The sequence below is a fragment of the Lynx canadensis genome, chromosome A1 (assembly GCF_007474595.2).
Source record: "Lynx canadensis isolate LIC74 chromosome A1, mLynCan4.pri.v2, whole genome shotgun sequence".
Taxonomy (NCBI): Eukaryota; Metazoa; Chordata; class Mammalia; order Carnivora; family Felidae; genus Lynx; species Lynx canadensis.
This window is the reverse complement of record NC_044303.2, coordinates 139,050,762-139,194,940: the sequence shown is the minus strand read 5'-3', so window position 1 is coordinate 139,194,940 and position 144,179 is coordinate 139,050,762.

Here is a 144,179-nt window from a genome sequence, read left to right as displayed (position 1 = left end):
GTGATTAAGTCATTTGTAGTTGCATGGAATCTTGAATGTTGAGGCTGCAAAAGAAATGACCAGCGCCAGTAATCTACTTCTGTCTTTTTATAGACAAGAAAACAGAGGCCTGGAGAGGCCAACGACTAGTTTGAGGTCACATGGTTACCGAGTGTCAGAGCTAAGTGGCAGAGTCCCCTTTTTGCAGTCAGTGCTCTTGACTCCTTAATGGCACCTTGTTATTGGATGAGCTAGTGTAGCAACATATTGCACACACCTGCTAACCACCAGTCAGGGTGGGTGATCGGCAGCTATGTATGTATCCATGTAGTTCCGTGTGGTTTTTTGGGGCAGAGGGTTTTATAAGGGAAATGAGAATACACAAGCAATGTAATGAGAAGCACATGTGTAGGTGTCTACACACATGTACGTGTCAGAGGTCTAGCAGGGGGATTCTGCCCGAACGTGACCCACGTTAGCTTGGATTAAAGATTCTTATTCTCCTTTCCCCCATCTGGGCAAGCTTCTTGCTCCTCTAGGGCCGGAGAAACATAGTAGTTTGGCACTAAAAGTTCTGTACTCCTTGGAAGGCGTGGCCTGAGTGAGATGCCCACTGCCTTAGCCCTTTTCTTCACTGTCTGGATTGACCCGAGGATGTGGAAGCATTGGTAGCTTCCTTTGGGACACTGGAGGTCGAAGATTGTCTGTTTGGAGTTTCTGATTCTAATTATTTTAGGGCCCACCAAACTAGAGCTCCTAACGAATTTAATTACTATAGGAATTCTTAATTGTCCCAAGGATTTCTAAATGTTGTAGCCAATAAGCCTTGGGGGTGACTCTTTTGGAATACGTGACACTGGTTCCCATAACCGGCAGTTCCTTTAACAGTTAATTTGGCTCCAAAGGAAGCAAATAAAATTGACCCAGGCAATATTTGACTGTACATGCCTAGAAATGAGCATCTGAATCCTGAATAATCGCTTCCTGCTGTTTCCTCCTTGGGCCAGGCCTCTCTTCATTTGAGTTCGCTTCTTTCTGATACAGGGATGTGAGCTAATTCCCTCCCTTCTCAATCGTGTGTGAGAACCTGGTCTTCTGATTGACCCAGAATGGGCCTCCATCATACGACCTTTCTTTTCACTTGAGTGAAAAACGTAAGGCAAGTGGGTTGCTTGGCACCGAGTAAATCTTGGACAGGCCAGAACGTTTGGAGACTGACTGAATTTTTGTCTGAGCTTCCAGGGACTTTCGATTTGAATGGATCTGGGTACTTAGCTGAATTTACTTAATGAAAGGGACAAAAGGATGGACTAGACCAGTGGTTTCTGGACTCTTGGATTTCACTGACCTATAACATTTCTACCATGATTTTTAAGGCGGACATAGAATTATTAGCATTTCTTTTTGCTAAGTGAGGGCATTAAAACATACCAAGGTATCCCCCACTATGACACCATGTGTGTGTGTGTGTGTGTGTGTGTGTGACAGAGAGAGAGAGAGAGAGAGAGAGAGAGAGAGAGAGAGAGAGAGAGAGAGATTAACGTAAAGGACAGTCCTTGCATTCAATGAAAACACTCTATGAAGAACTTAATATGGCGTTTTGATTTTTTTTCTCATTTCACCGAAGAGGGATAAAATTGACATTTAACAGCTACGGAGCCAAGGTGGCCTTTCAGAGTCCCTTTCGGAGATCACACTGACTTATATTTAACTTCTGTCACTATGACCCAAAGATCCTTTGCATTTGTACTCATTTTTTTCCCTTCTCGGTAACCCTTTCCTTGCTTGTGACCGTCCTTCTTCCCCCATTGTACCTCCCCCACCTCCCGCCTCTCCCATTCTCCAGTGTTTTCCAGGTGATCTCTCAATGGTACAAAGTCTGGGTGTCACCACTCTGGGGTACCCCATCCAAGGGGCTGGTTTCTTTATTGAATGGGGCAGTGCTCTCAAACCTAAGGAGAGTGCCATCACACAAAACACTCACACCAGAGATCCAAATGTAAAACATCTTTGTTTGGCCGACATCCATCTATTCATGGCTACTTCATGGCTATAATCCCCCAACTGTGCACCTCCTGAGTAGTTTTGTGTTCTGAATATTTTTCTAATTAGTCCCTGTTGTCTGAGACTCAATAAAAAAAAAAAAAAAACTTCTTAAATCAAGATATATTAGGCTGTTTGCTTCTCCTCAATCTACTGGGCTATTACTCTGTCATAGAAATAGATTAATGGGCTGAAAATTTTGCTAGAGCTGCTTTTCTCAGGAGTTTTGCTGATCTAACTGCTTTTGTTTGGGCCAGAATTTACAGTAACCATGGGGCTGGTTGTTTTTCAATATTTGGACTTCTAGTTTCCGTAAAATATTTCCAAAGTCTTCAAGAAGGAAGGGAAATTAAAAATATTTTTATAAATTTTACAAATAGGCCCATTTTCGATACTCACAAGATCAGCAGGTTCGGCTTTTCGATAGTAATTAGGTTAGTGTTCCTCCTTAAATGACTTCTGGGGAACTATTTTATCAGTGAATTTGAAACAAAAACCCCTTTTCTTTAATGAATTACAGTGTTGTATTCTAATTAGCATGAAATAAAGTATAGCAGCTGGATAGTGGCATCTTAATTTATTCAGGGTTTGAATTCAAGGACTAGATAACATCTTTTGATTAATGGAAGAGAATACTGCATAAATTCCTTAAAACTTCAGAGAACTATTCCTTTTGTTCTGTCCGTAAACACAAAAAATGCAAGCAAGCCTCAGTTTTAATCAGGTACCATGATTCCCTCAAACATTTTGGCAGATTTCTTTGGTCAGAGATGGTTTTGATATCTGTGGGGTATTTAGGACCTTCTATAGTGGGAAATAGAATTAAACGCTCAGGAGATTCTCAGTTCTTCACATAAAAACTTTGTGGTCCATAGAGTCCAGGAGTTAAAATACCAACAAATTCATGGTAATGCTGAGATGCTGGCTTCGCAAGTTAAATCTGAGAATCAAAGTTCCAGGAGAGCATGGGGTCTTTTAAGCTTACGGAAGTTCTGTGTGTCAGGCATTGGATATGCATGAGGGTCACCTGCCAGCTCTAGAGTCTTGTGAATGGCTGTACCCTACCTCAGCCGTGATATTGTGGACAGGGCACTGAACTTGGGCAGAGAATCCCCAGACTCAAGTCCTGACAAGCCCCTCTCTAGCCACTGACTGAGTCACGGTCTTCTCATCCGGGAACGGCAGTTCTTCACTCAGAGGGTTGTTGTGCAGATTAAAAGACATAATGTGGGGGCGCCTGGCTGGCTCAGTCAGTTAATCATCCGACTTGGGCTCAGGTCATGATCTCACGGTTCGTGAGTTCAAGCCCCATGTCGGGTTCTGTGCTGACAGCTCGGAGCCTGGAGCCTGTTTCAGATTCTATGCCTCCCTCTCTCCCTCTGACCCTCCCCTGTTCATGCTCTGTCTCTCTCCGTCTCAAAAATAAATAAACGCTAAAAAAAAAATTAAAAAGAAAAATAAAAGACATAATGTGGAGAAAAGTCTTTTATAAATTGTGGAGCTCTTTCAAGTATTTGCAATTGCGTTAACCCTGTCAGAAGCCAGTGTGGTTGAGAATTGAAAGGGGTCGGGACACCTGGATGGCTCAGTCGGTTGAGTGTCTGACTCTTGGTTTTTGGCTCAGGTCATGATTCCAGGGTCATGGGATCAAGATCCACATTGGACTCGGTGCTGACAGCTCAGAGCTTGCTGGAGATTCTCTCTCCCTCTCCCACTCTCCCCCAAACCCCCAACTCACGTTCTCTCTCTGAAAACAAATAAAGAAAAATTAAAAAAAAAATGGGTAGGTGTCGACCAAATACATTCCTATCCTCTACATTTTCTGGATGGTGGGTAGCGCATCTGCTGTCCTCCTAATCTGCTCTGGTATGTTGATTCGATAGCAGTTATGGGGCATCAGTCTTATCACATGATTTTATTTGGTCTCGTAACGTCACCAAAGGGACTCCATGTCAGGATATGTACAATCTTAGAATTCTGGAGGTTTGATGGTAATCATTTCCATCTCAGAGTGTGGGCTGATATATCCTTCAAGAACTAGAGGAAAGAAGGTAAATATTAAAAGCAAGTAAGACTTCTGCCTCAACATGTCATCTGGTTGGAGGTGGAGGGGAGAAAATTCTGCCCTGGTGGCATCTGAGCCCTGACAGAATGGGAAGCATGTGGAGACCCATGCTTTGTTCTTGGCATAAAGAGCCAGCCTAGGGGCACCTGAGTGGCTCAGTCGGTTGGGCGTCCGACTTCAGCTCAGGTCATGATTTCACAGCTTGTGAGTTCGAGCCCCGCGTCGGGCTCTGTGCCAACAACTCAGAGCCTGGAGCCTGCTTCAGATTCTGTCTCCCTCTCTCTCTGCCCCACCTCTGCTCATGCTCTGTCTCTCTGTCTCAGAAATAAATAAAAACATCAAAAAAAAATTAAAGAAAAAAAAAAACCCAGCCTACCGGGCTCCTTGGCAGGAATGAACTGAAGCATCTGCTGGGAGTAGAGAGTATATTTAAGCAGAGTTAGTTTCCATATTTCAGTTTCTTGTCACTAGGGATGAGCAAACCCAGCACTGCTCTATGTTTTCACAAAGTCTGACTTATTTTTCAAGCATTTTGGGTTTGGCTAAATTCTGTGTGTGTTTTGCCAGCTTTCCTTCCTTAATTATTAGTATTAAACCCGTGTGGATGAATTTGAATGAAAATTTCATAGCCATTTTAATATTTATTTACATTTGAATTCATCCAGAAGCTGTGTTGAGTAAGAGCAGTTCTATCTTGTAGAATCTCTGAAGACAGTTGATAAACATTTCTCTTTATAAGATGTGACATCAATTTCAATCTTTCTTCTCTCAAAAAGAAATTTGGATTTGGGGATGGTTAGGATGGGATCCCAATTCCAAATCTGTGATGCTTATGGCGTGGTTTGAACAACACAAAGCAAATTCTCACTGTCTTAATTGCGTTTGACTTGGAGGCAGTCATTTTGGTAAAATCCCCAAAAGGATTTTCGAGAAAGCACATGCTCTTTTCGAAAACATTATTCTCCATCCCTAGATCTTGCATACAGTTGCCAGAGCCATGGAAAAACAATTTCTGTGGCCCGTTATTTATTTACTTATTTTTTGCCAAGAACAACAGACAGATTGGTTCCAGGCAGTCGGAGATGAGTAAAAAGAGAAATGGTAATTTCCACATACGTCTTACCTTCTCATTGCCGGGTAACCCATTTGTATCTATCTCAGGCTTTGTGCAAGATTAACTACATCAGTGATACTGATTTAAAGGAAAAGGCATCATTAATGACAAAATAATAGTGTTATTTTGCTCTGATCACAAAGTACTATTCTATCCATGACAGTTTGTTCTTAGCTAACAGCAGCCGTGGGAAGCGTGGTTACAAATGTTAGAGCTGAGGTGGGGGGGTGGGGGTTGGGTGGGGACTTAGTGACTGTCCAGTCAAACCCCTTGTTATCAAAAGGTTAATATTAAATGAAATATTAAATGAACAAACATAAACCTATGTGCATGGTAGGCATTTGATGTTTTTGAATTAATGCATTAATGGAAGACTAAGCTCTTTTCATGTCAAAGGAATTGCAAGTATTAAATGGAATTGAATGTCCAGGAAAGAAGTGTAGCTGTTTATTCTCATGTCCTTCTCTTTGGTCCTTTGTCTACAGAACTGAGCTGTGCTTCCTTGAATTGAGAATGAATTTTGTACTCCATTGTCAGTTAATACAATCTCATAACAGTAAATGTTGTACTTGTATGAGTAGTAGATTGGAGAGTAGAAAATGGTTTCAAAATCACCAGATTTTGGTCCTAATTTATGAACTTGTTTACCTAAAAAGCTGCCCTGTTCCCATTTTGTACACTCAACTTTGTATTTTGAGGTAATTATAGATTGACCTGCAGTTGTAAGATATAATACAGAGACTACCCATATCCTCTCTACCCAGTGGTTACTAAAACTATGGTAAAATATCTTAACTAGGATTTGGCATTAATATAGTCAGGATATAGAGCATTTAAAAAAATTGGTGTACAACTGGCATAACACTGATTTCAGGTGTACAATGTAATAATGTGTTATTTGCATACATTGTGGAACGATCACATGAAATCTAGTTACCATCCATCACCACACATAGTGATCAAATTTTTTTTATGAAAATTTTTAAGATTGACTTTCTTATCAACTTGTAAATACGCAAATACAGTATTACTAACTACAGTCCCCATGCTGTGTATTACGTTCCCAGGACTTATTTTATAAACAGAAGTTTGTACCTTTTGGCCCCCTTCACCCCTTTTGCCCAACCCCCACCCCACACCTCTAGCAACTGCTAACCTGTTCTCTGCATCTATGAGTGAGGATTTTTGTTTTGTTTTTAAGATTCCGCATGTAAGTGAGATCCTACAGGATTTGTCTTCCTCTGTCTGACTTATTTCACTTAGCATAATGCCCTCAAGGTCCATCCATGTTGTACTTAGTGGCACGATTTATTCTCTTCTAGGACTCCATAGACTTCCACTCTATGTATATACCACATCTTTTTAATCCATTCATTCATCAATGGACACTTACGTTGTTTCTCTACCTTGGCTATTGCATATACTGCTGCAGTGAACAGGGAGGTGCACGGATCTTTTTAAATTAGTATTTTCATTTTCTTAGGATAGGCACCTGAAGTGGAATTTCTGGATCGTATGATAGTTCTATTTTTGATTTTTTGAGGAAACTCCACACGGTCTTACAGGGTGGCTGCACCAATTTACATTTTCACGAAGAGGGCACGGACGTTCCCTTTTCTCCCGATCCTTACCAACACTGGTTACTTCTTGTCCTTTTGATAATAGCCATTTTAACAGGTGTGAAGTGTTAGCTCTTTCCAGTTTTGATTTGCACCTCCCTGATGATTAGTGAAGGATGTTGAGCATCTTTTCTTGTACCAGTTGGCCGTCTGCAGGTCTTTTTGGAAAAATGTCTCTTCAAATCCTCCGCCCATTTTATCATTGGATTTCTTGTTTCTTTGCTACTGAGTTGTAGGCATTCTTTATACATTTTGATATTAACCCTGTATCGGATATAGGATGTGTAAATATCCCATTTGGTAGGTTGCCTTTTCATTTTGTTGATGGCTTTCTTTGCTGTGCAGAAGCTGTTTAATTTGATGTAGTTCTACTTGTTTATTTTTGGTTTTATGACCTTTGCAGTCAGATCCAAAAAAATCATCAAGGGTAAGGTCAAGGAGCTTACTGCCTGTGTTTTCTCCTAGGAGTCTCATGGTTTTGGGTCTTACTTTCAACTCTTTAATCCATTTGGACTTAATTTTTATGTATGGTATACGACAGTAGTTTAGTTTCAAGATATTGAACATTTCTATCACACAGTGATCCCTCAAATTACCCTTGTATCTCTCCCAACCTTGCCTGTTCATTAACTCTTGACAACCATGAATCCGTCCTCCATTTCCATAATGTTTTCAGTCCAAGAATGTTATAAAGGGAATCATATAGTATGTAACATTTTCGGATGGATTTTTTTTTCATTCAGCATAATTCTGCAGAGATTCATCCAGGTTGCTGCACGTATCAATAATATATTCCTTTTTATTGGTAAGTAACATTCCATATTATGGATACAACAGTTTGAAGAATGTCTGGGTTTCTAAATTTTGGTTTATTCTAGTATTTTCTATTTCTTTAACGAGGCTATTTCTTTGTTGAGACTTATTTTTTCATTTGTTTCAAGCACCTTTATTTTTAAATATGTATTTATCTTGAGGGAGAGGGAGAGAGAGAGCATGTGTGTGTGCACGTGAGTGGGGGAGGGAGAGAGAGAGAGAGGGAAAGAGAGAATCCCAAGGAGGGTCCATGCCATCAGCATAGAGTCTGATGAGGGACTCAATCTCACAAACTGAAATCAAGAGTTGGAGGCTTAAATGACTGTGCCACCCAGGCACCCTAGTTCCAAGCATGTTTATAATTGTTTTTTGAAGCATTTTATGACGGTTGCTTTAAAGTCTTTGTTAGTTCAAATATCTCTGTCATCTCAGCATTGGCATCCACTGATTGTCTTTTTTTCAGTCAGTGTGAAATCTCCCTAGCTCCTGGTGTGATGAGTGATTTTTTGATTGAAACCTGGACCTCTTGGGTATTATGTTATGAGATTCAGAATCTTATTTAAACCTTCTGTTTTCGTTCATTTCCTCTGTCATCACTGCAGCAGGGGGAGGGGAGGAAGCATCTCAGTATCAGCTGGTACAAGTCCTGGTTCTCCACCATGCCTCTTTTGATGCTCAAGGGCTCTCCATATAATTGCTGGGCAGACACGAGAGCTCTGATATCCTGCCTTCATGAATACCTCCCTGCCTGGGAGGGGTAGTGGGGATGCCTGGTTACTGCTCCCCACATGGCCTCCACTGACAGCATGGGAGGAGAAACTGTCTTCTTATTGCAAGTGACAAGGGTAGTGATGAACGTCCTCGATCTCAATGAGGTCTCCTATGCTCACTCTAGCAGGGGAGAGAGGAACATCTCTTTACTGCTGTGTGTCAAGTCTAGGCTCTCCATGTGGCATCTCTGGGAGTGAGAAGGGGCTTGTTATCCTTCAGCAGGAACCAAAGTCCTTGCTCCCTGCTTGGCACCTCATCGCGCCCTCCAGAAGGTGAAAGTCTAGGCTTCCCTTAGCCTTTGTTGGTGTGGGTAGGGGTAGGGCCATAGATTTTTCTCTGGTGTTTGGTTGGATCACTGTCTAAAAGTTTTCTGTCTTACCAGGCTGTTCCTTTCCTGGTCTTTTGGCTAGAGGGGGCAGGCTTCAATGTTGCTGCTTTGTCTGGCATTAGTTGGTGTTTCTGGCTGGCTAGCTTCTTTAGCTACCAGTTTGAGACATAGGAGGCAAAAAGACAACCCAGAAAACTTACCACCCTTTTGTTTCCTGGGTCTTGACCTTCCTAATGGTTTGCTTTCTCCCCACCTTTCAAAGTCTGACATGTTTATTTTATATATAATGTCCAGGCTTCTTGTTGTTGTTGTTATAGTTAGTGGGAAGAATAGGAAAAAGTAATCTGCTCGACCTTCCCATGTTTTTGTTTTAAATAGGAGGGGAAGGGGAACCTGGGTGGCTCAGTTGGTTGAGTGTCTGATTCTTGATTTCAGGTTGTGATCCTAGGATCATGGGATCAAGCCCCACGTCAGGCTCTTGGCTAAGTGTGGAGCCTGCTTGAGATTTTTTTCTCTCTCCCTCTCCCTGTTCCTCCTTGCCCCCCCCCCACCCTGACCCTGTCCCCTGCTTGTGCTACTTCTAAAATTAAGGAAAATATAAATAAAAAGCAAACGAACAATAAACAGTAGGGGAAGAGATGAAATTAATGTCAGATAATAAGTTTTTTTTTTTTTTTTTTAATGATTGCTGCTGATTGAGAAAAGCAATCAACTTTCCCTTTTCATTAAAGCCAGGCATTTGCAGCTTGGCATGCTGCAGTCAGCCCTTTGGAGGGAAACCCTGGGAGGTGATGTCACTTTGGGAAGGCTCCTATTTTCTGACAGGTCCAATCTCTTCTGCTGTCCGTGTCTTTGCTCCTCACAGACACGGTGGTTGGTCAGCAGTTTTTTTTATTTTATCACTCAACCCAGGGAAGGGTTTTGTGTGGTAACATGTTCCTTAGGAATAACATTTTGGGCCCATTAAAATGATCGTCATCACCAAAGCTCTATTTGGAAGACCCGTTTTGAACTCTGCTAAGTAACTTGGTCTTGAAAAACTGTATTTACACATCCATCCATACACACGTGCAGCGACTCCCAACTTAAAAATTGGCTGTTAGCTTTTGTATGTTATTGAACCAATAAATTATGAGTTTAACATTTTAGTCAAATTGAATGCCAAGTGTTTCATTTCAGGCCCTAGTGTCCATATTGACAGGACTTTAAATCTACTACTTGTGCATCTGGAGCTTGTTAGATGTTTATAGTTTGAAGGGAGCCAAATGTCAATGGCACCTTTGGTCTATGGAGAGAGATCCAGTGGAGCAAGAAGTTACTCTGCCTCTATGAGGCAGAAAGAGGCACCAGAGGGCCAAGGCCCCTCCGCTGTGTTGTGTAAGCAAGGTCTTGGTCAGTGGGGAGATTGGTCGCACTTATAGTTACAAGTGTTCTCATAATTCATCTCCGAGAAACAAGGAATATGTTCACAGAAACATGCATAAGTGCTATGGTGGGGGGACCAGTACAGTCTCTCTGGAGTAGTACTGTCCAATAGAACTTTCTGTGGTGATGGACTATTTCTGTATCTCTGTCATCTAACACGTAGCCACTCACCACATGTGACTACTGAGCATTCCAAATATGGCTAGTGTGATGGAGACTGAACTTTGACTTAATATTAAACATTTTAATTTTAATAGGCATAGGTAGTCAATGATTACTGTGTTGAACAGCCCAGCTCTAGAGCCAATCCAGATGTGAAAAAAAATCCAAGGAATCAGTTCCTTTTCTGCGGCCGTAATTACCCAGTGATGAGTTGTGATTGCATCTATCCAACCACTCACCCAACATTGACCTCTGAAATGTATGTTAAACATTTCTACAGCAAGGCACTGTGACGAGTAGAGAAGATTCATAGGCACATGCTATTCCTAGCCTTTCTCTTGGTTCAGAATGTCCATTGGAATGAATTTCTCTTACAAATGCAGCACAAAACATCATGAGGAGATATGGCTGGTGGCTTCAGACAGGTTTTAATTCCTGAGTTTCAAGTCTACCTCAGCTCTTCCTATCTCCTTAGGCATGTTACCTAATCTCGCTGAGCCTCAATCGTTTCATCTACAAACTGAGATTAAAATCTATTTATGATGGTTCATTTTGTGTTCCACCTTGGCTGGACCATGATACCCAGATATTTGGCCGTATGCTAGTCTGGTTGCTTCTGTGAGAGCGTTTTTGGGTGAGATTTCTATGCAAATTGGTCGACTTTGAGTAAAACGGATTTCTCTCTATCATGTGGGTGGGCCCCATTCAATCAGCTGAAGGTCTAAATAGAACAAAAGACTGATCATCCCCGAGCAAGAGGAATTCTCCAGCAGACTGCCTTTGGGTTTTATCTGCAACATTGGCTTTTCCTGGTTTTCCAGCCGACTGCCTTTGGATTGGAACTGCAACTTTTTCCTGAGGCTCTAGGCTAGGGGACTCCTCCATCACACTTTTGACTCACCAAGGCCTACAATTGTGTGAGCCACCTCCTTAAAATAAATGTCCTCATAACTATCTACCTATCTATCTATCTATCTATCTACACACACACATACACACACACCTATTATGGATGGGATGTTTGTGCATCCTCTACATTCATATGTTGAAGCCCTAATTGCCAGTGTGGTGGTATTTGGAGATGAGGCCTTTGGAAGGTAATTAGGGTTGGACTGGGTATTGAGTATAGAGCCCTCATGATGGGATTATTGGCCCTATTAAAAGGAGAAAAGAGAGAGGGAGAGAGACATTGATTTCTCTCCTTCTCTCTTTCTGTCTCCTCTCTCTACCATGTAAGGACAGTTAGGAGGCAGTCCAGGAAGAGATTGCTCACCAGAACCCAACCTCACTGGCACCCTGACCTCAGTCTCCCAGCCTCCAGAATTCAGAGAAGTAAATTTCTGTTGTTTGCACCACCCCGTCAATGGCCTTTTGTTATGTCAGCCTGAGCAGATTAATACAACGTCCTACTGGTTCTGTTTCTCTGGAGAGCCCCAACTAATACACTACCTCACAAGGCTGCTGAGGAACTTGATTGAAGCAAAGTACCTGTCACAGTGCTTGGCATGAAGAGAGTACTTGCTGGGTATCAGTACTTTTGTCCTTCCCACAGCATGAACACTGCCCTCTTTTCCAGGCCATTCCACCCCCTTCATGCTGTTTGTTCTAGATGGCATGACTTCCCATCTCTTCCCCATGATTCAAAGTCTAGCCATCTTTCTAGGCCAGTCCATGTCCTGCTTCCACAGTGCTACTTTCCCAGAAGACTTCAATGGACAGCAAGGTCTTCTTTTTCCAAACTCTAGCATACTTCAAAATCTATGCCTTCAATATTTAATACTTTTGAATATGCTTCCTTGTTTTAAATTAAAAAAAAAAAAAACATAGCCACTATTTAGTGACTACTTGCTATGGACCAGGCACTGTAACAAGCACTTGCCATGTATCATCTTGTTTAATTCTCACAATGACCTTATGTCATGTCATGTAGGCATTAGCATAGTCATTGTACAATTCATAGATGAAGGAATGAAAGTCTGGAGACTCTTACTGTGTGCACTTGTGCTCTAGCAGAAAAGATACTTGGAATACTTTTGATGCATTCCCCCTCAGTATTCTGATATCGCCCCTTCCCCTACAGCCCTTCTGCCATTACAGCTGAGCAAAGAGTTTTGTTGGCCTCAGAAGGAGAGAGTGGGGACAGCGTGGAACACAAGGTGACAGTGTGTCCCTCTGGCTTCTCTCTGGCAGCACTACCTTCCATGATAATGGTGGGTAACGCTGGGAAGGCACTTTCCCAGCGTCCTTTGTTGCTAGTCACGGGCTGGAGAGTCTGTTCAGACCAAAGCAACTGGGGAGGCATTGCCAAGAGCTTCTGGGAAATCGTTCATCCCTGATTCAAAGAGGGTCTCTCTGCTCTCCCTGATTAAAAGAGGAGCAGCGTCTCCTCTCTTCTTTCCGTCCTCCTGTTGATACCAACCAGCGAGGCCTTGCCACTGCAGCCATCTTGCAACCACAAAGGGAGGGTTGCCAGCCCTCTGTTCATGGCTGAACAGGAACATGGTGGGCCCTTGACACCCTGCCACTGGTGTCCTTCCCCGAGGCCACTGTGGAACTACCGAACCAACTCTCAAACTTACCTACATGCTTACCTTCTCGTTATGAGAGACAATAAAAATGTTTCAGACAGTTACATATTCTGTTCCTGAGAGATAAAAGGTCTATGATGAATCTCAAATTATACTTTAAGAACTTTTTGAGTCCCGGTTGAGGCAATAATAATCTCGAAAGTTAGGGTTCCATCACTCAAAGAAGAGTCAGCACATACTGATGTGGAGAAGCAAGTGGAAGGAAGTTGTTCATATGGCCTGGGGGGGTCCCTAGGAAATGAGTCCTCCCTCCTCCAGTAAAAGAAGGGAATACATCTCCATGAGTAAACCACAGAGGTGTCACAGGCATGGAAATACGTAGAAACAAGGGAGCTGTAGAGGTCAAGATGGAGAAAACCAAAATACCATAGAGATGAAATCATCCATCATGTAGTCTTTACCAAAAACTGTTCTTATTTAAAATTTTATTTTAATTTTTGAATTGAAATATAATGGACATATAACGTTATTTTCAGGTGTATAACGTAATGATTTGGTATTTGTATACATTATGTGGTCTTTGAGTCTGGCCTATCTTACTTGCATCATCCATGTTATTGTGCATATTATTGTTTTTTGTTTTTGTTCTTTATTGCTGAGTAGTATTCCAGGGGTACCCATAATTTATTCATCAATTCTCCACTTGAGATACTAGTCATTTTTAGTTTTTGACAATTTTGAATAAAGCCACTATAAACATTTGTATACAGTTTTTTTTGTGTGTGTGTGGAAACATAGGATTTTACTTCATTGAGTAAATATTTAAAGAGGAGATTCCTGGGTCATATGACAAGTCTATGTTTAAATTTCTAAGAAACTGAAAAACTATTTTTTCTAGGCAGCTGCATCACCTTGCCATCCAATTAGCAATGCATCAGAGTTCCAGTTCTCCATGTCCTGATAAGCATGGGATACTGCCCACTGTTTATTTATTTATTTTTTTTTTTAATTTTTTTTTTCAACGTTTTTTTATTTATTTTTTGGGACAGAGAGAGACAGAGCATGAACGGGGGAGGGGCAGAGAGAGAGGGAGACACAGAATCGGAAACAGGCTCCAGGCTCTGAGCCATCAGCCCAGAGCCCGACGCGGGGCTCGAACTCACGGACCGCGAGATCGTGACCTGGCTGAAGTCGGACGCTTAACCGACTGCGCCACCCAGGCGCCCCTGCCCACTGTTTAAAATTTCAACCTTTGTAAAGGATCTCATCATGGTTTTAATTTGTGTGTGACTAATAATGCTGAACATCTTTTTATGTGATTAATTGCCATCTGTGTATTTTTTAAATATATTTTTTAGGTTTATCAATATTAAACATTTTTTAAATATTTATTTATTTTTGAAAGACAGAGAGAGACAGAGCACTAGTCAGGGAGGGGCAGAGAGAGAGGGAGACACAGAATCCGAAGCAGGCTCCAGGCTCTGAGTTGTCAGCACAGAGCCTGATGCGGAGCTCGAACCCATGAACCGTGAGATCATGACCTGAGCCGAAGTTGGACGCTTAACTGACTGAGCCGTCCAGGAGGCCCATGTTTATTTATTTTGGAAGAAAGAGAGAAATAGAGAGAGAGGGAGAGGAGAGAAAATCCCAAGCAGGCTCCACACAGTCAGCTCAGAGCCCGAAGCAGGTCTCAAACTCACCAACTGTGATATCATGACCTGAGCTGAGATCAAGAGTCAGACGTTTAACAGACTGAGCTACTCAGGCGCCCATCTATATATCGTCTTTAGTGAAGAGTCTGTTCAAATCTTTGGTCAATTAAGAAAAAAAAAACAAACCTAGTCTCCCCCACTTCCCCCCCATTATTGAGTTGTGAGAGTTCTTTATATATTCTGGATATGAGTTATTACATAAGTGCTTTGCAAGCATTTTCTCCTAGTCTCTCTTTTCATTCTCTTAACAGTGTCTGTTGAAGAGACATTCTTAATTTTGATGAGTTCCAATTTATCAGTTTTTCTCTTTATGCATCATGCTTTTTGTATCCTAGTCAATTTTCTAAAAGCTTTGTAAGTTTTACATTTTGAATTTAGGTTTATGATTCATTTTGAATTAGATTTTGTCAGGGGTGGGAAGTGTGGATATTTCCTTTTTTTGTATATGTGAATCCAATCGAGCACTATTTGTTGAAAATATTTTGTGAAAAAAATTTAAATTAGCAAACAGAGTGACCCTTCAGCAAGAATGGTTTGAGAAGCAAGGACTTTACACAATGGTTTCATTTAGTTCCTGCCCTGAGATCCAGTCTCAGATTATCGTCAAGATGTCCAAGTGTCCTTCGATGAGCCACAGCTACTCCCCTTTCACTAAAATTATTCACAGCCTGGATTAGGAAGGCAGAATGAGCTCACACCTGATTAATCAAAGAATAGCTTTTTAGCTTTCTCTGTTTGGTAAATAAAAGGCATTCTCAGAAATTCAACACAAAGCGTTCTTTCTTCTTTTTAATCTTGGAACAAGTGAGCTTGCAATTTTTCTTCCCAAAATGTTCTAAATCTCTCTGGCTGCTGGAGAAACTGGATAAAGATTCCCTTCTATCCTCATTTTATCACACATTGCTCGGTTCCAAATAGTTGGAAACAGCTGGATTTTTCATTAATCTGTGGGAAACTTTGAAATCGCTAAAGGCTGGCAAATAACTCAAAGCTATGTGTGAAATCCTACATCACATTCCGGAAGAGAAAGCGGTACAGCTCAAATGGCACTGGGTAGCAGTCTCCTGTGGAGGGATGGTTGGCAGAAAGAGGCACCTTGTTGATGAGGGCGGTCATGCTCTCACTTTTGGTGGAGAAACTGAGGACTCCGCTCTCACGTTGGCACTTGAATAATTAGGCGAACCTTTGTGTTGGCAGGAGAGTAACTAAGCCGTGTTGACGTCGTAACCCAGTACTGGTGGGAAGGATAAGTGTTGCTGGAAAGTACATTTCATCACAGGGAGAGTAATCCGTTATTCTTGGCACCACCCAGTTAGTTCTGAAATTTAGGCAAATGCAAAAGGGAGATAAGCATATTCCTCCACCTCCTCTCTCGTCTGCAATGTGTTGGGCTCTATAAATTTATCAGTTCATGACACGGTGCAGTAACAGTGGCTAGATATGTTGGTCTCAGAGTCTATGCGACTCTGTTGAGTTGTCTGGGAAGTCAGGAGTTCTGTTATCAAAACCAAGAATGTTTCCTAAAATGACAAGATGCTACAAAAGCTATTTTACATGCAGGTGACCTTTACCCTGATCTACAAAAAGAGGATAAAAGTGGAACGCTGAGAAGTCAGAAAAATCACTGGTTAACAGAAGGGTCTCTTATCTCAGAGGTTGGTGCTCAAAAACCTAAAACCAAGCCCCAATACTCTCCTGTTCCCATCTTAGGAATTTTTTCTTTTCTTGTTGCTTTTCTGCAATCAAACTTGCTCAACTGGACTAAATTTGTCAGAAGGATGTGGAGTGTGCCATGGAGCAGGGGGCAGGAGTTTTAGCCAGATATCTGAAGAGACTGATAATGGCTGGGTGACCAGTCGGTTCTAGGGAGGCCATGTTCCTGCCCCTCTCTGCATGCTTGTTTCCTTCTTCTATCACTAGCACACTCCCCTTCATCTTCTGGTGAGCTAACACAGTTGCCCCAGCTTAATTTCATATCACTTCTCAGTTTAAGTGCCCAACAGAGACGAACTAGAGCCCCAAGTCCCCCCATATTTCCAAGTCCTGTTTGCTAACACAATGTGCTAACCGAGGCCTGTCTTGACTTGGGTCCTCACTTCTGATTTAATTGGCATGGCCTGGGTCCAGAGCCTGGGGCCTGTTTTCCAACCACATAGGTGGAGGAATCACACTTTCTATAAAGAGACATGACCAGTAGGTCAACTGGCTACACTTTCCTATAAATGTCACCACTACAAATATAATGTGGAAGGAGTGCTAAATGATATAAATATTGAACACTGTTCAGAAAGAAAAATAGATTCCGGTATAGCTTTGCTCTCTATCCTTGGAGCCAAAACAGACGGACGGGATCCAGAAGGATCTGCAATGACTGCATCATGTGACCCTGGAAAGAATGGATCCCGTAGCTGTCTGCACCCATGATGGCTTTGCAGTGACTTACCAAGCTGAATTAATCAAATAGCCTTCTAAGCCACCATCTTCCTGGACATTAGGGCTCCTACAGCTCAGGGGAAATTATTGTCCCAGTTCAGGTGACTACATGGCAGCCATGGTGTTGCCTTCAACATGGTGTGGACCATTTACAAACTGACCAAGAGAGGTTCCTTGTAGAGAAAGAGGATGGGAACACACTAATAAAGTCTTTTTTTATAACTTAAAGTTTGTCCGAGTGGATTTGCCTCTGTCAATAAATAAGAGTTGCAATAACCTTATCACACTTTCTCATTCTTTAACATCAGCCTCTTCATTTGTAAGTTTTCTTTCCCACTTGTACCTTTTCCCTGCTTGGATACTTTATCATGCATCTGACACAACAGGGGCTCCTCTGCCTTTCCTTAACAGGTGCTCTCTTTGTCTGCTATCTGCTCACGGAGGCAGGTAAGCCACCTATGAGTTACAGTTTATTCACCCACCTTTCACTAGAGACTCAATGGGGCAAAGACTGAGCCCTTCCCAAGAAGCTGGGTCCATCCAATGAGCCCCACAGTTTTGATGGTGGTAGGAAAGAACACTATGGGTAGGAAGAGAAATCACGTTCAGGGGTAGAAATCCATGTTTAGGAAGCAGCAAAGGGTGGGGATTGGGGGAGAACAACTAGAAATGGAGAGTGGGTCTGACTCAGAGAAGAGATTTGGGAGAGACTGACTGAACAGGACCTGTGTTCACTGAGGAATGAAGGGGGAGAGGTGAGCCAGCATTTCTAGGAAATCAGACAGTCTGTGTGTAGATCTCCAAACACAGAATCCCTCCTTTTATCCTGACTTGCTTGTCTGTCATGTGTTATTAATTCATTAAGGAGGTGTTCCCAGAAGAAAATGGCATGGGAGTGGTATGAGCATGATAGGGAAGAAGGGTGTGATTTCCAGAAGGGTTCCTCGGATGCCATGTATGGCATGATCCCAAAAGGAACTCTGGTGATAAATAGTTCTGTCCTCAAAGCATGTCCCAATCCAAGGTGAGGAATTTGGTCTTTCACACTCCTAAGCCCCTTAGTCATTGGTTAAGCACTTCTCCCAGGGGTTCCTAGCTGGGTTTTAATTCAGTCCTACAATCAGATCTTTCAGCCTGTCTCTGAAAAGACTCCGTTATACAAGTAAGTGCTTAGGCCTTTAAAAAAATGTTGACATACAATACATGGTTATTTCCAACGATGTATCAATTCATTCATCCATCAAACTTTTTCTGAATGCCTCCTATGCATGAGAATTTTGCCAGGCACTGGGGATGCAAAATCAACCCCACATAGTCCTGTTTTGCAAGTAGTTGAGGAGACAAAGAAATCATCGATTCTTATAATAACAGAGCTATAAAAGGGTGCTGCCCATCTAATTATGGATAGTATAACTTTGGTGCCCACTGATTCAATTGCCACATATCATCATCAGGGAATGGAACTGTCTCTTTCCTAGATTCTTTTCATGACCTATTGTTGTGTCCCCTTAGTGATTGCAGACGACGCTAATAAAATATACTACTATATTTAATAGTATACTAAAAAGCATAAAGGAATATTCTCTTTTGAGTTTTTTTAACTGTTAATTTTTGAGAGAGAGAGAAAAAGAGCACGACTGGGAAAGGGGCAGACAGAAAGAGAGAGAGGGAGACGGAGGATCCGAAGCAGAGAGGATGTTTACTTAGAGAGCAGCTAACCGATGGGACAGTCTACTCCTCCTTGCTTCCGGGCTCCAGGGGAACATTTTGGGTAACAGTGGATGAAGCACTGGGGTGGTGAAGGAAGAGGATTGTGGAAAATACTGGCAGGGCCATAAAAAACAGAGAAAGCGGAAACTTTGCTTTGGATGAGAGACAGAAATTAGGTCACCAAAAGCTAGTCTGCACTCTCTCTTCCCTTGTATTTTGGGGTGCAAGAGAGATTGTGAAAAACTGTTGGTAAACAATTTTAATTTACATATATATATATTATATATATAGTCGGCCCTTCAATTTTTACAAAAAGTTGAATAGTCACAGAAAGGCCAAGAATAGCCGTGATGAAAATGCTGACCGGTAGGCACAGGGTCTGGTTCCTTTCAGACCAAGCCGGAGGGAACCGGATAGGGCTTGAATGGCAGCGGGGGGGGGGGGGGGGGGGGGCCCCTGAAACTGTTATCCTGGACCTGGTGCCCTCAGATCAAACAAAGATGAGTACAGCAAGGGAATAAACAATTGGATTAGTCACGCAGCCTAAATAAGGTCTTTCCCTCTGTCTATGAGACATGGGAACCTCCGTGTATTGTGGATGAAATCAATCAGAGTCTGGTGGCATTGTCAGCTGGAGTCAGCTCTGTGTCCAAACTTAGACTGTATGTCTAGAATCTCGGTCTTAATGTAAATTGGCTTATGGCTAGGTCTTCCCTGGGGCATAAGCTTCCGTCATCCAGATGGCAGAGTGACCCTCGTGGAAAGAAACATATGGTAGGTTTATATCTGTTGTGCACAGAAGAAGGAGGACGCTGTTCCAAGAGCCACTGTGGCCGATGCCACCAACAGTGGATATCTCTGACAACAGATTGCCAGGAAAATGCAACTTTGGGGTGAGGAGTGTTGAGAAGTAGGGAAGAAGGGACCTATCACCAGCATGCTGATCAGAAGATGGGGAAAAGGGAGGGATATAAGGGAGGTAGGGAAACATTAAGGCGTGGGTATATCTTGTGCTTTGAAGTTCTTCTGTGGGGGAGTTATCAACAACAGGGACAGCAAGACAGATATTTCCTGTGGTTTTGGGCCAACTTCCATATTCTTTGGAGAGAGATTGCCTTAGTTTGGATATCCTCAGGAGGAGACGCTAAGGCAAGGATTAAAGTGCAAGTAGTTAATGTAGGGAACACCAATAGGGGCCTGGGGAAGTGAGACAGGAACATGAGAAGGCAACCAGCTAAGGGTGTTTATCAAGCCAGTCAGCCCTGTGGTGGACTGGTATTCAGTTCCTCTGGTGAAGCAGTGGCAGCAAGGGTCAAAAACACTCCCTCAAAGTCATTTTACCCAAAGGGCAAGGGAGTTGGGGTACTTAGGCACCAACTGTTTCTAGTCATGGGTTGAGGACTACTCCGGGGACGTTCCTCCTGGGATACTTGGCCCGTCTGCAGAGAGCAGCACAGCAGGTTTGGGCAATGTGAAAACACTCTTTGACAAAGAAAGGCTGATGTTGCACTTGGAAGCAGGGCAGGTGTATGCAGATGAGGCCGAAGGGAGGCAGGAGGTGCCCTGATAACGTTGCAACTACGATTTCACAACCGAAAGAAATTTACAGTGGGGATGGGAGAGCAGAGGACACACATGTGCATATACCACATGCAGGGACATATTTACACTTACGTAAATATAGAAATATGAATTTTATTTGTTGAGGAAATAATGCCCGTTGATGGTTGGAAATCAGCACAGAGAAGTACAGGGAAAGATCACAGTTCTATTATAGAAAAATCATAGCACCTAAGATTGAACAAAACCTCTTCCCTGTTTTATCTCAGGTGCTTTCTCCTCTTTGGAAATGGGGCATAGCAAATGGAAGATCTCCTTCTTATAACTAAAAATTATTTGAAGATAAAAATACTAAAAACAATTATTTGCACCTGGAACTTGCTCTAAACCTACCTGAAACTTGTGATACATTTTTGTGATAACATCATAAGCTACAAAAATAGTCAAATCATTCTCATGAAGTAGAACACACTGTGTCATGCCTATCAAAGTTTTATTGGGGAACTTGCTGCACTGAATTATAAAGAAAAGCATTTATTTATCGGATTTTTTTAATGAGCCATTTGCTACAAAGAGCCATCTAATGGATGTTGCACCTTGGTGTTGACAAGAGTTCCTGTCCCTAGAAGATAAATGAACATAAAACAACACATTCTCGCATTTCACAGGAGAGAGAAAGTGAGGCACAGAAGGCTATATGGGGTAGAGTATCTTCAACTTTTTTCATAGGGGCTGTAGAAGTATCCATTCCATTGGGAGACACATTTGATTCACTGTCTCATTTCTTCCCTGTGAGCGAGGGAAATAGAACAGCGAGGAGTCATCATGGAGGGTCACAGTTAGTGGCTAATGGCATTTCCTTGCCATATGGGAGATCAGCTGTACCATGATATGTCCAGATATAGCTACTCTATGTTAAAAACCTCATGCACACATAGGAGAAAAGGAAGCATACGGCAGATAAAACCTAACAAACTGGGGCCACATAGGCTGTGGTTAATATAAGTAAGAACCAAAGGTCTACTTGAAAGACCAAGACTTACGTGAAGACCCAAACTGGTGGACCAGTCCTGCCTGCAAACATGAATGCTCAGCTCAGGAATGAGCTTCTTTTGGGCTAGCTCTATGCATTATGAAATAAAGAATATGACATAATCCTGTGAGACTATAATATATCAAAAATACAGTTGGATAGTTGAGAACTAAATGTTTTGAACGAGGAAAGATCTTAAGTTTCCTGTAGGTGGGATCTTAAAGAGGCATCACAGTAAAGTGGCTGAGAGCATGAACTCTGGAGCCTTACTGCTTGGGCTCAACTCTTGGTTACACTATTTATTGCCTGTGTGATTTTGGGAGGCACATATAACCTTCATAGGGTTATATAGGGAACCTTCAGTTCCCTTCATAGAATCTATTTCCTAGAGCTATTTGCAAATATTTACAATAATGTTTGGCACACAATAAGCCCTGTGTTTTTAAAGGAAATAAACCTTAGCAGAGGCGCTTTCATCGAGTTCCTTCTGTATCTCAGAGTTTTCTGAAGATTTAAATTCAGCAAATATTTACTGAGTACTCACTTGGACTGGGCATGTTCCGAGTACTGGATAAAAGTGAATTTCTTAAATCTCTGTCCTTCCAGGTGTTCATGAGATAACTTTTTTTTCTTTTTTTTTGAAAGCTAATTTTTAAAAAATGCTTTGAAACAATGATAAACTTACAAAATGGTTGGAAATGTAATGTAAATCATTTGTCCCTCTACCTAAATGAGAAAAAGTTGTCACATAATGCCCGTCACCCCTGATTACTTCAACGTGCTTTTCTTACAAGAATAAAGACATTCTTCTCCATAACACAATCCAACCACCGCCATGAGGAAGTAACAGTGACACATTGCGACCATTTAATCCTCGGACCCCATTCAAGTCTGTCATTTGCTCTTGTCATGTTTTCCAGTTTGAAATTACATGGTGCATTGGGTTACATCTCTTCAGTTTGCCTTAGACTCGAACATGTTATCTTTCTTTCCTCATCTTTCATGACCTTGCCACTTTTGAAGATTATAAGCCAGTCATTTTGTCCTCCAATTTGGATATGATCATGATTAGATTTAGGTTGTGCCTTTGGGGAATGACAACATAGAAATGATTTTGTGTTTTCTCCATTGCACCTTGTCTAGTAGCACCAAATTTCAAGTTGTTCCATCCTGTGATGTCCATTCTGATCACTTAAGATGGTGTCTACCAGGCTTCCCCACTATAAATCATCCTTTGTCCTTTGTAATTTATAAACATTTTGGGGGGAGGTACTTTGAAACCATGTAAAAATTCTCTTCTTCATCAAGCTTTCAATTGGTTTGTTTATTTCAGTATGGACTTCTAATTTCCTGTTGTATTCAATGGGCTATAATCTGTTACTATTATCATCTCTCAATGCTTCAATTGTCCCTGATTTAGCCAATGTGAGTCCATTGAAGCTGGCCTCTGTGTTCTTTTGACATTTTTACCTTCATCTTCGAGTCTGGCTTTCTGGCATGACAAGATAGGTGGAATATCTTGTACTTTCCCTGTTCCAGCTCTGAAGCAGATGTTTCTCTGAGGAAGAACCCTGGTTTCTTTTTGTGCAGGATGGTAGTTAGAAGTGAGTACCTAAGTACGCTAGGTGTGCCCATTGTCCTTGTGGTGTCATCAGTCCCAGGCCCACCGAGTGGACACAGCTATATTTCTTTGTTTAATGTTTATTTTATTTTTGAGAGAGAGAGAGAGAATGAATGAATGAATGAATGAATGAGGGATAGAGAGAGACACACACACAGAATCCAAAGCAGTTTCCAGGCTCTGAGCTGTCAGCACGGAGCCCAATGCAGGGCTTGAACCCATGAACCATGAGATCATGACCTGAGCCCAAGTCAGACACTTAACCGACTGAACCTCCCAGGTACCCTGAGCTATATTTATTTGAAAACCATTCATTCACATTAATATATCCCATTCCAATCCACTATTACACAGGGCCCATTCTGGTTTTCTGCCTTTCTGCTGTACTTAAAATGTTTACTTACCTGATCAGTCCTTCTCTATGTAACCCATGTCCCATCTCCATTGCTCTGAAGTCTCTCTCCTTTGGAGGCTCAGGCTCTGAACCCCATTCTTCACTATGAGTCCACTCGGCCTCATGAACACCCCCCTCACCCTGCTGGGACTCTCACTCCCTGGGCCTGGCTAACCCTCCCACCTCCATATAGACACCCTCCTGCACGGGCCTGGGCTCCAGCCCCCCGTGTCAGGCCACCCCTTCCATGTAGATGCCTTCTACAACCTGCTCAGCCTTTCTGGCAGTTACGTACAGGGTGACTGAGGGCAGATCTTCAAAGGCTCCTCTGGGGCATATTGAACTGAATTGAAGAAACCAAGCTAAAACAAAACAAAACAAAAAACAAAACTAAACCCCCAAAGCAAAAAACACCGTGATGTAATCACATGTGTCACACTTCAAAATATGTAGCTAAGAGTACTAAGATGAAATTTGTTGAGTCTCCTCCTCTATTCCATTTTTAAACTTTAAATTAAAATGAATGATAGCACTTAGCTGGGAGATCTCAATAGCTGACTGATGGAAAAGGAAATGAAGTCAAGTTTAGCTAGGTTCACACCTGAGTCAAGTGAATGCAAGTCTAGGGGATGAGGAGTCAACCTGGACCAGGATGAAAGGGGCAGACTCTTTTCTGCCTTTATGAGTTTTGATCTTGACCCCAGAGACAGATATCCTGATTAGGGAAGAAATGAAGATTGGGAAATAGCCAAGAGTTCAGGAAGGGGCAACCGATGGAAGATGCTTCTGGTATACCCGGGAGACTTCCGTGGGCGAGAAAAGAAATTTCATCCAATTTTATCTAAGTGAATTTCCTCTCAACCCAGAACAGCAGGACATGTAATCTCCCAGGAAAGATAGTGTTGAAGATCTCATTTTTTAGTTATCACTTCTCCTATGCTAGAGAAACAATTTTACTTCAAAGGCATAGACTAGGGGACGTTCCCTGTGAGTGTGAACGGATTTGAACAACTGGCTGGTACTCTGCTCCTTTCCGGTAAAATACCCGTGGGGGTGGGGGCAGGCCTTCTAGGGAGCACAGCTTCCCTGGGCCCCTGTCTTCCCCTGGGGGAAGGGAGGAGAGCTGTCCACTGCAGGAAGCCAATTGTCCTGGTTTTATCTTCTTCCTAAACGTGTGCTTCCTGGGTGGGAAGGCAAAGGAAGAGGAGACTCCCGCCTCCCCACCCCTCTCTTCCCCAATCTGAAAGTCTAAGAGATTCCCTCAGACCAGGTCAAGTCCCAGGTATTTGTTGGAGTTTCAGGGAAGGAGGAAACAGATCCCCCGTTTTGCCCCAGCCCTGGTCAATCCAGCAAACTCTCAAGGGTCCACAAGGAACCAGGGAAATGCTATTTTGAGAAGTGCTAATTTTTATCGGGCATGCCTTAATCAAAGGGCATCCCCCCCCCTTTTTTTTGCTTTGTTTTGTTTTCCTTTTTAAGAATAATCACTTCAAAATGATTAATGATGCCTGAAGCCACCAGTCTCGCTTCCTGCGGTGAAATGCAGAACTTTTGTGCATGCCTGGGTTTGTAGGAGGGTGTGCTCCAAACGGCAGCAACAGATAGTTTCCCATACTGCACAGACAGTTGGGTCTTTGTTCAGCAAATCTGGCTCTCTGGAGGAAATGTGCTACAGAATGGGGACCCTATCCCCTGCAGGGAGGGACGGCTCTGCTCCAGTTACGGAAGGGAAGGGAAATCCTTCACTTCTTAAGGTGTCAGAACAAGATTGCTGCTGGGTTAGCTGGAGCCTAATACTTATTTTATTTATTTTTTTTGGTAGGCGCTAAGAACAATGAGGAGGGTGTCTTTGAAAACAGGTGGGATTACTGAAGGATTACAATAGAGGGATAGGTAACACCAAAAGCCACCACCCTCTGGGGATGCTGCGGCCTTACTGGACCTCTAGGCTGAGCTGGGGGAAATAATTCCCAGGGGAGCAGCCTGTTCCTCCAGCCCATTTCCCAAGACCAGGCTAACCCGCTCTTATCCTCTCTTCACCGAGGACCCAGAAGGGGAAAGACAGAGCAGGTTGGCAGCAGCTGCGTTTGACATTTGTGCGAATCCTGTTCGGGAAGGAGTCTACGTGATCCTTGCTTATGAAAACTAAAACTAAATACACAGGACTGTGGATAGACTCTTTCACAGAGTTTTCTAAGTCTAAAATTTTGTCATGCAAATCCCCGCGCCCCTCTGCTAGCCTTCGTATCACTGCTCTGGAAAATGCGATATGGTGAAGTGAAAACGCAATTCCCCTTTCTGGAGCTCACAGCAACCTCTACCATGGTCCCTTCTTTCAATAAAGTGATTTATAGGGGAGCCGAACTGCCCATTCAGAAGGGCAGCAGATAACACGGTGAGGAAGCGGGAGGGGATGTATCACAGTGGAGGTGTGAACGCTAAGGGAGGTGTCCGTGAGAGCATAGGTGTCCACACGCGAATGCACAACATACATGTAACCAGCCTTCTCCCTTCTGGACAAATTAATGCCAGTAGGTCTGTTTCCTTGGGACCCACGTTTCCCACTCACGGGCGGCATCGGAGGCCCAGCAGATCGCAGCAAGGAAACGTGAAAGCATCAAGTATTGCTGTATGGTTATCTTGTATTAGAAAAGTCAGATGGCAGAAAACAAAACAAAGCCAAAAGATCTTCCCCAAACTCAAAGCTGGTACCGGCTCCTCCCGGGCTGAGCCGTTCTTAGGTTACACCGGGTAAACCAGGCTCTCATTTTGCAGAACCATGTTAGCATCAACTGTGTGAGAAATTGTAAGTAATTTTGGGCAGTGTGCCCAAAGGGTTGGAGCCAGGAAGACGGATCTTTATGTTAACAGGAAGAGCACCTGCCTGAGAAATCTGGGAACACACGTTTTCTTCCCACGACGCCTTCTCCATGTGAATTAATCTATTAGCTGGTACGTGTGTCGGTTTATTTAGGAGCATGTGTGCTGACAATTGACTTCTGACTGTAAAATATGGTCTTCGGGGAGAAAATGATTAATTGCCTGTTGCCTGCTTTAACGTGTGTGTGTGTGTGTGTGTGTGTGTGTGTGATGACAGTCACTGTTAGCATGTGTGTGTCTACAAAACTAAAGACAAATAATCGTTAAGAAACTGGAAGGTGTGAATAAATAAAAAAAGCTCTTGGTATTTGGACATTTGCGCCCTCTTTATGGACACGAGAGTCAAGGAAATCTCATTTCTTACTGAATGCATTGTTTCCAAATATAGAACAGGAGGCAACTCACGGCGGAAAAAAAACAATTCCAACCCTTGCGTTTTCGGTTTTATGATGAAGCCTACTTTCTTGGGAAGAAACTGAGGGCTGCAGACCTCTCACATGGTGTTTACCATTATCACCATCTTTTCATCTCTGTAGTTTCACTTTTAAAATGCTGTGATAGTAAACTCTTCATTTGACCTGGTAAGAAGGCAGAGACCACAGGTAGATGTCCCGAACAGGCTAGCTGATCTGATTTCCAAAACACAAAAGTGCATTTCCCAATAAGGATACTGAAATAAGGGAAAATGGCCACTGTTTCATTATAGAAAGGACATTTTTTAGAAGGCGGGAATATATAATCTCCTAAGTTGAAGAAATGTAATGTGGTGGGAAGCTCACAACGCTGCCTTCATCTTTCTCATTTTCCCTTCATGGACATTTGGGAAACCTTCTTTTGTATTTTTCTTCTTTTTTATTATTTCTTCTTTTTTCATGTTTTTTATTTTTGAGAGAGAGAGAGAGAGAGACAGAGTGTAAGGGGGGAAAAGGGCAGAGAGAGAGACACACACAGAATCCGAAGCAGGCTCCAGGCTCTGAGCTGTTGGCACAGAGCCTGACATGGGGCTCGAACCCACAGACCGTGAGATCATGACCTGAGCCAAAGTCAGACGCTCTACTGACTGAGCCCCCCAGGCGCTCCTATTTTTATTTATTTATTTAAACCTTCTTTTCTGTAAGTGCTGGAGGCAGCACATCGGAGGCTTTTGACACCGCATTAAGCATATCCTGACAGCAGTGGTGCTCAGAGTGAATTAAAGGGAAGAGAGGAAGGAACAGAGTGGCCAGTTTGGAGCCCAGCTCGTCCAGGGGGAGGAGGACAAGGCTCACTAAGTGTCTAAGGCCCTCTGCTAAGTGCATACATAAGCCATTACCTCATTTAATGACCATCTAGCTTCCAGAATCTGTTGAGGGGGAGGCTTGTTTCAATTCACATATGTTCCCAGGCTGTCTACACTGGGGTTCCGGAGAGTGACTGGGGCTGGGAGCTTTATGAAGTCGGCAGCGGGAGACTTGGAAAGGAGAATGCTGCTCAGACAAAGAGGCTGTATGGGAAGCTGGAAAGGGTGGTGGTGGGGGCGGGCGGTGAACTCGAGACTTAAAAATAAACTCGGAGAAGGCCGTGACACAAAAGGCAGGAACGTCAAGGCATCAGATGCCACAGAGGGGCAGGGAGTGGAAATGCGTAGCAGCCCGTATTGACTGTGCATATTGACTAGGGTGATTGGGAAATAATGTAACATCAGGAAAGCAATCCAGTTGGCACCAGAAATCCACTTGCAGAGGGGTGGGGACTGAGTAAGGAGAAGTTTAGGGAGAAGGAAAGCAGGGATGCAGGCGTAGAGAGCGGTTCCAGAAGGCAGCAGCGCGATAGCTGTATTTCCTACTTTTAGTGCAAAGACTTGAGCGTTCTTTCAATCACTCAACAAACATTCATCGGATATGTGTTACGTATCAAGGATTGTGATAAGTGCTGGAGACTTCGAGATCAAAGGAGCAGTCTCTGCCCTTCGAGAGCTCTCAGTCTGTGAACTTTTTGAGGGAGACAGAGATGTGGACAGATAATGCTAACGTTGTGGGGTAAGAGCTCTGGGGAAGGAGAGTTTGAGGCTCTTGCCACACAGGGCAAGAAGTATTCATCTTTCCCGGAGAGGGCCAGTGGCTGGGAACAGCATCACAGGGTTTGAGGCTGAGCTGGACTTTGAAGGATGACTAGGAGTTCTGTAGGCAACGGATGGAGGAATACCTTGCAGGCAGAGAAAACAGAGGGTGCAAAGGAATGGCGAGATGTCAGTGAGTTGTAACGCTGGATCGGAGGGCACAATGAGTCTAGTAGTGTGGAGGCGGGAGACATCTCACGAGTTTCCTACCATGCTGTAGACTTTGGATTTTAAGGTGTCAGTAGATCCAGAGGAAGCAGCCCGTTGAACAAAGATGAGGGGATGATAGCTGAGGGGGAAGGAAGAGAAGCTGAGTGAAGGGAAGAGTGATTCTGAGGTGGTGAGGAGGAATGTCAAGGTTGTGGGTGGGGGCTGGCCTTGATCGCCTCCACAAGGTAGTGGCTTTGGCCATCTGGCACTGAGGGCAAGACTGGGAGGGGGAGGGGGGTCTGGCAGAGCTGTTCCGGGGAATTCTAGAGAGAAACAAAAGGATCGCCATATTGTCATTATTTGAGATTCACAGACTTTCATCAGACACGTAACTGATCTCACTGACACCATCACCCCTACATCTGTTGTTCTGCTTTTAAATGAAGTGCGACCTTACTTTCCAATATCCATTTTCTGTAAAGATATCAAGTGCCAGACGCATGGCCGTTCTGAACAGGAGCCAAGGTATATTGATTACATACACTCTGTCTTCTTGTTGAGACTTGTTTATATTTCACAGAGTCAGACAGCAACCAACAGGAAGGACTCTTTATGGAACACCAATTATTTCTATCGGTGGGAAGTTTTCAATGAAGAAGAAAAGCAGGACAAGTATTTACACTCGGTATTTATCTGAAAGTGAATTCCTACCGAATTTTCTATCTCGAAGGGAAGAATGACATAGAAAAGGTAGTGTGGCTAGCATGAAGAGCACTGGGTCTGGAGTCCACAGGCTGAGGTTTTTGTCTGGGTTATACCATTAATAACTCTGTGACTGTGGGCAAAGTTTATTCTTGGTTCCAGTAGCGGCGGGGTTATAATTTTTCTCTCCCTGTTTCCCCACCCCCAGCATAATTATAGAAACATACTAATTAATGTATTAGAAACTTAAGACTTTCAGTTTATGATTTTATAGGTGCAAATAAACAACTTCAGGAAGTAATTCTAAATTCTATCCTTGTGCCCAATTTATGAAATGAAATCGACTAACATCTGTTTTATCAGTTCATGAAAAGCTAAGTCTGCTCAGGGGATTCACTAGTTTTAACACCTTAAGGGAGAAGGATGGTGAGACCGGAATTTGACAAAACCAGCATGTGGAGAATCAGAGCTGGAAGGACAGGTTGGAGGAACCGTATGTGGTAAAAGGAACATTGGCTTTGCAGATGTCTGATGTTTGCGGACGGTATCCACAAGGATTTTATCATGTAATTTAGATAATTTGCGGCAAGTTTTCAAATAGAAGGACATATGTATGAGTCCTTTTTCCCCATAAAAGAAGATAAAGGAAGGGGCGCCTGGGTGGCGCAGTCGGTTAAGCGTCCGACTTCAGCCAGGTCACAATCTCGTGGTCCGTGAGTTCGAGCCCCGCGTCGGGCTCTGGGCTGATGGCTCGGAGCCTGGAGCCTGTTTCTGATTCTGTGTCTCCCTCTCTCTCTGCCCCTCCCCCGTTCATGCTCTGTCTCTCTCTGTCCCCAAAATAAATAAACGTTGAAAAAAAAATTAAAAAAAAAAAAGAAGATAAAGGAAAAAGGAGGATAGTCTTTTCACAAGGATAGGGATGATATGAACTGCTCACCCAAGGACTTGTAGTTTTTTAGGAATCAACTCTGTGGTAGGCAGAATAATGTCCCCTGCCCTCCAAAAGAGATCGACATCCTAATGTCTGGAACTTGTGAATGTGTGGTTTTACATGGCTGAGGGACTTTACAGATCTGATTGAGTTAAGGATCTGAGATTAGAGACGATCTTCGATTGTCCAGGTGTGGTCAATGTAATCGCAGGTTCTTGTAAGAAAAAGGCAGGAATGTCAGAGTCAGAGAGAGGGAGATGTGACAACAGAAGGCAGCACAGGTCAGTGTGATGCCATTGGAGGAAGCAGGGCATAAGCCCCTGAGCCAGAGAAGCCCATGGACTCCAGAGACTGAAGAAGACAAGGAATGGATTCTCTGCTAGAGTGTCCAGAAAGGTTGTAGCCTTACCGATACCTGCATTATAGTCCCTCAGGCCCATTTTTGGACTTCTGATCTCTGATGTGCTAACACGATAAAGTTGTGTTGTTTTAGGTCAGTAAGTTTGTAACGTGTTACAGCAGCAACAGTGGGCACGGTGGCTGGCATGGGAGTAAGAACACAACCACTGGTTGACTGAACAGGTGACATCAGGGCCAGGTAAGGAATTTTCAAATGGATCAAAAGGGTGGGATGGATCAAAGGAAGTATATCTGCCATTTCTGGCCTGCTAAAAAACTGGAGGTCACACTTTGGTGATACCAACTGAAAGGGTTGTGAGGGAATGTGAGGAAGCATCTTTTTATCCCCACGTTCCTTGGGTCCAGCCATTTTCTTCTCTTACACTGTGGTCTGATCAAGTCTGGCATGAATAGTTGGCTTGTGTGGGTGATTCAAGCAGAGTGGGCTGTGAGGCCTTCTGAGGGGACCCATCCAAGAAAGATCTTCGCCAGCTCTTGTTTAACTCATACGCCCTGATAATGTGTTGGAAGCGTTATATAATCGCTACGTATACTCATTCCTCTTTCATGCTCTGTGTTGGGTTTCTTGGGGTCAGACCTTCTGGAGACTGCCCCTCAACTTCTGCTCTTGGGCCTGGGCCTGGGCCCAGCCTTCAGACCTTCTTTGATCTCTGGAGCAAGTAAGTCTTTTCTGTTCAGACCCCAGTTGCACCTTCTGTGAGCCTTCGGCTGAGTTCCAGTGAGAGTTACCTTCTCCATCACCGGGGTCTCACCAGGGATTTGACTTCCTATCTTCGGTCTCTGCACTTGACAATGCTTGAAAGGCTGCATGTACGTTTCATACTTTTGCGTATTCTCAACCTGCCCTTCTTGGATTCCTGTGTCTCTGGATTCTGCAAAGGGTCTGTTCGTCACTCTTGCTCCTTTCTTTTTTTTCCCCCTCTCTGTCCCGGATGACTTTATCAAAGAAACTCCACTCGGCTCTTTCTAGCACTTTCCCTTTCAGCACCAACCACCCAGGGCGCCCACCTGAGACTTCCTGGTCTACCCAGCCCGGCCTTCTTTTCTCCTGCTACCAAATGACTGTTTGGTAGGTCACACAGTACACTTTCATGGTGAAGACAACTTCATCCTTTTCCAAAGAAGTCCCCAGGGGGTTAAAAGTGTCTAACATTTAAAAGCACTAAAGGAAGAACATGGGGGTGTTGTGGCTGCAACTTCTGTCACTCTGCTGCTTGCCAGGGTGGGTAGAGTTAGCTGATGGTGAGGAAGAGCTTCCTACCTCCTCTCTCACCAAGCTAATGATGGCTCTTTCAAAGACACATGCTAGGGGCGCCTGGGTGGCTCAGTCGGTTAAGCGGCCGACTTCAGCTCAGGTCACGATCTGACGGTCCATGAGTTCGAGCCCTGCGTCGGGCTCTGGGCTGATGGCTCAGAGCCTGGAGCCTGCTTCCGATTCTGTGTCTCTCTCTCTCTCTGCCCCTCCCCCCTTCATGCTCTGTATCTCTCTGTCTCAAAAATAAATAAAACGTTAAAAAAAAATTAAAAAAAAAAAAGACACATGCTAGATTGAAGCAATGGCCTTCTCTGATAGACAAAGACATTTTTGGTAAAAATAATTAAAATCAAATGGAGGGCATATAACCCTAAGAATTGCAAGTAGGGACTGGCACAGATATTTGTATACCTATGTTCACAGCGGATTTCTTCACAATAGCCAAATGTGTAAACAACCAAAATGTCTACCGGTAAATGGATACACAAAATGCGGCACATGCACGCAATAGAACATTGCTCTTCCTTAAAAAGTGAATTCTGATATATGCTACGATGTGGTTCAACCTTAAAGACCTTCCGCTAAGTCAAAGAAACCAGGCACAGAAGGATAATTATTGTATGATTCCATTCCTAGGAGACACCTGCAAGAGTCAAATTCATAGAAAGTAGAATGGTGGTTATCAGGGGCTTGAGGGTGAGTGAGGGGAATGGGGAGCTATCGTTTCAAGGGTACACAGTTGCAGTTTGGGAAGCTGAAATATCTGTGGAGATGGGATGTGGTGATGGTTGTACGATACCCATGTACTTAATGCTTCAAAATGGTTAAAATGGTAAAATTAATGTATATCTTTTCACAAAAAAAATATTTAAAAAATAATATGGTGCCCGGGTGGCTCAGTCGGTTAAGCATCTGATGCAGCTCAGGTCATGATTTCACAGTTTGTGGGTTTGAGCCCCGCATCAGGCTCTGTGCTGACAGCTCAGAGCCTAGAGCCTGCTTCATATTCTGTGTCTCCCTCTCTCTCTCTCTCTCTCTCTGTCCCTCCCCGGTTCATGCTGTCTCTCCAAAATAAATAAGCATTTAAAAAATTAAAAAAAATAATATGGAAATTACGGCCTGCTGGCCTTTCCATGATTCACATTCACTTTTTGGTCAAGGTACACCTAAAAATGTCAAACGGGGCACAAAAATTGTTGAGATTACCTATCAGCGTGGTTCCTATTTTGTGTACTTTCTTCTTTCTGAGTAATGGTGAGAAAATCTTCTTCAAACAGTACTCAAGTACACCCTCCTACTGAGCAATTTTTTTCCTGTGCCTGTAGCACACTTATCTAAGAAAGAACACATGTTCAATGATTCGAATGTGTATTTACAAAAGTTACCAAATAAACTCGGTGACCATGGTAACACCTTGGAGCTGTGCTGGGTAACCCGGATTTTGTAATTCATGCCCACGCATGATAGGACACTTTTGTCCTGGGATCCTTTACTTCACATAGGAAGTTTGTGCCCTCTAGGTAGCCATGCTCCGAAATGGAGCTTTGATTGAAACAAAGCAGGCAGTCGGATTCCTCTTGGTTTAGGTGATGTTGTGGCCGATTGTCATGTGGAACTTCTGAAAGAGAGATACCATCTGGTCACCCTGGGAATGGGAGTTTGTTGTTTGGGTTGAATAAACGCAGATTTGGTGGCCAGATACCCTGAGCACTTGGTAGGCTTGTTGGGTGATTTCTAGGGAGTCACCTTGCCCCTCTGGACCTAGATGCAGTGGTGTTGTCACATCACATCTGCCCAGACTTCCCAGGGCAACCCAGGTTGTGTTTCTTGTCATAATGTGGGGTGCAGGTATGGCGAGAATAGAAGCATCTCTTTCGTGCAGTTTAAAATAAAAATAACGCCAGATTGAGATACCACCTCACACCAATCAGAGTGGCTAAAATTAACAACTCCGGAAACGACAGATGTTGGCGAGGATGTGGAGAAACGGGAACCCTCTTGCACTGGTGGTGGGAATGAAAACTGGTGCAGCCGCTCTGGAAAACAATGTGGAGGTTCCTCAAAAAATTAAAAATAGAACTATCCTACGACACAGCAATAGCACTGTTAGGAATTTACCCAAGAGATACAGGAGTGCTGATGTGTAGGGGCACTTGTACCCCAATGTTTATAGCAGCACTCTCAACAATAGCCAAATTATGGAAAGAGCCCAAATGTCCAACAACTGATGAATGGATAAAGAAGATGTGGTTTATATACACAATGGAATACTACTTGGCAATGAGAAAGAAGGAAATCCTGCCATTTGCAACAACATGGTTGGAACTGGAGAGTATTATGTTAAGTGAAATAAATCAGTCAGAGAAAGACAGATATCATATGTTTTCACTCATATGTGGAACTTGAGAAATTTAATAGAAGACCATGGGGGAAGGGAAGGGGGAAAATTTTTCAACAGAGAGAGAGGCAAACCATAAGAGACTCTTTTTTTTTTTTCAACGTTTTTTTTTTTTTTTTTTTTTTTTTTTTTTTTGGGACAGAGAGAGACAGAGCATGAACGGGGGAGGGGCAGAGAGAGAGGGAGACACAGAATCGGAAACAGGCTCCAGGCTCCGAGCCATCAGCCCAGAGCCTGACGCGGGGCTCGAACTCACAGACCGCGAGATCGTGACCTGGCTGAAGTCGGACGCTTAACCGACTGCGCCACCCAGGCGCCCCAAGAGACTCTTAAATACAGAGAACAAACTGGGGTTAATGGGCGGGGGGGATGGGTGATGGGCACTGAGGAAGGCACTTGTTGGGATGAGCACCGCGTGTTGTATGTAAGCGATGAATCACGGGAATCTACTCCTGAAACCAAGAGCACTCTGTATACACTGTTAGCTGATATGACAATAGATTACATATATAGATATTTTGCATTTCTCCCTAATCATTAATTCAGGACTGTTTAAAATATCAAATAGTAACTATTTCATAGTATTCTTCCTTTCTCCCTCCTTGTTTTCCTCCTTCCATCCTTCTTCCGTTTTTTCTTTGTTTTGTAATGCATGCATCCTGAGTGTTGCTTTGTCTGCTTTTCATGTCATCCAAAGGGGCCAAAACAAAATGCCAAATAAAATTATCTGTCCTGGTTTGTTGTCATGTCTTTAGGCGAGGATTATAGGTGGCTACAATAATATATAATGGGAGATGTAGAGGGTGGTGTAAGGAGTTGGCCTAATGGATGGTAAGCATCATTTGAAAATAGAAAATACAGGGAGGGTGTGAAGGCATCCTCCCCGACCGCCATTTTCTTTTCTGGCAACATTTCTCAACTCCTATACAGAAAAGACTTTCCTAGTAGAAAACGAATGGGGCCCCAAGGAAAACAGGCAGTCATGTAGTGCTTACTCTTTCTCTTTGAGATGGCCCGAGTGGCCTAGGTGGGGCTGGGCATTGTGCTTCCACCTGATCGATACCTTGCCCCCGAAGACGCAGTGGATCCACTGAGGCCGGAAGGCTGGGACAAGGGAGATCCCGCTCCAGGGCTCTTGTTATCACTTCCAGGAGAGACAGGAAGCGGGTCCTCTGGTTTCTTTCAAAGTTGTCCATATGACTCAGATTGGCATGATAGTAAAAGCAGTAGATACACTGTCCCTGAGTAAAGATTATGTATTTGGCCCTTTCTCAATGACCCAAGTGGAGGTTGGGTTTGGGTGATGGGAAACTCTTCTAGCAGCATTTGAGATGTTGCTCAATATGAGGAGTAATAATAATTACAGCTAATAGGGCAGCTAAGTGCTTTTTCTGCATCATCTCATTTCAACTGTATGAGGCATTGCTATTCTTTTCAAACATGTAAGATAGGTAGTATCATTATCCATAATATACATAGTATCTCCATTTTACGTATTCAATCTCAAATAAGTTATTTGCCCAAGGACAGGGTGACTAAGGGGCAGACTCTTCCTTCTAAGTCTATTTATTGCCTCCTTCTTTTACTCTTTTCAACACTATTAATTCTTATCTTTTGCTAAGAAATAATGAGATCCACTGTGTATATCAAGAAACAAAGTGAAGTCTTGTTTGAAAGCTATCTCTGGGAATTTGCTGCAGGTAAGAGAGGGAAGGTAGCTTCTCTGAGCCAAACGTCTTGTTGGCGAAAGCAGGAAGTACTTCCCATCATCTGGCATAAATCAGGCTTGATTAAATTTTATTGGGATGTGGGGGTGACAGTGAAAAACAGTTTTGAGGTATAGTTTTCTCGAGGTGATGTGGAGATAAAGTTTTTTTTAAGTGATATTTTGGTTTCGGCAATAATACTTGTACAATTTTGAATTCCAAATGAAAGGAAAAGCCAATATTATAGCGTTAACTAAGGACACAGAACTACCGATGAGGCAGGCAATGGCAGATGGCAGCCACCAGCCGGAGAGAAACCAGCTTAGAGCCCCCACGGGGCAAGGGAACCCCACTGGAAGAGCTCTCTAGCTGCACTGGTTATTCTCTGCTGCCTTCTCTCATTGTCAGCTCTGTGCCCTGGGCGCCTGACCTTGGGGACCGTGCCTTCCGGGCTCCCTTGCACTCCGTCTTCTGGTTGGGTTTGGCCAAGAACAGGGGGAAAGGCTGAAGTATCTCTCCCTACTTTGGTGATGTCTCCAGAGTTGCTGCCTCCTCTTTGAAGTCAGCTCCCCCGGGCAGCTTCTCCTCAATGGTTCTAGCGCAGAATGGACTCAAATAGCACTACCTCCCCTTCATGTTCCCTCAGCCCCAGGGATTGTAAGAGTGGCAGCTGTTGCTGGTCCAAAATTCCTCTCCATCCCTGTGAGTTCTGCTCTCTGGCCCCACTTTCCCAGGTGGTCCCTTCAATGCACCGCTCCTTTTGTTCCAGCCATGGTGGCTGAGGTCTCTTTATCGGCAAGACCGTGACTGAGACATCACAAATGGTGGTGCGTCTCAAATGGGACGTTCCTAGGAGTCACCTGGGGTCTGGTCAAATGCAGATTCTGATTCAGTAGATCTGGAGTGGGGCCCCAGAGTTGGCGTCTCTAACAAGCTCCCAGATGATGCTGAAGCTGCTGGCCTGGGGACAGCGCTTTGAGGAGGAAACAATAGCACTTCCCTTATTAACTGTATTGGTAGAGCTGTTGGCAAATATAGCCCCAGAGATGGAAAAATTGAGTCTCATTACAAAACACGGTGAACAAAAATGTAGGCTTCCACTTATCCTGAAAGTCAGAAATAGATTGATGTAAAAGCAAAACAGAAGACATTTGCTTTTCAGGTTTGGCTCCTAGCCATCCAGCTGTGTGTGTGTGTCTGTGTGTGTGTGTGTGTGTGTGTGTGTGTGTGTGCGCGCGCGCGCGGTGTATGTTATATACATAGGCAACAGGAATTCCTACGTCCACTGATTGCCAAATGGTTGTGGGTCATTTCACAAAATCAGCCTGGACACAGGGACAGGTAGGGTGGCATGGTGATATAGAATAAAATCTTGTTTTCTTAGCCCCGACATTGGCAAACTATGGCCCCAAAGTCAAACTTAGCACACCACCCAGATTTGTAAATGAAACTTCACCGGAACACAGCCATCTTCATTTGCTTCTGTACTGTCTGTGGTTACTTTTGCGTTACAATGGCACTTTTGAGTTGTTACTACAGAGATCCTATGGCCACCCAGGCTAAAGTGTTGAATGTCGGGCCGTTCACAGAAAAATTTGCTGATCCCTGCTTTAGACTATTGTGCAGAGTTTCTCAAGAATTTAGATCCTTGAGCAATGTGAATCATACGAATCATCTTGTCTCATTTCACAGATGGGGAAATGGATTACCCACATTCTCCCAGGTAACTTAAATGTGTAGTTTTAAAAAGACACATGGGAAAACCCGGAAGGAATTTAGAGAAGAAAAATCAACAATCATTAGATGTCCTTTGAGGAAGCCAAACTCGAATGATAGAGGCTGAAGAGTTGAAGGTGAGACAATAATTACCTCTATGTTATCAGAAAGTATGCTGAATTGTTCCTCTCTCTTTCTACACAGGAAAGGGTTTCCCACATGTAAATGAGGCAGGCTGGAATTAGGATTCCAAGGGAGGTCAGAGCCGGTGATCTTTAACAAAACGTTGGGGGACCTGTCTCAAAAGCCATAGGCTGAGACTGAGGAGCTTTCTGAGGCAGCACCTGAACTTGTCGTTCATTTATTCACTACCAAATAGTCAGGAGGAAGGCAGGGACCGAAGGCAGGGGAAGGACAATTTGGCATGCCATCGCTGGTATGTGCATACACACACACACACACAGGCACACACACGCGTGTGCATGCACAGAGGATTCCATCGTCTCTGTCTCTGACCATGCTGAAAATCATCCTGAAGCTAGTCAATTGCCAAACATTGGTATAATCATGTGTCATCTGGGTTGAAGGACCCCTTCAAGCTTATGAATTCTGAGAGTCGAGTGATAGGGCTTAACCCCTTTAAAAATATAATATATAAAATACAAGTATATAAATATGTAAGTATAAAATATAAATAAAAACTATAAAAATACAGTATGATAATTTGCAGCACTTGTAGATTCAAATAGCACTAATACACTTTTGATTTGAAAACAGAAAACGGGTGCAAAATTTGAATTTGTCATAGTATAGATCATGGTCTGATATAGTCATTGCTGATGGGGAAGTCAGCTACAAAATTTTGGTGGTGTTTTTGAGGAAGGTCTTTCTTTGGGATGCTCTAAGCTTCTGACAGACTCGTCTCTCTCTACACTATATAGAGAATGCATAGGTCTCCTATTTTAAGTCTGAGCTCTGCAGCAGTAAGAACTATGTATTATTTAATTTCTGTATTTCCAGCGCTTAATGCAGTCCTGCGCATTGTAGGTGCAAGATAAATGTTTATTTCTTCCTGGGGTTGGGGAGAGTAGCAAGTGTGCATTAAATTGTAGCACTAAGTCTTTGTGGCGAGCCGCCCAGGAGGGAAGATTAAGCGGTATGATAACAAGGATTGGCCTGGAGATAATGTGTTTTTCAGTCGGAGGCACTCCTGCCCTTCCCTGTGCATATCAAGGTCATCCTGGTTTCGATCTGCTGACAGGTGGGAATTGCCTCAGCAGCACATATCTGTGAGTTCACACTGATGTCTTGAACAATAATGCTGGAATTTTTATTGAGCCTTTCATCTTTGAGGTTCAATGTTCTAACTCTAATCTTTATGACTTCCCCTGTGAAGTCGGAGAGGGTTTGTTTTAATTTCATTTTTTTCAGGTAGAGGGGGAATGTGATAGAGACATAGATTCAAGGACCTGCTGGCCAAATCTGAATGGGTCAAGGCCAGGGTGGGAATGGAACTGGACATTTTGTTGCTCAGTATTAGTCTTTATTATCTTTTTCCCAGTGAAAAATTGGGTAAATGAAGCATGCCTTTTTTTAAAAAATTATTTTTCAATTTGAATTCCAATGTACTTAACATGCATTGTTACATTAGTTTTGGTTGTATGCAACATGCCTCTTTTTATTCTTAGGACAGAGATGCTTGCACCGCTTTTTTTCTAGTGTGTTCCAAATATGTTTAGAATCAGAGAGACGGAAATCAAAGAAATTGCAAGGTCTATATTTGTAAAAGTCTCTTCTAAAGGGCTTATAACACCTTTGGTGCGACTGCTGGATTTAATTTGGAGCTTAGGATATAGTCATCATTCCTACTTTCCCCTCAGCCTGGCTTTTCTTCTCAGCTTCCCATCTGATCTTTCCTTAAAGTCACTATTAAAATGTCTCTGTTACAACTCACAGGCTTATGATGCCTTGGTGATTACTAGCCAAACTCAAGGCTTTAGGCAGATTACGTCTCTCGGATCACAACACAGACCCTAAAGTTTGACTCAGCAGCTACTGTTGAAAACTCAAGACTCTATAATTAAACCACGATGGTTATCTGGAGGACAATGGAGAACGGCAATACAATTTACAAAGCGGTCTCAGTACATAAGGAGACCTGTGGTGGTCTCATTTATAGAGCAGATGTAAAAATAGATGTGAGGTGAACACATAATACCATCTTCCCGAAATCCTTGACACTTAGTCCATAGGACATCCTTGATAAATAATTAAATATCCTAATTTGAACTTTGCAGAAGAGACGCACCAGGAAGTTATGACTTGGCTACAAGCCATGGTTGCAGTGGACATTCCGTGAAAGCCTGGCCTTTCAGACAGATAACTCTCATTGCACTGTTTCTCAAACTTCACGCTCTTTCACGGTTACAAGATAAATCGTGAGAAAATTTATTTTAATGCTTTTTCATTTACTTTTGTCAGAAAGAGACAGAGGCGTGAGCCGGGGAGGGGAAGAGAGAGAAAGAGAGAGGGAGGGAGACAGAGAACCTGAAGCGGGCTCCAGGCTCCGAGCTGTGAGCACAGAGCCTGATGCGGGCCTCGAACGCATCATGGACCTTGAGATCATGACCTGAGCTGAAATCGGGCACTTAACTGACTGAGCCACCCAGGCACCCCAAGAAAATTTGTTTTAACTTTAACAAGTATATGTCTGATGGAAAATAAAAATGTGCTTAGTTTACATCAGAATTAATCCTTGCCTTTTGCCAGCCTTATCTGGCACAGATAAGCCAAGCCTGACATGAAGCTCGAACCCACAAACCATGAGATCATGACCTGAGCCGAAGTCGGATGTTTAACTGACTGAGCCACCCAGGCGCCCCACTAACATTTAAGTACATTGGTTTGAAGTAAGACTCTGCTACCAAAATGCATCTTGTTCAATTGCCTAGAGTAAAAATAGGCCTTAAAAATATAGGACACGACTTGCCAAAGCCAGAATACCTTGTCTAACAGACATGGTTTCCTTCCCTGTGGCCACTGTGCTGTGTTGTAGACGTAAAATGTCAACATTTTAAGACGAAGTCAATTATTTACCCTTTGCTAACTCCCTTCAGAAAACTTCCTAGTCAATAGCATGTTAAATTAATAGAGATTGAAACAGATTCTGTAGAAACGAAGGCCTGTATTGAATCAAGATATGCTAAGTATACTAAGGTTTTAGATTACTAAGACTAGGTGGTCATTGCCTATATTAGAAAAAATGAAAATTTGAGAGACTTTCTTTCTACACGTATTTCTACATGAAGATTCTTTAAAATACTATGCTTTTTAAAAATGTGACTAACGTAGTCTTGCGTGACATAAAACGATCATGGAGACAGAATTCTATAAAAAGATGTTGACCTTAAGAAATAAATGATTAAATTATTCATTATTTTATGCTGATCTGGTTGTTTTAAAATTTTCGTTTCTTTAATATCGAGGAAAATATGCTCACATTAATAATTTCTAAGGATACCATGAAAGTAATAACACCAGCTAATCCTGAAAGAGTTAGGCATTGTTTCGAGACCTTTACATTTGCCAGATGCTCTTCATGATAATCCTATGAAGAAGGTAGTGCTACCGTCCTAATTTTTCAGATAAGGAAACGGAGGCTCAGAATAAAAAACATTGACAAGGTCATAAACTAGTATGTGGGGAAGTCAGGATTTGAACCTGGGCATCCCAGCCCTGAAGGGTTAACAACCATTTGTACTGATCCCACTTGAGCAAACCCCAGGATGGAGGCACTTGGTCCAGGGTCCAGGGGTGAGGTGGGGAGTATTGAAGATATGCTACATAGCAGTAGGAAAATTTAAGGAAGAAATTCTCAGTGAAGAAAATCACATGGGAGCGATTTGAGGGTAAAGTAATTACAATGAGAAAAAATGAGAGAGAGAGAGAGAATCCCAAGCTCCATTAACAGCTAACAGCACAGATCCCGATGCTGGGGCTCCCTCTCAAACCGTGAGATCATGACCTGCGCCGACATCAAGATTCGGACGCTTTAATCAACGGAACCACCCAGGCACCCCAGAGATGTTTTGACTTAAGTGTATCATCAGCTGTACAGGATTGGTTTTATGTTCTGCCATTAAACTTGGCAAGGGAAGAGGGAAAAAGAAGAATGGTGGGCACTGGGAGAATGATGAAGGCAGTACCGTCATGGTTTTCAATCGCTTAAAGATCTTTCCTAGACCTGGGCATGACGCTGTTTGACTAGACCTCAGATATGTCTAAGTATGCGTTTCGACCTTTGGCCTATGTGCACTATATACACGTGCAATATAGGTGTTGAAGATATTTTCAAATTCTCACCTACTGTACCTCTCAAATGTAATGATCGTAGCATCTGAAGTGAGTCGTAACGATTTATTAAGAGCTTATTTCAATCATCCCTTTTTAAAAAGGCACAGAGAGATTTTTCAAAGGGAAAAACTACCGTGGAGTAGAAGCTGAGTAGCATTTGAAACTGAGCCCAGTTGGTGTCTTGCTGCTTAAGTCTTATCTACCAGAGCCAGGGATGAAAGGCAGAAAGACCAGACTCCTCCCTGTTTGTTTATTTCTTGGCTTTCTTGTCCTGTCTGATGCTTTGCCCCCAGAGCTCTGCAACTGTATTTATTTCCCATCTGCTTCCTGCTCTCTAGACAGTCTGAGACAGGCTGCTCACCAGCCAGCAGTCACAGACAGAGAGAAATAAATATTGTAGTGTGCATAAAACCCACGGCAGCAGGCAGGAACGACTAGCAGCACAGGCAGATTCAGGTGTGGATGGGATTAAGAAACAATGTTCTTTGGAGCGAGGCAGGGCTGCCTATTCAGGAGGAATTTTTTGAAGAAACCAGGCCTCTTGTTCTGTTCCCTCATCAGATGTTGGTTAGCATCTTTGGCAGTAGGCAGATGGGATCATCCGAACCATTTCTTAGGGTTTATTGGTTTATTTTTTTGGTCAGTTTGACCAGTGCTTCTGGATTTCTGGCTATCACAGCCTCATTAAAAAAAAATAAAAAAGAAGTAAATGGTGTGTGTGTGTGTGTGTGTGTGTGTGTGTGTGTGTGTGTGTGAAGGGATGGGGCAGATCTCTTTAGGATTGTTAGTTTTTGTTTTTGCCAAATACAGACATTAAACATCTCCTCCTTGTTTCAAATCTGAAAGGACAACTTAATCCTGAAGAACACGGTACAGGCCCATCCTTCCTAAGAAACATAGTCAACAACTCTAAATGTTGAGAACAATGGATTTAAAATTTTTGAATGCAGAACGATGAGGGAACATCCCAGTTAATCATAGTAACTGTTAGAAACTGGTTTACTTGTTACAGGTTTGTCGATTTGCAGATTTGTGTTCTACAGCATGGAATGGAACCCAAATAGTTTCTAAGAACATTTAAAACCAAATAGTCAGTTTCTAGGAACAACATTTAAAAACCATCTTCAGTGCCCCAAATCCAGTTTCTCAAAACTATGTCAATGGAATCCTCATTCTTGGGGTTATTTCAATGAATTTGGAAGTTCCTGGGCAGGGTAGTACCTGTGGGTGGCTGCGGCCGTGTAATTTTCAATTACCTTCCCACTGGTAAGATTCACACTCAGCCTTTGTTAAGGTGGAGGGCAGGTCAGTGGTGTTCACTGAGTAGAAGAAGGACAGAGAAGGAAAATTGGTGGCAGAACTCAGTCTTGGCTCTGATTTGAACCAGCAAAAGCTGCCCCCAACCTTGAAAATCCTACTCAACAAAACCAAATCCTTTAGCTAGCAGGATCTGTTGTTCTCCTGTGAAGACAATCAGAGAGACATCTGTTGTGATTTGAACATGCTCTCAGAGTGCTGCTCAACCCTATTCATCCAGATAAATACAATTTTCTTTGTATGATTTCATTTTAAGTGATTTTAAGAACTCCTGTGGTATAGGAGGTTGACAGCCGGGAAGGATATTCTGCTGGCTTGACTCCTTAGCAGGGTCCAAATTCTGTGTGAGCCCCCCGAAAAATCAACAAACAAGAACCACATGACCAGGGGCTTCTCCTGCCCTCTCTCTGGGTTGGGAGGAGAGCAGGCTGTGGCCGACCAGGTGCCTGGCCAGTGCAAAGTATGTGAAGGGATGCAGGGAGCTGTGTTCAAGGGGCAGGGTGACAGAGGGAGGCCTAAAACACAGCAGGCAAGACGATATAGGAGAAATCTGTAGGACATGGAGGTTGCATTTTTCATCCATCTCGACCCTGCACCAGGATTTGGGAGTTGATTCAGATGTTGGTATGGGTTGCATCGTCCACCCACCTCCCCAATTTCGTATATTGAAGTCTTCACCCCCAGTAGCTCAGAATGTGACCTTATGTAGACACAGAGTCGTCGCAGATGCAGTTAGTGAAGATGAGGTCATACCTTTGACCTTGTTTTGAGGCAATCCATGGCCACGCCTTTCATCCTCCATTATCTGCTGGCACGGCTATAAAATGCCTTTAGACCAGAGATACTCAGGGAATTGGCATGAGAGATGACCACATCTCTTTGTACTTTCCATTAAAATTCCTCTAACCCCCATAGCTGTGCCCAAATGCACTCTGATTGGACTGAGGGTCACCCAGGCCAGATGTAGAATGCTGGAAATGGACTTTGAGGTCTCTTGGTAGTAGCTCCTGGGAGAATATTCTGAGCATGGCACGATTAACCGGAGTCAAGTTCTCACGAGTCTAACAGCAGAGATTTGAATGAATGGGAAGAAAAAAGCACGCCCAGGGTTGCACCTTTCTCCTAGGAAAGGGTTTCCTATGGATGCATTAATTGGACCTAACCTGGACGCAGAGCTTGTAAACTTCAAAGCACTGGGCCAACACTTGCCATTTCCTGAGCATGTTTGGAAGAGGTATCCTCGTCACCCTTGTTCTCCAGAAGGGCACCCTGGGCAAGGGAATAGAGGTTTTATAACTGCGGTGTGGGATGCTGCCTGAGTCAAGTTTCCTAAGTTACCATTCTTCCATTCTTTAGGCTTTGAGCAGTTTTTCCCAGTACCTCTGGTAGAAGACAAACCTAATACAGGGATAGGAGCAGTGAAGGGAACCGGGGTTAGATCGTAGATTGTCAGACTGGGATGCAGGCTTCTGAAACATCCAGGGGTTACTGACAACGTCCCTCCATCTCTGAGGCTAGCATCTTAAATTATTAAGGATAGAAGCTTCGTCAACACTTGGACTCCTTGGAGACAACCAGTAATTATCGCAGATTCTGTTCCCACTGCCACCCCTCCCCAACTTCAAAGGAACCTCATTACGAGTCTCCGAATTCTTGAAATTACTTTCCCATCATCTCAAATGATGTACGTAAGTAGTTCATAATGAGGGTCTAGCCTCACCCTTTGGATTACTCAAGAAGCTCACAGAAGATGGACTGTGATAACATTATTCCAAGGCAAGGTGTTTACCTTCAGATTGTTCTTCGCAAGATTTTATTCACTGGTTTGCTAACATTTTAGACATTTTATGTACATAGACTCACAGAAATCATTTATTCAAACTTCTTCCTGACCTCTGTTTGCAAATAACGCCCATATTCAACCTCTTCTCATAATGAAGTATTTTATGTCTCACGGAAGAATAATTAAGAAACGCATATTAAACAGGACTGAATTTGATGAGCATGTCTGAGGTTGCCAGTAAAATCTAGCTGCCTTTGTTTTCTAGAAGATTGTATTTTATAGGAGAGAGATCAGGAGACTGAAACACTGTATGAAAGGGCAGACAGGCTAGTTCATTAATTTGAGCAGCGTTCCTGTTTAGATTTACCCTTGACATCAACAAAAGTAAAAAAGAGGTACAGAGAGAAGAGGCTTGTAGAAACAGATACCCAACTGTCAGGTAGCCTATGTTTTTAAACCAGGGAGTTTTTCAAAGCTTGCTTACATGATTATTTCTTTCTTAGAAATTTAAATAGAAAGCTAGATGATTAAATTTGAGGGTAAGATTTTTCTGGAGATCGTCTTTATATTGAACAAAACACAAACGCATCAGACTGCCCCTGTCCTCTTTAGGTCTTTATCCTTCCCCTTCTCCTTAGGCTCCCCCCAGTAGTAGTGGGGTACGCACCCACAGTTACTCACCGTGTCTTTCAAGGTTACCAAGGGAGAGGCAGAGGTTGGAGTGCAGGGGTGTGAAATCGAGAGCAAGAATCTGCCTTGAAGAATGTTAAGGTCTATAGAGACAGTGGCCCGTGAGTGACAATCACGGGAGCGCTGTGCTGCTCCCGAGCTCCCAGAAGAATCTGATACAACTATGGAGGGCCAAGAATATGAAACTGTGTCCATTATTGCAGGCAAATAGCAGGAACTCCTGTTCTATGTGCAGCAAAAATAGAGAGACGGGAAAACGGGCAGAGAGCTGGACCACTGGGTAGATGGAATCTACAGCTCGGTTCTTTGTAGATCCTATCCTCAGGGGATTCTTGGATCTTAACCTGATTCCTTTTTACTCACAGTGAATCTCTCATGTCCTGTTTCTTGCTCCAATTTCTGCATTAAAGCTGGAAAGTCTTTTGGGGAAGTAGAACTGAAGACCGGTTATAGGGCACACAACTGTGGAAGAACTCAGATCACGAAAAAGTTCAAAAAGATGTAATGTTACCCATCATAGCTTTGTGCATTTCTGAATAGATCTTATTAGCTGTTTAGGAAAAGCAGACACAATCAAAAGGGAAACTTTGCCACATGAGCACATTCATTTTTAACCTCAAACTCACGGGGCTGAAGGCTAACTAAGTCTTTGGATACAGATAAGGCAGGTGGAAATGCTTTGAAAACAAACTCTTCCCTGGAAGTCAAGAGGCCTGAAAAAAGGGGGAGGGAGAAGATTCAGGCAAAGGAGTCAAAAGGCAGGTGGAAGTTTCTCATTGCCTCTTCCTTTCTTTTGCGGGGGGGGGGGGGCCTTGCTGTGGGTCCTGGGCACTCGAAGGAAAAGGGGGACTATCAGAAACAGATAAATGGGGCCCAAACAGATGGACATGAACTACAAAGCGGAAGTAAACAGAATGCAAAGAAAAATCTTATTTGGCAGATAATTGTAAAATGGCTGGTTTGTTTCTCTACCATTGAAGTTAACGCACTTCATGAGGGTAATCTTACTGTGGTTTGCACTCTGCAGGGGACCCCATTCTCAAGTGGAGAACAGCAGCCAGTCCAGACCACTGCATAGACCTGCCAAGAACTCAGCCAGGCGATCTGGAGCTATAACGATGTAGGCAAGAAGAATAAGGTGCATTTGTATGGAGCATAGACAGCATCCTCATCGTGAGCATTGTTGTTCTTGGAATACCAGACCAGGCAAGAGGAAGCTAGCTATGTGCTTTTTTAATTGAAAACACTTTTTAAATGTTTACTTTTGAGAGAAAGAGTGCGAATGAAGGGGAAGAGAGAGACACACACACAGAATCTGACACAGACTCCAGGCTCCGAGCTGTCGGCACAGAGCCCGATGCGGGGCTCAAACCCACAAACTGTGAGATCAGGACCTGAGCCAAAGTCAAAGGCCTCACTGACTGAGCCACTCTGGGACCCCATCTCTCAACCCAATGTTTAAAATGTTTGTTACTGTTCTTAGCAAGTCCTGTTAGGGATCTTCAGGGTCTGCAAACTTCACTCTTTCTTGATGCAGAACCTACAATCTTAGCCTGTTCACCCTTTTCCCACCAACAATCCACTGCATTCCTTTGTTCTGTTCCTCCTAACATGGCTTGTGAAGTTGGTCTTATCCGTTCCTCATATTCCCCCCAAATGTGCAAGCCCTTGTCACTTACTGGTTTTAAAACACATCATAATGAAAACTGAAAAAGTGGAGAAATTCTAAGTGTTCAGAAATATTATTTGAATCCTGATCTAAAATACTGTTTTCTCCAACAGCTCTCATGAGAACTCCAATAGGGTTTCGTTTTCTCTCTCCAATAATTCTGGGGCGTCCCCAGGGAGAGGTTAACTCCCGGGACTGCAGCTCTTCTGCCCTGTTTTCCGGGGCCCCGGAGTCTCTCCTGGCGACCCTGGCAGGCACGGCAATGCTTTGAGCATTGCTTTGAGCACCTTTTGAAGGTGCAACGATCTCTGGTACCACCGGAGAGAAGGCTCCCTTCCTTGTGTTACACTGTGGTAAAGGTGAGGCATGGGCTCTGCTTGAGCTAATGGCATTTATTGAAAAGCTGTTTTAGAGAGTGTGGGCAGATCATTCTCTTTCCCTAGGAGCCATCTAAACCCGTGGCCCGTGGGGGTGGGCACACTGCCGCAAGCGGACTCCTCCCACATCCTCTGTGAACACGAAGACTCTGCTTTCTTCAGCCCTATTCTTGGCTCCTTCCTTGCAGAATGAGCTGCTTCCCAGAGCTCCCCGGTCCCGCCCAAGAGTGGAATTTTGCCTGGTAGTGCACCGGGTTGCAGCGTACCCAGACTGCCTACTCTCCAGCACTGTTCCCAGGAAGCTGCTGAGCCCCCAGGCGCTAGGCCTCCACCAGGCGCTAGGCCTCCACCAGGCGCTAGGCCTCCACCAGGCGCTAGGCCTCCACCAGGCGCTAGGCCTCCACCAGGCGCTAGGCCTCCACCAGGCGCCAGCCACCAGCCCGGGTCCAGAGAGCTCTGACCCCAGGCAGTGGATGGCAGCGGGTCTCAGGCTAACGCTGAGATCCTCCTGTACGGCCGTGGTCTCTGGTTCCTAGTTCTGAAATAACTAGTAAATAGTAACTGGGAGAGCGGTCTGTGGGCTTTCTGTCCTTCCATTTTGTTTCTGAGTGTTGGGCTCACCCAACTCTCCCCAAGAGAAATCAGGGGTGAGGGTCCTTTCCAGGAAGGTCTACGGAGGCAACAGTGTGTCTCCAAAGGTCAGGGACTCCCTAAGTGCCTGCTGCCCCTTGCCTTTAGTCTCTGCTTTATCACAAGCATGCCCCCCTCCCCCGTGAGCATCACCTGACAAACCTCACAAGCATCATCTTCCACAGATGTCGGCTTCTCTTCCCACAAATTCCGGATTCAGTGAGATCGGAGTTGATGAGCTCTTAGTGATTTCGATTCTCACATCAAGATGATGTGTGGCAAATTATATATGCTTATGATTTAGGGTAGAGCACGTTTCAATTTTGTGAATATAAAAATACAATCTAGGCTATAACTATCTAAACGGAATTGAGAAGAAATTTCTCCTATGCAGAAAAAAACAGCTTCAGATGTCATGAATGTGTTAGACACAGATAAGAGCCAAGTTTAAGATAAGTAAAACATTTACTCTGACGGCTGTTAAGTATGCATTTGATTTAGAATCTGGAGTTATCTGTCAGTTGTCTATGAAATCCACTGCGTTAGAAGGGAAACTAGAGAACTGAAAGCTATTTGTTACTTGTTTTCTTTCTTTTGAAACTCAGTATCTTTCTTAAACCCACCCCTCTTTTGGTTTCAGCTTTTCTCAGAGACCCAGAGAGGTAGTTTATACAGTGCTTGGTAGCATAGAGATTCCATAAAATTGACTAGTAATTTAAAGCAACATTTGCATTCTACCTGAAGTGAGATGACTTATGAATCAGTGTTTGGTTAATGCTCTGAGATCTTCACAGCAGACACAAGATCCAAATACACTGTATTATTGCTTTGCTTTGTCTTTTGTAAAGCACCTGGTACCATGACAATATTCACTAGGCAAATAGCAAATGAAATTAAATATACTTCCTTCTCTATTTTAATAATGTACTATTCATGCATTTTTCCCCCCTGGAACAAAGAATCATTGTAGTAAGTTGCTCCGCCAATATTAGACTGATATCTTGTTGCAAGCAGAATAAAGAGATAAAATGGCATGCCACAGGAAAACTGATAAAGTTTCTTTTCAAAATAAAAGAGAACAAGGCAATAACACAGATTATGAAAAGCCAGGAAATGGTTCAATGGAATTAATACAAATATGAACATAGGTCCCTTGATTTTCTGTCACTATCCTTGCTATAAAGTAGCATCTACATGTCCAGGGCAAGGTTCAAATTAGTTTCTTAATCAATTCTACTTTTTTTTTTTTTTTTGAATCTACTGTTCTTCTTTGAATAATCTTGTCCTGGAGAAAGCTGTCAGGGATGTTTAATTTAACAGAGCAGAGCCATTTCCAGACATTTCTAGAGGGCATTGAGCTACCAAATATTTTCCTCAAATTATAGAAAATTGCCATTTGTAGAGTCCACATTATACTTAACTTCTTAATTTAGGATTAAACAACATCTATAACTTATTATTATGACATCCGGAGAGTTTGCAAAACTCTATAATATGAATATTATCTCTCTCTTTAGTCCCCATGGTGTCTCTTTGAAGAAAGTTGTTTTGGTCCCATTTGTAAAGATTCGCTGATGGCCTAAAGAACCGGTGTATAATTCTAGAGTGAAAAAATTGAGGTCTTCTGCAATGCAATGTTGACATGTTTCACCCAAAATTTACTGCCAGTTGACCAAGGATCCAGATGGTGGTTACCCTTCTGACTACCTCATATATCCCGAGGGACCCAACGGAACATAGAGAAATGACAACTTCATCTCTCATTCCTCTGGCTTTGGCTAAAGACCAAAATGCTATAATAACACAAACCTTGGAAGAATTCAGGCATGGCCATAATTCTCCCCGCTAGGCTTCCCAGGCAATACTCAGGTAGCGTACAGAATCTTATTTTTAAAACATTCAAGGAGCACGTAGTGGACATTGAGATCTTTTAATGACCAAATATAGTGGAGCAGCTTAAGGTTTCTGAAAGATCAAGGGGAATGTAATAGAACTGGAACCTTGCATTTAGAATCTTTTTATTTTAAGAAACAGAAGCAAAACGAAGTTCAAAGAAGGCTTTCTAGCAACGTCAACGTTAAAGTTGAGCCTTGAAGGATGAAAAAGAGGACATTAGGATCAGATTCCAGAGAAGGTATGCTGGCTAAGGGAATCGTGGGTAAAACAAAGAAGTGGTAAAGGACATAGTGTTTTTAAATATTGACTGGTGTTCTCCAGGGGTCCTAGAGGTACAAATTTTAGAAAAGTTCTCCAAAATCCTACTCTTCCCAGTTATTGGCATTGATGGTATTCCTTCTGGAAGGCTTTCCTCTCACCACCAGTACTGAATTGAATGCCATTTTCCTTTCAGAACTCTCTGCCCTTGTCCCAGTGTAGTTCTTTGTACAAAATATGCATTTACTTGTTCTTATTTGACTTCCTCTCTGTGTTAAGCTCCTTACGGAAGGGACCTTGTCTTGACCACTTCTGTCTTAAAGCCCTGGACAGTGCTCGGTAGGCACTCAATAATTATTTTTGGAACTGCATGAATAATGCAAGCTTTTCCTTAAATAAGGACTTGCAAATGTTTGAAATTTTTTCAAAAGCCTTAGATAAAGCTTGGTAATTGTTCTAAAGGCATAAATTAGCACATTAATAAATGTGGCTATATTTTATAATTAAACTACTAAAAATAAAACTTACCCTCAACTGTTATAGAGGGAACAGAATACAATACCAAATGCGTACCTTTTGGATCCAACCAAAGGATTTATCTGCCAATTGCTAAAAGGTCCTCTTTGTAAAAGGAGTTTCATCTAGAAGACAACTGGCCAGTGTAAGGGACCACTGGAAGAGTGGGTAGAGCCCTTACAGCCTACTAAGGAAAGTCTATGTTGGAAAGAATTCTCAAGTTGAAGTCAGAGAACTTGGGACCCGGCTCTAGAAATTGCTAGGTGAACCTAGGCGATCCACGCGGTCTCTGATCTTCAATTTCATATCTGTACACTCAGAACCCTAATACCAGTTCTGTTTACCTCAGGAGTTGTGAAGATAAGATAATGTAGAAATGAGATGGTCAACTACAAAGAATTTGCCTTCTTCTTATCACAATGTTGCAAGAAGTGAGTTGAATTGACCTCTGGAACACTAGGTTGTCTTTTGTCCACCAGTTAAACAGATACTAGACCTTAGGACTTTTGATGTGACATTCAATCCATCGATTGTACTGTGCCGCCCTGTCATAATCTAACAAGGAAAAGAATACAAATCACTAGGAGAGGAATGTAGGGTTGTAAAAGTTTGTCCTTGGCGGGATACTTTATACCTTCTGGAATGTAACACCAAATCCCAGAGTCAGATTCAGCCTCCAGGTAGTTTTCGTGTACAGCTTATCGATAGCTGTGTGAAAACATCCAACGACAGATTCTGGCCACAGTGATGTTGAATGTTGGCAGGACAGACGAACACTGTTCTCTGGCCCATCTCTCCCGTTCTCTGCTTGTTTTCAGGCTGTCAGGGGTTGGGTCTGGCCAACATGTTGAAAGGCCCGGCCAGTTTTCCTTCAAGGCTGTTCAGTCTAGGTTAGAGAGAGGATTGGCGTGTTTACCAATCCTGTATCTACACTGACTGTTCTGACAGCATTTAAACTTGAGAGGGGTTGGTCTCTCCCTGGTGGCCCTTTGTCTTGGTTTATGATGGATTTATTATCTTTGACCTACCAAACCTGGACAGGAGACGATGGGTGTTTGATTTCATATGCCAGGTACCGTTGGCTTTAATTATGTTGAAATCAGTCCAGCACTCAGGGATGAGGGACCAAAGTCTCAAATTGCTCCATAGTTCGGATAGTCTGTAAAACCACAATGTGTATGTGTTCTTTAGTTATTCAGTATTTGTCAAGAAAATGACACATTTTGCTGATCTGTGATTTTCTGATAGGCTTCATTTAAAATGAATTTTTTTGGAGATTTATAATTCTGACAGGGAAATAGCTGTAAAACGTAGAATGTATAACCAGTCAGGGCTGGAACACATGCCATCTAATTTCTCCATCCGCTCTGCTGAGTTTGGGGATATGTAAGTCCTCGTCTTTCCTTGGTGATAGACTAAGTTGGCGGAAAGACTGAAAGAACGGGGTAGCAGGGGGGGCATCAGCTGGATTGTATTTAATAGCATTGAGAGTCAACTTTTTTTTTTTTTTCAATTTCAAATATTCCTCCCTAAAATTCGGTCCCATTGCTTGGATCCTGTTTAGTGCCCTTTAGTTTGCAGAATAGTTCAGTCAATTGTGGAATAAGAGCTTTACAAAAAGCATAGAGCTGTGCACACACACACACACACATCCATCCAGTCTGCCAGCACTTAGTATAGGAAAGGCCCCGGGGTAAGAGTAGACATACCACTCTTGAGTTTATAGAGCAGAGCAGTGGTTTTTAACCTCTCTCCTATTCCTTGGAGAATCCGACAGCAACTACGGACCTCCTCTCTGAGGAAAACCACACCTTCAGTTGCAGGGTATTCATCAACCAACAATGGGCAGGTTGAAGGACTTCTATTCCTTCGGGAGGCACAGATAAGTCAATGTAAATCACAGTGGAACAGGAGGCTCTATGTCTGAGACACATGCAGGTGCTATGGATTACAGAAGAGGAAGTGCTGCACTTTTCATCTGGAAGGAGGACCCTGCCGCCTCACCAATGGTCCAGCATATGCTCGGAGTTGTGTTTGTCAATGGCGGTAGACTTTTCCCGTCTCATCAAAGTTTTTGTGGTGGTGGTGTGGGAGACGGCAGCAAAATCGATAGGCAGACTGGCGAGAGTTCCGGACTTGGGATTAGAAGCTTAGGCAGTAGTGGTTCTTGGTTCACCACTCTCTAGTTGTACTAAATGGACACATTCCTTAATCTCTTTGTCCCATGATCCAGTCTGTGAAATTAAAATAGAGACATGTGCACCGTCAAACTCATGGCCAGGGGAGGGGGGACCTTGTGATGAGAGGGAGTAGGGGGTAGGGTGTATGGTATGGCAAACAGTGAAGTTCTACATAAATTGTAAGGTCCTAGAAACATATTGTGTTGTCATCACCATGCCCACAAATACAGATATTTGAGTTATAGATAAAACTTGGTTGAAAAGGAGACAACCTGTTGCATCCAGGCTTCCTATGGCTCATGGGGACAAGAAGGCACTTACAGGCTGCTACACAGAACTAAACTTCCAGGCTCCCCTGGGACAGATACCACCATCTCGATTCTCAAGAACGATGCATCTAAGGAACTGCATTCAAAAGCCCTGAATGTGTCGGCCAGAGAGCCGTACTTATAAATTCAGAGAAAATGGTGAGTGAAATAGTTAGAAGCCAGTGGTTTGATTAGTAGACATCCATTTATTTACTTTACTCTCATGTAGGGTTTTCAAAAACCAGGAGGCTATAAAAACTTTGTCAGCGTGCCCACCCTTAATTCATCCATCACCTCTTTCTTGATCTCTTACGCTCCAAGGGAGAGGCAGCCTGTGGCTTAGATGGCCGCCAGGCACGGCATCAGGTGGAGAATGTGGGGATCCCGGTCTTGGAGACTGAAGTCCTGGGTGTGAGTCTTGGCCCTACCCCCACTGAGCAGCTCCCAGACAGTGAACTATCCAATCAATGCCCCAGATTCTTCATCAGGAAAGAAGAGAATATCCAGTTTGCTTATCTTATCGGGCTGTTGAAAGCTCTCAGCAAATTTTTTTATAACATGTAACGAGCCGGCCGTATAAAGAGGTATTATGATTGTGTGAATAAATGTACATGTTTATCAATGAAACGATCAAAAGAGAGGAAAAGATCCCACATTATAGGTTTACAGACTGCTTAACTAAGGCAAAGTGGGCAGCCAAACATCAGGATGCATGGCTGCCTAGTTGTGTTTGTGAAGGATGGGTCTAGAAGCTTCTGATCAACATATATCCAGGAGCTCTGCCCTGGCTGCAGAAAGGAAGGCAATCTTCCACTGGTGTTTTTCACATTTCCTGTTTAGCAAAAGGAACTTAACAAGTTTGATTCTCAAGAAGCTATCAAATACATTCTATCTTATATGGGAACACATACCAAACCCTCCCCCTGCTCCACACTTTTGCCATATGCTCCCTCTCAATTCTTATTGCCCTCCCCCTACTTGCCCTTTCTATTCCCTTCCTCCTCCCCCACCCCTCCTGTTGGCTGTGTATTTACAGTCCAGAAGTGGCAGCTGCCCACGCAGATGAATCTGAGTGGATTCATCATGGCACTGTATCCATAGGAACCTGAAAAGAACGAGGCAGGCTCTGCTTTCCAACCCACGTGTTTGCGGTGTGGCCAGACTGGCTGATGAACGAATTTCGCTCCAGCCATGACACTTAGGAATAGACAGTGCAGAAACTCCCAGCCTTTGATCCAGACACTGGGATGTAAAACAATGCCCAGCAGGGACCATTAAGGGCAGTTGTAGCTCTCTTCCTATTAACCCCTACCTCTTCCTCCAAGCTGAACATCCCCAGCTCCCAGCCACGCTGGGTATGTTGGTAAACTAGGAAGAGAATCTTTGAACAGGGAGCTTATCCTTTCAGTCAATACTCATCAAACGTGTACTGAATACCAGAGACTGTGCTAAGGATTAGAAGAAAACCCAAATGAGATATGGTTCCTGTTTTTAAGAAGTTGACAGTCTAGTGAGAAAGACAAACATGTACAGAAATTATAATATGTGACAAGTGCTATTTCATGGCTAAGCACTACGGAGACCATGGGAGGAAGTAGGGAGTTCTGCTTAGGTTTGTGAAGGTCTAAGAGAGGAGGGGAGTTTGGCGTGCACCATGAAAAAGAACTCCTTTTCCACGTGGAAGAGAAAAGAATGGCATTACTGGCATAGGAATTGGCAAGAAGACAGGCAGAGTAGCATGCGGATGTTCAAGGAACGGTGAGTGTCCATATGTGGAATCTGAGAAACACAACAGATGGACATAGGGGAAGAGAAGGAAAAATAAGATAAAAACAGAGAGGGAGACCAACGCTAAGAGACTCAAATACAGAGAACAAACTGAAGGTTGCTGAAGGGGAGCTGGGTGGGGGGAGGGGATACATGGGGGATGAGTATCAAGAAGGGCACTTGTTGGGATGAGCACTGGCTGTCGTATGTAAGTGATGGATCCCTGGGTTCTACTCCTGAAACCGATACTACATTGTATGTTAACTAACTGGAATTAAATAAATTAAAGAAAAAGGGACGGCGAGTGTCTAATATGGCTGGAACACAGTATTTAGTGGGGGGGGGGGGCACATAGGGGCAAATGAGCGGAGAGGTGGGCCTGGGCCAGGTTGTGAAAAAAACACTGCCAAGGAGACTGGATGCAAAAAGGAGCCAAGGAAGATGTTAAGATACTATTTATCTTGAAAAATTCTAAACCTGCATGCAGTCCACTGCAAGTGCCTATGCTGGTGAGTGATCCCATTAAAATACATCTTTTGAATGCAAACTCTGGGGCAGTGAGAAATGGCCTGCTGGATGAGGACAGGGAGACCAATGGGAGGCAGGGAGGCCCATTAAACAGCCGTTGCAAAGTGGAAAAGACTCCAGAGGGTGGGGCAGGATGACAGGAGAGCAGGTGAGTTGGACATAGATTTGGTAGGGCTCCAGGGACTGGTTGGGTAGAATGGTTTGGGGAGGCAGGGATGATGCTAACTCAGTGGATGGGATGGGGAGACAGTGATGTGGAGAACCAATATGGAGATCCCAGGAGGAAGCTCCCAGGGCAATGGAGAGCACAGGATGCCCTTTCCACTTCAGATAGAAGTTCTCAGCCAGAATTTGCATTCCAACAGTTGGAGTTGGGAAGGCCCATGGCCCACATGGCCCACAGCAGGCCTGTGTCCTGACACAAACTTCTAAGATATTTGAAAACAGGTATGTAGCCTTCCCTTCATTTCACGATCAGAATAAACCATCTCTACTCTTTTAATCCTCCCTCAAGGGTCTTAAATAACCTAGGCTGATCCGTACCGACTCCTCTTTTTCCCACATCCCACCTAGAATGCAAAGCCCCAGGCTAGAGATGACACATCAATCTTTCTCAAGCTATACATATAATTACGTATTTATATGTGCTGTGCACACTTTATTAAAGATTACTTAATTCCCACATTTAACACTTTATAGTTATTAAATGCCTTTTTCCTGCAAACACTTTACGATTTTTACTTCATTGTTTTTCATCTCCTCACTACATATTTATTTCCGACGATGGGTTTGCCTGCCCTGTGCACAGTTATCAGTGCCTGTCTTTAGAAATCTTTGTAGCAAAACTCTTTTTCTCATGACCCTTAGTGCAGGATTGCTGTTTGGATAACGTTCCAGGGTCGGATTACATTAAGGGAAGAGATTCCTCTGGCAAAACATAAAATGAAGGAACAGCCACATCCTGTCAGGAGGACACTGGTGGTCCGGCAAGATTTTTTAGGAGGCCCAAGGACTGATTTTGCACTTGAAGGATTGTGCTAGTATCTTGGATAGTTCCTCTGTCAACACAGGGAGAAAATGGCCTGAGAAAGAGGCTGTTTCCTGTCAAGACTTTGCCATCAGAAAGCATTGACTCAACAGTACCCCACCTAACCATTTTAGGCCTTCTGAATATCTGTCTGACAGGCAAATGGAAAAGACGAAGGAATTTTAGGAAGTGCTTGACTTGTATTCAAAGATATCCACAGAGATGTTCATTGCCCCCGAGAATCCTTAATTGGACCTGCAGGTTGCTGCTTGGACGACCCTCTTTCTGCCAGCCTCACTCCTTCAAGAAGGCCTCTCTCATGGCCTCAGGGCCATGAGACTCATGGCCCCCCAAGGGCCAGAGTCTACAAAGGCACCTGTGACTTGCCATGCTGCTTATTCCTCCACTGGGTCCTGCCACCTCCCTGGACTCTCCCTGCTCCACAAGGCCAGGTTTTCTTGTCCCATCCACCTGGCACTCTGCTGACTCCCTGGCACCTTTCCCCGCTCACCGGGACCCTTCCCTGCCTGTAATCTCTTGATTCTCCTGTCCTTCCCTCTAGCCAGCCTTTTTTAAGTGGAGTTCCTCATCCAAACCACAGTACTCAGGGGCAAATTTTAAAATTCTCCCAAGGGCAACACATAACTAGTCCTCTTTTAGATGCGTACGAGATAGGTTAATGCATTAGGTACAGTGGATCTCTTAGGGCATTGAGGCTTATTTCTGCTGTGGAGGGAAAGAGAGACTTTGCTTGTAGAATATTTTCCTAGCTTGGAGGTGGAGAAGTTTTAGTTCTCTCAATCACCCCACCCCCCAACTGAGGACAGGTCTCCCAACTATACTGATGATGTTGGGACTCTCCTCTGATCTACCAAGGGCTTAGGTTTTCACAAACTCTCGCCAGAAAAGAGATTCTCAGTGAGTTCTCCCATGCAAAACCCAGTCCTGAAGCAACGTGTCCAGGATAGCCTATTAAGGCATGGCTCAAATCAGGGTAAGAGGAGGAAAATACTAGAGGAGAAGATAGACTTGTCATCCTGTAACCTTTAGAGGAAAGCTACCCTCACTTATTTCAGGGTCTGGCAAGTAGGCAAGGAGTAGGTTTGTCATGTACTTTAAAGGATGCGTGTATGAAAGGAAGTGAAATGCTAGCTGCTGAAGCAGATGATGCCCACAGCCCAGGGACGAAGCAGCATACAAATTTATTTCTTGCCCGTATCACAGGCTGCTGAAGGTGCAGGTAGGGGTAGGTCACTGTCACATACAGTTAGTCAGGGACCCAGGCTCCCTCATCTTGGGCCTAGCCCTCCACTCTGTCTCCACAGTCCTTTCCATTTTGTTGCAAGAGGAGGAAGGAGTGAGGATCACACGTGGGGAGGTTTCCATGCACCAGGCCTGGAAAAGACACAGAACACCTGGCTCACATTCCCTTGGCCAGAACTCAGTTCTCTGGCTGCAGCTAACTGCGGGGAGGCTGGAAAATGTAGTCTAGCTGTACATCTGTGAAGAGGAAGAGAGCATGAGTGTCTGTGGTAGCCAAAGCTTAGATGTTTGGGGCCATAGGCTTTGGCTCAAAAGGATAGGAATTACTTGTGTGAATTAGCATGGCTCACGACGGACAAACTTATGAAGTAAGAAGTTCACGGTCACTGGAAAGTTGGTTGGAGAACAAACTCCTGCCATCTCTCCTCTGGAGCTCTATAATTGCAGTTCCCAAGCAGCATAGCGAGTCCTCCCACACTCCTGCTCCTACTTTTCCCATGGTGCAAAACGCTTGGTTCCCATTACTGAGAAAAGAGTGGGTCCCATGGTGCTACCTCTTCTGCAGAAGATACTCTTCATTTTGCCTTTTCCTTTTTTGTGATGGCACCATGGATGCTGAGGTGATCTTGGTGGTGAGCGGACAAGATCTGAGGGCCTCTCTGCAAGGAGCTCTGCAGATGGGGAAGGCGAGTCTGCCCATTGTGGAAATATGCATCTGGGACAAGAATTAGCACAGAGTTCTTTTGTACAAATAGAGAGTAATTCTGCTCAGCTTTACTTTTCAAGTGTAACATTCTGGAATCCTACGATTTGGGCATCGGAAAGGACACTAAAACCCGTGAGTCTGGTCCTATTGTGTTGTACATGAAGAGGAATAGAGGGTCAAGCTCTTTGTCTTTAAGGTTGTACAGCCAGTCCTGGCAAAGCACAGTTAGAACCTGGGCCTCCTGAATCCTAGACCTGGGCTCCTCCCACCAACAGAATATCAGGATTTTCATGGCCTTAGAATATATTTACAATAGTTTTGTCCAGTTCCACTGATGTTCTGACCTGTTAAGAGACAGAGAGAAGGAACTGTGGGAGGCAGCAGACAGGAGAGCTCTGCTCTCAGCTCTGTGTGGCTTTGGGGCGGTGGATGGGCCTTCGGTTTCTCACACATACACTGAAGAATTTGGATTAGATCATGCTCTTCAAATCCAATTTCCCATAGGGAGGCCCAGTATATTAACTTTTGTTAGAAGATTCTATGGCTTAATGATTTGAAAACCATTCCTTCCACTGGAGGAAATGGTCTCTGAGTGTCACTGCTTGTCAGAGTTGCAGATTCATAGGCCTTCGGGGTCATGTAGGTGATGTAAGAAGAGGCAGGAATAGGTAATGGATTGTGTCCCCCTCCCTAATACCTATGGTGAAGTACTAACCCCTAGTACCTTAGAACGTGACTGTATTTAGAGATAGGGCCTTTCAAGAGGACACGGAGTTAATAGGAGGTCATCAGGGTGGGACCTCATCCAAGAAGACTGGTATTCTTGTAAGATGCACACACAGAAGAGAGATCATGCGAACACAGAGAAGGGCAGCCATCCCTAAGCCTCCGAGAGAGGCCTGAAAGAAACCAATAGCGCTGGCACCTTGATCTGGGACTCCTGGCCTTTGGAACTGTGAGAAAATACATTTGTGTTGTTTCAGCCACCCAGCCTGCAGTGCTTTGTGATAGCAGCCCTAGAAGACTAATATAGAATGTGTGCTTTTGTGTGGGTAGGTGCTTGTGTGTGTGTGTGTGTGTGTGTGTATGTCAAACAAGAGGGAGTGGTAGACACTATGGAAGTTTTGAGCACGTTTGTCATGATGGGAAGGGAGAGGGCGCCCTTCAGTTCCTGCTGATTATACCTAGACCCATATGGGGATCTTAACTGTGTTGCCAGATGTTCTAAATTTTTAAGACAAGTGGACTTTTTAATTGTGCAATTTCCCAGTCTTTAAGATACTCCACGGCAAACAAAACGGGTCTGTGGGCTGAATTTGACCTGCAGACCACCAGTTGTGACCAGTGACCCCCCCACGTCCAAGGAAACAATTTAGAACTGACCTCATAAGGCAGGGTGTGACTAGAGAGCACACATTAAGAGACTGGAATACTGGTGAGGCGCCAGGACACCTGGCTGGCTTTCATGGCCAGACTATCTTGCTGTTAGACCTGGAGCCAGATCTCAGTTCCCATTCTCGGCAGATGAGGAGACTAAACTAGCCTCTGCCAGCAAAGGTGATTGGAGATTTCAAGTCCGAGTGCCATACTCTGTAAACATCAGGGAATTATGGCCAACATAATTGCTTTCTGCTTGGCTGTTTCTCTCTAAGAATAAGTGCCTGATGTTCTACAGTCACAGAGAAAGGATTTGAGTGCAAAGAAGTAGATAAAATAGGCCCAGGTCTCAGAAAAAGCTGCTCAAAGTGGAAAAAGAAAAATGCAAAGAAAGCAGAGGAGTTGCTCCAAATGAACGTCGTTGCACGTATGGGCCCAAGAGGGTAAGCACGGTTTCGTCATGAAAATTCCTTTGCTTTGTGTTGAAATGGTCACTGCAGGGTTTTCTTGGCTCCTTTTTTTGGTCAGCATGTCAAGGAGAGAGTATGGTAGACACGGATTAATAAAAGAATTATTGAGGGGCGCCTGGATGGCTCAATCAATGAAGCATCCAGCTCTTCGATCTTGGCTCAGGTCATGACCTCGCAGTTTGTGAGATCAAGCCCCATGTCAGGCTCTGGGCTGACAGCCCCGAGCCTGCTTGGAATTTTCTCCCTCACTCTTTGCCCCTCCCCCGATTGTGCGCACGCGCTCTCTAAATAAACTTAAAAAAATTAAAAAGAAAAGAATTATTGAGCCCTTACCATATGCCAGAGACTTTACACATACATGCATTTCTTACTGTAATGCAAAATAACACTTCCCAGAATATTTTGTCCTCTGCAAAATTTAACCTAAAAATAGGACCAAAGCAGACCTTTCAAATTTCATGCAACTCTGATGAACCAAAACAACCACTGATATCTGAGGTCACGTGGACTACCTTGGCAGCAGCTGAGTGGCTGCAAGCTACCAGAAGATATTAAAATGAGGGGCGCCTGGGTGGCTTAAGCAGTCGAGTGTCCGACTTCGGCTCAGGTCATGATCTCCTGGTTCATGAGTTTGAGCCCCGCCTGGGGATCTGTGCTGACAGCTCAGAGCCTGGAGCCTGCTTCCAAATCTGTGTCTCCCTCTCTCTCTCTCTCTGCCCCTCCCCTGCTCGCGTTCTGTCTCTCTCTCTCTCTCTTTCAAATAGACATTTTTAAAAAATGCATAAAAGCTATAGAGATGAGAAGCTGGTAACTCTTCAACTACACCAGTGCTGGCATGGGTGGAGAGAGAGAAATGGAAATGAACTCTGAGTCAGTGGGGCTATGGTCAAGGTGAGCACAGGAGGCAGGACAACCTCACACAAGGCTAGGGTGCACCTACTGGGGAAGGAAGAACCCTGGATGCAGGTGCTCATTTAAAAATCCCTCAGAACACAGCAAAACAGTTCCTGCTGGTAAGGCAGCAGTGGCCCCTTGGCCCTTCTCCATTCCCACTGAAGGTTATGGTTCTTCTCCTGAGATTCCAGCCCCTCTTGCTCAGGAAAACCCACCTAGGATATGGGGAAAACCATCATGCGATTTCCACATGGCAGCGTAAAATTTTAATGTGCAATTATGTGCCATAGAGCATGCAGTTTTCACATGTCAGTGACACCAGGCCTCAATAGCCAATCACTGATGGGGTCATTCAAGCTACGGAAACACACGTGTAGAAGAACAGAATGTATTACCCTCACATTCATGTGCATCTGAATTACTTGGAGGGCTTGTTAAAACGGATCACTGGGTTTCATCCCCAGGGTTTCTGGTTCAGTAGGGTCTGGGGTGTCGCCGAAGAATCGGCATTTCTGATCAAGTCCCAGACGATACTGATGTCGCTGGCCTGGGAACGACATTTGAGAACTACTAAACCTCAGGAAATGGCTAATTGGCAAGATTTTGTGATTTACCAAGATTTCTGCAGGAATGGGCCTAAGGGGAGCCTCAATCTTGGGCCTCATGAGACTAGTATGCTGGAGAAATTGACCTTTGATGATCTATAAACACTTAAGAATGTGCTGGGATTGGAGCACCTGGATGGCTCAGTCAGTTAAGTGTCTGGCTTTGGCTCAGGTCATGATGTTACAGTTGGTGGGTTTGAGCCCCACATAGGACTCTCCGCTGTCACTGAAGAGCCTGCCTCAGGTCGTCTGTCTCCCTCCCTCTGCACATGTGTGCTCTCGCTCTCCAAAGTAAATAAACATTAAAAAAAAAAAAAAAGAGAAAGTGTTGGGGTTGGTTTTTGTACCTGAGGAGTCTGTACGCCCACCTGGGGACATGCTGTGTGGTCTCCTATTTTGTAAGACACCTCCCAAATTTTTGGTCTCATTTGCTATTTAAGAACTTACCTCTAGTGGCTGTCTGTTACAGTCCCACCATCCTGTGCATAACCTTCCTACTAAGGCAGCTGACAGCCAATGGCCTAGGATTCGAACCCAGGCACTCTCATTCTAGCGCCCATGTCCTTCCCCACCCAGCTGCACTGCCCCCTGAAGAGTTTCCCACTGGGAGCCAAGTGCGGAGGTAGGGGGAGTCTACTGTGACATGCTCATGCTCCTATTTTGTGTGGGTTGTTTCAGGGCCACGCAAGACAAGGTACCAAAGTTGTGGCTGAATAGAAAGCCCAACTGTGAGAACTGCTCTGAATGCCTATCAAACCCCTTGGTAATTGACTCGCTTTGTTTTTGAGGATTTAAAAGTTGTGGCGAAGGTGGTGTGGTATCCTCGCAGAAATGAGAACTTTGTCTCTGTGTAGCCACGAAAAACTCCCAATTGCGGAAAGTTGTAGTTGATTGCTGCATTAGTGTTGTGAGGTTATAGACGGAATTAAAAATGGGGAGAGAAAAGTGTGGACTCTTCTTAAATGCCTCTTAACATTTCGGGAGATATGCCCCCTGCCCCGAGAGCATGACGTGACAGAAATCCGTGGGTTATTCACGGATTGTGTGATAGTGGGAAATTTATCAGACTAATCAAAGCCTCCATTTCCTCTTCTATTAAAGTGGTCTAATATTTATTTCACTAGATTATCATGAAGATAAAATGGCCACCAGTAATGCACATACACTTTTGACATCCACAGCGTCCTGAGGCATAGACTAGGTCGCTCTTTGGTTTCCCTGTGGTATTATAGCGGATCCAAGGAGCATCCTAGCAGATGCATTGTATTCAACCTTGCACTTGCTCTGTAAGGGCCAGAAACCAGGCAGCAACTTCATCTCAAGACAGAAGTGGAGGCCTGCTGAAAATTGACTTGGCTGAGACATCTGGTTCAAAGCGTCATGAAGCTAGCAGTTTTCCCTAACTTCATTCTAACATTTATACAAAGACATGGCAAAAAAAAAAAAGACAACACTGAAAAGACAACATTGGAACCACCAAATTCCAAAATTTTAAAGGAACTGATGATAATTACAAGGCAGATGGAGACGACCAAGAATAACCAGTGTCTCTTTCAGCTTATGTCATACGTCTACTTTGCCTCCATGATTTGGCGAGGTGGTGCCTGTATCAAACAGAAACCTTCCTGGTGCCATGAGGAAAGCAGAGTGCCTCTCTTTCTGTTTCTCTCTCTCCTTCCTCCCACCACCACCTGTCCCTCTGTCTCTTATCCCCACTTAGGTTTCCATCTTGTTAGAATTTTGGCCAACATCCCAAATTTCAGCAAAGTGTCCAGGAAATAATGGAGTGTTGGCAATGGCCCGAGACCTGTGGATGACATACTCTAGGTGATCCCAAAGAGTCACACTCTTGAATAATCCTGTCCCCTTGAATGTAGGCAGTACTTGTGACTGGCTCTAAGACAGTGGAGCACGGCGAAGGTGATAGAGGTCACCGCTGTGAGGATATTACAGAGCAAGAGTCTCCTGCTGGCCTTGAAGAAGGAAGTCGCCATGTTGTGAGAAAGCCTGAGAAAGGCCACATACAAGGACCTGCGGAGCAGCCCCCCGTGGACAAAGGGTGAGCGAGTGTGGCCGCAGTCCCAGTTACCTAGAGCAGAATACAGTCCACAACCCTGTGAGCTTGGAAAAGGGCCCCAACGTCCAGAAAGAAATGCAGCTCACCAACACTCTGATTCCAGCTTGGGAGGCCCTGAGCACAGGACACGGGCAAGCCGGGCCCAGACTTCCAACCCAGGGAAACTGAAGTAATAAATGTATGTTGTTTTCAGTTGCTGAGTGTGTGGTTGTGTAGTGAAAGAGGAGTAATAGAGTGAGTTACAGTCTCTGTAAAGTAGGCATTGTGTGGGGAATAAAGAAGCAGCCTGGGAGGAGAGCATGCTGGGAATCAGAGCGATTAAGTGGGTCCTCAGAAACTAGCAGCCAGATAGTGGAGGTCAGAGGAAGGTGTCACCTCAAGATGACAGAGGTAAAGTCTGTGGGAAGTGGAACTTTGCCTGGGAGCTGTAAATATGAAAACCTGTCCTGCAACTGTAAATCTGATAAGGAGATTCCATTACACTGCATGTGACCCATTGGGGGTGGGGGTGGGAAGGGAAAGAAAATGAACTTTTCATAAACTTACCAGGAAATGTCTAGAAATATGAAGAAGGTTTAAAAATCTTAATGGGAGACTAATTTAAATGGAGACTTATTCAGAATTTGACAAAATAATTATAAGTTATTCAGAACAATGATCACTTCAGAGGAGCTGATAAACTTTTTGAAAAAGACTAATGAGGAAGGCTTTGTCTTAGCAGAAAATAAAACATCTTAAAACCCTAATAACTGTAATAGGCAGCCAGATGATGGAACAGAAGTCCAGAAGAGACCCAAGGATAGGTATGTGTAGACCCTTGTGCATTTATTTTGTTTTGGTATAGGAGACACATTTTATTTCTAATCACTGGGGGAAGGCTGAGTAGTTTATAAATGCTGTTGGGGGAAATGACCAACCCATTGGGGCATACTATATCACTACTGCATATAAAAATAAATTCTGATTAATTCACATTTGATTGTAAAAATGAGAATTTATAGGTTAAATAAAATATGGGTCAATATTTTGCGTGTCTTTAGGGGGTAGAAAAGGCACGTCCAAGTGGGATACCAAAGCTAAGAATCATAAAAGAAAGGATTGTTACAGTTGATCACACAAAGAGAAATTCTGTAGAGTATAAAATTACTCACAAAAAACTTGAAAGAAAAACAAACAGAGAAGAAATATGTAACACAAATGCCAGGTATTGTTAAGCTTTCAGCTTTTATAAGTCAATAAGAAAAAGATAAACAACAAATTGGAAAAGTGGGGCAAGGCTGGAAGGAGCCTTGTTTGCTTTGTCCCATGTGCCGTTTTTTCCTTCCAGAAATCTTGATCTCTCAGGCTTCTGGGAGCAGCAATGTTAGGCGTATTACAATGATGGCCATTGTGACATATTTTGGGGGAGATGTACAGTATTCATCTTTCCGCCAAGGTTCTTTTTCTTCCCCGTCACCCAGCAATTTCCAGTAAGTGATCAGACCTTCCTTTTATTAAATAATATCATCAAGTGGAGATTTTATACCCCCTCACACTTTCACCCTAAAGAATGCATCCATTATTAATGCCTGTTTTATTAAAAACATTATTTTCCAAAATGGATACGGCTTTATTTTTTTATGTTTGTGAAGGCAGTTCATGCGTCTTGTGAAAACATTCATGCTGTTCAGAAAAACGTTTGGAAGACAGTAAAAATATGTTAATCTTGCTGCCCAAAGATAACTTTTATTTTCTCCATGTGAGTGTGTGCATACATTGATGCATTCACTCACACAAGTGTTGATTTATATTTTTACAAAAATGAGATCATACTTTTTCCCAGTTCAACTATACATCATGAACATCTTTCCATGTTAACACATGTAGATCTACATAATTTTAAAAGGATTCAGATTATTCTTCAAAATGAATGTGCTATAATTAATTTAACCACTCTCCTACTGATAAAATTTAAGATTTTTTTCTTTACCATTATAAAGAACTCTAATTGATTCCTTATGCATATATTTGGCCATGGGTCTGGTTATTTCCTAAGAATAAATTCCTAGAACAGAGATAACCAGTCAGCTGTCCTAAGGGAAGAAAGAGCCAGACAAGATGACCTGATGCTGTAAGCTACAGTATTTGAGGAAGAGAAAAGATTGTGAGTTTATCACAGTCCCTATCGCTTGAATCTGTGCCCAGCCCAGCCCTATGGATACATGTCTGAGTTCCAGTGAGAGAGAAGATACAAGCAACACGGCTTCCAAAGCCTTCTAACAGGGGGGTCAGGGAAGGAGGAGAGGGCAGAGTGGCTTCTTCCTGCTCTGCTTCAGGCTGAGATGGAACACTGCGGAGGTGCTGGGCTTGGCAATGTGAGCAGGGGGTACCCCTCCGAAGAATTGTATGCAAATCTGAGAATCCCATTGAGACCTCCAGAAACATTTAACAGGGCATTTTCAGAGACTGGTGGGAGCAGGGGCCAATGAGGTTTGAGTTGTTAGTATTGCTTGATCCTGTCTACAACCAGTGGCAGGCGAGGCTAGGAGAAACATGTGGGTCCAAACCAACTCTGTGTGTTGACTACCTCAAGATACTGAACACATACTCTGTTTTTAAGCACATAACCAGGGCTTGCCCGATCTGTAGTTTTAGAGTCTAAATTTTTTAAGGTTTATTTATTTTTGAGAGAGACACAGAGAGACCATAGGAGCAGGGTAGGGGCAGAGAGAGCGGGAGACACAGAATCCGAAGCAGGCTCCAGGCTCCAAGCTGTCAGCACAGAGCCCGACTCAGGGCTCGAATCCACGAACTGTGAGATCATGACCTGAGCAGAAGTCGGACGCTCAACCGACTGAGGCACCCAGGCGCCCCTGTAGTTGTATAGTCTAGGAGTAGTACCTTGGGGCTTGTTCTTTCCCACCTGCTGTGTACTCATGGCTGAGGTAAGGTCTCTTGGATTCTATTGACAGTCATTTGCCACCCCAGCTATGCAGGATTCAAATTCTTTCACCTCTATTTAAAATCCAATAGGAGATGGGTTCTCTCAAACAAAGCCTTCAAGTAACTGGTAATTATATAGAGATCACGTCTTTTATCTTTATCCCCTATTTCTTAGAATAGTGCCTTTCCACAATTCAAAAAAGTTAAACCATGAGCAAGAACCCAAACTCCAAAGTAAGAGAATGGCAGGCAGTGTTTGTTATCACCCAATACTCATCCCCCTTCCTGCCCACTCGTTTTCACTGACAGAAGTCTAGTTTATACAGGAGCTAGCTAGAGACCCACGGGTTCAGCCCCTTTCCCAGTCCCAAAATATAAACCATGATTACTCAAGACCAGCCACAATAATCTCATTTTGCTCGGCCTTTGGCTGAAGGATAGCACATGACCCTGTTTTGACTAGTGAGATGTAAGGGGGAGTCTACTGAAATAAGTTCAGTTTTCCAAATGAAAAGGTAAAGTCTCCCCACAAGCTGTTTTTCTCCTGCTTTTTCTACTTTCCTAAAATGGGGAGATCGTGCCTTGAAGTGCAGTGACCACGAGATGATAAGGGTGAGGGTGCTAAGATGCTAGATCAGCAAAATAGAGGGTGCCTGGGTCCCTGGGGGCAACGTGAGCAACCAAACCCCTCTAGCAATCGCTGGTCTTCATACTTACTGTTAAGTAATAAAGGTGAATTCCTACTTAAAAAAATTTTTTTTTTTAATGTTTATTTCTGAGACAGAGAAGAGCATGAGTGAGGGAGGGGCAGAGAGAGAGGGAGACACAGAACCAGAAGCAGGCTCCAGGCTCTGAGCTGTCAGCACAGAGCCCAACGCGGGGCTCAAAATCACCAACCATGAGATCATGACCTGAGCCGAAGTCAGTCTCTCAACCAACTGAGCCACCCAGGCGCCCCATGAATTCCTACTTTTAAAGGCTATACTAAGTTTGATTTTTGCTTATACCAAAAACATTCCTAAGTGGTACACAGAATAGAACAAGAGTGACTTGATTATCCAGGGCAATGAACTCTTGAGCCAGATTGCCTGGGTTTAAGTCTAAGCTCTTCCATGTGCTAGTTTTGCGACTTTGGTTGGGTTCAACTTTCGGCACCTCAGTTTCTCTATATGTAATATGGAGAAGCTAATAGCTATTACTTCCTAGGTTGTGTGTGGTAGTCTGGAAGAAATAACAAACATCAGCTTGACTTTTTTTGTGGGGTCCTATCAGTATATAGGTGTCCAAAGTTAGAAGATTGTGCTTAGGTTATTTTTAATCAAAGAATGCAGGGATGCCTGGATGGCTCAGTGGTTGAGCATCCAAACCTTGGTATTGGCTCAGGTCATGACCTCACAGTTGTGAAATCAAGCCCCGTGTCCAGCTCTGTACTGACAACACAGAGCCTGCTTGGGATTCTCTCTCCCTCCCTGCTCCTCCCCTCCTCACACTCTCTCAAAATGAATAAACTTTAAAAAAAAAACCACAAAATCTCTGGTAACACATTAAGTACACTTGGACTGAGAAATGGTTTGAAAGCTTTTTTTTCAACTCTTCTCATATTTATTTTTTTTTTAAATTTTTTTTTTCAACGTTTATTTATTTTTGGGACAGAGAGAGACAGAGCATGAACGGGGGAGGGGCAGAGAGAGAGGGAGACACAGAATTGGAAACAGGCTCCAGGCTCTGAGCCATCAGCCCAGAGCCCAACGCGGGGCTCGAACTCACGGACCGCGAGATCGTGACCTGGCTGAAGTCGGACGCTTAACCGACTGCGCCACCCAGGCGCCCCTCAACTCTTCTCATATTTATTATGGCCAAATGTAAAAATCATGAATCTCAAAGATGGTCTGGAATAGATGTTTGGGATTTTCCAGTCTCATTAAACCAAAGAGCAGAGTTATTCCACATGTAAGTCCTAGCCTTAATCTGCTCTAAAGAGTGGAACCTGGTTGTTTAACAGCTATCGTTCTAAGTTCATATTTATGTGGCCACCTTTTTTCCCCTCAATGTAGTGTTCCTTCTTAAGTTTCTTTTCTTTCTTTTTCCCCCCAAAACTTCTTTAACTCTGAGTTGGTATTTCTGCCTCTTTGTTTCTTTGGGTTATAGCTTTTTAAAAAGATTAATCATCAGAAATGCAAAGGAAGTAGGGAAGAGGTCTTTGCTCTCCTGCTGTTTTTAGTTTTGTACATCGGGATATGAGGTCACCTGATGTTCTGCTTCTACAGGTGGGTTTATTAAGCAGGAGGCATTGGACATTTATAGCTCAGTTGACCAAAAAACTCAGAGGTCTTCCCATGCCATTTCTGATGAGCAGGTGGTTACCTGAAGAGACCAAGGCAAAGACCTATTTAAATTTGGTGCTCATGAGAACCCTTGGAATTGTCTCTTGTGGGGTATCCAGGCTTCTGACTCTAAGGGAGTTGTGCTTGTCTGCTAAGTTATCCAACGACAATGGAGTGCTAAGAGGTAAATCCAGCATTCTCTATGGGATAGCGTCCTTTCTGACTCAAAGGAGAAAGATAGATCAGAGTTTTGGCACAGCTGGTAAAATGGGATTAACCATAGACCAACTCCTCCGGGCTGCTAATCACAGCTTGGATGTCATTTGCCTCAGGACCAACAAGGATTCATTAAGCCCCCATGTGGTACATGCCATTGGATTAAGAACTCAGATAATGCTGAGGCTCTGAACGTGGACTTCAATCTTACACTTTTGCTTGAGGTAATAAAACATTCATAATAACATTCCATTGAGATTCTTGACTCCTCTCTGCCTTCTAATTTCCTAATACTCTCATGATGACTCAGGAAAGCATCATTTCAGTGAGCCAACATTAGGCATCTATCCCATCCTCTGGCAACAGAGGCTCAAGGTCTGATGAACTAGGGAAGAAGAATTTAAAAGTAGTAAAACCACCTCAGTTTTTAGTCCAACCACCTGAAATCAGACATTTATAGACACAATCGTAGCATGTGACAATCAGAAGGTTATTTAATGAACATCTTGGCCCAAAGTTCTCCAACTTTCACGTCCATTGGGATCACTTGGAAGGCATGTCAAGACACAGGTGAAAGTGCATAGTTTCTGATTCGGGAAGTTTGGGGTGGGGCCCAAGAATTTGCATTGCGAACATGTTCCCAGGTACGGTTAATACTTCTGGTCCCCTGTACCACACCTTGAGAACCACTGATTTAGACAACCCCTGCCCTTCACAATTAAGGAAGCTGGAAAGGAGAAATGGGGGGGGGGACCGTCCAAGGTAATTGAGGAAATGGAAGAATGAGAACCGAATTCATTTCTCTCGTTTCGGGTTTTTGGCTTTTCTTTCCATTCTACCATTGATGCCACAGATTAAATGCGTTCATAATAATTGCTTCAGAACAAAAGGACAGTAGAGCTCACAAATCTTAGCTTTCCCATCAGGTAACGGATGGACATTGGGAAGCCATGCGACCTCTTTATGGTTTCAGTTTCTGTAAAACAAAATAATAGAAGTATAGGACCTGCCTCATAGACTAGTTGTAAGTATTAAAATAGACTACCTTTGGGGAGCCTGGGTGGCGCAGTCGGTTAAGCGTCCGACTTCAGCCAGGTCACGATCTCGCGGTCCGGGAGTTCGAGCCCCGCGTCGGGCTCTGGGCTGATGGCTCAGAGCCTGGAGCCTGTTTCCGATTCTGTGTCTCCCTCTCTCTCTGCCCCTCCCCTGTTCATGCTCTGTCTCTCTCTGTCCCAAAAATAAGTAAACATTGAAAAAAAAAATAGACTACCATTGTAAAGTCCTTAGAATCATGCCTTGCCAACTGCTACAGTTATTACTATTATTTCTTATTAACTTGGAAATAGTTTATATTCCCAATGTTCACTTTATCTGGTCAAACTGCTTGGTCCAAGAATGGTAAAGGTGACTAAAAGGAAAACTTCAGAATTTGTTAGTCCCAAAGATGGTGATTCAAAATAGCTAGATTGTAGAGTTTAGGTGTTAGATCTTCTAAGTTATCTGCTCTATCCCTGTCTTCCTATGTGGGGAATGGAAAAGTTAGAAACTTTTATACCTAGTTAGCAACCCTGCCAGTTTGACAGCTCAGTTTAATTCAATTCATTACTTTCTTGATCTACACAGTCTTTTTGCATGTGGCATTGTAGTGTCCCCTTACAGATTTTTCTCTTTCCTACTGGTAGGGACTCAGCTCAGCCATACAGTTGACAATGGACCACCACTTTGATCTCATTTTTTCTTGGCTCTGAACGTCTTTTTTCTGGAACCCTTTTTTGTTATTGTTCCTGCATGCAGTAAAACGAGAGGACCTTATTTCTATCACGTTCTAACAATGCTCGGAAAAGTATTTGAACCCACCCAGCTTATTCTACACTTTCTTGCCCAGTCTTCCTTGTGTGGAGAGGAGTCAAAGCCATGAAAATCAAGTATTCCTCAGCTTAAAAATAGGGACTCATTTAAAGTATCTAAATTGCAACTTGGACAGCAAAAGGTTAATAGTGCATTAAAAAAAAAAATTCCAGCAGTCCACAAATCTAAGCATAATTATGTATGAACATGAGGCTTTTATTGCTGTCAAAATTAATCACTTTTCAACTTCCAGCTGTTAAAACCCTCTGGCAGTTCTCCAAGCAATTCCCCTACAGTTACTTTTCCTTCAATTAAATTCTGGTGCGGTTCACAGGCTCCTGTTACATAAGCAGCAATTTAAAAATGGACTTCTCGGGGTTTTCTTCCTGTCTTTCTTTGGTCTTTGCTTGAAACTAGCAAAGGACAGAAAATGAAGCTTGCTTCTCTTACTCTTTCAGCTCAACTTTGACTTAAGCTTCAGGCCTACAAGACAAGCAATAGGGGATTAAAGCATTAGTGTTTATTATACAGCACTTTCTATGTGTGTAGTGATTTGTAATAATTTTTATTAGCCATTTCTCTCAACTGTCCTCGGAGGTCAGCGAACATTGTTATGTTTGCTCTCTGCAGCCCCCCTCCTCCCCCCACTTTTCTTTCCCCCACAGCAACTCTGCAGGAAATGTCGTTTACAAACCTTTGGTGGTAGGTTTAGTCCCTATGTGATGCTACTGTGAATTTCTAAGACAGTGGTAACACTTGGTCCTCCTTTGTCATGGTAGGAATGATCCTGCAAAGTGAAGCCACCTGAAGTGTCTGAAGCTGCCCAGCTTCTTGGACGCTCCAGTGGTGGACCGCACCTGCTGATTCCAGACGCAGCTGCAGAGAAGCCCGTTGAGCAGTGAAGCACAGAGGCTCACGGCAGGCTAAGGCCACTGGGCCGAGTATGGATCCTCAGGGAGATTCAGAAATGGTCCCAGAACACGATTTTGGTTTACGAATGGAAAGGAGTCCACATCTTTGTGTTCCCTTGGCACAGAACTGAGTGCTTGCACACACGGATGTTGTATTGGAATTACAGTCTTTCAGAATCCCAGAAAGGAAACGTGGGAAGAATCGACCTTTTGTCCTTTTTTCAGAGCTGTCCAGGGATGAAATGAGAAGTGAAGTTTTGCTCTACAGGGACTGGCGATTCTGAGCCCTCTCACCTTCCCTGTGGTATCAGGGCACACGCCCTTCAACATTGGAGTTCATTCAGCCAGGGTCACTTCCCTGGCTTGTCTCTCCCAATTCCGTCTGATGGTGCCTGCTGTGTTTGAGTCTGGGCTGGAGAGCACCTTCCCTGGTCACTCCTGTGGGTCTCTGAGCCTTCTTCCTCACTCATGCCGTATCGTGCTGTGGCTGTGTGTTAAATGCAGTAATGAGCACATGTCTCCAGTGGGCAGTCTCTAATTTCTGCTCTCATCCTCTACTTCCATACAAAATTAACATATTTCCAGGTGCTCATTTCTTCCTGAGCTTTTCTACCTGATAGTAGCAGCTGGCATGAGATCGAAGATGGGGCAAGGGGTATGAAGAGGGCTTTGTGGCAGAGATAAGAGTATAGAGGTCTTGTATGTCCAAGAAAAATAAGAACGCAGCAAACACCTTGTAGTGCTTCCATTGTACCATGAATATGCAGTTCTATGGTGTGTGGTTGGCAAGAGAGACTGCAGGTGCAGGGGAAATCTTCATTCCACGATCATCATGCACACTCTAAAGTGACTTGTCATTAACAACTTGGACTCTGACAACCTGAGCCAGCCACGGTTTAGGATACTGAGCAAGAGTCTCTGTCCAAATAGAAGTCTTGCTAGTCAGTGGCCCAGGGAGTCAACGGTGTGAATTTACTAGAGCACTATTCTGCTCAGGCTGCCCTGGTTGAAGATCGCTGCTGGCCAAATCATATCCATGCTCAGGGAAATAGCTCCAGGCCTGGGCACCTTTGCAGGAATTTGGAGAAGGGACAGATTCATTGAGAAGTAATCAGGTTCTCTGTACTGCAGGGAGAAATTTGTCAATCCCTCCCTCATTCCTTCATAAATTAGTTACCTCGTTAGTTTGCTCTACTATGATGGAGTTGATTTACTCCAACCAGTGTCATTTGGACAAATCTTCCTGAGCTTGGCTTGATGGCCTAGAGAGGACTGAATCAGGATTAAGAGCAGCTTGGACTTGGGTCGCCTGGGTGGCTCAGTTGGTTAAGCGTCCACCTTCAGCACAGCACAAACTCACAGTTTGTGAGTTCAAGCCCCATGTTGGGCTCTGTGCTGACAGCTCAGAGCCTGGAGCCTGCTTCAGATTCTGTGTGTCTCTTTCTCTCCCCACCCCGCCGCTAATGATTTATCTCTCTGTCTCTCAAAGAAATTAAAAAAAATTAGACAAGAAAAAAAGAGTGGCTTAGACTTGACACCCAGAGGCCAAGATTCCTCCATTGGGAAGCTGCCAAGATGTCCAAGAGACAAGATGGAGGTCATGTTGGCAGATCCAAGGCCAGGAAGCACTGGTTACAAAGTTTTGCCCTTCTCTTCATTATTAACATACCTTCTCTTTGCAGGGCATTTCTTAGAAATTGCCACATGCATAGTTTTTCTTAATTGACTTATATACCATATTTGTATATACCATAAATATTTCCAACACAAATATTTTGCATGTATTTTATTCGCTTGTTTTCTTAGTTTGATAATCCATGGGTGGTTTGGCCAAACTTGGTGTCCCTTAGACCTTTAGATTCTAGGATTCTAACTCCCAACATCTCACCAACTCTACCTGCTGGTAATTAAAAACAAATATATAGGCAATCAACAAGTTGGGGAGAAAAAGTTCTGCTTGGAGTTAGAGTCATTTTGCATTTGGCAAAATACAGTTACACTAATTTATATTGCTCTTATTCCATCTGCTTTCTGGTTTAAAATGTCCTGGATTGCTCCAGACTCTGTATATGCAATAGTTTCCATTTACAAAATTTTCCTGCCTAATCCATTTTATTTTCCTGAGAGCTTTTAAAAAATGATATTGGTTAGTTTCAAATTTGCAGAGTTCAGTTTTATGTGTTGATTCCTGGTCTTTTAAATGGGTGATACAGCCTAAAGATATAACCCAAGGAAACTTTTAGAGCTAAAATGTTTGTGCCAGGAGCTCAGTGCAAGTTATGCCAACCAATGGATGGCTTGGAGCAGCTGGTCTTTGTAGAGGCAGAACTCATGCATTCTCAAGTTCTTCTAGGGCCTAGAATTTTCTATCACCACTCTCTGGTTTGCTTAAACGCATGCTGCCTTAGTGGAACTGCCTTCCCCCCCCCCCCCCCCAGATCCACGGAGGCATGAATACATTTTTTCTTCACTATTCAATTATGGAAGAGGAGTAGAAATGAGTCAAACTGTTGAAGATAACAGGATAACAGTACTGCGTTAAAAAAAATTGTGTTTGATGTCTTGACACTTCTTCACAATGCAAGTGTCAGAAAACTCTTGGATTGTGGGAGCTGGTGAGAGGGAGGTAACCGTCTCCCAGAATCTGGTACTTCTCCTGTCTGTTTGCTGGCAGTTACACTTACACACTTCCGTTTACAGCCCTGGGGAGGGCGGGGTGGGATGGGAAGCCCAGAGTAAAGGGACTCGTCCATTCCAGCCTTATTGCCGGAGTCTCAAGTGGTAAATAGGGTTGTTCTGAAGACAAATTGGCAAGGCTCTTGTCATGGTGATAGGCATTGTTTTAAAGGCAAATGATTTGAATTTGTTTTGTCTGGGAACATTAGCAAGGATTTTGTTTTGCCTCTCTGAGCACATTATTTAGTTTACTGTTATCCTCCAAAACTGCCTATAATTATAGATAAATTATAACAGTACCTTACGTTTGAATGTTACTTTCTTTGCCCACATAAATTTCGGAGTAGTTATCTCATTCAATACTCAAATACTCCTGTGTGCATGACTTAATTGGAACTGGGAAGGAAGCTGTGGTTTTGTTGATGTGGGCATATAAATTAAGAGAAAAGTAACCAGGGTCATATGTCCAGTTGGTGGCAAAGTCAAAATCTCCTGACGCCTACTACAGTGATCTTTGTACCAGAGAAGGCAATATTTAATGATACTCATTATCTGTTGATGTTCTTTCTAAGGATAGTTCTATCTGTGGTTAGTGAAAGGGGTACAACTGAGCTTTCCTAAGAGGACACTCTCGTGTAGGTTGTTGTTCAGTTTGTTGGAATGGCATCTGTGTGCAACAGCATGTCATGACAGGTTATTTTTACCTTTCCTGCTGGAGTTTTTGGATACTCCACAGCCTTTGCCCGAGCGCTATATAGGACCCATTTCTGGAGCTTTCTGCTGGTCTGCCCAGGGCACTCAGGTTCCAGAGGTATCTGGCTACTTTGAGCTGCATGAAGTTGTGCTCAGGCACCTGGGAAGGGCAACTTTGGCTTTGCAACATGTACCTGCCCTAACGCTCTCCTCTGGTTACTGCTGTTCTCTCTCCTTTGAGCTCATCTCTTGCGGGGGTGTTCAGGGATGGACATTATTCTGCAACTGATAGTTTGACTTAATTCCAGGAACTTTTGGTGTTGTGGTCTTATTGGCGGACATTCTGAAAGCTTCAGAGAGAAGGCTGATTTAACTGGTCTAGAGTGACCGTGGAATATCTGAGTTTTGCTGATGTGAAATCTCTCTGCTTTTGATTCTGGTGAGGAGGTTGATGGAGGATTGACGTTACAATCACCCAAAAAAGCATGCTGGTTTTCTTAAAAGTGCAAAGATAGAAGATACCATCGTTAGCTTGTCGACAACTTGCACATTTTATTCTCCCCAGCTTCCCAACTGCTAGAGCTTAATAACGATGCCCAACAACATCTACTCTTTTCTTTGAATTTAAGCTTGTTAATGGACATACATGACTTTTTGGAAAGAGCTCATACTCTTGGTTTTTAGAAATGTGACCTGGTTCTCTGTTTAGGTCAAGGATGACCTTTGTTCCCTCTGCATATTTTCCAAGCTTCAGGCAGAATTTGTAACCAGGTAGGACTTGTCTTTCGCTCTGTTCAGCCTCCACTTGAGAGCCTTCTCCACTTTCTAGATTTTTCCCTTTCCCATCATGGGCCCAGTACCTCCCACCTGCTCACTAGTGTTGCTGTGCAGCCCCAGCTTGGTCTGCCTTTGATAGCATCTTTGGGTTATTACTAGACTGACTCCTCCCTCAAAATTCACCTCTTGGCAGCCCTTCTCTTTCTGTTAATGGCAAACCATAACCTCCCTTAAAAAAAAATAGCCATTTTAATTGCCACTATCATCACTAACACATCACCATTCCTCCTAACATGTACTGGGCCAAGCCCCGAAGACACACAAGAAGATAAAAAGAATTTCCACGTTGTCATAGAGAAATGATAGCAATAGGAGGACTTAGCCCAATGGTATTTTTGGTAGACCAATGGGGATATTCAGAAAAGGAAGAAACCCGTAAAAATCATAGGACATCAATGGGGTCTACAAAAGCCTACCCCATACCTCTTCTCTCTCGCACCTTTCCTACTGAAGACCCTGTAGTCATTGATAGACAATAAACCACATGGAATCAACTTGTAAGTGGGCCCATCCATTGCTGGAGGGATTCGATGGCTGTTGCTAGAGCTCATTCTAAATCACTTTTGTTGAGCCCAGAGCAAAGCGGAAGTGATGTACAGGAGCATCAGACCAGAGCTCCTGCCAAACAGAGGCAGGATACAACAAGACACACAAAAGCAAAAGTCTTCCTGTTTCTGTAACATTTCCAGCTGGAAAACAAATCAGAGCCACACATTCCAGCTATGCTTAGGAAACACTCAAATATCCAACTAGTAATCATCTAGGTATGCTAACTGCAGTGCAAAATAATTCTGGGGTTGCCAGTGCCCTATGCTTTGTAGGCTTCCAATTAACTCTTTTCTCCAAGGGCCAATTATTAGGCAAATTCAGCATTTCTATCTCCCATCCCCATCTTTTCAGAGAAAGGTTGTTACACACCAGAATATCTGACCATTACATTAAGCCATTAAGCCATTAAAACGTAGATGTTGGAAGAATTTAGCCGTTGAGACATAGATTAAAGACTTAAGATTTATGAATGTAGAATTTCATTTAATGTTTAAGAGTTAGAAGAAACCCAAGAGCAGGGTGACCATACATTTAATTAGGGTACCCTTGTCTCAGTAGTAATTAATGTTGCTTTTCTTCTCCCAAACATGACCAGTTTGGACCTTAAGTTATATGGTTATTTTGCCTGAAATGTTATCCAGTCCAGCTTTTAGTTTGCTTCCAATTTAATATAGAATTTACTTTTGTGCTTTTTCCCTTTTCCAAACAAGCAGTGGAGGGCTCACTAGTTTGCAAGGAAACTCTAAGGACTTCTTGGTCCTGCATCAGAATTTCCTTCTCCTGGCCTGCACTCTTTGATTGTCATTCAACAGTATAGACCAAGTTTCTTCTTTCTTCCATAAAATATTTTTCATGTCGGTAGATTTTTTTTTTTTTTAAATAAAAACATGTTTACTTCTTTCAACGCTTGAAATTCGAAGGAGCGGAGTGTGATTTTGCACTGATGCATCTGAAAGACAAAAGCAAGAATTCTGTTTGGTTTCCATCCAGGGGTTCTATGATTAGAACCCAACACATTTGTTTGGGGACAGTGGATAAAAGATAATTCAGAAGTTACTAACAAAGTAACCATGCCAGCATCCTGTAGTGACAATTTCTTTATAATTTATTTTATGAATGCAGGTGAATGATAATATTTCTACAACTTTATAGGCAGGAAACAAGCATAACATGAAGAAACAAGGCTTTATTTTTGTTCATTAATGTTTATTTACTTTTGAGAGAGAGAGAGAGAGAGAGAGAGACAGAGAGAGAGAGAGAGGTGGGCAGAGATAGAGGGAGACACAGAATCCAAAGTAGGCTCCAGGCTCTGAGCTGTCAGCACAGAGCCCAATGTGGGGCTCTAATTCACAAACCATGAGATCATGACCTGAGCTGAAGTTGAACACTCAACCAACTGAGCCACCCAGGCATCCCAACAAAGCTTTCTTTAAAGGCTATTCTAAACCAATGACAGAAGTAGGATCCACGTGCTTTGTTTTTTAAAATATATTTTATGATTGTAAAAATACAGATGATTGGAGATATAGAGCATCTTAAAAACTAAAGAAATTCCTACCTGTAATCTCACCTTCGGAGAGACGATTACTGTTAATATTTTTGGTACTTGATAAATACATTATTTGACAAAATAGGGATCAGGTATTGTTTTCTCTACTGATTTTATAAGTGTATGACAATCATTTTCCTATATCATCGAATAGGCTTAAAATCCTGGCTTTAATGGTTGCTAAATAATAGGCACTTTGCATTTTTTCTAAAGATTCTTCTATCGTTGGACATTTAGGTTATTTTTAACTACTCCAATAATGCCATAGGACACATCCATAAATTCTTGTCAACCTCACCGACTATTTCCTTAGGATAGACTCCTACAAACGGAAATTCTGCTTAAAGGATTGTATTAGCCTGCTAGGGCTGCCATGAGAGAATATCATGGATTGGGGGGCTAACACAACAGAAATGGATTTTCTCACGATGCTGGGAGCTGGAAAGCTCAAATCAAAGTGCCAAATGGTCGATTCAGTTTCTGGTGAGAGTGTGCTTCTCGGCTTGTAGATGGTGTTTTTTTTTTTTTTTCCCACGTGTCCTTGCATGACAAAACTCTTCCTCTTCTTGTCAAAACTCCACCTTTTGGATTGGGATCCCACCCCCGTAACCTCATTTAGCCTTTGTCACCCCCTCATAGGCCTGATCTCCAAATGCAGTGTTATGGGGAGGAGGAGGGGGGCAGTGGTTAGGGCTTGGACACATCAATTTTGGTGGGGGACACACAATTCAGCCCATACCAAGAGTGTAACCATTTTCATCTTTTTGATCAACTGAAAGGTTGAACCAATTTGGAGGGTCACCAGCAAGGTGGGGAGAGCTTCTAGTACCTCTTTATCAACACAGAGCATGATCGTTAAAGAGGGAAAGAACTGATCGTGTGTTTTTATAGAGAAGATTTTGCTTTAATTTGGGTTTGATTCCTAAATAAGGGGAATATTTTTTTCATGCTTATAGGCTATTGGTAGTTCTTGCACGGATGAACTCTTCAGGCTTTCCGTTATTTATTTGTTTACTTAACTTTGCTTATCGATTTGTGTGAGCTACTTACAGGGTGACAATAAGGGACGATCAATGTTACTTAGCATTTTCTAGACACCAGACCAGGCGCCAGGCACCTCACATTCTGAATAAAAACTCTATTGTTTTCACACCCCATTTTAGAGACAACAACCCTTAGACACAGGGAAATGAAGCCAATTTCCTGTATGAGAAATTTACCTTTGCAGACTGCCATTTCTACGTGTGCTCCCAGCCTCGGTCCTACAGCATTTGTGTCTGGCTTTTATTGACAGCAATCATTTGTTGATTGAATTTTTCTTCATCCTCTGCACATGCCATCTTTTTTTTTTTTTTTGACTTAAAATACCAGCACATTTTTTTGCCTCCCTCTTCTGCCTCCACCTTTTCCCTGTTCTCTGGGAGAGCTTCTCAACTTCATTCTGCACATGACAGACTTGAGTTCCTAGTGTCTGTTTCACTGTCTTCAGTGAGGTCTTGCATTTTAATTCCTGCCCCCAGCTCTCCTGGCTCCCCCACTGCATCTAGGTGCCTTTTCATTTGCTCACGCTCTTGCAGTTCAGCTGCTTGGCATTCTGAACCTGTTTCTAAGAGGCCATAAGTTCTTAGATCCTAGTGAAGATACCGAACATTTCATAATGCTTTGTTATGAAGAGTCAATCATTTTCAAAGGTGTGTGCATCTTCTGGATCTTTAGCGTATTGTTCTCTTTTTCTCTTGAGGTTTGGCCCTTTTTTCATAGGCCTCCCTGTGCAGCTTATTGTTCTCTAACCCGCAGATTAGACAAGTTCCCTCTGGATTCAGGGTTTGACAATAGATTTTTGTGGCTCTGCCATGTACAAATGGGATCTTCTCACCTCCTTGCTTGATTTCTCCGGCACTCTGAAGCCCAGGGGCTCTGAGAATGTACAACTTGAGCAGGCACTGCTGTTCAACTCCATACAGCCTTCTTTCTTGCGATCTGGCTTCCGTGTCAGGGCTCCAGTCCCTAGGATACGAAGCATCAGGTACATCCCTTCAGCTCCCTGATCATTGTGTTCAGTCCATAGATGGGACAGACATTTGGGTGGGTTGGAATTAGGGAAAGAGGACACAACGCGGAAGAGAGGGCCAGGCACCTTAGAAAGAAACACCTGTACAGCAGCGGGACAGTTACGCAGTTTTCCCTCTGGCATTGAACCTGGGCCTGCCGGAAAGGGTGGACGGTGGGCGAGGACAAGGGCCCACCTCACTTGCTTCGCCTTGTGTGTGCTTTTCCACTCCGGGAGAGCAAACGACAGCCTGGCTGCTCACCCTTTCTCCAAATCTGCCTTCAGCCACGTTGGAGCCGGGGGAGATTGTTCTTTCATTCTGGCCACTGATATTTCACTTTTGTGCAGTTTTCGCGTTTCATTCTTCCAAATGTGTAGTCCTATGTAGGTTTAGTGGGAAATTGGGAGAAGTTGTGGCAGGGGCTGCTAGCCAGGGATCATCTTTTTATTAAAAAAATTTTTAAAAATATTTTTGAGGGGGAGGGAGAGAGAGAGAGAGAGAATTGAGTAGAGGAAGGGCAGAAAGAGAGACACACACAGAATTTGAGGCAGGCTCCAGGAACTGACCTGTCAGCACAGAGCCTGATGTGGTGGGCTCACTTGAACTCACAAACCTTAAGATGGTGACGAGAGCTGAAGTTGGATGCTTAACCAACAGAGCCACCCGGGTGCCTCCCCGGGGATTATTTTTTATATTTATTATTGAGAGATAGAGAGAAACAGAGCATGAGCATGGGAGGGGCAGAGAGAGGAGACACAGAATCCAAAGCAGACTCCAGGCTCTGAGCTTTCAGCACAGAGCCCGACAGGGGGCTCGAACCCACAAACTGTGAGATCATGACCTGAGCGGAAGTCGAATGCTCAACCGACTGAGCCACCCAGGCGCCCCCGCCCAGGGATCGTTTTAAACTGGAAAGTCTTCACATTGCTTTTTTTTTGCTCACAGTTTCCTCCCAGACACTGAGCCTGCCTCAATGTGTGTCGATGGCACCCTAGGAGCAGAATCATTCCAGACACCCAAGTTTTCTTTTCTGTGTGGTTATCTTTCCATCCCCACTGTTTCCACCATGGGTGGTTTAGGTCTTCACTATTTGCCAAAGTGTTCTGTGGTTGTTGGGATCCCAGCCACCAGTCTCTCCCCCCACCGCCACCCCCAATTACTTTAATTACACTTTAATTGAGGTTAGACTGGGAGTTTCTTAGCTTTCCAATTGGCAAAGTGGATCCTCTCTGTGATACTCATAAATTCCAGATTTACCTTGACATTCTAGGTCCTCCATGACCCATGCTCTACCTGACCAATCTGAACACCTTTACTCCTGTGCCTTATGCTCTTATGAAACTGGCTGGCTCATCGTTTCCAAATATGCTCCCTATTCTTCTGCTTTGATCTCTTAGGTCATAGGTCTTCTTGGATTTCCCTTTCCTTTTTCTTTTTTGTTGCAATCTTATCCATTTTCTAGACCCTCATTAAAACGCAGTCTTCTCTGAGATCTGAAGGCAATCTTTTCTCTGTCTGAGCCCTGACATCTGGATCATCAGATTAATTCTTTGTTTTGGAGTTTGTATGTGCCTATGTGTTGTGTGTTACCTGCTTTCTCTTTTAGATTATAGCTTACTCTATCTTGCTCAGCCTTATTTCCGGATCAATACAATTAGTATAATATTAGTGCTTAACTCATTCATTTGAGGCATTGTGAAATGGGCTAATGCATCCGAGTTTTAACCACAGAGCTTACCACAGTGGGAATGCTCAATGAATACTAGTAGAACTGAACATATGGTTCTTCTGATTTGCTACCTTGATTCTATATTATTTCCAGGGTGAGGTCTTTTCTTATCCCAAACCTCGCTAAGTTTGCAGGGCTCTCAGTACCAGTGGCCTTCTCGATTTTTCCTGAGCACTGCCAGAAAGTTTAGGGGCAAGGAGGGAATGATCCAATGTAACGAGCCTGAGTGAAAACCACAGGCGCTGAGCAGCTGGGTAATGTGAACAGACAAGTTCAGCTGAATCTCCAGAAACGCATCAATCACGGGATGATGGCAGCTTTTTGGGAACATTAAGAGATGTTTGAAAAGAAGCCAGAGCACAGAATAAAAAGATTGCTAGAGTTGGTTTTCAAAACCAAAGTCTCCATCATGCCCAACACCCTTTGGAAAGATGGCAAATTGACGTGTAAACAGAACTCTTCATTTTCTTGAGACCCTTAGGAAATTGGAGGGTTTTTTTTTTGTTTTTTGAGCAATAGAAACTACCTCAGAAATGGGGTCTGTCATTGCTTTTCCATGCAATACTGTTCCCCCTAAGGGGCTGTGCCACAGGCTTCCAGGGTGAATATTATAAAAGCCACTAATAATGGTCCTTCTCAGGTAACATTTTCTGGCATAAAATATTTTGGATTCATATAGTCTAAACACATTTGAACTATAATGTGGTCACCACGATAGTGTTCTGACATATAAAGCTATGGTCTTTACTGCTATCCTGGTTTCTGTAGCCTCAAAGGTCCACAAGGAGTCAAGACGATAAATCCTTAGCGAGGGCAACATAGAAGCTACCATGGTTCCATACAGGATTTTTAGTCCATTGTTTTTCTCCAGAGAGAAAGCATGGACCAACGTAAAACATAAATTAATGTGAACAACCCTGGCCGGGGAGTCAGGCTTCAGTCCTAATACTGTGAGAGGGCAAAGCCAATAGGACCTGGGCCCAGCATTTAACCACGGTGTGCTTTATCAATTAGTTAAAAGGAATTGAGAAACAGAGTCCTTAATGGTTTTCCAAATATGGACTTTTTAATTGTAAGATTTCTTCTGGGTGGAGAGTAGTGGGTCATGATGACTGGGAATCTGGCATCAGCAAGCTCGCTTTTGAATCCGGACTAAGCCTTTTTGTAGCTAAGATCTTAGACTCTTACTTGCTTATTCTGTGCCTCAGTTTCCTTTACTGTCAGATGGGGAGAGTAATAACTTCTTGTTTCAGTTTGGATATGTAGCAGCTATCAATTCAGGGGCTCAGACTTATTAGGAATCCAGGCTTTTTATGTCAACTTGACAATCTTAAAAATTTTTCCTGCCTATTTGTTGCTTTTAGAAGACAATGGAGGTCTCTCCACATAGGGTTTTCTTTTATAAGAAGAAGCAGGGGGTGGTGGTAGCAGGATTTAGGGGAAAAAAAATGGTATAAATGAAGGAAAGGTCCATACTTCAGGACTGCTTCCTCCAAAAAGAAGAAAAGCTTCCCAGAAGTTCCCAAATGATTTCTCTTTCGATTTCATCGGCCAGAACAGGGCCACAAGGCCCCTCCTCTGTGAGAGAAGGTGGCAAAGTCTTTCTCAGCTTTTGTACCAGTGGTTGGGAGCGCCACGGGGTTGGCCAGCAAACAGGTGTGACACGCGGCCCCGTCGTGATGGCAGGAGGTTACAGGGGGATCACAGCAAACTCTAGTTGAGGGCTTAGCACGGAGACTGAGCCAGAGCTCCTTTCCTTTGCACCTGATTCAACCTCACCACAGTGATTTTCAACTGTAGGTATAAACCTGGAATCATGGACAGTTGGTACTGTTTGACTTCTTCCCCTTACGGTAGTATCATTACTTTCCTGTGTATGCTCGGCTCAGGAATTAACTGACCTAAATCAGCCCCTCTATCTTAAAATGTTTTAGTGTTTATTTCTTAGACTCAGAGTGTTGGGGGGCGGGGAGGAGCAGAGAGAGAGGGAGACACAGAATCCGAAGCAGGCCCCAGGCTGAGCTGTCAGCACAGAGCCTGGCGCGGGGCTGGAACCCACAAACCGGGAGATTGTGACCGGAGCCGAAGTTGGACGCTTAACCGACTGAGACCCCCCCCCCCCCAGGCGTCCCAAGCCCTTTATCTTAGAGTCACTCCTTGAATGCAAGATTTTAGTGTTCTACAGAAGCTAAGGGGCACAGTGAGGGGACAAGTAAGCAGAGGTCACGAGGAACAGAAGCTATGAATACGTGCAAGCCGGGAAGTAAATGGCTGAGGTCATTGCAGAAGCTGTAGAAACAGAACAGAGAGGGGCCAAGTTAGCGTGATGGGAACAGCAGCTGGTACTGCAGGGACAAGAAGATCAGACACCTGAAGCTGCTGCTTTGTCCAAGGTTGCTGGAGCTACCCTGTGTCCTGAGCCATGTTCCAATTGTACCCTGGCCGGGTACCACCTTCCTTGCTCCCCTCATGTCCCTGTATCAGCCCCCCCCAGTCTGGGGTAACTTGCAAAAGTCTCCAACCCTTGTAACTGCTGAGCCTGGCTCACGAAAGAATTCGAAGAACTTGGAGAAGCGTGCTATTCTGCTCCTAACGGAGAACGAGCGATGGAGACCAATGCACAGCCTCTCCCACACCTGTTGGCTGTTATGGAACAGCCACAGTCACGGTGGGAGAAACGTCTCCAAGCACGGGCTGAGATTCTGTTTTGTGTGGTCCCAGTGGCTCATCAGCCTGCACCCCAGGGCCCCACGGCCCCCTGTCGATGGACCAGGAGTCTCATCGGAAGGGAATTCAGGACACCCGCTTTGCCACCCTACCCTGGCTCCATTTACATAATCCTTCCTAGGCTGTTGCTTGTGTAGTTCAATTACTTGATTGACTTCATATTGTGGGATGCTGGACGAGGTGAAGAAACAACAGGTTCTTGGCTGTACCCTCTGGCCTGTTCTGTTCGGTCTTGTTGGCTTTAAGGATTTCACGAAGCTTTGCATCGCTGCCAACTGTCTCCCCGGGTGTTTTTCACAAGCAGCATCCTGCTTCCCATGCGCCCATCTCCAAGGGATCCCTAGGATGTGGGACAGGGACCTAACCCTTCAGCTGCAGGCACGTGGGTGGGGTGTGTGGGCCACAGAGGATCCCGAGGAATCCCTTCAGGGGCCCCCCAAGTTGCAGAATTTAGCGCTCTCCTTCTGGCTTCTTCCTTTCCTCCTCCCCCCTCACCCCCCAGGAGAGATCGGGGTATTTGTTCGGGAGGATCTCGTGCTGTCTGGCAGCTGTGACACCAGGGAACACAGCTTGAAGAACTAGCTTCCCTGACATTTTGGCTCGGCAGATTTCCGAGCACGGAACTGTTAAGCCACATTTCAGCTTCGTTTCCAGGCATGTGTCTTCTTTATTTATTAACTCAAGGACTCTGCCATTTCTTACAGAGCTCCATCCCTATGTTCTGTTGACACGTTTCCCCCCCCTTTCTTCTCAGCTTGAGCGGAGCTCGAATCAAACTCCCCCCTGACTTGTAAACAGCTTACGAGAGGTTTCCCATACGTGACTAAATGGCCCTGGACTGGGTCCCAGGAGGGGGTAGATCCCCCGGCCTATTTGTCCCCCACCTTCACTGGCTGAGTAAGCTTTGGACTCTGTGGGTGGGTGCGACACGAGGGTGGGCTGGGGGCTGGCTTGCGTCTGACAAGCGAAGTCTAAATGCATTTTCCCACAGAACAATATTACTTGTGAAGGCCTGCAAGCCCCCTTTACCTTCACAGCGCTAAACGTTGTAGTACAAGCTACATTCATGGTTTCTAGACCATGACTATACATTACAATCACCTGGGGGTGCGTTTAAATCCTGCCTGGGGCCCTTCACCACAGTCGGACTCAACCACCCCTAGCAGAAGCCCTGGGACAGGTGCTTTTAACAAGCTTCTCTGGAAGTTTTTTTTTTTTTAATTTTTTTTTTTTAACATTTATTTATTTTTGAGAGAGAGCATGAACAGGGGAGGGTCAGAGAAAGAGGGAGACACAGAATCTGAAACAGGCTCCAGGCTCTGAGCTGTCAGCACAGAGCCCGACGCGGGGCTTGAACCCACTGGACCACGAGATCATGACCTGAGCCGAAGTCGGCTGCTTAACCGACTGAACCACCCAGGCGCCCCGTCTTCTCGGGAAATTCTAACGCAGACGGAGGGTTGGGGGGTGGGGGGGAAAGAGCCCTGGGATTTTGCAGCCAGGCCAAGACCGGAGGGAGGCATCAGAGGCATCTGGGGGCCAAATTGAAGGAGGTGCTCGCTTTCACGGCGGTGCAAACCAGCTCTGTTTTGGGGGTTGCATTAGTCAACCCGGGATTCCGGGTTTCGGACGGACGCAAGTTTTTAGTTTTAAACTTGCCTGAAAAAGCTTCTCACAGGCCTCAGCCCGCTTACACTTTGGAGATTTCTCCCCTCCTTGCCTGTTTCTCTTATTGTCGCATCTCTTTGTAACCCCTCCCACCCCAAGCGTTTTTCTTATTTTTCCTCTTCCCTCCTTACAAGAACTTCCTTCTTCCCCTTCACCTCTCCTCCTCCTTCCCCCGCCCGGCCCCGTCTTTCCTTTGAGGGCATGCTCTTCACCTTCCCTCTGCTTGTGTGCTTTGGCCATTTCCCTCCCGCTCCTTCCAAGCCTGTTCACTTGTTTTGGATCTCTGTCTGGTTTCTCTCCCCAGGCTACTCCTTCCCCCCAACACACCCACCATCACCCACGAGTCGGCCAACTGGCTCCCATTTAAATACCTCCCAAGTTCTTTACGTTAAGCAAGCGTCAGCTGTGGCCAGCGCTCCAGCTGCTTTTCATGAACCACCGCTTGGCCCTCGTCGACACCAGGCGGCCCTTCTAGGCAGGGTGGGCAGCAGTGGGGGGGGTTTGGGAGCAGGAAATACAGATTGGCAAGGATAGAAAGATTCAACAGCCACTCTTCCTCTCCCTGAAGCTACTTTGAGGAGGAAAGACACATGTCTATAAAAGTCTTAAAACCTTGGATCCTGGTGGCCTCTAAGGCAGGTTTCCCTCCTGCCCTTCTGTCTCTGGCGGCGCAGCTGCTCGGTCTAATCTTTTGACTGTTTCTGCCCTCTGGGTTTTCTGGAAAGATAAACAGTGCCATCATCTTTTTCTCAGGCCCTCCAGCATGATTGGCACTTCCGCAGCTGGGAATCAATCTTTTTATACCACAACCATGCCAGATCTTGAGAGCTGGGCCAGCATCCCCCTTCCTTGTGTGGGAAAAATGAGGACGAGGGAAAAAGCCGAGAGCCCAGAAGCATCAAGTCGGAAGCTTCAAAAGGCTTCCTTCCCGCCAGGTGTTGTCCACACAGGCAGAAAATGCAGTGTTCTTGGGAATTGGTCCCAGGCGTGGCCTGTGAGAGCCTCGTGGGAGTGGAACAAGGCACATAACTGGGCTCTGCTCCCTCATCTATACGCACTCGTGGTTGCTCCGGTGGCCTTAGCCTGTCCCCACGGACTTGGTTCCCACCTGCCCCCCCCCCCCCAGGAGGCAGGATTGGAGGGGGTGGGGTACACGATGTGGAGCAAGCCCTCTGCCCAGATGGTGGGAGGCCCTGCCATGGCCTGACTGCTCACAGTGTAGCCTGTCCACGTGTGTGAGATCACCTCATCCTTGGTTGGCATTAGTAGGGTGTGGCAAGGAGGCTGACACTGCCCGTGTCATACTGGTGAGAGGAGGGGCAGCATGGTGCCCACTATAGCCATCTCACTGCAGGGATGCACAGGAAGAAAGGGAATCGGTGACCTCTTGGGCTTTGAGTGGGGTGGCCGAGAGGGGATGGGCATATTTTGGCAGGGGAAGAGCATACGGAAGTGGCGTGAGGGCAGCTGTAAGCAATGGCGACTACATGTTACATGCTACAGTCTTCCGCTCATTTTCACATACACCTAATTTGAGCCGGAGGATAAGCCTGTGCAACAAACACAGCAGAATCTCTTAACTTCATCTCACAGGAGGTCAGAGGGGAAGGGAGGCCCAGAGTTCACAGTGCTAGCAAATCACACAGCAGAGTCCTCTCTTGGCCCAGGCCCTGGAATTCTCTGTTGAAATGTCGTCGTACTGAGCAGTCTAGAGATTGGCCCAACTGCTTTGGTGAGGCCCACGTTGGGTGTCAAATGCAGTGGCATAAATGGGTAAGACAAATAGCTCCATGCTGACTCGGAAGGGGTACGAGAGCCAAGGCCAGCATAAAGCTGGAGCTCTTAGGAAGTGGTGGCCAAAGGGACTTGCCCTCCTGGGAGGGAGCAATGACACACGTGCCCCCTCAAAGGCCATTGACGGAGCTCAAAGTCAGTTCAGACTGGAATGGATGTTGTAGGAGGCGTTAAAGGGCCTAAGGGAGAGTGGCAGTGGGCTCTCTCAGTTGGCCAGGTGTAGATTAGGAAGACGGTGTGTCTGTTGTGGTCAGCGTGGCAATCATCCGGAACAGGGCTCAGCTGGAAGGGACTAGAAGCAGCAGCAGCACTAATAATCCAGGTACTGGTTGTAGTAGTGTCGCAGGATTGTCGCACGGGGAGACGGGACACCGAGGCTTTTCTGCCCGGGAAGCAGCTTGACTCGTTGCGCCGGCTCGGGTTTACTGGGCTCACACCCGAAAACCTGACCCTGAGCGCAGCGGGGTGTAGCCTTTCGTACAATTTTTCCTCCTTTGTCTCCCGTATATGGTAACATCCAGTCTGAACGGGCAGTCTACGTTTCAGACTTGTGAGGAATATTGTGCATGCACCTGTAGCCAGGTTGCCTTCCCGCGTCTTGAGGTTTTTTTTTTACCACATTCCGTAGGGAGGGACTACAGCAGTGGCAAAAGACTATGGGTAGCATGAAAGATTTCTCCTTCTTCAAGAGGTTCTTGCCATTACTTGGTCTGCCAGTTTAGGCAGAAGCATGCTTCTAAGAGACAAAGACCGTGATACTCTCCCCAAAGCACGATCCTGGACCGCTAATAATTCGCAATTTATCAGTTTCCAAATGATACTATTAGATCTTTCAACCTCCACGGAAGGCAAGCAGATACTCATCATCGCCCCCATTTCCAGATGAAGCCTAGAAAATTCACCAGCATCTAAAAATCTTAGAGCCAGTAGGTCTAAGCAGACAGATCGGAACTTAAATCCAGGGCCTCCAATTCCTAATGAGTTCTATTTTCTCTGCTCTCTTCTGTGTGCTGAGGCATTTACTAGGCTAACGGCCTCAACTCTCCCTTGACCAGGTTTGAGTCTACAGATAGCAGCAGGCCAGCTATTCCTAAGTGTGGGAAGCTGAGGCCAGGGAGGCTGGGGACTGGATGGAAGAAATGGTGCTTTCTTATACCTCACCTCTTCTCAGAGGAAGTAAGGGTGCTCGAGGGTGCTGCTGTTGACCTAGTGTTGGCGTTAGGACGTGAGGGCGGTGATTGACTCGGGGCCTCCGGACGTCACCAGGCCCTTCGAGAGGAAGGAAACAGCAAATTTCTCTCCCAAAGTCTTTGTGCAGTTTCCTTTAGCAGCAACTTGGTGTCTCCTTCCTCACTGCAGAACACATTTCCATAAACTTATTTCTGTCACAGAATAGAGCTTGGTTTTAAAGCTGCCCATATGTGAACCATGCTTTCTTCCCCCCCCCCCCACCTCACATAGTGTTAAAATGTAGGCGTGTAAACCACTTCTGCTTAACTGCAAGTCTGTGTCACGTTAGTACTCTGTGCCTGTCCGTTCCGTAACCTGATGGAACTGTGGTCTCAGACTTGTGGCTGAAGCCCCGAAGCTGAGGACAGTAGGCAAAAAGTTGTGTCCGTAATCTACCGAAATCAGTCAAGGGGTTGCAGCACAGCTCCCTCTAGGCTTTTATCAGAGGCCACCAAGCCGGCCTTGGGCCCTCCACCTGCACCATCACATGTGGTCCATACAAGCAGAGTCATAGAAAGGGGAGTCCCTGAGTGGTGGGCTAAGAGCTTTGGGGGAGAAGACTGTGGATTTTCCCTCCCCTTCCCATGGCGTGCCCTCAAGTCTCATGAGGGAAGGCCAAGAAAACACTTATCAGAACCACCCTAAAGTGGGGTCCCTGCCCTGACCTCTACATTTTAGAAAGAGGATCTCAGGAATTCCCCTAGCACACTCCTTATGGAGCAGGCAATCTGTGGCATTAGGGGACATGTCCTCTTGGAGCCCCTCCCCAGCACATTCCAGGTAGCCCAGTTCTCCCAGAGTGCCTTCCAGGGCCTGTTGAGGTCCATCAGTCCAAGGTGGATGTGCTCAGCCCTGGGCCTGAGCATGGCCAGGGGCTGCAGTTTTGGGGGGATGTGGGAGGATTCTGGATGTGCAGCTTGGGTGGCCATAAGTGTGTGAGACACTTATGAAGTGAGAAACTTCTGGTAAGGGATGCAACTGAGGGTAGGAAGAGAAGCAGAGCAGGCTATTGGCCAGGGGCAGGGCCCTGGGATGGGAGATGCATCTCTCACAGATTTAAATGCCAAGGAGAATGAGAATCCTAAATTCAAACGGACCTTCCAGGCCATCATGAAGGGGTACATGTCAAGGTAGTAGGCTAGAAGGTACTTTTACTTGCCAGTATTGTTAGCTACATCTGTAACTTTTTAAAACATTTGGATATTTGGTTTGTGGGCCTCCATCTGGAATCTTGCCTTGGGCCCTGCAACATTAGGGGTGGGCCTGCCTCAAGGAGACCTGGGGGCCTGCAGGAGGAGAGGCTCACCCCTTGTCCTCTGGTTGGCTGACTTTAAGCTACAGAAGAGCAGAGGTTCACCCAGCACCTTGGGAGAGGTTTGTACTTCCCTGTGAAAGTTCGGGGGGATATGGGACCCTACAGCCTGGAGCTTGCCTGGAGCACCTTGAAATCAGAAAGCTAGCTGGAATAAGGGGAAGAACGTTCTCGCATCCCTTGCCCTTAAAAAAGTATTTATTTATTTATTTATGTATTTATTCATTCATTCATTCATTTATTAATTTATTATCTGTTTTTAAATGTTTATTTTTGAGAGAAAGAGAGAGAGAGAGAGAGAGCAAGTGGGGGAAGGGCAGAGAGAGAGAGGGAGACAGAGGATCTGAAGTGGGCTCCGTGCTGAGAGCAGTGAGCCTAAGGCAGGGCTCGAACTCACAAACCATGAGATGATGACCTGAGCCAAAGTCAGACACTCAACGGTTGGAGCCACCCCGGCACCTCTCCTTGGCCATTTCTGACCTGAGTGGTAGCACTCCTCAGCTACAGGAAGAAGAAAGCTTCAGTGTGGAGGGAGAGAGAAGTTTTGACTTAAATAAAACTTTTGTTTTTAATACCTAAAAAGATTTTAAGTGCCACCGTGAGGCTTGTTGATAGAGGTGGAAGCAGCCCAGAAAGTTCTAAGGTGAACCCAGGATGCTGTATGGGGGTGAGGGGGTCTCAGAGAGCTTGGATTGGCATAAGGATAAGTGGGATTTCTTTTATATTCCAACGAGTCCGTTAGGCTGCTTATGTGCCAGAGATTCTGTGCTCACGACAACCTAACACCAAACTCCTAACCCTTTGCCTTGGCCTTGAATCTTACCCGAACATTCTTCAGCAAGGAAAATGATGTCGACTTGGTAACTGGTCTCTGAGTATGGGACCATCCTCTCTGAACGTCATCTTGAAGATGAGAATGATGGCACCTGCTCACGGGGTTAGGAAATGCTCAGGCGCCCAGCACACGCTTACTTCCCTGCCCTTTCTTTACGGGCCAATGAGCATAAAAACATGGCACGGTCAGAAAAATGTGAAAATTCTCAATTTTGCGTGAGTGATGCCTGTGACTCAGTCTCCCAGCCTTTCTTGGGGTGGCTCCAGCCCACTGACTGCTGGGCTGAGCTCACAAGTCTGTGTCTAGATGGCGAGCCCAGCCCTTTCCTCGGTGTCTTCAGTGATGTCTTATGCTCATGCTGAAAAGGGCGAAGGTTGCTAGCTCAGCTTCCTCCTTCAACTCTCACATATTTAGATAATAAATATCCTAATCAATGTATGTTGATGTAGTATTTATTTTAGCACGATTACTGTATGGCCAAAGATTACCTTTGACACTGGCTCCTTTTTTGTTCCATACATACTACTTTTCAGCTCAAGGTCAAGAACATTGGGCTCATTTTTTCCATCCAAGTTAGTGGGAAGGATGAACTTTCCATCGAAGACTCACTGGACGCCTACCTGGAAGTTCGTGAATCCACTTTTACGAGCAGGCTGTGCCTTTGGGCCTGAGTGTGGTGGGAAGGGAATATGCTTCTAATTTCCTTGCTGTTCATTGCTCTGCATTAAAAAAAAAGAAAATGCCTCTTGACTCCTTTGACCAGAAAGTGGTGTTTCATTAAGACAGAGCACATATTGATTGGGCCAGCAGCAACCAGCTTAGGCCACACCAAATCGCTAGCTGCTCTGTGAGGGGACAAATTGCCTTACATCCCTTCCCGCTGGATATTCTCTCCCTGCCTACTTTACTCACCACTTCTGCTTCTGTCCCCATTTGCTTGTTTGGTTCAGAAGAAGATGGCCACCCCACTTCTGTGAGACATGAATGGGAAGACCATGGAGGTGGCCAGGAAGCTAAAAATCACAGGGTCGCAAGTGGCATAGGGAGGCAATGATATCAGAGTGGCCTTGGGACCCCACATGGAAGACTGAGGTGTGAGGAAAGCTGAAATAAATAAGCGCCGTGGTCCTTCCTTGGCTAAACTTTTGATCTGTGACGGGAGGGTGACCACGAGTTTCTGGATGGTATGGCAAGGCCCATTCTGGAGGTTCCTTGGTATTATTTGCCCACTGCCGGAGACGATACCTAAGCTTTGGGTGTGTGTCTGCTAAGGAGTCCCTATGTAGGGGATGCTCTCTTTGGTGGCCAGATCCAACAAGGCACTGGTATATCAGCCATATTGTCCTCCTCTCCCCCAGCTCAGAAAGGCTGAAGGAAAACAGCTCCTCAGGGTGTTTAAGCAGGTCTGATCCCATAAGGGTATGTGTTGGCCATGCCTCAGACCGAGTCCTCTGGGAGCCAGAAGTCCTGAATGATGGTATTGTTGCATTTGAATACCTCTGAGAAGCTGTCTGAAAGAAAAGAAGAGATAAAGTTGAAATGTTAAACGTTTCCAACAAAAGCTATTAGGGGAGAATTTCCTGACTCAGCACTTGTTGACATTTTTTTGAGGGTTTCACAGACAACAGAAAGTTACTCTTTTTTTGCGTGTGGTTTTGTTGTTGTTGTTGTTGTTTAGGATTTTTTTTTTTTTCCGTTTTTAAAGCTTATTGGTTTTCATTGATGAGAGGGTTGTGCAACCCAGGGCCCAAGGCACTGCCAGGAAATGCCAGTAATCAGTGGGTGAGCGCTTATTCTTGGTGCCAGAGAAGGCCTGAGCTGGCCTTTCCTTCAGCCTCTGCTGAAGTTTGACCCACCCTTATCTGAAGACACCAGAGCTGTTCTCCAGGGAGCTCTGAGTCTCACCTCTCAGGAATTCATTTCCTCCCTACTCCTGTGGAGCTCTGGCTTCTTCACCAACAGGCCGTGTGGCCCTAAACTTGTGTTATGGGATGAATTATGTCCCCTTCCCACATTCCTATGTTGAAATCCTAACTGCCAGGACCTCAGATAGTGACTTTATTTGGACACAGGGTTTTGGGAAAGGAAAAAATTGTCCCTGCCCTTCAAGATTTTCCTGGCTGGTCCAAGAATCAAATGGACATCAAACAGATTGACAGGAGAAAAGGAAATTTAATTAGGTATGTGCAGGGGCTCCATAAGAATATAAGGCCCACAGACAGGCAATTAAGGCTTAGAAGGAGAGAAGGGTGTAGGGATTTGGGAAGGAAGACGATCCACAGAAAGATGAAAAAGAGTAAATGTTTGGTGAACAAATGTTGGCTAGGCCGTACAGACACAATGGGGCAAAGAGAGGAATTTTCACAGACTTTGCTATGTTCCTCCCTGTCTACTGCCCCTAGTTCATGTTATACTGTACTTATATCTGTGGTGATAGCTCCCTTCCTGGAGCAGGACTTCTATCTACGTTCTTTCAGGCAGTTAGGCGGAAAGTCGAAGTTTCTTCCTGAGTATTTTGTTTCTTAAAAATAACCAGCCTAAAATAGTCCACACGACAGAGAGACATATTTGAGGGTGGCAAATTTTGCTCATCTACAGGGTCTTTATAAGAGGTAATCAAGTTAAAATGAGGTCGTGAGGGTGGGCCCTAATCCAATGTGACCGGTATCCTTATAAAAAGGGGAAGTTTGGAGACTGACCCACACACAGGACGGAATCCGTGTGGAAGATAAATGCAGAGATCAGGAAGATAAATGCAAGATAAATGATGTTTCTACATGCCAAGGAACGCCAGAGACTTCCACCACACTGCTAGAAGTGGGTGAGAGGCCCGGAATAGATTCTTCCTCACAGGCTGGGAAGAAAGTACGCTGCCATCTTTGACCCTGTTAGGTCAAAGGACCTTGACCTTGGACTTCTAGACTCCAGATCTGTGAGACAACAGATTTCTGTGGTTTAAGCCACCCAATCTGTGGCACTTGGATACAGCAGTCCTAGAAAGCTAACGTTTTTCTCCATCTTCCTACTTATGGTTTTTCCCTCTCTCCCTCCTTTTCCCTCCCTCTTCTCCCCAATTCCTATTACATCATAATAAATTAGACCATGCTCTGGAATCAGACTGTGTTCAATTCAGAGCTCTGCCATTTACTAGTATTGTGTCCCTAGACTCTTGTCTGCCCGTGTTTCCTCGGCTGTAAAATGGAAATAATCATAGTAATACTGACTTCACGGAATAAATGGAAGAACTGATGGAAAGCCTGCCTTAAACACGAGAAGTGTCCAATCACTGTGCGCAATCCTAGTCTGAAGCCTTCACGTCTTTTATCACTCCTGGGACTTTATACTCTGATCAGAGACATAAAACATTTGTGTGGGGGGGCGGGGGGAGGGGAAACAGGCACCAAAAGCACATTTGTGGGGGGGAACAGTTCATGAAGCAAGGCTTTATGTGATGATGGGGTCACAGGATCTTTGTGCCGGCTCCATCAAGAAGTTCTTGGTCACAAGACCCCACGGGTAGTGCTTTGAAAACAGACTGCTGCCCGGGCCCTTTCCCCAGAGCGGCTACAGAGTTTCCGAACCTTAAGCGAATTGACTGATGAGGCTTCGGAGCTTCAGTTTCCTCATCCGCAAAATTAGGGTGACACGTATAGCCCGGTTTCTGAGGGCTGGGGTGATAAGCCGTGGGCATGTGCGGCCGGTTGTGGTGCTGTCACAGGGCAAATGCTCAGTCACATGCGCTCCTCTTGGTGAATAAACGTTCAAATATTCTCCCTGGTAGCCTGTGCCCCAGCTTGACAACATGTCTGTGATTCCTGCCGGTTTGACAAACTCTCGCGTCTCTGTCGCGTCTCTGGCCACTCTGTCGTGTGGGCAAGGGGGGGTCGCCTGGCTAGAGGGTTTGTCCTCAGGAGCAAAAATGGGACAACAACCCGTGGGTCACTATTGAGGAGCTCCATTCTTTTTTTTTTTTTTTTAATTTTTTTTTTTAACATTTATTTATTTTTGAGACAGAGAGAGAGCATGAACAGGGGAGGGGCAGAGAAAGAGGGAGACACAGAATCTGAAACAGGCTCCAGGCTCTGAGCTGTCAGCACAGAGCCCGACGCGGGGCTCGAACCCATGGACCGCGAGATCATGACCTGAGCCGAAGTCGGGCGCTTCACCGATTGAGCCACCCAGGCACCCTGAGGCGCTTCATTCTTTAGCACGTGCCAAGGCAGCACAGAGTTCCGGATCTTAATTTTCGGTCTTGTTCCGCATCTCTTGTCTCCTTCTTCTTCCTCACTTTCTGGGCCTCCTTTTTTTTTTTTTTTTTTTTTTTTTTTTTTTGTCTCTTCATTCTCCAGCAACATGGCTAGAGGCTGAGAGAAAGACCCAGGCTCCAATTCTGACTCCTACCTACTCCGATCCTACCAGCTCTACAGTGGAAAGTGAGGCTCCCAGTGGCTCTCAGCTTCCTTGCCCTTATGAATGAGGAATTTCAAGTCCCACGTTAAATGCCTCTCTTTTGACATTGAAATGAAAGGCTGAGAAGCCCTGTTAACCCAGTGGACACTGCTCCATCAGTGTCATTCACAATCACTCATGTGGCCTAACTCTGGTGGGGACATTTGAGGCCAAAAGGTGCTGCTCTTGGTGGCTGGGGCTCAGAGGCTATCTTTGGATAAGGTGGCAAGGATGGACTGAGCCTTCAGGAGGATGGCTTTTGTGAGACTCCGGCTGAGGTATCTCTTTCCCAAGAATCTGAAGTGCTCAGGCCGGCACGGCCTGTGGATTCATGCTTTGAAAGAGATACAGCAACAACAGCTTGTTTGGGCCCACATCTTACTCCCGTATCTCCCACCGCTGGCCTGTGCCAGTACGATCAATTGTCCCTCTGTCTCGTTTGGTAACTTGGAAACTGTGCTGGGGATCTGCGATAACCATTTTGGCTGGAACTAATGTCCTTTTGGAGGTGAGGAGGGAAAAAAGGAAAGCGATGTGACATAGACAAGGGACAGACGATTCTGTAAATGTTGGCAGGAGGGGACCAAGTTTTTAAAAGCAAGCCACTAGAAAGAGAATATTGTTCTACTTCATTCTTTTTTCTTCCTTCTCTGGGCTCACATTTCTAGGAGCTTTAATTTTCAAAACTTGAACAAGAAAGTGTATTATCTTAAATGTCTCCCATTAATCACCAAGTCCAGCCCAGTGGCGAGAGAAAGATGACTCATTTCCACAGTTGATTTCTTGGTAATGGTGGGTCAAGGCTTGCCCTTACATTTCCCCCTCCTGTCTAGCTAATGGGGAAAGCTTCCCCTTAGGAAGTACCCATCCTGGAGCAATTTTTCAAAGGAAAATTGCAGACGGGAATAGCCACTGACATGAAAATATTTCTCATAGGGAAACAAGGTGAGCAGGGTAGCACAGTGATTATAAATACAGGCCTTACCTTTGAGACTTACAGGATGAAATTGGAGGACCAAATAAAGCACAGAAAGTCTCATTTAGCAAGGTGGGATATGTTGAGTAGGTCTCAATAAGCAGTACATATTTACTATTCCCCTTCTATGTGCCAGACCCTGTGCTAAACATGTAACTTTTGGCATTATATGATCCTCATTATATTTTATGTGACAGGTGTCATTTCCCCCTAGTTTATAGAGAGGAAAAGCAAGATGCTAAGTGAGCTGTCTAAGGTCACTTATCTAGTAAGCTATGGAACCAGCATCTTTTCCCATATTGTCACACTATGTTATTGTAGAATTATGTACCTTCTTCTACTCCAGTGGCTCTGGGATCCCTGAGAGCAGAATAGCAGAGATCGACCCGTGAGGAAATGAATTGATCCTCCCTTCCCCGACACTGCTGACCAATATGGAGGTCTTCTCTAGAAACTTCTCTAGAAACCAATATGGAGGTCTTCTCTAGAAACTTAGAGTTCTACAACACTGGTGAGTCAGAGTACAGGGGTTGCTTTTAGCACCCCCAGGAAGCATCGCAGGGGTTAGGATGCTGTTTAAATGATTTTAAAGGGATGCCCTTTCTGGCCCTGGCGAATTTCATCTCATAAATGTCAGAGAAGCTGCTCTGTCACCCTGCAGGCTGTCTGTCCCGATTCCTTGTCAGTGCTGAGTCCTGGTGGGGCAGGGGGATGGGGTGTGGGTTCTACAGAGTGCCCGGTCCAGATGTGGGCGCCCTGGGGGCCTGGGGGAGGGCTCCCTGAATGTGGGGGTGGGAGGTAGTCCTGAAGGGCTACTTCAAACTCTGGGAGTACTATGAGCAGTGAAAAGGCAAGTTCATTTTTAGATGGTTGAAGAGAGCCATGCCTCTAAGAACGTTGGCAGAGATGTGAGTCTAGCGGTTTCTTGAAGTGACTGTGTTCCCAACTGGCAGAATCTAGAAAAACCCCATGGGGTGGGAACGACCCAATTTGGTGACTCCTAAGCCAGGCTTTGGTCACCCTACAAGCCATTCTGTCTGCACGCGGTTGCATGGGGGTGAGGCTGCGAGGGGAGAGCGTGTTCGGGAACACCTTAATGATGTCAGGATGCTTTTCATTGCTCATTTATCACTTAACAGCTCAGATTTGTAATGTGCTACCCGCGTTCTCCCTTTAGCCCAGACAATGCATTCTTTCAACAGTGTGCGGCTCAGGGGGAAGAGCGCTGCTGAAAGCAAAGCGGGGGTGCCTGCAGCCTGCCCCCTCGGGGAGGAGGGGCGTGTGGGGGGCAGGTGGGGACCAGATGCCTGGCTGCAGCCGGGCTGGGGGATGAGCACATGGAACAGCCACTTCTGGTTCCACTTATTCATTTCTCTGTGCTGAAAGGTGTCATATAAATGCTAAATAGGACAGAGAGAGAGATGGGGGCCTATCTATTTGCATTTTGTCTAATGTGAGCAGAGGCAGAGAGAAAAGCGGCTTAGCCGCGGCTGTTCACCTGCCCCGCCAGGCTAAAACATCTTCAGTTCCTTTCAATGCAGCCCACGGCAGTTCCGCTCCGGTGCCGCGGCAGACGTGGTGCGGGGCACAAAGGGCCGCACGCCCTCTGTCCTCAGTGGGTTTACGAGACCGGTGGGGGAGGCAAGTTTCACCACAGGAACCATCCGAACACAATACAACCCAGCATGTGGCTAAGTGGGAAGTCACGGGAAACAGATGAGGTGCCGCGGGAGGCTGCGGAAAAGAGGGGACCACGCTTGCGGGCCGGGCGGGAAGCCTTCCTAGGGGCAAAAGGATGGGACTTGCCCCGTGACCGCTGGCCGGAGGGCAGATGGGCAGCCACGGCCGTGGAGAGGGTCTGAGCATGCCGCAGGATCTCGTCATCTGCTGCTCTCCCGATACGTCCCCTCAATCCCCCTTCTCTCTCGAATGCTGGGTCCTCCTCCTCTTTTAGGACTTGGCTCCCATGTGACGCTTCCAAGAGGTCTACCTCAGCCATTGCGGCAAAGTGTAGGCACTCTCCGCTGCACCATCCTCTCTCAGCGTCTCCTCCTTCTTCCTACCTCCACTTAACACAAGGGGCAGTTAGGGATTTGTGCGCCACTGTCTCCCCCGTTGGATCGCGCCATCGCCCAGGAAGGGACTCCGCACATCAGTTTCACTCACCCTTGTATTCAGAGACCAGCACGGTGCCTACAGCCTGCGGGGCTCAGTAAATACCCGTGGAATGACAGAGTGACACTTGAGAAAAGTCTCCTTTAGCTGATGTATTTGTGGGCCACTTGACTCGGAGCTCTTGCTTTACATACCGGGAAGAAAATCTATAGATTCCGTAGGTTTGGCACGCAGCCGGATGTCTTTCGGGAGGAAGGGTTTTCATTAAAACACACAACCACAACAAAGCAAGAAAAACAGAGCAATTGATGTAAGCATGCCAGTCAGGGCTGCGTGTTAAGAAGTAGGCCAAAAAGAAATAAAAATTTATGAAGAATTGCAATAGGGCCCTGCACAAACATGACCCACGATTATGCATAATTCAACGCATGGCATTTTAGTCTTGGACCCTGTCCAAGGTGGTTTATTACTGGAGGAAGCAGGAGAATCTTGTGAAAACACAACTTTACCTAAAACATGGTCCCAGCCATGGATCCAGGGAACAATGTCTCAGGGAGGCTCCAGTATAGTTGTAAGACAGGGATAGAGTTCTGATTTCATTCTCTGCTCAACTTGGGGCAGTGAAGAGATGAGTAGCCTGGATTATTCCCCTTTTTAAAAACAATTGTTTTGTTTGGTGAAGATGAAAAGAGCCATGTCAGCTCTAATACGCAAAAAAATTTTTTAAAGGGAAATTTCCTTGGGTATACAGTGGTTGCTCTTTTATTTAAATTTAAACCGAGGGGCACCTGGGTGGCGCAGTCGGTTAAGCGTCCGACTTCAGCCAGGTCACGATCTCGCGGTCCGGGAGTTCGAGCCCCGCGTCGGGCTCTGGGCTGATGGCTCGGAGCCTGGAGCCTGCTGTGGATTCTGTGTCTCCCTCTCTCTCTGCCCCTCCCCCGTTCATGCTCTGTCTCTCTCTGTCCCAAAAATAAATAAATGTTGAAAAAAAAAAATTTAAAAAAAAAAAATTTAAACCGAGAAATACTTCATTTTAATTGTAGAAACTGGAGGCCACAAAATCAAAAATAACCTCAAATTTCCTTAAATTATTAAAAATGGTCTCTCTTCCCTTTGGTAACATTTTATTTGGGAAAAGACAGGGGTGGGGAAGGGAAGAGGGGGACGATGGAGGGAGGATGATCAGAAAATAGAGAGACTGAATTTTCAATGTTGGCTTTGTGCAATGAACATCTTGCCATTTCTTATGCAACTTCAGCAGTAGAACCGGAAAGTTAGCATGTCTGTAGAGATTACTCCTCTCCACTCCCCCACCCCCACCTTCCACTGGCCCATGAAAGTCAAATTGTTGGGAGAAATACATTCTCATATTGAAAACAATACTCTGGTTGGCCTGTGGCTGATTGTCGAAGCTGCCATCCCGTAGTCTTTTGCAGGAGCTTTGAGATTCTACAGATGAGGTACTTTATGGTTTATAGAATACGAAAAATAAAGCTGGTGGTTTGAGTTAAAAAAAAAAAACCAAAACATTTTTATCAGGCCTGCCTACGATCTTCTTAACATTAACTGAGAAGAAGGCTGTGTTTTTAACCATTATGTTTGGGTTGAGGTGATGGTCCAAAGTTAGGCTCCATGAGATGCCGGGTCTTGGACTGGCCCCGCCCTCCCCAATTCCACCCCCCCCCATCCTCCCCGCCCCCTACTCCCAGGCCTGAGGTGGGTTTCTCAGAGATGCTGCTACAGCCAATCTCAGGATGACTGTGAGGGATCTATTTCTTCCTTGCTCATTTGTACTTCAGAGTGTTGTGTGCAGGACATCGATCCATCCTCACATTCTGTCTATGGTGTTTGTAACTGTTCCAGAAGAGAACTTTTCCCAAGTCAAATTCTACACCATAAATATATAGAGACAGCCGAACCCTGAAAAGTACTATAAACTACAGGTCATTATATAGTTTGGATAGTCATTTACAAAAAGCAATGCAATTTAAAAATTTGTTCTCTAAGCTCTGAAACTGATTCCACGCCCCCCCCCCCCGCCCCGCCCCGCCAGTCTTCTTTATACATTTGTCCTTCCAAAAACTGGGATATTTGGTCCATCTAAATTAATAAGAACGTTGATTATGAATGATGCCTGGTCACTGGGATTTACTCAGAAGATGTTAGAGAATGGGTATCAACAGTGGGGTATCTCTATGGATGGAGAAATCAAGACTCATCCCTTTTTACTCACTATACTTAGAGTTTATTTTTCCTTCAACTGTACTCCAAATACCTAGATCCGTCTGCAGTGCAAGTGGGATCTCCAACATAGAAACCAAAGGCACCATATGCCTTCTAGCCTACCTTCCTAAAGAACCATAAGGCGCTTACCAAACTTGTAGGCTTGTGTTTCGCATCAGGACGATAAAAAATGTATAAGTAGATAGAATGTATTAGGCTCAGTGATGCATTATTTCTAAGCTAGAGAATTAAAATGAAAAAACTGAGAATAGAGAAATAGATCAGTGCAGTGGTATAGAAAACAAACGGCTCAGTGTATATATGATATGGAACTTGGTTGTTTATGTTAGAAGTGGTACTAAAAAATCAGTGGGGAAAAGGTAACTTATTAAATGAATGGTGTTGGAATGATTTCCAAGTAGGAGAAATTCAACTGTATTCCTTCCTCATATACAGAGAGGTAAATTCAAGAAATAAAATTATAAAACAATTAGAAGAAAACCTAGAATTTCTCTACTGCCTCAAAAGGGAGAAGGCTTTCCTTAAAGTACCAGAAGTGCGTCCTATAAAGAAAAAGATTTATAGATTTGACAACATTGAATAAAAAACTCCTATATGACAGAAGACAAAGATAGGGTCAGAGGCAAGAAGTGATGGGGGGGGGTGGGGAGGGACAGGGAGTTTGCACCAGATAAAATGGGCACAAGATTAATGTCCCAATTATATAAAGAAAAAAAGTACATAAAAGAAAATAGAAGCCACTTTAAAAATGAGCAAAGAGAAAGGCAATTCAGATCAGACTAAACCTAAATAGCTAATAAATATATATGCATGTTTATTATATTTATATATAATATAATATATTATATTATATATAAATATGTATAATATATTTATATATAATATATATATAAAACCTTTTCTACCTTATTAGTAATCAGCAACATGCAAATAAATACAAGGAGATACCACGTCACATCCAACAAACTGGCAAAATTAAGAAGACTAATGATAGACAGTATTTGTGAAGAATACACAAATTACAGAAGTGTATTAGTATAGTTTATTAGTTCATTAGTTTAACTATCAAGAGTAATCACTAGTTTTTAGTAAAACCTTTGGTGCATATAATCTAAGACTTAGCATTTCTATATCTAGGTTCTCTTCTTGGTAGGGGTGAAGAATTGAAAACCTATGTTCCAGTCAATATAGAACAGGAGGGATTTTCAAAATAGCCATAGAGTAGATACAGGCTCCAACCAGTCAGAACAGATGCTGGCCATCGACCCGAGGAGAGTTCTACTAGGTGACGGCAGGGCTCTGAGGACAGTATTTGCACAACGGGTATGGCTGTACTGGTAGGGATGCATGAGCACTAAGCCCAAGTAATGTAGAGTAGAAGTCGAGGGTAGGGGTTCCAGAATCATCTCCTCTAGGGTTGAATTCTGGATCTGTTGCTTATCAGCTGTGAAAACTTGGACAAATTCCTTATCTGTCCCTGTAGTTTCCTCATTGTGTACAACAGGGATTATAACAACCCATTTCTCATGGATTTGTTACAAAGATTAAGGGAGCTAATACATAAAAAGCTCCTAGAATACTTCCCCACATGCTTATTGACTAAGCACTCTATATATACAGTAGGAAAATGGAAACGAATAAATAGAAGGTACTGTATATTTATATAAGAGAATATCACATAGCAGTTAAAATGATTGAACTTTATTCACTAACCTAGATAGAGCTCAAAAAACATGTTGAGTGAAAAAAAATCTGCAAAAACAATTTATTTATGGATGCAAATCGGAAGTCAAAATGGAAAGGTCTGGACCGGGAGGATACCCACCAAATGAATACCGATTATCTCTGGGGAGTCTGTAGGGTACCAAATGGATTTCAACTATTTTTTTTAATCTAAATGAAAAAAATTCTCAAAAAAAGACAAAAATTCAACATTTGTTAATTCCGAGTTTGTGGCTAGACATTTGGAATATTCTCTGAACTTTTCTGTATTTCAAATTTTTTAAAAAGACATGAACAAAAGTAGGGCCAGGTGTCAGGAGATCTGAGTGCTAGGACCAATGTTCCTCTAGTTGACTTTGAGCCAATTGACTTAAACCTTTCAAGATCTTAGTTTCCTCCTCTGAAAAATCAAGAATACTATTTATTTCAAGGGAGAGGGGGTTGAGAATTAAATGATATTTGGGGGAAGTTCTATAAATGCTAAGGCTCTATTCACATGTTGAGTAAAATCAAATTGAGTTGTTGGCTTGATAATTCCTAAGACTTCCCTAACTCTAATGGCATAAAGCTAGTAGAGGTGTTTTGAGGAAGAAGCAAGATAATGTATACAAAGCTATTAGCCCAGGAGCTGACACATAGCTTGTAGCAGAGACTGCTGGATGCCTATTCAGCAAAGAGTGTTTCCTTTTCCTCACCAGTAGAGTCTGAATTTATTCTGGGTGGTGATGTGCCTGGATAAAGAAATACTTTGCCAAGTCTCCTATGAAAAGGAGTTGTTGATTGGGCTTCTCGAAATTTTTAAGAATGCTCTCTCAGCTGGGAGAAGTTTCTTTTTGCCCTTTTTCTACTTCCCTTTTCTGTCTCAGAAAGTAAAGAAGATGGCTGACATTCCAACAGCCATCTTGAATCCTGGAGTGACCTCGAACACGTAAGACATATGCTCGGCCTGATGGAGAAGAAAGACAAAAAGTGTCTGAATCCCTGATGACTGTGGAGTTGCCATTACAGCCTTGGGCTGCCCACTTGAGGACTTCTTTGACATGAGGGAAAAGAAATGTGTATATTATTAAGTCACTTATTTGAGTTTTTGTTAAAAGCAGCCGAACCTAATCCTACCTGATATATTTTTGTCATTCTGAAGCTGTTTGCTTTCCTCCAACGCATTTTGAATAGGTAAGCTAATAAAGAGGAAAATAATGGCACAACACCTGTCCCTCTGCTATATGGAAAGGACAGGAAGCCCTCAATCACTCTCCTTGTTCCTCACTCCCCTGTCTCTTTGCAATGAAGGCTCTCAAGGGTGTGCCTCCAGAGGAGACAAAGCTCAGGGAAGACTGTGTCAGGCCCAGTGTACCTTAGCTGGGCACATTAGCTCCCACTAGACCATTCTTGGCCTGTTGGTGAGTGAGGAGGAACCCATCTCCCAGGAGTCTGAGGTGGCCAGTGTTTTACTTGTTTCTCTAGGTCATACTCAAGGGTAAGACAATAGGAGACAAGATAGCTCTCCCTGGAAGTGGAAAGGTGAGGAGAGACTATGATTACAGGTTCATTTTTGTCAAATCTTACACTTCTGTGATCCAAAGCTTTCTGTGACCTGATTCTGGAAATGGCAATATGTACCCTCTAGGGAGCTATAAAGGAATACTAATCAATATTAACCAATAGGCAAGACCTCAGCTATACTCAGGACATATGGAGAGCTAGATTGTCATTTTTTAATATAGTAGGAAGAAGAAAGAGAGACACAAGATGTTTCCCTAAGCGTTAGTAATAAAGAGGACATAAAAAAGATCCATCAGCTCTTTGGACATGTGTGTAATATGCAAGGTCTCCTGTGAGCAATTCTCTGGAACTAAATGCAATAGCTCCAGCAATTTTCCCCAAGCTACAGAGGTTGGTAAGCAAGTGTATTGGAAAAGTAGGCAAAAAGACGGAAAGAGAGAAAGGCAGAGGGAGAGAGAAAGAGCGAGAAACAGTAGAGAAGGAAGGAAGGAAGAAAGAAAAGAAGGAAAGAAATGAGAAGCGACAAGAAGCAAAGCAAAGAAGAAAAGGTCCAGAAGCTCCGATAAACTTTCTCCATTTCCTTGAATCAAATGGAAGAGACATAGGTTTAGTGGTTCACTGATGTTCAAAGGGTGATTTCCCTGAATTGGGGAGAGAGCCCAGGAGAGGTGAAATTTATTCTAACTAGAGCAGTGGGACTAACTGCATCTGTACACAGGGGATTCTAAGTCATGTTCTTAGGGGTGCCACAGAATCTGAGGTGCTCACCTTCAGGAGGTAACTTGAGCCTTGTTCTTAGCCTTATCTAGGTTTTAATTCAGATACTGCCATTTGTGCCATGGGCAGGCCCCTGAGCTTCTTGTCTGTTTTCCCCCATTTCCAAATACTGAGATTAGAACTCCTCATGTGGGGGCACCCGGGGGGCTCAGCCGGTTAAGCGTCTGACTTTGGCTCAGGTCATGATCTCATGGTTCGCGAGTTCGAGCTCTGTGCCGACAGCTCGGAGCCTGGGGCCTGCTTCGGATTCTGTCCCTCCCTCTCTCTCTGCCCCTCCCCAATTTGTGTTCTGCCTGTCTCCCTCAAAAATAAATAAACATTAAAAAACTTAAAGAGGGGCGCCTGGGTGGCTCAGTTGGTTAAGCAGCCGACTTCGGCTCAGGTCATGATCTCGCGGTCCGTGAGTTCCAGCCCCGCGTCGGGCTCTGTGCTGACAGCTTGGAGCCTGGAGCCTGTTTCAGATTCTGTGTCTTCCTCTCTCTCTGACCCTCCCCCATTCATGCTCTTTGTCTCTCTGTCTCAAAAATAAATAAACATTTAAAAAAAAAACTTAAAGAAAAAAATGAACCCCTCATGTGAACAGTTGTTGTGAAGCATGAAGGCGCTGTTGTGAGTGGAAATGCCTGATGGTGGGCTTGACACAGAGCAGCTTCTCAATAATGTGACTCCTGCCCAGTACCTTTCCTCCTTACTCTGGTCCTGTGTTGGTGCACATGCCCTAGGCTGCCCCCACTGAGATGATCCCCGAGTCTGGACTCAATGGGCAGAGAATAACAGGCAGAGGCATATAAGGGTGAGGCCATGAGATTCCACCCTGATCTCCGCGACAGGGGATTGAAATGTGCAAAGAATTTAAAAACAGTTATTACACCAGCTAAAATGGGCTTTGCTACCACCTTGGGCTCCCGATTCGAAATAACGTCATGATAAAATATTTTCCCTGAAAAAAACTTGCAATGATCTAAATTTGAAACAATAGCTGCGGTTATTGTTGGTTAAGTTTTAATGCTATGTGTAAGCTTGAAATCAGCATGTTTTTATTATGTATTCTTTCATACACATTATACTTTAAACGAAAGTAAATTCAGAGACTTCCTGGTTTTGTGGGAATAAGCTACATGCTTTTATTTCATGAACCAGTTCCTAATGGTTCAGAATCGGTTGAACTTATATCTGTTTCCCTACACCATCATACCACACATTCCTGAGTCACAACACTAGACTTGGGGCGCCTGGGTGACTCAGTCAGTTGAGTGACTCTTGATTTCAGTTCAGGTCAGGATCCCAGGGAGGTGGGATCAAGCCCTGAGTTGTGTTGAGCGTGAAGCCTGCTTAAGATTCTCTTTCTCTCGGGGCACGAGGGTGGCTCAGTTAAGTGTCTGACTCTCTATTTAGGCTCAGGTCATGATCTCTTGGTTTGTGAGATCTAGCCCCTTGTCAGGTCCTGTGCTATTAGCTTGAGATTCTCTCTGCCCCTCTCGTGGCTCACATTCTCTCTCTCTCTCTCTCTCTCTCAAATAAGTAAACAAACTTAAAAAAAAAAAAGAAGATTCTCTCTCTCCCTCTGCCCCTCTCCCACTCATGCACAAGTGCCCTCTCTCTCCCTCCGTCTCAAAAAAATTAAATTAAAAACACCCACTAGATTTGAAGTAAATAATGATTTCAGAAGATAAGAAAACAATTTAAATTATCTCATTTCTGTCATTGTCTTTGAGCATTTTGAGTGTTATTTCTGTTTGAAATTTGAAACAAGGACGCTGATAAACCTGTGGGGTATAACGTTTTTGTTAAGTGTAAATTTTAGTTTGTACCTGAAATATCTTACTGAATGTGAACAATATCTTTAAAATTGAAATGTGGTCTTTAAAAAAAATTTTTTTAATGTTTATTTTATTCTTGAGAGAGAGAGGGAGAGACTGAGCGTGAGCAGGGGAGGGGCAGAGAGTGGGAGACACAGAATCCGAAGTAGGTTTCAGGGTCTGAGCTGTCAGCACAGAGCCCAACGTGGGACTCGAACTCACAGACTGCAAGATCATGGCCTGAGCCAAAGTCGGACACTCAACCGACTGGGCCACCCAGGCGCCCCGAAATGTGCTCTTTTAAAAGTATGATTGTTTTTAAATGAAAGAGTGAATCCAGTAAATAAAATGTCACCACAATGTTATCATTTCATAGTTAGCCAATTTGTACTTCTTGCAAACATTTTGATTTGATTAAAATTTATTTAGAAGCTAGTGAATGATTCTTTATGTAAAGTAATATTATCACATATTATAAAGAAAGGATCAAAGTTCAAACTGTGATTTGAATGTAAAATTCTTGGACAAAAAGTGCTTTTTCCTTTTACGTACATACAGTAAACTTTTTCTTTTCTTTTTCTTTTTTTTTTTTACTGGCAAATTATAAAGTATAATAAAGGAAAATTTTCACTGCCTGTGAGATTTTCACTGACTTTTCTGGCAATGCTATTTTTAATTTTATTTCAAGATTTTGATGAAAATAATTCGGTTGAATGGAGGAAGGGATGTTAACAATGATCTGCTTGAGGGATTAAATACACCAGGTCGGGCCAGTGATCATGTCCTGAGCATGGAATATCCGAGGTGGCAGCTGGGGCCAAAAGCATAGGGCTTCCCAGCTGCTTGGAGAGAAAACTCTTTCTTGTTTCAGGGCACTGGTTTTTCGCAGTCCTGTAGACTCTAACCTTAAGGAAAATAGCAGCAGCAGTAGTCAAAACAAATAGCTTCTCCAGGCATCAGGCAGATATTTCCATCATTTTCTTTCCCAAATGGCCCAGACTCAGACTTCCTTTAGTCTCTTTCAGACAATCTAACAGTCTCACCTTAAAACCCACCCACACAGCCATCTATGCAGGAAGGAGTGGCCAAAGCGTGACCCTTTCTCAGTGAAGTTCACTGATTGCTCCCTCTGGTCCTGTGCTGGGCTGTTTTTCTAGTGCCCCCTTGACACTGAATTAAACTTTAATTCTATCTGGGGAGGAAGCTCTGGGCTGGGTTGTGTGGCCCTGCTGTACCATCCACGAGACCGTCTGGGAGTTAATTATGCTGTAACTCTTGCTGCTTGGAGCTCATTAATTCCCCACCTCCTCAGCCCCTTGCCTTCCAAGCTGTTTAGTTATTTGCAGCTGAAGCTGCTCATCACGCTGAAAGAGTTCCTAGGACTAAACTGCCCCTCCAACAATAACCAGAGCTCTTGCTGCCCCTGCTATCAATGCTCTGCTTTGCTGGAGATGGCTCTTTGGGTGATGGAAGCCTGGATTTGCATGCAGCCAGGTCAGTGCCCTCTGTCAAGCTGTCCTGGGCCAGGCTAAGGGGATGCATCGAGTCACTGGCGGCCGGCAGCTAATCTACCTCCTGCGTACCATTAACATAGGTGAACACAAATCCACGTCAAACCTGGCTCCTTTTTAAAAGGCCATGTTTACAGCCCATTAGTAGTCAGGGCGAGTGAGAACAAGGCTTTTGGTGGCAAATATGCAATCCATCATAGTAATTAAACGGGGTTAAGTACGTACAGCACTACTCTGGAGAGACACAAAGAGTGCTCTTTTGACATCCCAACTTAAAAAACTGAATAATGGCAAGGAAAGTTCTTGGCTATGCCCCCCACCCCCATCGGTCTCTCTTTCAGTCTATCTCTGCTTCCAGCACCTCTCTCTATCTTTGTTTTCCTCTGTGTTCTGGTCTCTTTGAATCTCACTGTCTATATATCTCCGTCTCTCTTTGTTTTTCCAGCAGATTCCTTTCTCTTTTTATAAAATCCTTCTTCCTCAATATAACATTACAACATGTAATAACTTAAGTAAAGTCTTCCAGAAATTAAAACAAAAGAAAACAAAACAAAACTTCACCCCGCTGCCCCTGCTCTCAGCACCTTGTGCCTTATTTTAGGCATCCTGCCAATTCTAGCCAGAGTAAGGCACTTGCCATGTGGTTAGATTTTTCCCCAAGATTTCAGAGAAGTCCTGGTACCGCCTTCTATCTCACCTCCTTTGGTTTGGGTTTTTTGGCTCACAGGCACAGTTTCAAGCCACTCAGCTGATTATATCACCCATCCATCCCCAACTTGAACTTCCCATAAAATGTGGATCTCTGGTGCTAACAAAAGAAGTGACCAAAAGCGCATCTCCAGCCTGGAACATACAATTTCTACCTATACTCTGGAGCGTGTCATAGACCCTAGTGCTGATGTGCTGGGGCGGTGGGGATATTAGGCTCATTTCACAGGGCCTCAAGAAGGAGCTGCTTAATACACAAAGTAGTGCACACCAGTTTAGGATGGGAAAAGAAGAAGTGGACCATATCTAATTGCAGCCATGGTTGGGGGGGGGGACTGGAGTAGACAGAATGTCATCACCTGTGATACACCTCTCTTCCCTCCAACATCGAGGAAGTTTATAAATTACTTCTCATTAAAAAAATAAAAAATTGCGTGTGGTCATAATGTCAGGCAAAGCTGGATCACAGACCAGCTTTAAAATTTGCCTCTGTAGAAGAGATGACTCCGGGAAGGAGAAAGCAAACACTACGAACCGCATTTCTGAAGGTCCTGCTCCAGGCAGACAAAACAAAGCAAGAATTTAGCATCTGCCAAAAAGTATATCCGGAATTAACTTATTTTCCATAAACACATATTTTATGCTACAGTAGTCGTGGTATACCCTTCTTCTAAACTGACAAGTTTTACATTGATTCAGGGGGCTTCCCTATTAATAAGTGACTGCAAGAGGGGTCCCTCTGTCCATTAAAATGGACTCTTTAATTAGGACGATGATGTCCGCATTTTTTGTGACATTTCTTTTATTCCCTTAAGTTTATTTATTTTGAGAGAGAAAGGGAGAGAGAGGGAGAGGGAGAGAATCCAGCCGGATGTGGGGCTGGAACTCATGAACTGTGAGATCATAACCTGAGCCTAAATCAAGAGTTGGATGCTTACCCGACGGAGCCATCCAGGCACCCCATGACATTTCTTAAACATGAGTGTCTGTCCTCAGTTTTTTTTCCCCTTTACCTCTTTAAAAAGTTATTAAATATAGATACTTATAGAGAAGTGCACAAACTATTAATGTACAGTCTAACAAAGAATGAAGAGGAAACTGCCTTGATCCATTTCAAGGAATGGAACAGCATTATAACCCAGAAGTCCCCATGTTGCATTACCCCCAACCCTCTCATCTTTCTGTGGAGGCTTCTCTGTTCTGGGATTTATGGTGATCACAGCTGCCCTTTTCTTTATAGTTTGATTATATGTATATATGTATATATGTATATATCTATATCTATCTATCTATCTATCTATATATCGTTAAATACTATAGTTTAATTTTGCCTGCCTTGAACTTTATATATAGAAAATCATAAGAGTATATATTATTTCATGTCTTGGCCTCTTTCAGTCCACATGTAGTATCCCACTGTATGAACATATCACAATTTATCCACTCCCACTGGTTCTTTACTGCTATGAACATTTGTGTTTGTTTCCTGGTACACGTGTTTCTCTAGGATTTTTAATCTAGTCTTGATGATGCTTCATCTGGAAGTCTTAAAAGATCAGGAGGAGTTTTTAAGGCCCCCACAAGAAAAAGGACATTCCAGGCACAGGAGACAGGGTGTGGTATAGCACAGAAGAGTGAAACCACATGATACGTTGGGGGAATCACAGTCCTGTATTATCGGGGTGTGACATGAGTAATTCTAAATAGAGTTCCCAGTATGAACAGGGCAGTAAGTGTTACAGGTGCATTTATAATCCAGGGTAACAGACACATGTCGAGTCTTCACGGTGTGAAGGGGGACCATGTAGTTTGACCCAGTTCTTGTGGGACCAAGATCAATTCTGGGCAGTCTTATATGCTAGGGATCATCAGATTTTAAATGGCAAACGACATTCATCTTGTAGCCAGGTCTGAGCTGGTAAGCAGGTGCCCAGAATACGACATTTTGAAGAGTCTGAGGCCCTGTCGGGCATCAGCCAGAAAGTCTTGACTGATGGTGTGGAGGTCATGTGTCACGGATGTGCTGACTTTTATTCAAATGCCCCTCTCTGCGGTAGTTCGGGCACTGTGGAGGAGCGCTTCAGAACAGCTCATGCTGTTTCATATATTGTTTACTTTACTGCATGTATAATGCTGCTCTATTCACCAGAGTTGCCATTATAAACAGCATCAGCCATCTGTGTGCCTGGAAAGAACAGCTACTGGGGCAAACTAAATTTGACCCCCCCCGCCCCCCGGCTTTCAAATGACAGGACGAGGAGGTACTGAATGTCAAGGTCTTATTTAAGGAATGATAAAATGATAAGCTTTGAGCCTTGCGTGCTCTCATTAGAGCAACCGCATTTATTAATATATGCTAAATTAATATTATCAGTGGGTTATTGGCACACCTATGGAAGACAAAGAAGTGTCCACACAGGTGGACAGACCACAGTCGCACGAGATGGTTGGTGCCTGGCAAATCTAAGGGATCTTTGACTTAATAGAGACAAGAAACGAGACACTTGCAATGTCATATGAGCACGTCTAAGAGTAGCTCCTGGTCATGGTAGGAAAGAAAGGTCCCAAACATTTTAACACTGATATGCAGGCCCAAAAATCCCAGGAGAAACCATTCTTTGTTGTGTGAACTTGGATGCATTCTTCGTCATCACTGAATTTCACTTGGCTCGTGTGTACAATGAGAAAAATGCCTCATAGTGTTCTTAAGTGAATCTAATCAAAGGAGATCATGTATATAAAAGTCACCTTTAAATTATAGAGCACTGAACAATATTAGGTATTATTATTATCTCATAAGGTTGTTGCCATGTTCAAAAGAGATTATGTACAGGAAATCACTTGGAAAAATCTGGAAGGGTAGAAACGTAAGGTGGTAGTTGCAGTAACAGTATCAGAGCTTTTAGTTATGGGTGGCTAGCGATGCTGTGAGAAGTATGTTAAAGAGGGCAGAAGAGCATTGTGGGAATAAAAAGTTAAGAGCATTTTTTAAAATGGGATACGAGCCCTGGAATTTTCCAGAACGGAAGCATTGGTGTCAACGGAGCTGTACACAGGTTAAAAGTCATCATTCAGCTGAGTCCATGTGGCATCTTATATTTAATAGGCACTTTTGATCATAAGAAAGGGAGACTGACTCGGGTTACAAGGAAGAAATGGAGATTCATTGATGGCTACATGTAGGCAGAAATGTGTACCACACCTCATGGGAAACTACAAAGAGCCAAGTCTCATGGCCAATGGAATGTATAGCAGGAACCAGGAGGTTATGCAGGATGAAAAGCAACTCTAGGAACTGGATTATTTTGTTGCCCTAGAGCGGCAGGAATTGTCTAATTTTCTGCTGTTCGTGTCACTGCACAACCGAGTAGCTCATCTTCTCTTCTGTGTGTCCCTTGGTTTCTGCTTTCTAGTACTCCAGACTTACCTTCGCTCCTGCCTACCCAAGGTTTCTCTTGCCTGTGGCTTCTGCTCTTCTAGGTTCCTGCTCACTGTCTGTCAGCTTCTGTTTCCTTTCTCACCTTCCAACTCATGAATCTCTCTCCCTCTCTCTCGCTCTCTTTTTCTTTTTCTAATTCACAGACTCTTCAGGCATGAGAATCTGAGAGGTTCCACTTGTCCCCATTGTCTTTACTGGCTGTGACTTTTGTGTCAGGCCAACTCAGACTGGCTGCTCTTAGGTCAGGCATCTGTGCCTGGACCAGTTACCTGTGGTCTAGGAGGTAGAGTCACATGACAGGAATATAGTAATTTATGCTTCAAGAACCTATTAGCTCGGGCCTCTTAGTGGGACCCTCGTGGATCAGTGTGAATCAGGGGTGTGTTGGTGGGCATGTATTCCAAAGCTTCAGTATGTACGTGAGGGAGCTAGGAGTTCTGCGGTTTACTTCTCATTAGTAAGTCAATCGGAGCAGTGCAAGGAACTTTCTGTAAAGACAAACAAATGAAACGCCCCCTTCCCCATACAAAAATATGACGACAATAGTAAAGAAGGTGAAGAAGAAGGAGGAGGGAAAGAGAAGGAAGAACAACGTGAGGCTTCTGAGGTATCTTGTGGGATAAGCCTTTCTATGAAAGCCATTCTGGAAAGAGACAGGAAATGCGTGCTCTAAAGTGTTAGGAATGGTGTACTTGGCCAAAGCCGAGCATTATTTTGGATTCCGGTTATTTTACCTAAAGTAGAGTCTAAGTAGCTTCTTTGACATTGTTAAGAATCCCAGAATTTTGGAACAGAAAGAAAGCTCAGGGTAACCCCCTCCTCATGTTGCATGGCCTATCCCCTTCACTTAGAGAAATGGAAGTGAGGGTCTCCAAGGCTGAGTGGCTTGAGCAAACTGAGGGTGCCTCTGCTCTGGGACAGCAGAACAAAGGAGCGATTTCAACCAAGCGATTCTCTGCCCTAGAACTGCTAACTCTGGTCAGCTGGATTCCACTTGGGCCCCTGTAGAGATGAAAACATCATCGGCTTGAAAAAGTTACCCCTGCCGTTTGGAGCAGCTGGCCTGGAATTCTTGTCAATATCGCCCATATAAAATAGAAATCTGCTTTTCCTGTTAAGAGTGTGGCATGTTTTCTATGATTTGCCTTCAGCTCTTGAGTGTTTACATGCCATTTCTGTATGTCCCATCCTCGCCTCCAATACTCAGCCTCAAAGTTGTTACCGGAAGTCTAGAAGAGGAAGCCATCTTGATTTCCGGGTGCTTGTGAAGGCTGTGGCCCCTCATAGCAAAAGCAAACCAAACAGCAATAGCAAAATGCCCCTGCTGGCTTAATCAAACTCTCAAATTTAATCACACAACAATGGCTATCCTGGGCGAACCTTTTTCTAAGTTTTGCATTCTGCCAAAAAAAAATTTTATGTATATTATATAAATTATTTATAGTAAAAATTATTATATAAATTTACATATTATATAAATCTAAATATATATATATACGTATATGTAATTGAATGTATTATAGCAGTAGCCAAGGTTCTCATTATTCTAAAGTGATAAACAAAACAACCACGATGTGTGTTAGGTATCTGCTGTTTTAACTGTGTGGCCTTGGGCAAGTTACCTAGTCTTCGTGATTTACTTTGTTTCTCATCTGAACACTGGGGTATTTATTTTCTTACCACTGTGCCTGGCTTATAGGAAATGTGTAATAAACATCGCCTAGTAATATATACCATTTCAATTCGTCATCATAAGAAGTTTATGAGGAACACGGCTCATAAGACATGAAGTAATTTGCTTAATTTCTAGAACATAGTAAGGATGGAGTTAGACTAGGGAACTAATTTTTTTTACTGCAGTTAGGGGGTCTTTTTGCTTCAAACACCCCCTATAGTTAGGAGGATGTCCTGGAAAAGGTCTCAGTGCTGGAAGGTTTCTTCCCAACGTGGGCTGGGCAGGGGGAATGCCAGTGAACAATCTGGATCTGAGTCTCTTCACCCAGGATTCGGGAACCCCAGTGTAGTCCCTGCCTCAAGGTCCCTCTCGTACTCGGCACTTGAGGGCTTCCTGAATGCTCACCACCCCTCTGCTCTGACAGGTGGAAGGATCTGGGACTCTGGAGGTATTTGACGAGAGCTGTGCTCCTGCTCCACCCCTGCCTATGGTCTGGACTGGCCACCATGCCCTAAGGGGCCTCAACACTTCATGCCACACAATCTAGGCTCCTCACCTTGGAAAATCAACACGGTTGATTTTCCCTTTCTTCTTAGGGTAGTTAATGTGCGTGGAATCACTCAATGAGATTTATTGAGGGCCCCACACGAAACTTGATAGGCTTTTCTTAGGTGACGAAAAAAGGCGGCCTGACCGGGGAAAAGCCACACTGTTGGCCACCCAACACTCTGTGGACTAAAGTTCTGAAAAGTCCAAAGCATGGCACGGGCAGGATTTTATTGGCACCTGTAAATAGGCCGATCGGCAGCTTGTTCTCAGAAGCCAGAGGCTGATCTGACCGCATTTGGTGCCCTGGGAGAGAGGAGTGAAAACCTAAGTGAAAGGAAAACTGGGATTCGGAGAAACCAGGAGGAGTCTGGAACAGGACTTTTGTGTAGGTCATCTGGAAAGTGTGCCCCGTTAGGACTTACGCATAAAAATAGCCTCAAGAAGAGGACAGGGGCGGGCTGGGGTGGAGAAGTGTCTGTGTGCCCAGAAATCCACCCAAATGCACACATGGCCACATGCAAACACCTAAAACAAATGTGTCCCCAAGGACTTAGACTCCAGCTTATTATGTAATCGCTGAATTTGTGGGCTTGCTTGTATAATTCAAGGAAAGATTTAGACTATTTCCACTATCCTTCCAGAGACCGTGGCTAAATGACCAGATGGGAAAAAGCCTACTGCCTGACCTAACTGCCAGCAGCCCATGAGTGTTCCAGACGGTGCAGATTTGTAGCAAAAGAATTATTATTACTCCTTTTCCTCCCATGAAGAAACAAAAGCCTCCACTCTTGACCTTGGCATTCCCTTGCTGCTGTCTTCTCTTCCGTGACACCTACGCTTGATTTTCTTTATCTGAGGTAGTCCAGTGAATATTTGCTGAATTTTAATTTAGATTGAATGAAATTCAGAAGGCTGAAGCTTTCCGGATTTCAGACCTGCTGAGAAAGGTGTGTGTGTGTGTGTGTGTGTGTGTGTGAAAGAAAAGTTCTCAGCTTGTCTCATCATTGAAAGGCCTCCTGAGAACTCTGAGCTCAATCTGAGGAATAAGGCAGATTGGTTACCCTGTCTGATGGGTTTTATCAAAACGTGAGAAAACATAGTAATGAAAAATGGTGGGCTGAATTCCTTATCATTCCGGGAGGGGCTCTGTACAGGTAAACCAGCCCATAACTCACTTGCCTCACGACAGTTTTTATTGCTCTGTTTCAGTGCAGTTTTGAGGAGGGAGGAGAATCGCCCGAGACAACAGATGTGGGACTCTTTTCTTTCTCCCTGTCCTGCGGATAGGCCTAAGGCTCAGCCCAGTGACTCACTGTTGTGGTATTATATGGTTCAAGATTAAGTGTGTGCTGTGGAAAGTGTGGGGCAGGATTTATCAGTGAGAGTTCTTCCTTTGAAGTATCAGGGCAGGCTACTTTGCTGATGGCTTCTGGAACCTGGCCAAGCCCCAATATGCTGTGAAAATAGCCGTCTTAGGTTCTCTTGGCACATGAGCACATTTGCACTTGATTCTCAGACCTCCACTGCTTTCTGATGTTTTCTGAGGCGAGTGTTCTTGGGAATTAGGGCCCGGGGCCAGATTGTAACCCTGCCTGTTTGTGCCTCTTCACATGCCCCATCCAAACATGGTTTTGATGGCTCCAGATACGGGTTATAACATCAACTTGAAAAAGGCTATCCTTGAGTTCCAAAGTGCAGTCTGGCTTTGAGTCGCTTTTGGGCATTTAGGTATAAATTTCTCGATAACGCACATTTCCTGCTGCCCTGCCCCCCACTAACAAAATGTTGGCGCTTAAGGTGTTTTACTGCAACAGTGCTCCCCACCGCAATGTGTCTTTGCATTTCCAGCTTGAAACTAATGCAATATGCATGATGGAGAAAAACCTCAGCGATGTCATTACGGCTCTACCAGTAAATTAAGAAGAAAAAAAATCCATCCTTCTCTGGTGAAAAATCCATCATCTATCTGCCTGCATCTTTCTCCTCCCACCTCTACCCATCATCATACTGTTATTAATTTTGAGAACAAAGGGCATAAAAAGCTAATTGTGTGAGATTCCCAGACACCCTTCCAGAGGTTAAAATATCAGCCACATTTCTCATCACCCAGCTATGTGTAATAAATAGCTTCCTTGTAAATGCAGATTTCCCAATAGACTCCCCACTTCAGGTTTCCCTCTAGCCTGGGAACCAGGCTCTGTCCTTCATCTAAATCTTGCCAGCCTGTGTTGAAGAACCCATGTGTAACCTTGCTGAGCATTTATTTCTCTCACCTTTCTGAGAGGGCAGACCCTTTGATAAAAACAACTTGGTGTGACAGGGCTTGAATCTTAGAGAGGGCTCAGGCAGCTGTCGGGTCTGTGTCCGTGGACCTCCTGCTTGAGAACATAATTGAATGTCGTTGCAGGCTGGGTTCTGTTGTGAGTTGAGTTGTGTCCCCGGCCTTCAAATTCACACGTTCAAGTCCTAACCCCAGTACCTCGGAGTGTGACCTTCCTTGGAGATAGGATCTTTGCAGAAATAATCAAGCTAAAATGGAGTCATTAGGGCAGGTCCTAATCCAGTATGACTGGTATTCTTATTAAAAGGGGGAATTGGGGGACATTCACACACAGGGAGAATGCCATGTCCACATAAACTGGTCATGCACAAGTCAAAGAGAGAGACCTGGAACAGATCATTGCCTACAGCCCTCAAGAAGGAACCGACCCTCCTCATACCTTGACCTTGGGCTTCTAGCTTCCAGAACTGGGAGACCATACATTTCTGTTTTCTAAGCCACTCAGTCTGTGGTACTTTGTTACAGTGGCCCTAGCAAACTAAAACAGGTCCCTTGGGTAGCAGACTGAGGAAGGGGTTAGCACGAAGGAGGTTTGTAAGGGAGTGCTCTGGGGATAAATTCCTGTGGAAGAGAAAGAAGCAGACTGGGAAGAAGGAGACATCAAACTGGGTTGTAGTCCCAGGGAAGGCCTCAGCTGACTCCACGGGAAGTTCAGATCTAGGATGGCCCTTCATAGTTGGAACATGGGTCTGGGCCTTTGTGGGCTCCTGTCGATCTATCATTGGGAGTGGGCTTCCTCTGGAAGGAGGTATGACCTTAGCTAAGGCAGTTTTCTTCAGCCGAGGTAGTCCGTGAAGAGGGCTGACAGTGGGAACGGTCTTTTGGGAGCAGTCCCAGCGGGTGGAGGCATGAGTCCTTCCTTCCTCCAGAAGGACCTGGGTGGCACCAGCATCCACCATGACGCCCGTTATAATAGATTCGTTGACTGAACGATGGCTTGTCGAATTCCATGATTTTCAAAATGGAGTTTAGCTTTCTAAGCTGTGGTGCTTTGTTCAGTCCTCCTTTCCTCCTCTGCCTTAGAGATGAAGCAGGCTGTGGCTCCCTGTCCTGGAGCCTCTTCTGGGAGAGAGGTGGGCTGTGGGAGAGGTATCACTCAACATCTGGACAGAAAGACAGAAACTGCTCTGGATGCTTCAGACAGAGAGGGATGCATAGAGAAGAAAGCTTACAAAGGTGCTGGAAGGTCTGGAGTGTGGAGGGAGCGCGAAAGGAGGGAGATATTCCCCGGAGAACAGGAGGCTGGTTTTGCCTGGCATTGGAACCTCGAAGCTCACACTCTCTGCCCAGCTGCTGCTGCCGTCACCGCTGCTATCGGATCTTGCTGTTTGCTCTGAACAAGAACTCAGGACTCCGCATTTTGATGTTGGTGAGACGAGGCTGACACTGCCAGAGCTCAGATTTACCTGGAAGCTTCCGGACCCCATGGTTGCTGTTCCCATTATTACTGCTGTTAGTGGTACCACCAATACCAGACAAAAAAGCCTCTTTTCCCCTCTATCTTCTAGTTTCCCTTGTATCCAGGGGACAGGTTCCCAGTCTCCTGCCATTGAGAGGAAATCACGGAAGAAGGGGCAGGCATCTGGGACAGCAGACAATCGTCCTCTGAGGGGCTAGTCTAAGAGACATCGATCAGCGGATGGTCCTGGGAGGGCAAACCAATGACTGGAGCACCTCAGAGAAATGACCCCTCCCCAGGAGCAGTGTCCAACTCTGGAATTTGACTGATCATCTGCTGCTGTCTACTTCCTGCTCCACATCCCTCTACTCCCTCTGAGGAGAACAGAACTTGCCCAGGATGTCTCATGCCTAGGCCAGCTTGGTAAAAAGGAGCTTTCTTTTTTTTTTTTTTAACTTTTTTTTTTAACGTTTATTTATTTTTGAGACAGAGAGAGACAGAGCATGAATGGGGGAGGGTCAGAGAGAGGGAGACACAGAATCTGAAACAGGCTCCAGGCTCTGAGCTGTCAGCACAGAGCCCAACGCGGGGCTCGAACTCACGGACCGTGAGATCATGACCTGAGCTGAAGTCGGCCGCTTAACCGACTGAGCCACCCAGGCACCCCAAGGAGCTTTGTTTCTAGAGATGTTAATTACGATCTGGTAGAAACCAAGTCTACCAGCTCTCAGCCAATATGCTCCTGACCATACCATGTCATTGCTGCAGCAGTGGCAATGACCTTCCTTTTCCTTTCTTTCTGATTCCTGACAGGAATGCTGGGTCACCAATAAGCACAATGGGACATTGACCACAAATGAGCCAACTGGATCAACTAAACTACCCAAGTACTTCAAAACCTGGGCAAGCTGATGTCTCAGTTGGATTTATGGTTATTTGATTGAATTCACCAAATAAATGTTCTCTGGACATATTTATGTCTCTGGGACATTAATAAACTAATAGCATCTACCTCATCGTGAATAAAACTTCTTGTGTTTATTATCTCTTAACTTTTTCAAAGTGATTTTGCATCATTTTCGCCCTTGTTTCAGCAGCCTTATGATACATCCTAAGTTGTCCTTCTTCATTCATCCATTTGTGCCTTCAGGAAATATTTACTGGGTCCAACTATGGGCAAGGGTTTGTGTTATGTATAGCAGCAGCAGCAGAAGAAGAAGAGGAGGAGGAGGAAGGGGAGGAGGGGGAGGAGGAGGAAGGGGAGGAAGAAGAGGAAGAAATATCCCTACTAAGGAATTTATCTTCACAAAGTAGGAGTCTGCTTTTGCAAATAAAGTACCTAAATTCAGAAAGAAACCTAGGCACTGATACCAAGACTTCAGATTGGCAAACCCAAGCCATTCAAAATAACTCCCTTCTTGCTGAAAACTAAGACGACACATTCAGTAAGCATTCAACTCTGAAGATTCTAGTTGATGTCTCTTGGTATCTCAAATGTCATCTGACTATAGATTGATACGCGTTTGGTATTAGGTTGCCATGATGCAATTTCATTTGTCCTCATGGAAGGTGACCGAGCAAGACTTGGTGTTTTCCACATCGCTCAGCTTTGTGGATACAAAATAAGCAATATATTGTATTCCTTCTGCCTAAGCATGTGGTTGGTATAATTTTTTCCATGGACAGCTGAATTCAACAGCCTGTGCGTGGTGGTTCAACATGAGTACAAAATGGTAAGTGATAAAAGTTGTTAGAGAAGATCCCTGGGGCTTCACTAGGCACTGCCACCGGAGCCAGTCAGATTACATGGCGAGGTCAAAGGTGCTGCCAACTCTTACATACCAGATCCTTGTCTCCTGGGAATTTAACCCACAACCAGACCCCCCCATCGCTCCTAAATTTAAGAGACGTGGTGAGAATTTTTATCCAACCAACACTGTAGTTAGTAACGTGTAACTACCACCAAGCATCTCGTTCTAGCCACCTAGCACCTTCTTTAAATCATGGAATATTCAGAATATCTCCTCCAATCAAACTCCTGGCTTAAAATAATGAGCGGAACCCATTCTCCTCCCTTTGGAACTGCTACTACGCTCAGCAGAAGCACTGTTGTCGTCATGGTTTCCTTTTGATGCAGGTGTTACAAAGGGGAGAGAGAGAGTGTGGTTGGAGGAGGCAAAGAATAAGAAGGAAAAGGGACCTACTTCGATATTCCTTGTCTGTAGGGTGCCAGCAAGATTTCCTCCTGCACGTTGGGGATGAAGGCCCATCTGGTGAAAGGTCATCCTTGGCAATAAAAGCTTTGTTCAGTTCACTTAAAAATTGTGAAGTGTGTCCTGTGCGCCAGGCTTTTTTTTTTTTTTTTTTTCATTTTAGCTCCTAGAATTATCGACTAATTTTTCCCGATACATCTGGGATGTTTCCCTAAAATAGCAAAGAAGAGAAGACAATTTTGTGGTGCCACGGTTGTATATGGGCTTAATTTGAAACTATTAGTTTCATTAGTCTTTATATTCTAATTATATCTCTACATTTCACCCTGTAACACTTTATTGCTCAAACAAGTTGGCTCAGAAAATAATTGCCATGTTCTTGCACAGCGAATATACAAAACAAAGGACCATTGTGCCAGGGCTGCAAGGAGTGTTTTTTGATTGTTTCTCATTCCCTTCAGCATTTTCAATAGGAGCCAGCCCTGAATGTTCAGTAAGGCCTCTGCGAAATTAATTGGGAGCCATCAAGCAAACCCTGCCAGGGTGTGGGCTTACCCGGACAGGCTTCTGACTAGTCATCTGCTTCTGTCAGGACTTAAGGACATTTATCAAAGTCGTATTAGGCTGTTAGAAAATCTGTTGTCTAATTCTCGGATGTTCTTTCCTTGGTAGAGGTACCTACATGTTGCCACCAGGACATTTGACTTCCTAACAGTCCCCCTTCATCTTATAAGTCAGAGGAACGCGGCAATAATGTAATATGTTGTATTTGCAAGACGGTGGAACTCTATAAGAGAGTTAATCTTTACAGAGCCACAGACTAGTAGGGAGCCTCCATTAGAACCACTTTGAAATGAAGAAAATATAACAGGAAAAAAGGAACTAAATCTCTTAGAATCTCTCCATTCATGATTCAGTTTTGATATGGAGTTCAAGAAGGATTAATTATCCCAGTGCACGTTGGCCATTTCTCAAGACACCTTCTCTCTATGAGGATCAACATAGGGCATCACCTCTCCATGGCCATCTTTGGAGACCCTAGGGTTCTGCTTCCAGATCAACAATCCATGATATTTCTCGAGCATCTGAAATGTGTCCAGCCTTGTATTTGATGATGTGGCAAAGAGACAGAAAACATTATTCTTAATCTTTAAAAACGTCTCCAGTCTGGCTGGAGAGGTAAGGTTTATGCAAATGAATTAAGAAAACTATCAGATAGTATATAAACCAGTGCTACGTGTTTATGGGTCAGAGTTTCTTCTCTTGCCATCAGAACAGAGAAAGGGCAGAGAACATAAAGGCTCAGAATAACCAGGGAAGGCTTCTTGAAGGAGGAGAGGCTTGAACTGTAGAGAAAAGAAAGGTCTAACAGGTTCTTTAGATTTGTGAACTTCCAATTTCCTCAATGACACGGTGGAACTTCATTTCTCCCATCAGCCAGAGTGAACCGTGGAATACAGAGAGTTTTTGCCTCTGTAGTGACAGGCAGAGAACACAAGACCGTGTCGAGACACAGATGATGGCAGGCTCCCTCCCAGTTGGTGACTCACACCTCCACCCCGGGGGTGCAAGGCTCAGATCCATGACAGAAAAGTACAGGCTGTGGGCTTTCCAGCTTTCTCCTGAATAGACGAAATCAGGACTATTGTATTTCAAGATGGGGAGATTTTCATGTAGCACAGAGGGCATTCTGATTGAGAGTCTGATCTGGCTAGAAAGGAAAGCTCGTATAAGAACGCAGTAGGAACCAAGGTTTGCTGGGAAGGGTGGTAGCCTACTGCTAAAGGGTATCGAGGTTTGACAGGATGCAGTGATTAGGGGAGATTAGTACCTTTTGCTGGGCAGGCTAGTACATGGGCAAAGAAGCCTTTTAGATATACTTGAATGGAAGCGTCCTACTGAAAGGACTGGAGGCAGGGAGGAAGCCAGAGTCAGGGAGATGGCTTAGAATGCAGGTTGTAGGAGGGGGTAGAGACAGCAAAGTCAGAAAAAAAAGGGCAATCAGCAAGATTTTGCAAGTAATAGCCTTGACGACCAAGGTACACAGTGGATGAGGGAGACTATGAACAAAAAGGAGGAGGGTATGGAGCAGGCCTTGATCTTAGCGTCACCTTGCAGCTTCCCAGTGCTCTGTCTTCAAAAGCGGTTTTCCCACCTTGCACACCTGCTGGGTGACAATTCATGTGCAACTCATGATCCCAAAGTAGTATTCTGAAAAAAAAAATCTTTAGGGGTGCCTGGGTGGCTCAGTCGGTTAAGCGTCCGACTCCGACTCGGGTTTGTGGGTTCGAGCCCCGCGTCTGGCTCTGTGCTGACAGCTCAGAGCCTGGAGCCCGCTTGGGATTCTGTGTCTCCCTCTCTCTCTGCCCCTTTCCTGCTCGTGTTCTGTCTCTCTCTCTTTCTCTCTCAAAAATAAATAAGCATTGAAAAAAGATTTAAAATTAAAAAAAAAATCTTTAAAAATTTTTGGTAAAATACACATAACATAAAATGTACCGTCTTAACTGGTTTTTTTTTTTTTTTTTTTTTTTTAATACCAAGCAGCCTTGGTCTCTTTTTTTTTTTTTTTTCAACGTTTATTCATTTTTGGGACAGAGAGAGACAGAGCATGAACGGGGGAGGGGCAGAGAGAGAGGGAGACACAGAATCGGAAACAGGCTCCAGGCTCCGAGCCATCAGCCCAGAGCCTGACGCGGGGCTCGAACTCACGGACCGCGAGATCGTGACCTGGCTGAAGTCGGATGCTTAACCGACTGCGCCATCCAGGCGCCCCTTAACTGTTTTTTGAATATACAGGTCAGTAACGCTCACTCACATTGTTGAGTACCTGATCTCCAGAACTGTTTTCCTATTGCAAAACTGAAAATCTCTAGCCATTGAACTGCATTTCACTCTCCCACCAGCTCCTGGACACCACCTGTCTACCTTCTGCCTCTATGAATTTGACCATTCTCATATAGCATTTGTTTTTGTGACTGGTTTCTTTCACTTCACGTAATGTCCTCTAGATTCATCCATGTTGTAGCATTTATCAGAATTCCCTTCTTTTTTAGGCTGAATATACTATTCTGCTGTAAGCATATGCCATATTTTGTTTATCCATTCATCCATTGATGGACACTTGAGTTATTTCCACCTTTTGGCTATTGTGAATAATGCTACTATGAACATGGTGTACAAATACCTTTTCAAGACACGGCTTTCAATTCTTTCGGATATATACCCAAAAGTAGAATTGCTGTATCATGTGGTAATCTTCTTTTCAATTTTTGAGGAAACTCCACACTGCTTTAGATAGCAGCTGCGCCATTAAATTCCCACCAACAGTGCATAAGAGTTCCAATTTCTCGGGGCGCCTGGGTGGCTCAGTCGGTTGAGCGTCCGACTTCGGCTCAGGTCATGATCTCACGGTCCGTGAGTTCGAGCCCCGCGTCGGGCTCTGTGCTGACAGCTCAGAGCCTGGAGCCTGCTTCGGATTCTGGGTCTCTCCCTCTCCCTGCCCCTCCCATGCTCATGCTCTGTCTCTCAATGAGAAATAAACGTTTAAAAAAATAATAAATAAATAAATAAAGAGTTCCAATTTCTCCATATCCTTGGCAATGCTTATTTTCAGTTTGTTTGCTTTAGCCATGCCAGAGGGTATGAGGTGGCCCACAGCTGTATATTGAGGATGTGCAGTTTCTTTCACTAGCTGTAACTCTCTTTCTTTGCCATTTAAGAAAGCGTAGTGGAATACATGGGTTTTTGAGTGACTTTGAAAGGCTAAGAAAATTTAGTCGGTTCTAATTCATTTTTTGTAAGGGAACTCATTCCCACACTTTGGTATTCTCTTATGAGTAATAACTTACTTGTGATCTTCCTTATCCATGATTGAGACAGAGCAGTCATTTATGACATCACAACTGAGAATCACTCCTCACTGAATTGAATTCTTACACACCCAGTGCAAACGACACTTTCTCTCCTGGACTGATGCTACACAAAGGAAGGGGAAAAGCAAAAGGACAACAGGGAGCCAATCACGTAACAAGATTTTATTTCTTCCCAAGCGGTTTAGTCAGAGACACTTATCAGGAACAACATCCCTCTTCAGCTACAGAAACTCTGAAGAAGGTTTGGAACCCACATCAGAGCATCTATCACTCCTCTCATGTCACTATTTAGTAATTATATTTTGGGGGAGTGATGCCTACCTGCCCAACTTGGCCATATAATAGCATCCAGAGAGAAAAAATTATAACAATAAAAAAAGTTTTTAATTTTTTCTGAGGTGTTATTTATTGGGATAGAATTTGTTTGATTTAATGGAAATTTATGTGGGGTTTTTTTTTTTTTTTTTGCTTTTTTTTTTCCAGCAAGGAATTTACAACTGAAGAGTGCTATAGACCAATTAAATAGTATTCCAAATACACAGTGGCTTTTCTGGCCCTGCAAAGACTATGAAAAGTGCTAGACATAGCAAAAAGAAAAAAAATGGAATAGAAGAAAGATAGGCCTTTGGCCAGGGCATCTGGTGACAACTTTTTCCCAGCAATTTCTCCTCAAACCAAGGGGAAGAAAACAAGGTATGTAGGTAGGATGATGTCAGGCCAACAAGAATAGTCTGGTGGATTCTGTGTCTGAATGATTTCCAGTATTGCTCTACCTGACTGCTTTATCTGTAGTCGTCGACCCCTTAGGTAATGAAAATGGAATTGTTTTTTGTTTTTGTTTTTGTCTTCAGCTGTAGTTTGAGTTTTTAAGAATGATTTGAGGATACTAGAAACTCAAGGCTGAGTATTTTAAGGCAGGCGATACGGTTGTGAGATAATGACACCCCTGGGAAACTCTTCCTCTACTTACCTAGGGAAGAGAACCTAGGGAACCTAGGGAAGTCAGAGATTCTGTGCTCAGTCTGCCCCAGTCTCCTGTGTGTGGAGCATTGCTAACCATCCAACTATGCAGACGGACTTCCTTCTAAAGGCTGCCTCACTGGCCCTCCCACACTCAGCTCTGGTTCAGATTATTTTCTAAGACTGCTTGACGTTTCTCTTTACCCCGTTTTTTCCTTTATTAAAAATGTAATTTTGCTTTTAGGGAACCATTTCTGAGAATAACAGTGAACATACACTTAAGAACTACGATCCTGGAGAAGTGATATAGGGTAGTGCTTAAGAAGATGGATTCTGGGTCAACCCATTTGAGCACCTGTGCTCAAATCCTGGGTCTCTCTCTCACAAACTGTGTGACCTTGGGCAGGTCACTAAACCCTCTGGGCTACAGGTTTCAAATCTATAAAATAAGGAGAGTGATACTGTGCCCTGCCCCTTCCCCCCAGGACCCCCAGGGTTGTTGTGAGCACTAAATCATGAGAAGCACTCAGAAGAGCATGTACATGTATATGTGCCATGTAATTATTAGTTATTACTGCCCTCCTGGGCCCTCAGGTCCATTTCCTCCTGCCCAGCTTGCACAGGGGACAGTATAAAATCCAACTCTATGATCTTCACTTAATTCACACTTTTAATCTCTTCATATTCCACTGAGGTGAAGTCTGAAGGTTTATTTGCCCTTAAAGGCCTCTTCTCTACCTACTCCCGAGTTATTCTTCTCTTTCCTTTTATTTATTTTCCACTTTGGTTTTTTCTGTCTTCTTTTTTTTTGATGTACCCTCACACCAGAATATATTACAACCTTCCCCACCCCTCTATGCCCCAGGGTTCTGGAGGAAACAGAAGTTTAACTCCAGTATACACGCTTTTCTTTACCTGAAAACTGGAGAAATTCATTTAGCTTTATATTTGTTAAATGTGCTGTACTTTTTTTTTTTTTTTCATCTCTGGAAAAGGAGAGGAAAAAGTTGCTGCTTTGCAATTAGGGCAGTACACAGAGACACGCACAGCACACACATTCATGTATTTGTGTTATCCTCCTCTAGAGTTGGTCCAGTCTGAGAGCCAAAGGCAACTGTGGTGGCCCAAGAAGTTCTGGCAAGAGAAGGAGACTGATGGCTCTTTCTGAGGGTGCTTTAGGGAATAATAGCACTACCTCTGACACAACCTTCCAGAACCTTCTCTGCTTCTCTGTGGGCTGCCTCTCCCTCCCCAGCCTCAGGGGTCTTTCAGGCTCTGACTTCCCTCCTAGCACCTCCCACGATTTCTTTGAGGTCCTACCGCTCAATGTGTCCCACGTGAGTATGAGTGTCAGTCCCGCGACAAGCCCTACTTGCTGGCACTGCCTCAGTCGCTGCCCACAGGCTTGGTGCCTGGCAACCACCCTTCCAAATATACCCAGATGGCCAGATAAGGCTTGATGACAACAGCCTGCGGTGCTGTAACAGGATTTCACCACGTGGAGGCCACTGCTTCTACACCCTGGTGCCCATTTCACATGGGGACCCCACTCAGGCAGAAGACCTGTTCTGCGAAGCCGGGGGCAGCTGAGATGTGGTCCCGGAGAACAACAGTGGGACACTCACCTCTCCAGCTCACTGCTAAGGAAGGAAAGAGAGCCTGGGAGGGTTCTCTGGGGATTCCCAGGCGGGGTCAGTGCAGAAGCATTCCAATGAGTCAGCTTTCTGGTTGCAGACCAGGAGCCCTGCCTGGGAAATAAGCCCTTCAGTAGCGATATGACAATTGCTCCTTTCTGTCAAGTGGTGACTGTGTTGCCAGCACAACTGGGACACAAAACCCATGCACATTTATACATCCTTGTTTAAAACTGGGCATGCCGCAGTTCGTTATTGATTTACGATAAATTGAACTCTGCCCTCATTTTTAAGAAGCAAGGACGTTTGATTCTCTATATGCACCCTCAGAATGCAAGGTGGCACCTGAAATACTGGATACATATGATGCATCTCTTTGAAGCTTTAGTTCTAAATACATAAGTCACCCAAGATCTTTGCCTTGGACTAGCCATCCAGGCGATGTGCTAACTCTGTCTTTAGGAGATTATGGTAGAAAAGTTTAAGAAGGGCTCCTTGTGATTTGGTGACGGTTGACATTGACTGTCTCTACAGCCATTCTTGGAAAAACAGTGATCTCTTGTGGACCCATGCCCAGCAAACTGGGAGACAGGGATTTGGAGGAAATGCTGATGAGATTCTAATCTGGTAAAATTTCCAACACACAGTTATGTAATCATAGTTATATTCCCACCATGCTGGTCAGTGTTGCTTTAATGTAATAAAAGAAATACAGATGGCCCAGAAATGGTGATGAGGTCAGCTTGCCCGTATGCCGAGAACCAGTATTCTTCAACATGGTTGTCTCCAGATTTTAATTTTCTACACTAAGCAGAGCATATACATTCACATTTAAATTATACTGCGCAAATATGTGTTAATTTATGATTATATTGTGTCTGTGTGCAACCAAAGCATACGGAGAACTTTCTAATGTGTGGTAAAATTAATTTCTTTGATCTTTATCTCTTTGTCAAGAGCCCAAGCAGGAAGGTTTGCACTGGGTACCAGGGAGCTGGCAACACTGGGTGGTTCACATACCATGTGAATGTTTCGTATTTTCACAAGCTCTAGATACTTCTTTCGGCCACCCAGATCAGCCAGTTACACACTGAGGTTCAGTTGTTGATTCTCACCTGCAGAGCAAGAAAAGAGGGCCCATGTCCGTTGTTCTCCATTGACTGGGAGGAGTGGCAGGCTCTTCATTGACAAGCTGGGCAAAGGCAGATGTGTTCTTATTTTTCACATGGGGAACACTGCAGGCAGGTTTATGTTGCTGCAGATTATATGTGCAGTGGTGGCTTCTTCCCCATTCTTATGCACTGGGCCAAGCTACAGTCCTGAGCTTGTAGAGAAAGAACACATATGGGGCTTCCAATTTTTCAGTCATTTACCAGCGCATGACTTTGAGCAAGAGACTTAACTTGTTGGAGTACTGAAGAGGTGATGCTTATCTTTAAATGAGATCATGTGTGTGGTATGGACTAAGCACAGAGCCTGGCACATAGCGGGTGAACCAGAAGCTCGAAGACCTCCATAGTATATAGCTGCAACGGTGATAACATTATTTTCTTTCCCCCAAAACAAGCATACGAAATTCCCCAAAACTCAGAAATCCAGCCAAAGCAGAAGGTCAAATTCCAGAGAATTGTGAAGATAGGAGAGAGCATCATCTACACAGACACCATGTGACTGGTCACCCCTCTTGGGCTATACCAATGAGACACGAGGCTAAGGCTTTAGCACAATCTCCCTCTAAAACGTCTGCTCATAAAGAATATGTCCATCTTCGAGTTGGTAGATAAGCTCAAGGGATTTTAACTTACCCTATGAAGTGTAGATAACACCAGTTTATCTTTTAAAGAAGATACACTGCTGCCTCCATATCATCAATAATGAGGCCCTTACCACCCGAGAGTGACTTTCTCCTGAACTCTGGCAGAGCCGTAGGCCCCACAGCCATGATTCATCTTCTGTTTAGTAATCTCGGCAACTCCCTTGGTTGTGCATTGCTGCCTCAGTGGAAGGAAGAGGCAGAGAAGAAGGGGACCGAGGGGAGGGTAATGGGATGCTGGGCTCATTGTTGTATTTCAGGAAATTGTTATCCTTCATTACCCCTAGGGGTATGAGAATACCCCTATTTCTGCACCATATTTTATACTCAATTAATTCCCGGAGACATCACCAGAGATTGATATGTGCATACTGAATAAGCTTGGGATTTTTTTATTGTCGTTATTTGTTTAGATCATATTTTTTGCAGACAACAGTACTATATTAAGTATTCATTGGGGGCACAGAATAGCTATCCTGAAACTATCATTCTTTATTTGATTTGGTTCATTAGTTCTTATCACAAATGCCATTGACAATGGGGACCAAGAGCTGAGGGTCCTACTTGAACCTATTTTTGTGTGTGAGATACTGAGATGTTTGCTCATTTTTAAGTTTCAACATTTTTACAAAAAGTAAGGGTGAGAAATGATCATTGGACAGCCTGAAACCTTGATGTGAGAACTCCTGATGTGAAGACACCATGGCCATATAAGACATGGCAATGGACACCTAAGTCCCCAGGCCCTGATTGGTTCAGATGGCATCTGGCCATTTCAATACTTAGTTGGTTTCACTGCCTAATAATGTAGGAGTTTATGTGTTTTATAAATTCTTATTGGACAGTTGTTGATTGCTGGTATGGAATCCATACTGCATGTGCCAAAGAAGCGGACCAGGCCCCACTTGTGAGTTTCATGTTCCCCCTGGAGGGTCAGAGGTACTGAGTGAGTCAACCACTCATGCCATTTGGGCCCAGATCCCTCCCCTTTGTGTTGGCTGTTGGAAGGACTGAATTGACAGGCATTAGAAGTCTGCACAAAGACCAATAACCTCCTCTCTAGCTGTTCCTTAGTAATAGGTTTTTCTCTCCTTCGCTTCTTGGTCAGTTGATAAAGTCAAGTTTTTGTTAAAGTTCTTGAAGGACTCATCAGTGCCTGAAAAGCTCCAGCCAGTGCCTTCTTCCACATTACCCTATGCTTTGTGGGGATACTTTTCTTCCTTATCTGGAGGAGTTAGAAAGCAAGCAGGTTTTCCCTCTGAGTTTCTCTTGCTGTCATTCTGGGTTCTATTAAGGTACTGGGTTAGATTTCAGAGGAATTGTTTCATGCTTTGAGCAATTAGTACCTTTTTAAAATTCAGACATCTTTCAGACCCTGTCCCGCAGATTCCTCTGAAATGCTTTTGTCAGGATGGTTTATCTGTCCTGGATCATGTTTTGCCAGCTGCTCAGGCCAGCAGCATGGAGGAAACACTTAGGCATATGGTTCAGATGCTTGCATTTTTATCTTAGTAAAATCTATGTGAAAAGACCTCAGACTTTAAAAAGTCAATCAGAGCATATGATGTCAGAATGTTTACTGTTTCTCTCCTGGGGCATTTTCTTGGCATCCCAGTCTGATCTAGGTGTGTCTAATTGTTCCAAAGGCACAGCTGTGTGAGTTTGATTTGCCTGAAGGAAAAAAAAAAAAAAAAAGCGCCATATCTTCCAACGTCATGGAACAATCTCTAACTTCCCTCTCCACTCTCACCTTTGAATTTCTATGAAAACTCCAGACTTTAAACTTTTTTGGCGGCTAAATATAAAGCATCATTTCCCAGTCAGCCCCAGAGACTGACTTTCAGTATCTTTGAACTTGCTCTGAAGAACAAGGGCCATTCAGAATTGGCCTCATCACTTGGACTTTTAAGCACATTCATAGCTCAGAGCTAAAAGGGAGGAAAAAAGAAAGAGAAGAAAGGAAATTTTTGCTGATTTTTCTCTTTGTAGATGCTTGTGTGACCCTTTCCTGTAGGGCTTTGTGGGGGTGTTGCAGCAAAAGATAGCTTTGCTTCAGACAGCAATTCTGTTGAAACACAACAGGCTCATTTTCCTGGAGCTGAAATAAGCATTTCAACATTGATGTTTAAGGCTCCCTCTGAGCCTGATCTCAGGGAAGCAGGAAGCTACTATTTTTAGTTGGGAAAACTATCAACATAAGATGAAGAGAATTGGGTCATGGCCAAGTCTCTACTGCTTCTTCAGGTTACTCAAGGTTAATAATGTCAAAGATACTTGCTAAGCAATGGGCATAGCCCCCTGGGCAATTTTCTGACATGATTAGGTACTCAAGTAATGTAACAAAGCTGGCAAAATCCAGTGAGTGTAGATACTTCTAGGAAGAACCTTCCTCTTGAGAACTATCTGCTTGGAGTAGTAGGCTATGGCCCCGCCCTGTTACCTCCTCATCTGCTGCAGAAAGCGTTCAAGGTGTGTGAGCCTGGGAGGCTCTGCTCCAAGAGTTGGAACGCCTATGGTTGTCAACTTTTCCCACTGCTGCCTGGCCCCGTCCTCCTGCTTCTGGAGAAGTCCTCCCTTCTTGCTTTGGAGATTGCCACCCAAACACTGCTCTGACAGTGACTCAGCCACCAAACCTCCCTCACTGACCCATTTGAACTGCTGTTAGATTACTTATAAAGTAAATAGCCCATTCTCAATGATCAACACTCAGAAGAAAGCAGTGCCATAACACAAAAGACACACCCAACCAATTTCCAAAAGTTTTGTTTTTGAATTGCTATATTTTCTATTGGTAGGGTGTGATCTTTCTTAAGATCAGCATAAATCCCACCAAAGCAGCCTTTTCTCACCATTTTCACAAGACATTATTGTCATTTTTGGCAGGTGTCAAGAGTCAAAGAAGGCCCTTATAAAGGTTTATCTCAGGGGCACTGTGTCAGTTACAAGTAACAAAAACTTCAAAAAGGCTTAAGCAGAAAAGGGAATTTATTGATGAGATGTAGTCAGGGTATAGGAATGAGAGGCTTTGGGACTCAGTTGATGTAATCACGGCTACTATTGTCATCGTCATATTTTGACTTGGTCTTTCATTTTGTTAGGTTAAAACTCTCAATTCCATGTGACAGCATGGAGTTAGGTTCAAATCCAGCAAGCAAGAACAATGACAGGACCTCTGTTAAACACCTCAGCAAAAATCTCAAGATACCTCACTGACCCTTAGGATCACGTGCCCTTCCTAAGCCAATAAGTATTGAGAAATGCAGTGGTCTGTTGGGCTGGCCCAAATGAGCCCGGGGTAGAAAATCATCTCCCCCAGAACTCCATGGACTGCAAGTAGGACATAAATAGGTTTCCAAAGGAAATAGGGACTGTTTCCACAAAAAGGGGAAGTGGAAACCGACTGTGACAGAGAACACAAGCATGTCCACCATAGGCACGGGCACACCTCAGTAGCTATGCTCAAAACGGTGCCGACTTCATGATGGACACTGGAAGTCTGGGTGAAAGGAAAAAAAAGAGGCAGACAGGTTGCCAAGATGAATAAAACAGAATCTTTGTCGGTGAAGAACTCAGCATTTTAAGTTTGGTTTGGGCCAGAGACAGCAAAGACATGGTTCAGGTGCTAACACATCTGCCTCTTGTGCCCATGGCGGACATCACCAAGGAGCCCTTCCTGTTGAGCCCGGATGTGGTTTTAGAATTCTTCACTCATTGGGCTCCTGGAAGCCACTACAAATCAACGGATACCGGTGCCTGAGAAGATACTTATTTTGCAACCTTAGACTGATACTTAGTGAGTTGGACCAGATGAACATTTACTTTCAGTATGGTTGGGTAAAGTGGGCTGGGTGTGAGCTGGAGGGAGAATACAGCTGGTCAGCAATTTATCACCAGTCGCTAGTTGTCTGGAAAACCCTGAGGCTGTGTGAGGATAACAGCAAGCTGATTATATTTCAAGGTCTGCAGATATCTAGCTTCCTTCAAATAGGTCAATGAGTATATCACACTCATTTCTTTTCAAAGCATTTTAAATAATACTAGAGGAAAATAAGAGTGGATAACTAAGCTTTTTTGTTGTTGTTTTTTTTTTTTTTTTTTTTTTTTTTTATAATTTTGTTGAGTGAGATCTTTGAGGGGTGGGTGGAAATTCTTCTTTGACATAACTATAGCAGAATTAATCTAGCTCTCTGCTCTCAATGTTTAGAAATCACATTCAATTAGTTTAATGGGAGAGTAAAAGGCTAAATTTTCCATATAGTGATGCACGAAGCCAGGAAAAAAGATACGCAATACAAAATCATGACTGGATACACAAACGTTTTGGAGGCACATGCTTTCTTAAGGCTCTGAGGACAACCATGAAAGCAGGTTAACTGAGAGAATATGAAGTGATACCTTAAACGTGTCTAAAACGTTAGAGGTAAGCAAGCATGTTTCAATTCATCTAGACAACAAACTAAATCAACAAACATTTATTGAGCTTTTACCAGGTACAAGTTATTCTGAAATGCTTTGTGAGATATAAAGAGGATAAGCCCATCCCTTTCCAAAGAAGAGGTAGACAAAATGAAAGACATAAGATTTACAAAATGAAAACTTAAATCACAGCAAAGCATTTAACAGTAAAAAAAAAAACCAATAATTGAAGAGACGTTAGTAGGCAGTGGGTGGTTAATTGCCAAGTGAATTATATGAATAATTACAGGAAAGTTTTAGGAAGGAGTGATTAGTTCAAGCTAGAGAATGAAGAACCTCATTAAGGAAGGGTGGAACTGACCTTAGCCTTGGGAGTCAGAGTCGCGTTAGGAAGACAGTCCTGGTGCAGAAAGCAACCTACGAGAAAGCAAGATGGATAGAAGGAGCAAACCACATTTGGAAGAGAATGAGCAAATACACGTGTCTGGGGTTGACGTTTTGTGTAAAGGAGCGGGATGGAGAGGAGGTTGTAAAAATATATTGGGACCAATTGTGGAGGCCAAGCTGGTTTTAGGTGTAATCACGTAAGCAATGAGGAGTCATGGAAGGTTCCCGAGTGACAGGGTGGCAGGGTCAAGCTGTTTGGGGGAAGGACGATTTGACACAGAGGTGGGGGATAAAATGGAGGTTAACAGATACTGGCTGAGGAAACCGTTAGGTAACTTTTTCCGTAATACTAGGAAAGTAAAAGGGGCCAAGTTAGTTGTGTTGGTGGTAGAACTATTATCAGTTTGTGGAAATAAGAACATGATGTGGTCACCGATGAGACACTTTCTGTAGAGGAGAGAGGAGACATAACATTGAGATTTCAGTCTCAAGAGATTGGAATAGTGGAGGAATCTGAAGAGGAGACCATTCTGGGCTCAGAGGTGAAAAATAGGCCTCAAAGTGGAGGCTTAGGTGAAGGCCCAGTGACCAAGTGTGATGTCCAACACCTCACTGTGTTGATGGCCTGTAAGGTTTTGGTTGGAGTTTCAGGAGTCATCTGCACGGAGGAGATGTTTGGAATAATACTTATCATCCAGTTTGAACAGTTATCCATACCTGGTCAGGCCTGTTTCATCTGCTCTCCACCAATTTATTTTCTGGAATGGGGGAGCATGGTGGCTGCCTTCTCCTATGTCTCACTGAGGGTCCACCCTTTTCTTTCTAGCAGAGAGCATGTTGTTTCACATTAAATTTGGGTTTTTTTTCTTTTTTTTCTTTTTTCTTTTTAATTTTTTTAAACGTTTATTTATTTTTGAGACAGAGAGAGATAGAGCATGAACGGGGGAGGGTCAGAGAGAGGGAGACACAGAATCTGAAACAGACTCCAGGCTCTGAGCTGTCAGCACAGAGCCCTATGTGGGGCTCGAACTCATGGACCGCGAGATCATGACCTGAGCCGAAGTTGGCCGCTTAACTGACTGAGCCACCCAGGAGCCCCTCACATTAAATTTGGGATGAAAGCGATAAAGCTGAGGTTTGAGGAAGAAAAAACTCATTGTTTCTGTTTGGGATTTTTAGACTACTTGTTTGTTAACTACAACAGAAGAAATTGGTTGATATATCCTATTCTTGGGCCTTCTCCAGCTTCGGTTCAGGATGTCCCTGAGTTTCAGACGCTATATGCATGTGGTACAAGCTGCGCCTTGGAAACCCCTGTACTGCGTGCAGACAACCATCCTGCCTTCTCCGTTAGCTCTGGCACAGATGTGTGACAGGCATCCTCATGCTGACAGTCACTCAAATAGGGACCAAAGTGTGGAAAATGGGCAGGAACGAATAGCTCTGGTCTCTGTGGGAAGCAGGGGTCAGAGTAAATTGACCTCTGCTTGTCTTGCCTTTGGAGGTAGCCAAAGCCATAAAGAGAGAGATCTACTCACAAGAGTCCACCTTCGGGACATAACCACCAATGCCTTCCACAACAAAACGGCAGTGGAAAGGGTTCCTAGAGAAAATTCTTTTTTTTTTTTTTTTTTTTCTGGTACTTCCCCTCCTTGCCATACTCCTCTAAAATATAAGCCAACAACCCCAGCAGTGTGGGAAGTGGCCAGGTAGCAACGATTGGTTAAGAGCATCACTATGGTTGCTTCCCGAATCCATTGTGCAGTTTCACTTAGTGGCTGCCTTTCTATCCTTGTCTACCTCCCAGGAAACTCTTTGGACAAGACTGCCTTAACCTGATGGTAAAGAATGTGCAGGGCTCCAACAGAACATGCTGGAATTGGATCCTCCATGCCTGATGGGAGAGGTGGAGACTTGGTGGGCTGAGCTGACGTGTGATGACCACCTACGCTGAGGACTTTTGCTTCCGAACTTCCCAAAGTCCTCTATCAGCCGATGTACAGCCAGCTTCTGTGTGGCCCAGGTTTCTACCTACAGGGAAATAAATACAGGCAGGGCAGACCCCTGGGGTTTCAGTCCTCTGTCTCTCATCAGGCTAGGGTTCAAAGAGGAGAGCAGAAAAGAGCAGAGGTGAAGAGCTAGGGTATCAGACAGTCACTGGCTTCAGTCTTATCTTTACCTTGCGTATAATATTGGAATAGGATAATATTCACCTCAGAAGGCTGTGATGGGACTCAAACATGGTGATGCATGTGAAGGGCGGGGCAAAGCATGTGGCACATGGTGAGCGCTTGATAAACATGAGCTCCCACTATGCTCTAAGCACCCTTTTTCCAATGAAAGTGTAAGGGCATTTTAGGTTGTCAGAATGCAACGTTTGCCAGGCTTTTGAATACATGAAGTCACGGGCCACGATTTGATTAGTGTTTCTATCCATACACACCTCTGGCTTAAGTTTCCAAAATCCAGTTGCCATTCTATGACATCGATACCTCAGAGGCATCACCCTGCATGGAGCTGTGGGACAATGGTGGACTTTGTCCTGCCACAGATGTGCATGCCAGCGGTGGGAGACACATAAAGATGAAAAAAGGTTTTGGTAGAAGTTACGAAGAAGAAAACCCTCCTTTTACGGTTTGCAGTAAGGTAAGGGGAAACTGGATTGATTTTCCCATTAGACCATTTTATATTAAAATGCAGCCTCTTGGGGCACCTGGGTGACTCAGTGGGTGAGGCATCTGACTCATGATTTTGGCTCAGGTCATGATCTCATGGTTCATGAGATCGAGCCCTGCATCAAGCTCCGCGCTGACAGCACGGAGCCTGCTTGAGAATCTCCCTCTCTCCCTCTCTCTGCCCCTCCCCCCTTAAAAATAAATGAATAAACTTTAAGAAAAATAACATAAACTACAGCCTCCTAACCACAGACTAGTGGAAAACACAGTGCCCTCTCCACATGGATCTGAAACTCGTGGTTCTCTAATAGTCGCTGCAGATGTCATATTACTCTTCCCGGCATCCTTTGCCTGACCGCTGGCCTGTTGTGTTTGCCTCCTCTCTCCAGTCTGCTGCTTGTGCCCACCTTCGTCAGGGCTCTATTTTTCCTTGCACTCTGTGTCTCTCTTGGAACCATTTTCTAGAATGATAGTCCTGTGTCCACCACTTACTAGCTGTACAAAGTTGGGGCAGATTCTCATACTTGTCCACTTTTCTCCTTCATAAAGTGGGACTGTGGACAGCCCCGCACTCGTGGGACAGGTGTGAGTAAAGAGATGATGCACGTAAATGGCCAAACACAGAGCCTGGCACTCGTGGGCACTCAAGAAATATAGGCTGCTGCCATTGTTATCAGCAGCAGCAACAGCATTTCTATTACCATCATCAATTCCTGAGCAAAAGTCTTATCAACAGTCTCTCTCATGTTCCATGTTGTCTCCTGAATTTACATCTTTAGGTCATGCACTTGCCTAATATATTTCCAGATGCCTGGGCCTCCAAAATGTCTACTCACCCAGCTCAGAATGTTATGTCTGTTTCGCGCCTGAGCACCTCGATGAGAAATGAAAAACTCAATCAAATGCTCAGGTATTCAGCACATCATGTACCAGCCACTTAGGTTGTTCTAAATATCCGGAGGATTGACTGACATTTTTAGTCTGAAATCTGATGCCTGTCACCAGGCAACACTGCCTTATCCTGAATAAGTTTTCGAACAGACAAGGCACTTTCATATAACTGGTTTGTCATACAAAAGACATTTTGAAGAATCAAAACAATTTTCAAAATTGTTTTTTTTTTTTTTTTTTTTTGCCAAGAAATGAGTAAATCACCATATATTCCTGCAAGATGAAGGATCAGATGAAGATTAAGATTGAGGTGAGGAGCTCTCTTGCAAGTATTGACGTATATAGTTCCACGATTTTTTAAGAAGTTTCTTAAGGTATAATTTACATTCAATACAATTCACCAATTTTAACTATATGGTTTAATGAGTTTTGAAAGATACACACCATCATATCAAGATATAGGAAATATTTCCATCATCCCAGAAAAGTCCCTCATGGCTCTTTGTGGACAGTCCTATCTACTACTCCTAGCCCTTTCCAAACATTGGCCTCCTTCTATCACTGTAATTCTACCTTGTCCAGAATTTCATAGGGATGAAATCATATGGTATATAGACTTTATTTCTGGCTTTTTTTTCTTTTAGCATATTTTGAGATTCACCCATGTGGTTGCATGTATCAGTAGTTCATTCCTTTTTATTATTGACTAGTATTCCATGATACCCTAGTTTGTTTTTTCATTTACCAGTTGATAGACATTTGGGTGGTTTCCATTTTTTGGCTATTCTGAATAATGCTGTGATGAATAATTTCCTGTACAAGTAACAGCATGGACATGTTTTTATTGCAAATGAATAAATACCTAGGAGTGAGGAAGCTAGTTTGTATAGGAAGTGTATGTTTAACTTTTGATGAAACTGTCAATCTGTTTTTCAAAGTGGCTGAACCATTTTACGCTTTCAACAGCAGAGTAGGAGAGTTCCAACTCCCCATTCTCAACAAGACTTTACATGGGTGATCTTCCTTATTTTAGCCATCCCAATGGGTTTATAGTCATATCATGTGATTTAATTTTTCATTTCCCAAACCACTATGATGTTGAGCGTCTTTACACATGGTTGTGGGCCATTTGTACATCTTCTTTGGTGAAGCGTCTCTTAAATCTTTTGCCCGTTTATTTTTTAACAGGTTGTTTGTCTTATTATTATATAATAAGAGTTATTTACATATTACTAATGTCCTTTAATAGACATGTGTCCTGCAATTATTTTCCCCAATCTGTGACTTGCCTTTTCATCATCTTAACAGTATCTTTTGGAAAGCAGACGTTTTTAATTTTGATGACGTTCAATTTATCACTTAAAAAAAGAGATTGTTCTTTTGGTATTCTACCTAAGAATCTGCTTACTCCAAGGTCATATTTTCTCTCATGTTTTCTCACAGAACTTTATGTTGTTTTAACTCTTACATTTATACCTAAGATTACTTTGAGTTAATTATCTTCTAGGGTAAGGCCAAGGTTGAGATTCCTTTATTTGCACATGGACATTAATTTTTTATCCAGCAATATTTGCTGAAGACTATCCTTGAATTACCTTGACATACTTGATAATTTTAAGAACTGAATGTTTTATTATTTTTTTTTTTAGTTATGCCAAAGTGTCTCCTCCCAAAGGATGTGGCAAATTTTTGTGTACCATTTTCAAAAATTAGAACACTAGAAAAAGTTACCCCAAGTACAAGGATATTTGTACAATATTGTTTATAATAGAAAAAACTGAAAACTAAATATCTACCAATAGAAAGCAAGTTAAATAAACTGCGGCATATTCATATAATATTGCAGCCCATAAGAATTCTAATGTTGATCTACATGTATGACTAGAGGAAGATATTCACAATCTGCTTTAACGGAACACATATGGACCACAAACAGAATGCCTTATATTCTGTTTTTGCAAAAACAAAAACAATAAAAATTACCATCATTTATGTAGGTCGAGAAAAGAAGAATATGAGGTAGTACACAGTGTGTTTATTTTTGGATGCTGGGATTCCAAACAATCTATTATTTTTTTACATTTCTCTTTCAGATGATATAGATTACCTTTAAGATCAGAGAAAAACATTCCTTTACAAAAAGAATCATGGACTCTTGGTACTGACTTTTAAGGATTCCGCATATATGTGGCTTAACATATCAATATGTGATATTCTCACCTGAAATGCTTTTTGAGGTGGAAAACCAGGTACCAGCTGAAATCTGGTTTGCTCAAGCTAGAGAGACCCACAAAAGGCTTACTGAAGAAAATGAGGCATTCGAAGCTTCATTTCCATTAAAATGCAAATTAGAATTAAGGTTACCCATATGGTGATGAATCTAATTTTCCCCCAATGCTCTTTCTAACCAAATAAGAGATAATTTCTATTTTTAAATTCTTTAATGATGTAATTGCTCACAGTTATAAGTATATGTAATACGCTCTATTTTTCTATCAATAGCACAAGATTGATGCATCTGATCACTCACTTGGCCATATGGTGTGATGAGACACGACTCTACTTTTAAAAGTTTTATTTTCCCAGAATATATTCTGCCTTCAGCTGCATGTACATCATCACTCAGCTTTTTGGAAGGTGTCTCTCAGAAGTTTGACTAAAGTCAGAACAGAGCTAGACTGGAGTGTTCCATGAAGATAAGGATCTGTAGCACCTAGTACTATACGGGACTCCCAATGGGCCCAGATAAAATGCCCGTTGAGAAAAGGAATTGGAAAAGAGCGTGACTCTTGGTTTAAGAACGAGGGTCATGTTTATACTTCGATGATCAAAGAAAAAATGTTTTAACTTCAGGGGTCCTTGCTTACGTCTTTTGTGATGTGAAAATTAGAATCCTTGGCATTATCTTACTTACCACATGACAAACCTTATTCCTCCTGGTTTTTTGATGTGAGGAAATTGACACCTGGATAGAAAGTGTCAGAATTGAGACTCTTCCCAGGTCCTCTCTTTAAAGTCTTGTGCACACATTTCTTTCCTCCTCCTCCTCTTCCTCCTCCTCCTCCTCCTCCCTGCTAGTCCTCAGCCCCAGGTGTCCCTCATCTCCCACTCGAGGCTTACTCCAAGAAAATAGCCAAGAAGCCTCTAAATGTGAAACTGTATATACATACGGCACAATGGACCAAAATGTTTTATTCACATCTTAAGAAAAATAATCTGTAAAAAAATGTGTAGAATGACCACAGAACCAAGTGAGGTGAATCTGGCCACTGCTAGCTATAGGCAACTCAGAAAGAGCTTATAGTATTAACCAATTAACTAATTCAGTGAGTATTGATTACATACCTACCATGTATTAGACACATGGTAAGTATATCACATTCTTGCTCATACTTAGTGTGCACAAATTTGTTAGTGATGGGAGACTAATTGGCATAAACACATGTTGAGTTATTAGATAAGAAACTTTTATATGTAGATAAGAAATCTCAGAGTTATTACATAGGAAAATACATGTAAAAGAAGTGATATATTTACATGGTGCTTTTCAATTTTCAAATGATGTATTCATCTGGTTGGATTTGCACAATATCTAGGATGAGAGAAACAGGCATTAGCCCATTTTCCAGACAAGGAAACTGAGGCTCAGGAGGCCAAGGACTGTGTCTAGCTAGTTAATGTGTGACCTTACATTTTCTGAATCTTAGGTCCTCCTGCAATTTATTTTAAGGCTTTGTTTGGACAAGCTCATTTTTTTTGTTTCTTTTTTTTTTTTGTTTATTTATTTTTGAGACAGAGAGAGAGAGACAGAGCATGAACAGGGGAGGGGCAGAGAGAGAGGGAGACACAGAATCTGAAACAGGCTCCAGGCTCTGAGCGGTCAGCACAGAGCCCGATGCGGGGCTCGAACTCACGGACCATGAGATCATGACCTGAGCCGAAGTCGGACGCTTAACTGACCAAGCCACCAGGCGCCCCTCATTTTTTTGTTTTAAGAGAGGTAGAACTATATCTGTTTGCCAAAATAGAAAAGCAAACTAATAACTAGCTTGGCAGAATCTCCTTTTCTTAGAATGGACATAGCAAGCTATAACACATAGTGTTTGAGGGCCATGGCAAAGCAGCCATGTTGTGATTAGCCCCTCTCAGTGCGGTTGTGGGAAAGGCAGACACTGGCATAGCACATGGGATATATTCTTTCTTATTTTAAAAACCATATAAAACAACCCAAAGAATTGGGTTCAATCTGATCCTTGCAAACGCACACTCTGCTTATGAGTAGAAGGCACAAACACAGATGCTTCAGCCCCATTTGAGAATGGCTTTGGGAGAGTGTCAAGAGTGCTGTCACGCTTTGAGCCCAAGCAGTGGCTCCTAGGGGGGACCAATCAGAACAGATTCCATGGTACCCATCACTGACCTAAGTTCATGGTGCTTGTGTTCTGTAATAGATGTCACAATGAAGGAGAAAAAGTGGTGGGAGGGGTGGGTTATTTGGGAACCAGAAAGGTCAGATAAGATGGCACCAGGTGTAAGTGTTGCTTACAGAGTTGAACAGTTTGGGGTGGGTGTGAGGATAGCTCTCTAGGAACCATTAATAAAGATAAATATTGTTCCTGGAGAAATGTTAATGTCAGGACATGGTGGCTATTAATGACATCATAACTAGACCCTGTGCCTCCCGCCATCGTTTTCTCTTTTTAAATTTTTGGTTATTTACCTCCTCTCTGATGCTTAAATTCCAGAATATAGATTCATTTTGGTGAGTTGAACAAACAACCCAATTGACTACAGTGAAATCAGGAACAGAAGCTCTTTTTTGAGAATGATTTATTTAGGGTACCAAGACCTGCTTGTCTTTATGACCTTACTACCAATATTCTCCATTTGCTCATCAGTCAACACTGTGGAAGAGATATGTGCCAGGCACTGTGCTGGGCACAGTGGGGGAAATGAGGTGAAGGAGAGCCAGCCCTCTGGCCCTTGATGGGCTTACAACTGAGCAGAACACACACATGACATAGGCTATCATGATGAGGGCTGTCAGCGGCTGAGCCCAGCGCAAAGACTCCTCCTGTGAAGAAAGAATAAGGTGGTGTGGAATTTGAGCTGGAACTTAAAGAGTGGGGAAAATATGACCGTCTGAGGAATGAGCAGGGATTTTTGTACTGGCAGTGGTCAAAAAGGATGGAACCCTTTCTCAGGAGCAGTAAGTTCCCTGGTTTGACTAGAGTCAAGGTCTAAGGAAGGAAATGGCAAGACCTAAGAATGACAGGTAAGCTGAAGCCAAATTATGATGGTTTCAGGTGTCAGGCTGAGGAACTTTTACCAAGCAGTGGGGGGTTAATGAAGGACTTTAGCTGACGGCAGATGCAAACAAGACTGTGCTTTTTACCGATTAATCTGACTGGATTGAAATGGAGGAACATGGTGAGAGAGATTGGTGATGTGGGAGACTACTGCAGTAGACCAGATGGGATACCATGTGAGCCTGAGCTAAGAAAGGTGACGCATAGCTCGTGAGCTATTCAGAAATGAAAATCAGTGGGCCTCGGGGGCTGATTACATGTGGACGATGAGGGACAAGGAAGAGTCACTGATCAGCCAAAAGAAGGGATGCTGGAGGAGGAACATGTTTTAGGAAACACACAGTGGTTTCAGCTTGGGACATATGTTGATTTGTTAGGGTGCCATAACAAAATGTCACACACTGCGTGGCTTAAAAGACAGAATTTTTTCTTACAATTCTGGAAGCTAGAAGTTGAAGATCAAGGTGTTGGGGAGGTTTGGTTTTTCTTGAGGCCTCCCTCCTTGGCTAGTGGATGACTGTCTTCCAACTATGTCCTCAAACGGTCTTTCCTCTGTGCGTGCACCCCTGTATCTCTCTGTATGTCCAAATTTTCTCACCTTCTAAGGACACCAGTCAGATTGGATTAGGGCTCACCCTAATGGCCTCATTTTAACTCAATCACCTCTTTAAAGG